At 45.2% G+C, this 121,711-nt stretch overlaps 3 protein-coding genes and 1 long non-coding RNA gene across 62 annotated transcripts; 1 reads left to right on the top strand and 3 right to left on the bottom strand.

Annotated features, from left to right (window-relative positions):
- The first annotated feature begins 943 nt into the window (after positions 1 to 943).
- LOC144580173 (lysine-specific demethylase 5A-like) lies at positions 944 to 22,971 on the top strand. 10 transcript variants are annotated; one of them, XR_013529279.1, is made up of 7 exons: positions 944 to 1,328; positions 4,443 to 4,520; positions 6,544 to 6,666; positions 12,777 to 12,825; positions 15,651 to 15,820; positions 20,193 to 20,313; positions 21,236 to 22,971. XR_013529279.1 is itself a non-coding variant. In XM_078355420.1 (5 exons), the coding sequence occupies exons 1-4, from the start codon at positions 1,164 to 1,166 to the stop codon at positions 15,810 to 15,812; spliced, it is 528 nt and encodes a 175-aa protein (XP_078211546.1). In that variant the 5' UTR covers positions 944 to 1,163; the 3' UTR covers positions 15,813 to 15,820; positions 20,193 to 22,971. The 10 variants fall into 10 exon arrangements, 3 of the variants coding, with proteins under 3 accessions (XP_078211546.1, XP_078211549.1, XP_078211547.1); XR_013529277.1 differs by lacking the exon at positions 12,777 to 12,825 and having other exon boundaries at positions 22,820 to 22,971; XR_013529276.1 differs by lacking the exon at positions 12,777 to 12,825 and having other exon boundaries at positions 22,773 to 22,971.
- Positions 21,014 to 22,079, bottom strand: LOC144580239 (filamin-A-like). Its single transcript, XM_078356019.1, has 3 exons — positions 21,927 to 22,079; positions 21,598 to 21,874; positions 21,014 to 21,506 (listed from the first exon to the last, which is right to left on the bottom strand). The coding sequence occupies exons 1-3, from the start codon at positions 22,077 to 22,079 to the stop codon at positions 21,256 to 21,258; spliced, it is 681 nt and encodes a 226-aa protein (XP_078212145.1). The 3' UTR covers positions 21,014 to 21,255.
- Positions 22,197 to 28,359, bottom strand: LOC144580175 (uncharacterized). The gene is made up of 2 exons (XR_013529288.1): positions 28,248 to 28,359; positions 22,197 to 22,244 (listed from the first exon to the last, which is right to left on the bottom strand). It is a non-coding gene; the product is annotated as an uncharacterized LOC144580175 (long non-coding RNA).
- A 6,308-nt stretch (positions 28,360 to 34,667) lies between these two features.
- LOC144576499 (uncharacterized) lies at positions 34,668 to 120,961 on the bottom strand. 50 transcript variants are annotated; one of them, XM_078355366.1, is made up of 62 exons: positions 120,857 to 120,961; positions 120,138 to 120,233; positions 119,040 to 119,157; positions 118,669 to 118,843; positions 117,454 to 117,531; positions 116,375 to 116,523; positions 115,715 to 115,854; positions 114,905 to 115,019; positions 114,657 to 114,741; positions 111,196 to 111,378; positions 109,926 to 110,035; positions 107,128 to 108,782; positions 102,509 to 102,606; positions 101,711 to 101,734; positions 101,482 to 101,602; positions 98,592 to 98,849; positions 97,546 to 97,750; positions 89,466 to 89,537; positions 87,799 to 87,860; positions 87,005 to 87,032; positions 86,420 to 86,487; positions 85,586 to 85,613; positions 85,005 to 85,072; positions 84,212 to 84,239; positions 83,628 to 83,695; positions 82,794 to 82,821; positions 82,213 to 82,280; positions 81,420 to 81,447; positions 80,837 to 80,904; positions 80,002 to 80,029; positions 79,422 to 79,489; positions 78,629 to 78,656; positions 78,052 to 78,119; positions 77,215 to 77,242; positions 76,635 to 76,702; positions 75,798 to 75,825; positions 75,217 to 75,284; positions 74,423 to 74,450; positions 73,843 to 73,910; positions 73,049 to 73,076; positions 72,468 to 72,535; positions 71,631 to 71,658; positions 71,050 to 71,117; positions 70,213 to 70,240; positions 69,632 to 69,699; positions 68,838 to 68,865; positions 68,257 to 68,324; positions 67,420 to 67,447; positions 66,839 to 66,906; positions 66,045 to 66,072; positions 65,464 to 65,531; positions 64,045 to 64,112; positions 63,562 to 63,737; positions 59,709 to 59,755; positions 59,004 to 59,025; positions 54,343 to 54,422; positions 53,857 to 53,881; positions 53,527 to 53,574; positions 52,454 to 52,723; positions 51,919 to 51,956; positions 51,034 to 51,067; positions 34,668 to 35,073 (listed from the first exon to the last, which is right to left on the bottom strand). In XM_078355366.1, exons 17-52 carry the CDS (start codon positions 97,730 to 97,732, stop codon positions 64,080 to 64,082), a joined length of 1,890 nt encoding a protein of 629 aa, XP_078211492.1. In that variant the 5' UTR covers positions 97,733 to 97,750; positions 98,592 to 98,849; positions 101,482 to 101,602; positions 101,711 to 101,734; positions 102,509 to 102,606; positions 107,128 to 108,782; positions 109,926 to 110,035; positions 111,196 to 111,378; positions 114,657 to 114,741; positions 114,905 to 115,019; positions 115,715 to 115,854; positions 116,375 to 116,523; positions 117,454 to 117,531; positions 118,669 to 118,843; positions 119,040 to 119,157; positions 120,138 to 120,233; positions 120,857 to 120,961; the 3' UTR covers positions 34,668 to 35,073; positions 51,034 to 51,067; positions 51,919 to 51,956; positions 52,454 to 52,723; positions 53,527 to 53,574; positions 53,857 to 53,881; positions 54,343 to 54,422; positions 59,004 to 59,025; positions 59,709 to 59,755; positions 63,562 to 63,737; positions 64,045 to 64,079. The 50 variants fall into 50 exon arrangements, with proteins under 50 accessions (XP_078211492.1, XP_078211497.1, XP_078211512.1 ...); XM_078355371.1 differs by having other exon boundaries at positions 34,668 to 34,894; XM_078355374.1 differs by lacking the exon at positions 34,668 to 35,073 and adding an exon at positions 40,327 to 40,424.
- Positions 120,962 to 121,711: the final 750 nt, after the last annotated feature.

The following is a 121,711-nucleotide window of genomic DNA, read 5'->3' as shown; positions in this document are numbered from 1 at the left end:
AAAAGCAATCCAACTTGTGAATGGAGAAGGATTTGAGAGGAGAAAAGAAATGAGCTGCTGTCAGTTCAGTGTATTTAAATGAGGATACTGGTAACAAGGATGGAGAGACACACGATTATACTTGGGAAGTGAGAGTAGAAAGAATTAGGATTATTTCTTGATTTTCTTTTTGCTCAAACAACTGAGTAGATGAAGTCATTAGTAGAAACCAGGAACACTGAAGAAATAGTGAACAATTTCTTTGAGTTATCAAAGTGACATGTCCTGTAAGTAGCTAGATGTACTGGCTTGTAACTCAGGAGAGCTGCCGCGTCCTGTGTAATAGGAAAAGCTACTCCTGGATGATGTCTAAAGCCAGATGGCAGAATTTAGGGGATGGGTTAGACCTGCACTTGTTTTCATGGAGAAGAGGCGGGTATAAAGTGGCAGGGTGAGATTACTGTAAAATATCTGCATTCAAAGGGCTAAGAAAAAGAGAAAATGCTGGAAAGGCTACTTGTTATAAACGCAGCCGGGCACGTTAAAACAAATCACGAAGCACAGGCTGCCAGTCTGGGTGGCTAAGTTAAGACCCGGCGTGATTCTGTGTGCACAGATAGATACACAAAAGGGAAAGAGCCCCTTCTCGCCGGAAGCACAACCTCTGCCCTCTGGGGCATTACACATTCCTCCGCGCCGGAAGAACGCGTCGCGCCTCGCGTCGCCTCACCTCGCCCAGTCGGCTTCCCTCTATACCGTAGCACTCATAAAGGAGATCGTGCCCCTCTCCAAACCCCACCATGAGCGAGCCGCGTGGAGTCGTTGGACTGGGCTGAACTTTGGCAGCAAGGGGAGAAACAGCCATACTGGGCTGCCGGGCAAAAAAGGCATAAGGAAGGGTCAGACACACAGGCTTCGCGCCGCTGCGGAAGGATTCTGTTTCCTGCAGGGAGCCGAGGGCTTTGACAGCACGGTAACTTCCGGAAAAGTCCTGAACCTCAGAGGAAAAGCCCTGAGAGAAACAATAACAAACGGGAGCAGGAAGCGATTCTGGGGTTTCTGTGTTGAACAGTTCTCGTCCGCGAAGATGCGCTTCGGCCTGTGTCAGGGGACGTGAACAAACTCGGCTTCAGTCAGCTTTTCACCACCTGTTCCCCACGGGGACCCCCGCCCCCGCCGTTGCAATGGCGGGCGTGGGGCCGGGGGGCTACGCGGCGGAGTTCGTGCCACCCCCAGAGTGCCCTGTCTTTGAGCCGAGCTGGGAGGAGCTCACAGATCCTCTCAGCTTTATCGGTCGCATCCGGCTTTTGGCGGAGAAAACCGGCATCTGCAAAATTCGGCCGCCCAAGGTACCTCAGTCTGTGAAGAGAGCGGGAGAAGGAAGAATGGGGGAGTCCATGCCCTGGGTTTAGCCTTACTTTTCTGGTCCTTCTGTTCTTTTATATGTACTTTCTCTGTTTTGCGACAACTGGAGGCTGTTTCTGGATATTTTTGCCTCGGTTTCTTTTGTGGTCTTAGGTAGACACATCTGAACGCGAGAAAGTGGTGTCTCTGGGGCCTCTTCCGCCTAGAACTCGGGAACTGATACTTTTCTCAGCTGTGGGCAAGGGTAACAAAAGGCTTTAGGCCTTTCGTTAAGCAATATGGTGCTTAAAGTACAGTATTATGACATGACATATTCTTCCCTCGCGTATCTTCATTATGGTTTGATAGTCGGCTATCTCTTTATTCAAGACCTGCTTGGATCAAATAATTTGCAGGCCTTATCTCAGGGTTAGGGTTTCTCAAAAGCTAATCTGAGCTCTAGTCCTCCAGGATGCTATCGCTAGACAAGAACTCCAGACTAATTATGGCTGCAGTGAAAAGTCTTATCGGGGGAAGAAAATTTAGAGGTTTAGGAAGAATTGGTCTATAATGGAGGTGGAAGGAAATGTTGAAATCTCTTGACATAGGGAACTAAACATCAACGATTTTAGAATCAGTTATTGCAGATAATTAGGTTTGCCTGTAAGGTTAATTATAATCTCGACTTTGAGGTAAGGAGACACTATCCCTTGTGTGGAGGGAATTAATGCCCCAAGAGGTTGAGTTAAAGTGCTCAAGGTCAAAAGGTGTTTGTCTGTACCCATTAGACCAAGCGCTTTTTAAATGATGTTACTGGACCACTTGGCACCAGGGTCAACTGGATGCTTGTTTAAATGCAGATTTCTAGGCTTCTGGTTGTGGAAGTTTCTGCTTTTCTAGCAACCAATCTTAGATAATTCTTCATGTAAGTTGAGGTTTTTGAACCATCGCTTTAGTCGTTGCTTCTTGAAGACACATTTTGCTTTATGTTTGCAACTCTGGGTAAGTTAAAACACCAGATGTGAGATCCTGGGCAAGTAGCAAAGTATATTTTGAACCTAGATTAGTTTTTCTGATTCTAAAACAGACATAATGCTCTCACTATGTTGAATGAATTTGTTTAAGATTATAGGCTATTCATTTCAAGCAGAGGATTAACAAATAATTGCTGTGATGATATGCAATGCCATTCTCCAAAAACTTCCATTTAACCCTTTTTTCTATCATAATGACCTCATGTTAACATCTCAAGCATTGAAGGTTTTCCTAAATCATGTTTTAATCTACTCTTGAATTTATTCATTAGAAATTCTATTCAAGGTTATTCGATTAAAAAAAAAAGCTTTTTTTTTAACTTAAAAAATGCTGGAAGCTGAAATAATGCTTTCTCTTTTTATGTCACATTATTGAAAATAAATCTTGTTTACACTTGGAATTTAATTTTAGTATTGGTAGATTCTTTAGTTTCCAAGGTAAGGGTTTTTTTTCCTACTTCTCACTTTTAAAAATAAGTTTACTACTATTTAGGCCAAATCAAAGTAGGTTCTTTAGATCCTATGTGAAATATGCTATCTCATTTTAGTTATATTGCAATCTGAAAATTGTTCTTGTTTTGTGTGTTTGCTTATTATTATTATTTTTTTGAATATTTGGGTTTCCAGGAGGTGGGCTTTGAACAAAACATCTGTGTAACATAAAGTGCTCTGTCACATTACACATAAATTTTAAAAAAAGTTTAAATAAATAAGTTCTTTTTCAAAGTTTCTTTTTAATTTTTAATTCTACCCTTAAAAAAATTTTTTTTTTCTTTGAGATGGAGTTTCAGTCTTGTTGCCGAGGCTGGAGTGCAATGACGTGATCTTGGCTCACTGCAACCTCCTGACTCCTGGGTTCAATCAGTTCTGCCTCAGCCTCCCAGGTAGCTGGGATTACAGGCATGCACCACCGGTTAATTTTGTATTTTTAGTGGAGACATGGCTTCTCCATGTTGGTCAGGCTGGTCTCCAACTCCCGACCTCAGGTGATCTGCCCGCCTTGGCCTCTCAAAGTTCTGGGATTACAGGTGTGAGCCACTGCCCCCTGCTCCCTTTTTGTCTTAAAAATTTTTTTTTTCATTTTGGTAAAACTGTATGTTTACTAGACACTGCTTTGTCATATATGACCTCAGTGAATTTCACTTGAGTAACTTGGGAAAGCATAATTGTGGGATATAAATAGTGGGACTGGTTTGAAGACGATTGCTTCTTCGAGCAATACAGGTTTAGTGTCCCTACTTTAAAAATTCCAAATCTACCCCCTTACGGTAGATTCATAGTGAGCTAAAAAAATAAAAATAAAAAGAATTCCAGATCCAAAATGCTCCAAAATCTGAAACCAGGTTACCCTGAAACATTATTATTCTTTTTCTTTTATAGAGACAGGTTCTCACTCTGTTGCTTGGGCTGATCTCAAGCTCCTGGGCTCAAGTGATTCTCCTGCCTCAGCCTCCCACTGTGCTGGGATTGCAGGTGTGAGCTACTGATCCTAGCTTGAACAGATTACTTTTTTCATTGTATTAATGGTATGTTATATTTTTCCTGTTAACTACTTATGTGGGAATAAGTGTAAGGAAATAATTGTTTATTGGTAGCTTGTAAATGCAGAGTCAGAAATTATGGTGATGCCAGACAACTACAGATTGTCCACACGGGTGGCTGAGATAGTGACACCTTTCCTTTCTGATGGTCCAGTGTACACATGCATTATGCACCAGATTATTAAAAATATCGGATAAAATTTCCTTTAGGCTGCATGTATAACTTTATGTGAAATAAAAGAATTTTGTATTTAGACTTGGGTCTCATCTCCAATATATCTCATTATGTATATGCAGATACTCCAGAATATGGAAAGTGAAATCCAAAACACTTCTTATCCCAAGCATTTCGTGTAAGGGATACTCAACCTGTATTAAAATGATTTTATCTAAAAAAATTTGCTCATTTTGTTTCTATAATAAAGAAGACTTATAAGTTAGTCTATTATCACCATGATTTGTGGCAAAAACCCCCTTTAAGGGAATAAATAACCCATTCCTTGCTTACATACCACTGTGTTTTGAAAAAACTCTTTCTATTTAGGACTGGCAGCCTCCATTCGCCTGTGAAGTAAAAAGCTTTCGTTTCACTCCAAGAGTCCAGCGCCTGAATGAACTTGAGGTAAGTGTTGTGTCACCATTTTTTCTTCCTGATTTATTCTTTATTGTTAGGGCTGTAGGTAGAGAACTTTGCACAGCCTAGAGTTTGTGTTAATTGGTACTGACTGGAATAGTTACTTGATGTTTGGAGGAAGAGTGTGCTTTTTAAAAAAATTGTGCAAAGCAGTTACGGTTCTTCCATTTAACTGAGATCACGAGAAACTATCTGTAGCTCTGTTTTTCTAGTGGAAATGTTCAATGCTTAGCTTCAGAGACTTAGAATTCCTGAATTCTACTTTCTCTATTGTTTCTTACTCTGCTAAAATTTTTGTTAATCTCGGAAGATTCTGTCTTCCTTGGTTCTTGGAAAATTGATTCTTAAATCCTGTTTTAAAATCCTAGTTTTCAAAGTTTTTTCTTTTGTTTTGGTTTCGGTTTTAATGGAACTTTGTCAGGACCGTTAATCTGATTTATTAAGATCTTCCTTTGGCCGGGTGCAGTGGCTAAGGCCTGTAATCCCAGCACTTTGGGACGCCAAGGTGGGTGGATCACAAGGTCAAGAGTTCGAGACCAGCCTGGCCAATATGGTGAGACCCCCCCCGTCTCTACTAAAAATACAAAAATTAGCTGGGTGTGGTGGTGGGCCCCTGTAGTCCCAGCTACTCGGGAGGCTGAGGCAGGAGAATTGCTTGAACCCAGGAGGCGGAGGTGGCGGAGGTTTGCTGAGATCGCGCCATTGCCCTCAGCTGAGCAACAGAGTGAGACTCCGTTTCACACACGCTTAAAGATCTTCCTCTAAGTATTACTGATTTATCTTACGTTTTCTAAATAGAAGACTATGTGTTGCTGTTTTTCTTGTCTGCTGATTTTTCGAAGGTTCTTCATTGTGATATTAAAACTTTTAGAGTACAGAGGAAAATAATTGATAGAAAAGGTTTATTATGTCATTCTGAGTTTTTTTTCTTTTCCCTCAAAACATTTCTGAGAGTTTACTACATACTTTTTTTTTTTTTTTTGAGACAGAGTATTGCTTTGTTACCCAGATGAGACTGTAGTGGTGTGATCTTGGCTCATGCAACCTCTACCTCCCAGGTTCAAAAACGATTCTCCTGCCTCAGCCTCCTTAGTAGCTAGTTTTACAGTAGCTGGGATTACAGCCAGCATGCCCGGCTAATTTTTGTATTTTTAGTAGAAACGGAGTTAAGCCATTTTGGCCAGGCTGGTCTAGAACTCCAGACCTCAGGTGATCCGCCTGCCTCAGCCTCCCAAAGTGCTGGGATTCTAGGTGTGAGCCACTGTGCCTGGCCGCAATACGTATTTTTTCTTTTTAGTCTCTTGTAATTAGATACTTGATGAAGCATCTCAATATAAGTGAGGTTGAGGGTTGACGCACCAAAAGTGTGCATATTTACCTGTGGATGAAATGACAGAATGTTAGACACTGAGGAGGATCCGATTTACTGAATTTTCTGGTCAGCATAAAGTTGAACAAACTTAAAAAAATTATTTTGGTTGCCAGTATAACTTTTAAAATAAATCAGAGTAACTTTTTTGCCTGAATGAATAAAGTTTGTTAGAAGTCTTTTGCATCTTTATTATTGGCTGGTTTTACAGGGTTGGACTAAGCAATAATGAAAAGTCTTTGAATTTCTTGAAAGAAGTGAGTACCTCTATTACAGTGGTCCCCAAAGGTTTTGGCACCAGGGACTGGTTTCATGGAAGACAGTTTATCCATGGATGGATGGGAGTATGGGGGATGGTTTTGGGATGAAACTGTTCCATCTCAGGTCATCAGACATTTGTTAGATTCTCATAGGCGTGCACAAACTAAACCCCTTGCATATGCAGTTCATAGTAGGGTTTGTGGGAATCCTTACCTGCTCGCCTGCCCGCTGCTGCTGCTCACCTCCTGCTGTGCGGCTGGGTTTCTAACAGGCCACTGATGGGTACCAGTCCACAGCCTGGGGTTTGGGGACCCCTGCTCTGTTATACTCATTCCTTTCAATCATAACTTAGTTCTTATTTCTGTATTTTAATAATTTTAGGCAATGACCAGAGTGAGACTGGATTTCTTGGATCAACTAGCAAAATTTTGGGAACTTCAAGGATCTACTCTGAAGATCCCTGTGGTAGAGAGAAAAATCCTGGATCTGTATGCTTTGAGCAAGGTGAGGCTTATACTGGTTTAGAAATTAGAGCAGAGGCTTGTGAATTTAGGAATTTAAAATGAATTTGGTGGGAAATATTGCTTCCAATGGAGGATTTGTTTGATAGATGCCCTAGCTGGGCATGGTGGCATGTGCCTATAATCCCAGCTACTCAGAAGGCTGAGGCAGGAGAATTGCTTGAACCTGGGAGGCGGAGGTTGAGGTGAGCTGAGATCGTGCCATTGCCCTCCAGCCTGGGCAATAAAAGTGAAACTCCATTTCCAAAAAAAAAAAATGAAATGCACATTTGAATAAATGGAAATGACAGACCTCAAAGTTATCTTTAAAAGTTACTTTATATTTGTTAATGAGACTAATATTTATCAGGCTCTGTGATATGCAATATGCAAAATAAATGACTATAGCCTGCTAATATTATATTGTACTGCATGTACAATGTTCTATGTTGATCTTGTCATCTTTTTTTGTTGTTGTTGTTACTTAATTGAAAATTTGGGCCAGGCACAATGGCTCACGCCTGTCAACTGAGCACTTTAGGAGGTTGAGGTGGGAGGATCACTTGAGCCTAGGAGTTAAGAGACTAGCCTGGCAACATGGCAAAACCCTGACTCCGATAAAATTAGAAAAAGTTAACTGGGCATCGTGGTGCACACCTGTAGTCTCAACCACTCAGGAGACTAAGGTGGGAGGATCACGTGAATCCAGAAAGTCAAGGCTGCAGTGAGCTGTGATTATGCTGCTGCGCTCCAGCCTGGCGCCTGGTGACGGAGTGTGACTCTGTCTCAAAAAATAAAATAAAATAAAATAAAAATAAAGGGACTCATGTTACTCACCATTCTTATGTATAGTATATATTAGTTTTGTTAATACCTATATGTAGCGTTAATGACTAATTGAGGCCAGCATTGTTGGGTAGGATGAACAATAGCTCAGAAACTTAAGGGTGAAGAGTTTAGATAAATTTTCGTCCAAATTGTGTTAACTTTTTAACATTATATTCCCTAATGTTATAATGTGAAGAAAACTAACTGACCTGCAAGCTGAGATTATAACAACATTGAAATATGTTTTGTTAATACAATAATACAAATTTATTATTGCTTAATTATCTGAGAAATTTTGCAAAACAGCTTCTTTTTGTGGCCTTCCATACTTACAATTTATATACTATTTTGAAATAGAAATTTATTCTCATTTAAATTGCAGAGTTAATTTTGGAAGATTTCACTTTCAAGGAAAAAAAGTAAGAGTAATCAGCCACATGTGGTGGTGCATACCTATAATCCCAGCACTTTGGGAGGCTGAGGTGGAAGGATTGCTTGAACCTAGGAGTTCAAGACCAGCCTGGGCAACATAGTGAGACTCTGTCTCTACAAAAAATTAAAAAATAAATAATCTGGGCATGGCGGTGGACTCCTATAGTCCTAGCTAATCAGGAGGCTAAGGCAGGAGGATCTCGTGAGCCAGGAGGTCAAGACTGCAGTGAACCATCATCACTCTACTGCATTTTAGCCTGGGTGACAGAGCAAGACCCTGTCTCCAAAAAAAAAAAAAAGATGTTAGAATAATCATATTTATCTTTTATGATATGTTTTAGAATTAGTGTCAGGTCAGAATTCTCTTGCTAAAAAATTTGGGAAGTATGGTCTAATGCTAAAATACAGCTTGAGACTTAGTCAGGTGATGAGGTTAGTAAGCACTGTGCCAAAAGTGTTCTACTGCAGTTATATGAAAACCTATGGTGCTCAAGAACAAATTATGCTAAATTTGAGGCCTAGGTTTACTATAGGGAACCATTAGGATAAAAATTTGTTTTAAGAACTTAATTTTGATGTTTTTATTCAGTCAGAACTTACCTATTACATTTTGCTGTATGATGCTGTTTAAGGTTCTGAATGTGTTTGACTGTTACTTGAATAAAATACAAAAAATTTTCAAAAATTGGCCGGGGTAGTGGCTTACACCTGTAATCCCAGCACTTTGGAAGGCTGAGGTGGGTGGATCACCTGAGGTCAAGAGTTCAAGACCAGCCTGGCCAACACGATGAAAACTTGTCTCTACTAAAAATACAAAAATTAGCTGGGTGTGGTGGTAGGCACCTGTAATCCCAGCTACTTGGAAGTTTCAAGCAGGAAGTTGCTTGAAACCAGGAGGCAGAGATTGTAGTGGGCTTGAGATAGCACCACTGCACTCCAGCCTGGGCAACAAAAGTAAAACTCTGTCTCAAAAAAAAAAATTGTTTTTCAAAAATTATTATTATTTTTATTTTTTATTTTTTTGAGTCGGAGTTTCACTCTTGTTGCCCAGGATAGAGTGCAATGGCACAATCGTGGCTCACTGCAACCTCCGCCTCCTGGGTTCAAGCGATTCTCCTGCCTCAGCTTCCTGAGTAGCTGGGATTACAGGCATGTCCCACCACGCCTGGCTAATTTTGCATTTTCAGTAGAGACGGAGTTTCTTTTTTTTTTTGAGACAGAGTTTCGCTCTTGTTACCCAGGCTGGAGTGCAATGGTGCGATCTCGGCTCACCGCAATCTCCGCCTCCTGGGTTCGGGCAATTCTCCTGCCTCAGCCTCCTGAGCAGCTGGGATTACAGGCACACGCCACCATGCCCAGCTAATTTTTTGTATTTTGAGTAGAGACGGGGTTTCACCATGTTGACCAGGATGGTCTCGATCTCCTGACCTCGCGATCCACCCGCCTCGGCCTCCCAAAGTGCTGGGATTACAGGCGTGAGCCACTGCGCCCGGCCGAGAGATGGAGTTTCTTGATGTTGGTCAGGCTGGTCTCGAACTCCCAACCTCAGGTGATACACCCACCTCAGCTTCCCAAAGTGCTGGGGTTACAGGAGTCAGCCACCATGCCTGGCCCTCAAAATTTATTTTGTCATTAATAACAGTATGTTGTGATACTCTTTAATGAAGCTCTTTCCACTTTTTTGTTTTAGAAAGAGTCTCACTTTGTTGCCCAGATTGGAGTGCAGTGGCACAATCTTGGCTCACTGCAACCTCCACCTCCCAGATTCAAGTGACTGTCATACCTCAGCCTCCTGAGTAAATGGGGCTGGGATTACAGGTGCATGCCACCAAACCTGGCTAATTTTTGTGTTTTTAGTAGAGATGGGGTATTATCACATTGGCCAGGCTGGTCTTAAACTCCTGACCTCAAATGATCTACCCACCTTGGCCTCCCAAAGTGTTGGGATTACAGGTATGAGCCACTGTGCCTGGCCACATTTTTATTTATTGTTTTCATAAATACCCTAAGGAATTTACTAGAGTATTTATTAATCGTGTAAGTAGTAATCTATTAAATTGAAACTTTTGGTATCAGTGATAAGGAATTTACTAGAGTATTTATTAATAGTAGGAGTAGTAACCTATTAAATTGAAACTTTTGGTATCAGTGATTTTTCAATTAATAGATAAACCTCAGGTTTAATCTGATGATAAGTTAAATTGCATTATTTGGTTTTCTTTTCTTTTCCTTTCTTTTTTTTTTTTTTTTTGAGACAGTGTCTTCTTCTGTTGCCCAGGTTAGAGTGTAGTAGCACGATCTCAGCTTACTGCAACTACCTGCCTCCTGGGTTCAAGTGATTCTCCTGACTCAGCCTCTGCAGCAGCTGGGACTGCAAGCATGAGCCACCATGCATGGCTAATTTTTGTATTTTTAGTAGAGACAGGATTTCACCATGTTGGCCAAGCTGGTCAAGAACTCCTGACCTCAAGTAATTGCCCATCTCACCCTCTCAAAGTGCTGGGATTACAGGCGTGAGCCACTGAGCCCAGCCACATTTTTCTGGCTTTCTGAAGTTATAGAATTTCAAAATCAGGAAAGGGCTTTTAGGGGTAACCTAGTCTGAATACTTGGTTGTTCACAATTCTCTTCACAACATTTGTCGTTCAGACTGTTTAACACCATCTTGAGAATCCCATTTCCTTTTAAGGTTCAAACTACTAATAAAGTACACTTTATTGAAATATTTGGAAAAAAACCTGGGTGCGGTGGCTCACGCCTGTAATTCTAGCACTTTGGGAGGCCGAGGTGGGTGGATCACCTGAGGTCAGGAGTTCAAGACCAGCCTGGCCAACCTGCTAAAGCCAATCTTAAAAAAAAAAAAAAAAAAAGAATGAAATATTCGGAAAACTTACTGAAAATGCATTGTAATTAAAGGTTAAGTGTGCTTATCTGAGGGTTTATTGGAGTCCTGTCTTTTGTGGGGTTTTTTAAGTCCTCATGGACATCTTTCCCCTAACCTGTGAGAACATTTGCAAAACAGATTTAAAGCTAAAAGACAAACTTCAATTTGTAGTTATTTTGTTTGTAATACTTTTGTTCCCTAAATGTCATTGTGAGATTTCTGCTTCTCACATTAACTTTTTTCTTTTATATTGAGGTGTAGCTTACAGTGTAAGCTACAAATTTTAAGTGTACAGTTCAATAAATCTTCATATATGTATACACCTGTTTTGTAGCCATCACCCAGATCAAGATACATCACTTTTCTTTTTGCTTTTGAGACGGAGTCTTGCTCTGTCACCCAGGCTGGAGTGCAATGGCATGGTCTCAGCTCATTGCAGCCTCCATCTCCAGGGTTCAGGCAATTCTCCTGCTTCAGCCTCCCAAGTAGCTAGGATTCTCCCCCACACCCGGCTACTTTTTCTATTTAGTTGGGACAGGGTTTCACCATGTTGACCAGGCTGGTCTTGAACTCCTGATCTTGTGATCCGCCTGCCTCGACCTCCCAAAGTCTTGGGATTACAGGCGTGAGCCACTGCGCCCGGCTGATGCATAACATTTTCATAGCACTCTAGTGGGTTCTTTCATCTCCCTCCCAGTCAGTACTTCACAAAAGTAATTTATTCTGACCCTTATCAATGGGTGACTGTTTATTTCATTAACGTGACATTTTATTCTAGCAAGAGGCTTGGGCTGAAAACCGCAGAAAATACCAAGAGTTCGTATGTTTTAAGGTTGTTAGTGGTGTCCTTTCTTTTTTTAAAAAAAGTTTATTTTTGGCTGACAGTTTATTGGCATCTATTGAGTTTTGTTTTTTATAGATATGATTTGAAAATACTGTGATTCACATTGCATTTTAATGGGAAGCAAATTTTCAGTCTTAGTCATTAAATCATCAATGTGATGGATTCCTGTTTTGATTAAATCACATCTTTCTCCCTATTATTTTTAATAATAAAAAGTATTACTAGGCCAGGCGCGGTGGCTCATGCCTGTAATCCCAGCAATTTGGGAGGCTGAGGCGGATGGATCATGAGTTCAAGATCATAATCTTGAACTGCCCAACATGATGAAAACTTGTCTCTACTAAAAATACAAAAATTAGCTAGGTGTGGTGACTTTCGCCTGTGATACCAGCTACTTAGGAGGCTGAGGCAGGAGAATCGCTTGAATCCCGGAGGTGGAGGTTTCGGTGAGCCTAGCTCGCACGCACCACTGCACTCCATTCTGGTGACTCCATCTCAAAAAAAAAAAAAAAAGAAGTATTACTTGGAATGCCTGTAATTTAACAGACTTCTATATTACTAATTACTGTTTTTATAACCACTTCAGCAAGAAGCATTCAATCTAGCCCTTCTCTTTAAAACATTTTTATTCTTGTCAAAGTAGTACACTTTAAAAAAAACAAGGCTTTGGCTGGGTATGGTGTGCTCACACTTGTAATCCCAGCACTTTGGGAGGCCAAGGCAGGAGGATCATTTGAATACAGGAGTTCTAGACCAGCCTCCTGGTCTAGACATAGGGAGACACTGTCTCTACAAAAAAATTTTTAAAAGATTACCTGATTGTGGTGGCACATGCCTATAGTTGCACCTACTCGAGAAGCTGAAGCTGGAGGATTGCTTGAGTCCAGGAGTTTGAGGCTATGATACCTCTGATTGCACCACCTGGGCGACAGAGTAAGACCCTGTTTCTTAAAAAAAAAAGAGAAAAAAAAGAAGGCAGCTTAAAATGAAAATCAGCATCTCCCTTAATCTCCACCCCCATTCCCACTCCTCAGAGCTAATCACTTTCAGTTCTTTTAGTGGTTTCTGATTTTGATCCTCATATTTCCAAACAATATGCTCATTATGCTATTTTTTCTTTTCTCAGCTTTAAATGTTGTATATTGATTTCCTCCTGTTGAAGATGGAGAATGGGTGTAAGAGATCTTAAGTCCTCCCATACTTTATGTTCCTCTTCCCCTTCTAGTGTAGTTACATTTGTATGTTCCTCTTCCCCTTCTAATGTAGTTACATTAATTTTTTATTAATCTAAAATTAATACTGTGAAAAATATATTTTCAAACTTTCCAGCAGAAATATACATCGCTCATTATGCTTCTACCCATCAGATAATCTGTCAGCTTTATTTTCTTGGAGCCATTCTTCCAGGAGTCTTTTTTACCTCAGATCTTGACTGGTTGTTTCTTAAAGTTCGACTGTCAGTCTGGAACTTCCTTTTATTGCCGTCATTCTGGGAATTCCTTGGCCTTTTTCCTTGTTGCAAGTCTTCCTTTTACTTGGTTTACTCTCATTTTGGTGAAACGTTTCTTCTGCTAGTTTCATGAGAAAGATAGTAGTGGGATGTAAATTTTTTAGGACTTCTTGCTTGTGTAAAAATGTTCTGCCCTTATACTTTCTTAGTAGTTTGGTGGGGTTTAAAAGTCTAGATTGTGAATCATTTTACTGTAGTATTTGTAAAGCTTTACTCCATTGTCTTGGTGAGAACGATGCTATATTAAGTCTTGTTTTTTTGTGTGTGTGACTTTTTTTTCCCTGAAGATTTAGGATCTTACCTTTATTCCCAGGGCTTTGAAATTTCACAGTGATAATGTATTGGTATGTGTTTATTTTCATTCACTGTTTTTATGGCTCTCAATAACCTCTCTTATCTGATAACTCATTTCTTCCAGTTCTTCTAATTTTTCCTGTATTCTTTGATAAGTTTATTATTTTTTCTCTTCTTCTGGACTATTTGCTAGTTAGATATTAGACTTGTTAGGCTGGTCCTCTAATTTACTTACCTATTGCTTTCTTAGTTCAGCATCCCTTCTGTTCAAACTTTGCTGAGAGTAAATCTCCAGTTTTCTGCTGGGGCTAGAGAGGGATAGTTGCCTGGAGGAGGTCTAACTGTTTACACAGGTCTTCACAATCTCATTCTCGCTGCATTGCCACCCTTAATTTTAGAGGTACTGCTGCTTTTGCTTCTTAAGCCTTTTTTTTTTTTTCTCTTTTTTTAGAAAAGGGAGGAAGGGCGTCCTCTTAAGCCTTTCCAGGTTCTATGTTGCAAAAGCTTCTCTGGCTTTTCTCTGTTGCAGGGCACTTAGTTTTAAACTTGTAGTTTAAAAGTACACCTGGTTTTTCTGTTTTGTTATTGCTTTGGCTTGTTAGATATCTCTAGCTTCAAAATATTGTTTACATTTCTTTGTATTTGGTTTCTTTCTTGGTCTATTTGACCCCTTGAGAGGATGCCTTTTTGTTTCTTTCTGGTCTTTCTACTGGAGTTTTTAGAGGGATCTTTTAAGTAGAAGACTGTTCTTTACGTATGTTAAAACTGTCTTTATTCCCAGCCATTTTGGTCTTGAGTGATACTACTTTTTGGTCAAGTTTTGATAAAGGGCTTGTCTTCATTGTGTTCAGTTCAAGTGCATGCTGTATGTCTTTTTATAGAGCAGGGTTCATAGTGATATTTCTGGTGACAATGCTGTGATGTAGTACATGGCAAACATTTGGAATAAATGGTTTATATTTTATATTTTATTTTTATTTATTTGTTTTTGAGACATCACTGTTGCCCAGGCTGGAGTGCAGTGGCCTGATCCCAGCTCACAGCAACCCCCGCCCCCCAGGTTCAAGGGAGTCTACTGCTTCAGCCTCCCAAGTAACTGGGATTACAGGTGCCTGCCACCATGCGTGGCTCATTTTTGTACTTTTAGTAGAGATAGGGTTTCACCATGTTGGCCAGGCTGGTTTGGAACTCCTGACCTCAGGTGATCCACCTGTGTCAGCCTCCCAGTGTACTGGGATTGTAGGCATGAGCCACCATGCCCTGGTTTATATTTTAAAATTATGCATGATAATCCTTGAATCTGTCAGCTGAAGAAATACAGGTATAAGGTTTTGCGTGTTTTTTGGTTAGATTGTTAGAGTATTGTATACATGGAGCCTAAGTAATGGTTTTGTTTTCTATGTGAGATAGTTTATTCCTTTGTCATGGCCATATCCTGGCTGCTACTAATCACCAGAACTGAGTGGGACATCATGACTGGATCCATGCAGATATATCATAACTAATGGAAATTTAGCTTGAAATGCTTTCAATACAAAGCAGATTACTATGTAAAAGTGATTATTGTATGGGATAGTAAAGATTAGCCAATTTATCTTATTTTCTACCTTAATAAATTCTGTACTCCATATCAGTAAATCTACTTCAGTCTAACCTTTCCTCAGTGTTCCTTCATAATCTTCCATATAAAACTCTTGTCCTTTTGAAAAACTATAGCCTGTTTTTCAAAACCGTTCTTTATATTCATGGTTTGATTGACATTTTTGTTAAGTTCTGTAAGTTACTTGGTATTGCTAAATTCAGGATTTATGTTTATTTGTGTTATATAACATTTTCATGTCTATTTTTGTCTGTTTTTATTCTTATTTCATACTGTGAGTTCCTTGAGTACATAAGTTTTATATGTGTATTTAGTTTTCTCACATTGCATACTATACAAAGTATTAATTCATTAAATATTTTTAAATGCTTGGTTTGAAGGTAGACATAATAATATTAATTAAATTTTAAACCTCTGTAAATCATTGTTTCTATTTCTTACTCTAAATGTTGACAGATGTCAGTTTGGTTACATACTCATTGAAAGGAAAATTTGAAATTTAAGCCCAGAATAATTTTTCTATTTAGTAGACAGACTTAGAGTCAGGATGCTTGAATCTACTTTTTTTCTCTAAGAAACTTTTACTTGCTTTTCAGATTGTTGCCAGAAAAGGAGGTTTTGAAATGGTCACCAAAGAGAAGAAATGGTCTAAAGTGGGTAGTCGCTTGGGATATCTGCCAGGAAAAGGAACTAGGTCTCTTTTGAAGTCGCATTATGAAAGAATTCTCTACCCATATGAGTTTTCCAATCTGGTGTGAGCCTTACAGTGAGATGCATCATTCTTTTTAGAAAAAGTTGATAAATCCAGTTGCTCAAGTATAAACTTTAGACTATGTTTAACCCAAGTTAGCAGGCACCAAAATTTGGGGAAGCAAAGTGTATGTCATAGTGTAAAATTATAGCTATTTTTGGTGGTTTGCAAGATAAAGCATAATGGGAATGAAGAGTATTTTTTTATTTATTTAAAATAAACCTTTATGACTGAAAGTTTTTGAAAAAGTCCTCCTGTTTGTTTCATGTATTTTTTAACAACAGCTTTATTAGGTATAATTTATATACCATAGAATTCACCCTTTGTGGGTGCACAGTCAGTAAGCTTTAAGAAGTTTCTACGTTTATGCAACAATCACTGTGATCCAGTTTTAGAGTACTTTAACTAGCCCCCAGAATTGTCTTGTTCATTTGTAGTTGGTTTCTGTTCCACTCCCACACACAGGCAATTCCTAACCTGTTTTCTGGCTCTATAGTTTTGCCTTTTCTAGAAATTTCACCTAGGTGTAATCATACAATATGATTTTGTGTCTGGCCTTTTTCACTTAGCCTAATGTTTTCAGAGTTCAGCCGTGTTGGCTGGGTGTGGTGGCTAATACCTTTAATGCCAGCACTGTCGGAGGCTGAGGTGGGTGGATTGCTTGAGGCCAGGAGTTTGAGACCAGTCTGGGCATCATGGTGAAACCGTGTTTCTACTAAAAGTTAAAAAAATTAGCCAGATGTGGCGTGCGCCTGTGGACCCAACTACTCCAGAGACTGAGGTGAGAGGCTTGCTTCAGCCTGGGAGACAGAGGTTGCAGTAAGCTGAGATTGTGCTACTGCACTCCAGCCTGGGTGACAGAGTAAGACCCTGTCTCAAAAAAAAAAAAAAAATTCATCCACATTATAGCATGTGTCAGTACTTGATTTTTATGGCTGAATAATACTCAGCTGCATGGATATACCACATTTTGTTTATCCACTTACCAGGATATTTAAATTGCTTCCAGTTTATGGCTATTATGAATACTGTGAATATTCATATACAAGTCTTTGTGTGGACATATGTTTTTATTTCTCTTGGGTAGATACTTGGGAGTGGAATCACTGGGTTATATGTTAAGTTTATGTATAAATATTTTTTTTTTTGAGACCAAGTCTTGCTCTGTTGCCCAGGCTGGAGTACAGTGGTGCAATCTCGGCTCGCTGCAACCTCTGCCTCCTGGGTTCAAGCGATTCTCCTACCTTAGCCTCCTGAGTAGAGTAGTTGGTACTACAGGTGCATGCCACCATGCCCAGCTAATTTTTGTATTTTTAGTAGAGATAGTGTTTCACCATGTTGGCAAGGCTTGTCTGGAACTCTTGACTTCAAGCAATCCGCCCACCTTTGTCTCCCAAAGTGCTCGGATTATAGGCATGAGCCACTGTGCCTGGCGTGTGTAAATTTTTAAGAACTGTCAATTTGTTTTCCAAAGTAGTTGAATCATTTACTTTCCCACCAGTAATACAGATGCTTCCAGTTTTTCTACATCCTGGCCAACACTTGGTATTGTCAGTTTTTTAAAATTATAGTCATTCTGGTCAGTTGTATAGTGATATCTTATTGTGGTTTTAATTTGCATTTCTCAAATGACTAGTGATGTGCATATTTTCTTTTTTCTTTTACTTGAAATTGAGTCTGCTCCGTTGCTCAGGCTGGAGTGCAAGTGGCGAGATCTCTGCTCACTGCAACCTCCACCTCCTCGATTCAAGCACTTCTCCGGCCTCAGCCCCCTGAGTACTGCTGGGATTACAGATGTGTGCCTCCATGCCTGACTAATTTTTGTATTTTTAGTAGAGATGGGATATCACCATCATTTTGGTCAGGCTGGTCTTGAACTCCTGACCTTGTGATCTGCCCGCCTCTGTCTCACAAAGTGCTGGGATTACAGGCATGAGCCACTGCACCTGGCTGCATATTCTCATATTCATATTATCCATTTGTATATCTTGGTGAAGTATCTGTTCAGATTTTTTTTTCTTTTTTTTCTATTATACTTTCCTCCAGAACAGATCTTTTTTTTTTAAATTATATATATATATTTTATTGCATTTTAGGTTCTGGGGTACATGTGAAGAGCATGCAGGATTGTTGCATAGGTACATACATGGCAATGTGGTTTGCCGCCTCCATCCCCATCGCGTATATCTGGCATTTCTCCCCATGTTATCCCTCCCCAACTCCTTACCCCTCACTGCCCCTCCTCTAGTGCCCCCTACAGACCTCAGTGTGTGATGCTCTTCTCCCTGTGTCCATCTGTTCTCATTGTTCAACACTCGCCTATGAGTGAGAACATGCGGTGTTTGATTTTCTGTTCTCGTTTCAGTTTGCTGCGTATGATAGTTTCCAGGTTCATCCATGTCCCTACAAAGGACACGAACTCATTGTTTTTTATGGCTGTATAGTATTCCATGGGGTATATGTGCCACATTTTCCTTGTCCAGTCTATCATTGATGGGCATTTGGGTTGGTTCCAAGTCTTTGCTATTGTAAACAGTGCTGCAATGAACATATGTTTGCATATGTCATAATATAATGATTTATAATCCTTTGGATATATACCCAGTAATGGGATTGCTGGGTCAAATGAAATTTCTATTTCTAGGTCCTTGAGGTATTGTCACATTGTCTTCCACAATGGTTGAACTAATTTACACTCCCACCAACAGTATAAAAGCCTTCCGATTTCTCCACATCCTCTCCAGCATCTGTTGTCTCCTGATTTTTTTAACAATTGCCATTCTAACTGGCGTGAGATGGTATCTCAACATAGTTTTGATTTGCATTTCCTTGATGACCAGTGATGAGCATTTTTTCATATGTTTTTTGGCCTCATATATGTCTTCTTTTGAAAAGTATCTGTTCATATCCTTTGCCCACTTTTGAATGGGTTTGCTTTTTTTCTTGTTAATCTGTTTTAGTTCTTTGTAGATTTTGGATGTAAGTCCTTTGTCAGATGGGTAGATTGCAAAAATTTTTTCCCATTCTGTTGGTTGCTGGTTCACTCTAATGATTGTTTCTTTTGCTGTGCAGAAGCTTTGGAGTTGAATTAGATCCCCTTTGTCTATTTTGGCTTTTGTTGCCAATGCTTCTTGTGTTTTAGTCATGAAGTCCTTGCCTACGCCTATGTCTGAAAAGTTTTGCCTAGGTTTTCTTATAGAGTTTTTATAGTGTTAGGTCTTATGTTTAAGTCTTTAATCCATCTAGAGTTAATTTTAGTGTAAGGTGTCACGAAGGGGTCCAGTTTCTGCTTTGTGCACATGGCTAGCCAGTTTTGCCAACACCATTTATTAAACAGGAAATCCTTTCCCCATTGCTTCTTTTTGTCAGGTTTGTCAAAGATCAGATGGTTGTAAATGTGTGGCGTTGCCTCTGAGGCCTCTGTTCTGTTCCATTGGTCTATATCTCTGTTTTGGTACCAGTACCATGCTGTTTTGATTACTGTAGCCTTGTAGTATAGTTTGAAGGCAGGCAGCATGATGCCTCCAGCTTTGTTCTTTTTGCTTAGAATTGACTTGGCTATGTGGGCTCTCTTTTGGTTCCATATGAAGTTTAAGGTGGTTTTTTCCAGGTCTGTGAAGAGGGTCATTGGTAGCTTGATGGAGATAGCATTGAATCTATAAATTACTTTGGGCAGTATGGCCATTTTCATGATATTGAGTCTTCCTAACCATAAACATGGAATGTTTTTCCATTTGTTTGTGTTCTCTCTTATTTCCTTGAGCAGTGGTTTGTAGTTCTCCTTGAAGAGGTCCTTTACATCTTTTGTTAGTTGTATTCCTAGGTATTTTGTTCTCTTTGTGGCAATTGTGAATGGGAGTTTGTTCTTGATCAGATTTTCTTTTTTAATTGTATTGTTTGTCTTCTTATACTTGTAAGTTTGTTATATAGTTTGTGTACAAGTTGTTTATCAGGTAAATGATTTGTAGATCTTTTCTCCTATTCTGTGGTTTATCTTTTCATTTTTGTAATGGTGACTTTTTGAAGAACCATTTATTTATTTCTTTTTTACTTTTATGGATTGTACTTTTGGTGTCATATTTAAGAAATCATTTCCAAAGTCACAAAGATTTTCTTCTTTGCTTTAATATAGAAATTTCATAGTTTCGGCTTTCATATTTTGATCAGTGATGCAATTTGAGGCTTTTTTTGGGTATGTGTAGTGTGAGGTAAAGATGTAAGTTTATTTTGTAGTGGGGAAGGGAATATATGAATATTGAGTTGTACCAGCACCGTTTGTTTAAAAGGCTTTTTCCCACTGATTTAACTTACCACCTTTGTTAGATATCAGTTGACCATAGAAGTGTGGGTTTATTTTTAGGCTCTGTTGCCCTTTATTTCCCTACAGGCAGAGTCCAGAAGGGAGACTAAAACATCCAACACCCCCCACTGACAACAGGCACGGCCAGGGAGCCTGGCACCCATCCTCAGCCCCAGGTCCTGTCCAGCACGAGGAGGAGCACACTCAGGTGATCTCAGGCTTCTCCCTGCCCCATGAGAATGTTACAGGTAGGGAAACTGAGGCACAAAAGGCTTTGGTAATGTGCTCAAAGTCAACAGTAAGCAAGTGCGTGTCTGGGGGAGCCCAGGCCTATCACCACCATCCTAAGTTGGTCACAACCTTAGGAAGCCAAAGGCTGTGGCCCTGTCCTTCCCTGCCTTCCTTGGTGCAGTGCCCCAGGGAGACCAGACGCCAGCCTGCACCACCAGCAGCCCACACTCCAGTCACCCAGGCCCAGACCCCTTGCCTCCCCTGCCTGTGCCTGGAGCTCACCGTGATCTGGACAGCCAGCAGGCCCTCCCCGGCATCCTTTGCATCGATGGTGAACTCCACGGGCAGGTTGGTGGGCATGCCAGTAGTGTTGAGCCCAGGGCCACTGGCCTTCACCTTGCTGCCATCATGACTAGGCAGCAACTTGACCTTGAAGGGGCTGTGGGCATGGGTGTCATGAGCAGTTAGATAGGCTCTAGGCATCTGGCCTGGACCTCCCCTCAGGCAGCGGGCCCTGCCTCTTACCTCCGGGGTACCTCTTCATCTCCATACAGTACTGAGATGCTGTAGGGCCCTTCTCAGCTGGGCAAGTAATTGATGGTCTGGGTGCCATCAGCATTGTCCACCACATCCATTGGCTCCACCAGGCGTGGCCCCAGGCCCAGGGACACAGCCTCAGCTCATATCCTGGGCCTCCACTCCTACCCCACCTCTCAATGGCCAGGACTCAGCCCCAGGCCTAGACCTTGCTTCATCCCCATCAGCCCGACCCTGGGAATGGCCCTGACCCTCTCTGGCACAAAAGACGCCCATCTGGGTGCCAGCTGGGACCCTTGCCTGCGTGCCTTCCTGCCACATCTGCTAAGTGACAAAGTCCTATCTGTTCTACCTCCTCCCAGTCCCCCTCCTGGCTGCACTGTCATGTGAGGCTCTTCCCAGAACACCTGCACACTAGCAGTCTCCTTCCTGACTCCCGGCTCCAGGCATGCAGACACTCACCTTTGGGCCCTTGCACTTTGGCCTGCAGTGGGGCCACATCAGCCTTGCTTGTGTCCACCTGGAAGGACTGAGGAAGGTTGGCACGAACCATGCCAGGACTCAGGCCAGGTCCAGAGCACTTGACCTTGGATGCCTCTGTCACATCATGCACAGGGACCTTGAAAGGACTGCCTGAGGGGTGGGTCAAAGGGATGGTGACTATGTGAGACAGGGTGGGGACAAGCAGATAGTTCCAGCCCTGCGCTGGCCGCCACCTCCTCACCTGGTACTTGATGTCCGCCATAGGTGACGTTGAGGCTGTAGGTGCCAGGCTCATAGATGTACTCGACTGAGCAGCTGCCATCCTTGTTGTCCATGAAGGACCTCTTGGCCTTGGAGGGGCCCTCTACAGCCAGGCCCAGGCCTCCCGTGCCAGCTCCCCTGGTCCAAAGAGACAGCCACTCATTCCCGGGGTTCCCAGGCCCCTCGGCCACACAGGCACTCGGGGCCCCCTCACCAGGTCTCCACGGTGAACTTGTTGGTGGTGCCGCTTTGGATGCCTTGCCCGTGGACAAACACCCAGGAGGGGTCTCAGCCCTCAGTCACGGGCACCTGGAAGGGGCTGCTGGGCACAGGGCTGCCCTCATAGGTTACGTCCATGGAGTGCAGTCCTGGAGGAGTGCAGGCCGGGTCCGGAGGAGCCCGGGCTGTGCTACCCACCCCCACCTGCCGGCCTGCAGGAGCCCCAGCACGGACCCTCCTCATAAGGGCTGCACTCCACTTTGTAGGTGCCGTCGCTGCAGTCCTGCACATAGGTCTCTGTCAGGTTGCCTGAGGGGTTGGGCACGAGGGCCTTGATGGGTGGCCCTCCAGTCTATGTGAGGGCCCGGGCGTCCACACTGAACTCAGTGGTGGCCTCTTGGAAGATACCTGCAAAGGGACACAGGGAGAAGGCTTGGGGTTCTGGTCCCTGTGCCCCCACTGCCACATACCACATAGCAGGGCCACTCACCCTGGCCCTCAATCCCAGGCCAGTAGCACTGGATGCCAGAAGTGTCCATGCAGGCTCCACCTGCAGCTTGCTGGGGAAGTTGGGCACAGGCTTGCCGCCATACTTGATGGTGGCAGTGTAGGCCCCGGGGCAGAGGGGAATGTATGTGATGGTGTGCATGCCATCACCATGGTCCTGGATGTACACCTCGGCTGGCAGCCCCGCCTCTGAGCAGATCTTGATGGTCAGCTCTGCACTGCCTGTGCTGGAGCAGTCCACTTGGAATTGGCCCACCTCCCCAGCGGTGGCCCGCTCTGGCCCAGGGCCTGAGCACTTGACCTTGGATGCATCAAAGCAGGGAACCATGTGGGCCTCGAACAAAGAGCCAGGGATGTGGGTGTCAGCAGAGAGGACTGCCCGGAAGGACCCAGACCAACATGGTGAAACCCTCTCTACTAAAAATACAGCAGTTCCTGACCAACATGGTGAAACCCTGTCTCTACTAAAAATACAGCAACTAGCCAGACACGGTGGCACGCGGGAGGCTGAGGCAGAAGAATCGCTTGAACCTGGGAGGCAGCCGAGATCGCAGCACTGCACTCCAGCCTGGGCGACAGAGCAAGACTCCTTAACAACAAACGAACAAAAAAAAGAAAGAAAAAGAAAGGTCCAAATCTCTAGATGTGGGAAAAAAGAAAAGAAAAGAAAGAAAGGGAGAGGCCAGCCTGATGGCTCATGCCTGTAATCCCAGCACTTTGGGAGGCCGAGGAGGATGGATCATGAGGTCAAGAGATCGAGACCATCCTGGGCAACATGGTGAAACCCTGTCTCTACTAAAAATACAAAAAACTAGCTGGGCACAGTGGTGCATGCCTGTAATCCCAGCTACTCAGGAGGCTGAGGCAGGAGAATTGCCTGAACCCAGGAGGCGGAGGTTGCAGTGAGCCGACATCGCGCCATTGCACTCCAGCCAGGGTAACAAGAGCGAAACTCTGTCTCAAAAAATAATAATAATAAATAAATATTAAAAATAAAAAAGGGAGAAAGGGGGAAAGAGAGAAGGAAGGAGAGAAGGGAGGGAGTGGGAGGGGGAGGGAAGGGAAGGGAGAGAAAAAGAGGGAAAGGAAGGAGGGGGAGGGGAGGAGAAAGGAGGGGGAAGGGAGGAGAGAAGAAGGAAGGAAAGAAGGAAGGCAGCAAGGGAAGGAGGAAGGAAGGGAGGGAGGGAGAAGGGAGGAAGGAAGGGAGAGAGGGAGAAGGGAGAGAGGGAGGAGGGAGGAAAGGAGGGGGAGGGGGAAAGGAGGGAGGGAGGGAGGAAAGGAGGGGTGAGGAGGAAAGGAGGGAGGGAAGAGGGGGAGGGGGGGAGGAGGGAGGGAGGGAGGAAAGGAGGGAGGGAAGAGGGGGAGGGGAGAAGGAGGGAGGAAGGGAGGAGGAGGAAGAGACGAAGGAAGGAAGGGAGAAGGGAAGGAAGACAGGAAGACATTTTCAGGGGCCCCTAAAAGCCTCCCGGGCCTCATCCCATTGTGTCCTCTGGACAGATGGAACTAACTCCTTTGACAGATGAGAGCTCACACAGCTGTACAATCATAACCACAGTGGACTCACTCAGCAGTGCTCCTTGTCCTGAGCTCATGCTCAGGATCAACCTGGTGAGGCCTCCTCAGAACACCAGGGGTTTCCCCCAGCAGACCCCGGGACAGCAAGAGGCCTCCCCACCCCCAGGAAAACGCCCAAAAAGTGCTGATACTGGAGGAGGAGGGGGTACCCCGTGGAAGTCCACCCACTCCCATCCTGCGGTTCTGCAATCTTAGTCATGCAGCGTCTTCAGCGAGGTGATGAATTAAATGTTCTTTTCATTTTAAAAAGGGGCCGGGCATGGTGGCTCATGCCTGTAATCTCAACACTTTGGGAGGCCAAGGCAGGAGGCTGGCTGGAGCCCAGGAGTTGGAGACCTCACTGGGCAACATAGCGAGATCCCATCGCTACAAAAAATAAAGTTAGTGGGGTGGGGTGTGCCTGTAGTCCCAGCTACTTGGGAGGCTGAGGAAGGAGGATGGCTTGATCCCAGGAGTTTGAGGCTGCAGTGAGCCATGATTGCACCATTGTGCTGCAGCAGCCCGGGCAACAGAGCCAGACCCTACCTCTTTTTTTTTTTTGAGACCAATTTTACTCTTTTGCCCAGGCTGGAGTTGAGTGGCGTGATCTCAGCTCACTGCAGCCTCTGCCTTCTGGTCTCAAGCGATTCTCCTGCTTCCTCAGCCTCAGCCATCGCCCAAGGTTGGAAGTTCAAGACCGGCCTGACCGGCATGGTGAAACCCATCTCTACTAAAAATACAAAAATTAGCTGGGCATGGTATTGGGCACCTGTAATCCCAGCTACTAGGGAAGCTGAGGCAGGAGAATCATTTGAACCCAGGAGGTGGAGGCTGCAGTGAGCTATCACGCCAGTGCACTCCAGCATGTGGGCAACAGAGGGAGGCTCCATCTGAAAAAACAAAAAACATAAAATACACACAGGCAGAAACCATCATCTTAGAGCGTGAAGATGAGGAGGATGCTGAGAACCCTGGGAGTCTTTCTGCTTTTTGAGATGGAGTCACTCTGTCGCCCAGGTTGGATTGCAGTGGCACAGTCTTGGCTCAGTGCAGGTTCTGCTTCCTGGGTTCAAATGATTCTCCTACCTCAGCCTTCTCAGTAGGTGAGATTACAGGTGCCAACTACCAGGTCTGGCTAATTTTTGAATATTAGTAGATAGATTGTTTCACCATGTTGGACAGGCTGATTTCAAACTCTTGGCCTCAAGTGATCCACCCACCTTGGCCTCCCAAAGTGCTGGGATAACAGGCAGGAGCCACCGCACCCGGCCCCGTCAGTCATTAATCAATGTCTCCAGGACAGCAGCTCACTTCTCAGCCTCACTTTCCAAATATTCTGTGGGCTTGTATCCAGTAGCCGTTTGTATTTCTTGTGTGAATTAATCATTCATTTCTTTGCATGGTTTTCTATTTGAGTTTTTTCCTTATTGATTTGTTGGAACTCTTTGTATATAAAGGACCCAAATCTTCTGCCTCTTATGATGTTGCAAGTGATGTTTCAGCTGAGCCTCGTGCCTGTGGCCATATATTTTGACAATATACATATTGTCGAAATAAAATTTTTCTTTAAGAGAGGAGATCTCGACCCAGCGCAGTGGCTCACACTTATAATCCCAGCACTTTGGAGTTTTTTGTTTGTTTGTTTGTTTTTCTTTTTTTCTTTCTACATAAGGAACACTTTGGAGTTTTTAACACTGGAGTTGAGGGGTGATCAAAGTGTGAGGTGGGCAGATCATGAGGTCAAGAGATCAAGACAATCCTGACCAAGGTAGTGAAACCACGTTTCTATTTAAAATACAAAAATTAGCTGGGCATGGTGGCACATGCCTGTCGTCCCAGCTATTCGGGAGGCTGGAGAAGGAGAATTGCTTGAAGCCGGGAGGAGGAGGTTGCAGTGAACCGAGATCGCACCACTGCACTCCAGCCTGGTGCTTGGCAAAAGAGCAAGACTCTGTCTCAAGAAAAAAAGAGAGAGAGACAAGATCTCACTCTATCCCACAGGCTGGAAGGCAGTGGTACGATCATAGCTCATTGCAACCTCCAACTTCTGGACTCAAGGGATCCTCCCACCTCAGCCTCCCTAGTAGCTGGGACTATAACTGCACACCACCAGGCCTGGCTAATTTTATTTATTAATTTATTGTAGAAATGGGGTCTTGCTATGTTGCCCAGGCTGGTCTTGAACTCCCGGCCTCAAGTAATCCTCCCACTTCGACCTCCCAAAGGGCTGGGATTACAGATGTGAACCACCATTCCTGGCTCCCAAAACAAACATTTTTCAACCAATTGAAAGAGAAAAAACGTCCAATATAAACTCTCAAGCTCATCCCACCTCTTCAAGATCTAAAGTAAGAACCGAAATTCTCCCCCACTCCCCAGAGTAACTGCCAAGCCCTGGGGCATTTCCTCCTTCACTTTTTCGATATGCTTTTTTTCCCCTTTACAAAAGCTTCACCTCAAAAGCAGCATCGGGGATCTTGAACTTGTATTTCATTCCCCCAGAGAGATGGCCTCAGGAGTCTCTTGGCTCCACCAAGCAGGCACGGGAACCGACTTGTGGGATGGTGGATGGCAGATTCCGTGTGCGGCCAGGATGGAGTTGTTGCACAGCTGGGTGGCTTCAAGTCAGGTGTTCTGTGCCACGAACAAAGCTCTAATGCACAGCCCTGCCCAAGCCATCATGATGTGTCTTGTTTTTGTTTTTTTTTTATTTACCTAAAAAAATTTTTTTTTAAAGAGATGGGGGTTTCACCATGTTGGCCAAGCTGGTCTCGAACTCCTGACCTCAAGTGATCCACCCACCTCGGCCTCTCAAAGTGCTGGAATTACAGGCGTGAGCCACCATGCCTGGCCAATGTGTCTTGTTTTTAAAGGACTGCCTTGGCATGGGTGAGCACTGGTCATGCCATCATATTTATTACATTTATTAGACTTTTGTATTTTTAGCAAGGACTGAATTTCAGCATGTTGGTCAGGCTGATCTCAAACTCCTGATGTGATCCACCCACTTTGGCCTCCCAAGGGGTTGGGATTACAGGCGTGAACCACCCTGCCTCGCCAGATTTATTAGCCTTATTATTTGAGATGGAGTCTCGCTGTGTTGTCCAGGCTGGAGTACAGTGGCGCGATCTCGGCTCACTGCAACCTCCATCTCCCAGGTTCAAGCAATTCTCCTGCCTTAGCTTCCCAAGTAACTGGGATTACAGGCACACGCCACTAGGCCCACCTAATTTTTGGGTTTTTAGTAGAGACGGGGTTTCACCATGTTGGCCAGGATGGTCTCAATCTCCTGACCTCGTGATCCATCCACCTCGGCCTCCCAAAGTGCTGGGATTACTGGCGTGAGCCACCGCGCCCGGCCGGATTTATTAGATTTTTAACACTGGAGTTGAGGGGTGATCAAAGGGATACAGAGGCAGGGCGTGGTGGCTCATGTCTGTAATCCCAGCACTTTGGGAAGCTGAGACAGGCAGATCACTGGAAGACAGGAGTTCGAGACCAAGCTGGCCAAGATGGTGAAACCCTGTCACCACTAAAAATACAAAAATTAGCTGGGTGTGGTGGTGCACACCTGTAGCTTCAGCTACTCGGGAGGCTGAGGCAAGAGAATCACTTGAACCAGGGAGGCAGAGGTTGCAGTGAGCTGAGATGGCACCATCGTACTCCAGCCTGGGTGACAGGGCAAGACTCTGACTCGCTCTTGGAAGGCCAAGGCAGGAGAATCCCTTGAACCAAAAAGGCAGAGGGTACAGTGAGCTATGACTGCTCCAATGCACTCCAGCCTGGGCGACAGAGCAAGACTCCACATCAAGAAAAAAAAAGCCTCGAAGCCTCTGTTGGAATTCACTTGGGGTGGCTGGCAAAATATTAGGGAAAGTTACAGATTAGTCTCAAACCTTTTGGAAGGCTGAAAGGATTTATTGGGACAGGCTGAAGGCAGCTGGTCCATTATGTTAGAGAAAAGATAGAGACGATGAGAGGTTTTCCAAGTTAAGTGTGTTTATCCCACATCCCTTTGTCTCTAGTATTTTGCTGGATGGTCCTCTCGGGGGAGGTGAAAGGGGAATTACCCATTAATGGTGTTTGCTCTGGGCCCTGGAACCCAAAGCTTTTCTCATCATAAAACCACTCTTTTCACCGTGTTAATTATCCGCAAGCATGTTGACTTAGAACCTCTGTTATGAAATTCATACTGAATAAATGTGAGGATGGACAGGGGTCTGGTCAATTGGCTGCAGTCACCCTCTGAAAGCAGCAGATGACCATCCCTAGCCCACTTGAATCACTGAAACACCAAGTGTGAGAGTGAATTTATTAACCCATCCTTGACTCAGGGACTGCAGGACCGACCTCTGTTGGTGGCGATTGATGTCTCGAGCCTCTTATGTGGCTCCCTCTCTCCAGTGTGTGCATCCACGTGGAGTGCCTTCATTGTCATGGCTGGAATGTGGCCAATTAAGCTCTGGACACACAAACAGCAGCAAGAAAGGTGTTACCCAGAGGAGATGACCCATCCTGCCTGCTGCAGGGGAGGCCACACCAGCTCCCACAGGAACTCCCTACTCTGTCCTCAGCCTTCTCAGAACTCATCTGGGTTCTCTGGCATTAGAGGATTTCATCAGGTCAATGGTCACATTTACAAACTTCCCCATCAAGAGAGGACCTCCTTGCAACCTGCCACTCCCCTATCCTCTAGATCATTACAGCTCTCAGCACCAGTTTGATCGATGCGGGGCTCCATTTGTTACAGGCAGGCTTCAAGTCCATGAGCCAACAAACAGACCCTGTGCGCAAGACTATGCTGTGCAAATGGGAATGTTCTCTCTGCATTTTGTGCAGGGCTACTGTGTGCTGGAAACGTGTTTAGTGTGATGAGGGACTAGATATTACATTTTTTAAAAATGAATTAAAATAGATACCCCTGGCTAATGGCTGACACCCTGGAGAGCATAGCACTGGGGATCCGGAGATGTGGGAGACGTCACTCCGCCTCCCCTGGTTTTTTCTTGCAGAGTAGCAATCAATGGACAAGTGCTATCTTTCCTCTAATAGGTACTTCCTGTGCACAGGTACAAGTATTGGCCACTTTGAGGCCCTGGGGGTGCTAAACAGTGGGTTGTATCCAAGTCCTAGAGGTGTTCAGAGCTGTGGAAAACTGTAAGCAGAGTAAAGAGCGTGGCCCTGCAAACCTGTGCTGGAAAATCAGGGAAGCTGCAGCAGAAGGGAGAGGACACCCCACTGTCCCCAGGAGCCCACCTTAATCTCCCCTGGCCCTGACCACAGCCTGGAGTGTGATGAACTACACACATATGAAGTGTAAAACGTGATAAATTTTAAATATATATATATATATATATGCACAATCATGGAGATGCGAGTTTTTCATTTGGAAACTGACGATAGTGGCTGTGCTGCTAGAGGGGATATGAATGCAAGAACTCCTAGACAGCCACACTCAGAAAGGAGCGGGCGCATTGACACTCAGAGTGCCAGCTCCGTACACCAGCCTCCCACCATCTGAAGGGGAGTACAGCTGCTCCCTGAAACGCGTCCATTACTCTTTATCTGGAAAATCAGCATCCATCAACACTTCCCTGATCCTCACCCCTAATAGGAACCCAGGATGAAGGAACCTCTCCAACCAAAGCCAAAAGGAAAGTTCCACTTTCCACATCACCTCCACTATTTCTCAGCAACGGAGTGATTCCAGAACATGCACCACTTTTACTCACTCTTGGGATGATCTGTAATTGAAACAGGAAAGGTTCCCTCACAGGGCATGCAATGGGGGTGTAGCTCACTTCTTCAGTTGGGCAGGTTGCGGGGCTCTGACCCCACGGCAGTGTATAGGGGTGAATGTTTACATCTGAGGCACCACAGGGAGTGTGTTATGGGGTGCTCTTTGAGTTTTCTGTCTACAGGTGGCCCATGTTAACCCACTCAATTAGACCCTATACCTTGTCACAAGGACAGAGGGCTTTCTCAATCCCAGGGTTTCTTGCCTTAGTGCAGGGGAAGAATCGGATCACATGTGGGCTTGGAGAATGAGTGCAAGGCTTTATTGAGTGGGAGTAGCTCTCAGCAGATCAGGGAGCCAGCAAGGAGATGGATTTCCCCTAGAGGTCAGACATTGGTGGCCCAGCTTTTCTCCAGTGGTTGGACTCTTCTTTGACCACTCTGGCCAAACTCCACATCATTCTGCTTCTGCCAGTGGTCTTCCCTCGTGCTGGTGCCTGACAGTTCCTCTCAATGTCCAGCCACCTTTGTGTTGCTCCACCAATATGCTTCTCTCAACATGGTGGGCCAGGATGGTCTTGGGAAATGCAACATTTGGGCATGAAGGCAGGGGTGCTTGTCCTCACCTAGGTCCATGGGGGTGGAGCCCTACAAGGGACCTCACCTTCCTCTACCCAGCCCTTCCCTTCCCCCATTTTGTTTCATTTAAAGGAAAGACACTCATCCCTTCCCAGCACTTCTGTATCATAATTACAGAACAGGTTGCTTTAGAAAAACAGATGGGAAACTGTAGCCCAGTCAAAGCCCCGCAGTGAGTGTGAGGACACCCGTAGGACATGCAGGAGGTTTCCTTGGAGTATGGGTCTCCTAAGTCTATTTTGGCTGGCAATTGGAAATTCTTACCAGAAGAAGGAAGTACAAGTGCTGAGGGAAGGCCCTCTCCCGATTTGTTAATAAGCTGAGGCTGCCATTCATGACTGACCCTGTCCTGCCAGGAAACAGTATGTATCACATGTTATGTATATTGCCAGATTTTCATTTATGAATAAATTTGAAATGAAATAAGTCAACAAAGTGTTGTGTCTATTTTGGACAAAGGTAGGCGATCCTTCTTTGCTGTGAGGTGTGACTCTTCCTCCAGCAGCCTCTCAGGGACGTTAGGACAGAGTGGCTGGCTGGCAGTGCATTGACGGTGTTGCTTGTGGATGACTTGGGGCACTGGCTTGAGATGGACACAGCCCTGTGTGGGCACGGTGGGCTTACCACATAGGCTCAGCTGCTGCTGGGTCATCCTCCTCAGTGGAAGAGGCTTGGAAAAGAGAAGCAGGACTGGGATGAGGCTCAGGGTCCTCAGCTGTGGATCTAGAGGCCACCTAATTCAACAGGAAATGCTCAGTCTCTCCATGTGCCCAACTCTACACTGTAATGCAAAAGAAAGTCTCTTGACCTCTCCTGCCATGTTTAACTGCCTCTAAATTGCCAGTATCTTTTTGACATCTCCCTAGACCTGCTCACATAGGCTGGACGGGTGGCTCCTTACAGGGGGAGGTGTGGACCTGGGGCTGGTGCTCTAACTCTGCTGTCCTGGAGTGCCTCAGCCAGGCTAATGGGGCTCATTGATCAGCAGGAGTCCTGCTGGTTCTAATTAATCAATTCTAGGATGTGTAGCTCACAGAATCTGAGTATTTCTGAGGATATTTTCCTGGCGTTACTGAGACATATTTGAACAATTTTAAAATACATATATATAAGGCATGAAATGTGTAGTTTTAATATATGCAAACAATGTGAAATGATGACCAGCATCAGGCTCATAAACATTCCCATCCCTTCACATTGTTGCCATTTGCGTGTGTGTGAGAATATTCCAGGTTTGCTTTCTCACCAGATTCCGAATGTGAAGTTCATCACTGTGAACTACGGTTGCCATGCTGTGTGCCAGGTCTCTAGAGTGTACTCATCGCATAACTGAAAGTTTGTGTCCTTTCATCAGCTCTCCATTTTCTACACTCTCCGACACCACCCTTCTACTCTGTTTCCATGACTTGAACTTTTTAGGCTAATAGCTGGGTGAAAATCTATGATATCTGCAAAGATGTCCTGGGCTATGTCAGCACAGGGGCTGCCTTTTAACCATGGGTGGTATCTTGGAACTCCACACACCCAGGTACTTCCAGGCATATGCACGGGGCTGGGTCTCCCCTGCCCTGTGACCCATGAGTCCGCTACTGAGTGAGGAATGCCACCCAGTGGTCCTGAGCTTCCACATGGGGCCCCAACCCTCACTCACCCTGCATCTCTTTCACAGAGAAGCTCAGGAGTGTGGATCATTCTCTATGCCTCATTTTCCAGGGCATGAGACTGGAAAGTGAGCCCCTGGACAAGGCTGTGGTGAGCCATGAACATGTCAACATGTGGGAAGCACACAGTGGCAGTGGGGATTCCCTAGAGAACGTTGATATAGCACCTGTGCTGTGTAGGTGGGACACCTCTCCTGAGGAGGCACACTTCCACCCACACCCACACATTCAGTCACACCGCATGACACCCACGAAGACCCCTCCGGAGTCTTATGCACACAAACCTAGAAAGATATGGTTTCCCCAGGGAATGTACAATGAGGCCAGGGTCCTTTGCCTCCAAAAATCACTCCTTACACCACCCCTGTCTTGTGCCCAGTGGGAAGCTGGAATCAGATTGAAGCCAGCAGAAAATCCTGTCTTGCTTTTCATCTGGATTTTTTTTTATCAGTGAGTCAGTGATTCCAGAATACAGGCTGTTTTCCTGAGGCCACCTACAATTAAAGGAGAGAAGGGGCCATGAGGACCAAGTCACACTGCATGGTGTTTCTCAGGTCTTTTTCTTCCGCTGTGAACACAGAATCCCAGATGGAAAGCAGTGGTCAAAGGCCCCGGAAGCCAGCACAGACACCTTGGGGATGTTGCAGGCTTTCCCTGGAGGATGTGTCTCTCTAGTTCACCGTGGCCGCCAATCACAAAACTCTTAATCTGGAGAGAATTTGCTGCTGAGCAAAACTTTCTCTTTCACACAGCTTAAAGCCTGATGCTGCCCCTCCTGACTGCCATCTCCAACCAGTGTCTTCCGGAAGAGTCAGCTAGGGTCAGTTCAGGCTGTTAAAACAAGGCTGGCTGGGTGCTGAGGCTCCTGCCTCTTACCCCAGCATCTTGGGAGGCCGAGGCAGGTGGGTTGCTTTGAGAGGTTGATCACCACCTGCGGGGCCTGTCCTGCAAACCCTGATTCTGTGACAGATGAATAAGTACCCTCCACACACGAAGTACAGTGAATAAGTCAGCTGCTCTCAGAGGGCCATTGCAGATATCCAACACTTCAATAGCTGTCCCTCCTCACATTTATTCAGTTTAGATTTAATGACAGAAGCTCTAATTCAACATGCTTGTGAATAATTAACACGGCTAAAGATTTGGTTCCAGGACCCAGAGAAAACACCATTAAGGGGTAATCTCCCTTTGACCTCCCCCAATAAAGCCATTGGCTAAAAGGTTAGTTTTAAGACCACATGAGTAAACAAGGGAGTTAGAGTAGAGACAAAGGAATGTGAGGTAAACAGACTGAACTGGGGAAGCTTCTATTATCCCTAATTTTTACCCATGACCTAATACTCTAAGGTAAGAAGCAGCTGCCTTCAGTCTGTTCCATTATTACAAGTTGTAAAAACCTTTTGTTCTTCCAAAACATTTGAAAGTATATCTTATAACTTTCCCTGATATTTCCCTTAATATTTTTCCAGCCACCCTGAGTGAATCCCAACATTGCTTGAGGCTAGATCAAAACCTGCCTAGGAAACATAGTGAGACCCCCATCTCTACAAAAATACAAAGAAAATTAGCCTCGCATGGTGGTGTGTGCCTGCGGTCCCAGCTGAGATGGGAGGATCACTTGAGCCCAGAAGGTCAAGGCTGCAATAAACTCAGATCGCGCTACTGCGCTCCAGCCTAGGCAACACAGAAGACCCTGTCCCCAGAAAAGAAAAGGTAACCCAAATACCATGAGCTGGGTGGTATAAACACAGTTTTTTCTTTCTCACCATTCTGGAGGCTGGGATTGTCTGTTGAAGATACATAATCTGTGATTCAAACTAGGTGTCATTTTGTAAAAAGGCAAACTCTAGACACAATTTTAAAAAACCAGCTGTTTCCAGCTGGGTGTGGTGGCTCATGCCTGTAATCCCAGCACTTTGGGAGGCTGAGGTAGGCACATCACTCAAGGTCAGGAGTTAGAGACCAGCCTGGCTAACATGGGAAAGCCCTGTCTCTATGAAAAATGTTGGCCAGGGAGAAACCGTCTCTACTAAAAATGCAAAACTTAGCCAGGTGTGGTCATGGGCACCTGTAATCCCAGCTACTAGAGATGCTGAGGATCAGCATCTCAAGAATCACTGGAACCTGGGAGGTGGAGGTTACAGTGAGCCGAGAGCATGCCACTGCACTCCAGTCCTGGTAACAGAGTGAGATTAATCTAAAACAAAAAATTAGCTGTTTCCAAGAAAAAGACAGAAGGACTAACAGTTGAAGCACAGGGGATTGTCAGCAACAGAACGATGAGTGCATGCAAGGTGGAGCAAGACATTGCAAATAAAAAAAAAAACCTTGAAAATTCACAATAGAAAGAGGAATCCATAATGCTAAGATATTTAGTTAATAATGTGTAAATATTGGTTTTTTAACCATAACAAATGCACCATATTGACATGTCAGTTACAGGGGAAATGGAGAAAAGGGGCTGGTGCTAATTTCAGTATCTGCTCTATTTTTTTGCTAATGCAAAACTTATCCAAATAATAGTGTCTATTAATTAAAGAGTCATTTGGCAACATTATTCTAGGGGCAGATCTATTGCAGCAAATGTTTAACAATCAGTTAATGTCTAAACAGGAGCTTCAGATGTGTTTCACTACTAAATGTGAACCAAAGCTGAGCTGTGAATGTATCTTTATGTGGTTGAAACATTACTGATTGAATACTAAATTAAAATTTTCTCACATGAATAACAATATGGTTTAGCATTTTTATTAATTTATTTTAAATATGCAACTTTGGAACAAATACAATCATTATTCGTGAATCAACGTAAGGGCTGGGTATCCATAGTGCCACCAGCTCACTGTCTTCAGGTGCACCTGTGCTTGGCCGGGGGCCCTTTCTTGACTTGCTGTTGGTCTAGGCTGTATAGATTCTTGAAGGTGGAAATTGCTTTTCTCCTCAAATTCGTCAGCTAAGGACCTGAGAAATGCACTCACAGTAAGAGCCAATGACAATTTGTTGGCAGAAGACCAGAGGAAACGGACATAATTGATGCAGAGCTCAAATGGTGGATCCCACTGCACTGACTCCCCAACACAGCCTCTGAGCCAACGCTGGGCTTTGGGAAGATCTTGGGTCCTCACGTGCACTTGAAACACCTAAGGGAAAGGTTTTGTGGAAAATGCCTTTATGATGAGACGGTCCAGAAAGGCATCTCAGCAGAGTGACTGAGCATGGGGGCTGGGGCCTGAGGGCCTGGGCTCAATTTCACTTAGAGCCATGAGAACTGGGGAACATCCTGCAACCCCTCAGCCTCCAGTTCTCTGCACTGCCATCTAAACACTTTAATAGGGCTGACTGGTTAGCATGATGAGGCCGAAGATCACTGAAGAGTTAAAGCTTTAGAAAACGTGGCTGATTCTTCAATGCTCCATGATTCCTCCATCATTAAATGCCTTGGAGAAGAAGCTACACACTTGACAGTGGGTGACCAGAGAGGGGACATGGATGCTCCAGGGCAGGGGAGGGTGGAGATTGGCTTTACTTCATTTGCCTGTGTGGGAGGCTTTACAGTGCACAAATAGTACATGTGATCATCTCCTGTGATGCCCACGTCAGCCCTGAAGGTGGGCACAACAGGAGCTCTGGCCTGCACTTCATAGTTGGAAGAATTTCTCTTAAAGACATGTGTCTTTCCAGTCACCACACTGCTGTGTGATGCACCTGGGGCAGAAGTGTACCTGAGGCCTCGGGGCCAGAGATGTCTGCACACTCCAGACCTCCAGATCATGCTCTAAGACCCCCCAAAAACATGAACTCCCCTGACTCTTATGATGTCCTGACCCAAGGTTTCTGTGGGAGGGCTGATGTCCTGGAATAGATGCCTGAGCCCAGATAACAGCTTGGTCACAAGACCCGGCCTCTGTCTCTCCCTTTCCATCCCAGACTCCAAACAGGATGCGGTTTATCTCAAATGAAGCCTTTTGGAAAGACGAGGGTGATTCAAAACAGGGCAATCCTTTCATACCAGCATCACAGCTGCCACAGGCTTCACGTTTTCAACGATCAGTTGGCTACAAGGGACCCCTGCAGCCAACTGACCCCTAACTGTATTAGGCTTTGTAACACCCAACTGTTTTAGAAAGCAACACTCTACACTGTCACATGACCACTTCACTTCCCTCCACTTGGCCAACCCTGGGTGAGCAGCTAATGAGCTTATCTGATAAGAGGCGCCTAGGCTGGAGTGTCAGTGGCTTGATGAACTCAGTTTATAAAGCTTCCCGCCTGACTTACTATTGATCCGAGCCACTGTCTGTGCAGCTGGACTAAGGCCTGGCTGGGGATAGGCAGTGACTGCACCAGCACAGAGTGGACCTTTCTTCCTGTCAATTTCTTCCAAACCAAAGGTCAGTATTTTCAGGCTCCTATTTCATCCCGAGCCCTGCAGGGACAATGCACAGAGTTCCTTCTCCTCTTAGAGGGAACCCTCCACAGCTACAGCCAGGAGACCCCACCCCAGGACTGTCCCTGAGGACCACCCACATCCTATTTCTAACCAAATGTCCATTTCTCTAACCCGACGGCTCTGTCTCTTCTTGCTTCTCTCCCCAGAAGGACCCTAAACAGTAGGGATCCTGTTCTCATCCCACCACATTTATATCCATATCAAAACCCCTGTCTTTCCTTTACAAAACCAAAATGTGGCACACATACACCATGGAATACTGTGCATCCATAAAAAAGGGTGAGTTGTTGTCCTTTGCAGGGACATAGATAAAGCTGGAAGCCATCATCCTCAGCAAACTAACACAGGAACAGAAAACCGAACACCGCATGTTCTCACTCATAAGTGGGAGTTGAACAGTAAAAACACATGGGCAAAGGGAGGGGAACACCACACACTGGGGCTTGTCGGGGTAGGGGGCAAGGGGAGGGAGAGCATTAGGACAAATACTTAATGCATGTTGGGCTTAAAATCTAGATGACAGGTTGATAGGTGCAGCAAACCACCATGGCCCATGTATACCTGTGTAACTAACCTGCACATTCTGCACATGTATCCCAAACTCAAAAAAAATTTTTAAAAACAAACCTCGGAATCAAGATTGCTAACATATTGTGTTGGATTTTAGCAACAGCATTCGAAAGCATTTGACTTTTAATTCACCTTTCTTGTCAAGTCTTTTACAGAATTTGCTATCATGATTTTCCCAGTTAAAAGAGAGCAGTGTGAGCGTGTTCTTGTACATACAAAATTGAAGTCACTTCTACTTAATATATAGATAGACTCCCAGGGAGACAATAAGGATGGACGTTTGCATGATGGAAAGATGATTTGCATTCGTTTTGCAAGGTGATGGCTGTTTTATCTGTGGCACAGTGCACATATATGACATGCACAGACTGCTGCCTTCTTAAAAACACTGTTACCAGCACCCAGATGTAAATCTCCTGGCAGTCCCTCTTCAGCTAATTTCCAGGCAGTAACCCCAGGAGATACCTACTCTGATCATGATCAATGTATTTTAAATTTATTTTTAAACATCATACAAATGCAAACCTACAGCATGTACTCTTTTGTTTCTGATTGAAAATTATATGTGAATATGTGAATTTCACCCATGTTCCACGTGATGAAACATCTGTCATTTTGTACTGCTGAGTCAGTATATAACATTGTAGAAAGTTGGCACAATTAGTTCACACCTCTGTGTTTTTTACATTCACTCTGCTGTTTCTCATGATGGTTGCTTGAAACAAGGCTGTAAAGTTCCCCAGGTGGACAACATCATCCTTGGCTCATGTCTCTTGAACATAGGTGGCGGGAGTGGGACTGTGGGGTCACAGGTGCTGATGACTGTGGTACACACTAGAAAGCCATTTATCAAAGTGGTTGAAACTTAAGTATGTTCCCAGAGTAACATGACAGTTCAAGTTCCTCCACATCCTCACCACCCTTTGCATTTTTGTCTCTGATAGCGTGCCTATTCTGGTGGGTGTAAGAGTGAGAAACTAGTTTCAATGTGTACTCTGCTAATGACTTGTGATTGAGTGCATTTTCATGTGCTGAACTCGCTGAGGTTTCTAGGATTCTGATAAGGCACATAACCTTATGAGCTCCTGAATGGCTATTTAAGGTGCTTTGTTAGAAGAAGGATCCAATAGGCCAAATTGCAGAGGGATATGGAACAATGGAAAGATATTAGCAAGGACAATATAGATTTCAGAAAAAAAATAGAAAAGACAGATAAAATGGAAATGTCACTAAAAATGGACAAATATCACAACAAAGCAATTTAGAGAAGGCAAAATGTGGATGAATAAAAGTCAAATGAACACGTTCTGATCCACCTGAGGTGAAAGAAACCCCTGTGGAACCCAGCACGTCTGTGTGGGAGGAGCTGCCTGGAACAGCAGAGAGCAAGGCAAAAGGGCTTGCGGGGAGCAAAATGGGAGTGGCAGGAGCTGCCAGAGCCCCCTCAGCAGGAAGCCAGGGAGAGGAGGGCTTGGAGATCAGCCAGCCAGGGGCAGGGGCAGGCAAAACCTATAGGTTCCTGTGGATGCCCTAGAATTGTGCAGTTACTTTTGAGTGAGGCATGAAACCAGTCAGTGTTGAGCAGACAACTAACGTTGCAATTTAAAAAATAAAAATAAAACAAATTTCCAGTCAGGCTGTGGAGCTTCAGAAGCTCTTAAAACTGGGATATTTATAAGGTCAGCCATCCGGCAGGACGTCCCTCAGCACATAGTAACATTAAGTGTGCACCCTCCATGCGGCTAGTCCACTGTGGTTCAGAGATGGAGGGAAATGAGCAGAAGAAAGTCCTCACTGGTCACGTGTTATTGGCAGCAAACCTGGCTGCTCAGCACAAGGGTTTATAAGTAAAGTGTAGCTTACGCAATGCTGACCTGTTGGAAGGGATGGAAATGGTTCATATGCACATATGGATGAAATTAAATGTTTAAGTCTGAGTTTAAATCTCAGAAAAAATAAAAAATTAACCAGATGAGGTCTAAAAAGGAAAACTTATTTGCTTAAGAAATAGAATCTTTAAGTATGTGTAGAGATGATTTGGAAGTCGAAATGGAACCACATGATTTACACTTGAGTTGGTGATTCAGAGATGGAGGAAAACATGATTTGAAATGGTTATAAAATATATGAAAGAGAGGCCTTTAGGTGGCTGATGGTGAGAGTGTTAATAATGTGAGTAAACTCTGTACTTCTGGGTCCCAGGAAAAACCGACAGATAGTGCCTGCCACACATGCTCTGCTGGCACAGCTGGCAGGAACAAGTGACCTCCCTTCAACCCACATCCCCTTTGTTTAGGATTCCCGGCTGCCCCAGCCCCTCTCTGACATCGTGAGCAGCTTCAGAAAGGAGGATCAGGACAGCCAAGGCTCTCCACCTGAGATTCCCTGGTGTGCCAGAGGCGGGAAGGCTTTGGGGTCGGAGGGCAGTATGGGACAGTGAGGGACACTCCTGAGATGGCCTCTTTCAGCTGGAAAATGACTCAGAGCTTCCATGGGAGTTTGGTCATCAGGGAGCCCACTGGGTAGATTTGGGTGGCAACACTAACTGCTAGGACACACCTTCAGCCCACCAGGTCAGCTGTGAGAACTCAGAACAGAGGGGCCCAGGAAGACGCAGCTCTTAAATGCAGTGGCTCTGCTCCCATGAAGGTTTTGGGAGATGTAAGGTGGCTTCGGAAAGCTGAGGCTCCACAGCAAGGGTGTCAGGAAGTGGAGCGGCATCTGAACCATCCCCAGGGCTTGTCTTTACCCTCCTCCCTCACTGCACAGAGGAGGGGGCACCCCACCTAGGGACAGGGATCCACAGTCAGCTCTGCTCCATGCACCCTCCCTCCTCACTATGCTGCTTCTGACCCACAGTCCCTCCCCTCTGTCCAATTTAGGGTCTGTGGCCCAGGTAGGGCCAACTCAGCCACCCTCAGCATCCGAAGGTTCAATGTCACAGCTGTCTGCACCGAGGACAGCAGCAACACTGGCAACGTTGACAGCTGGGGCCAACATGACACATTCCTCACATGTACACGCTGTGAGCATTTTCTGTCACTCTGTGCTTTGTAAGTCATATTCTTAAAGGGGACTTCTGCTATGCCAGATAGTTTCAATATTTATGTAGACCAATGCTTTCTTCTCAAGATCAGTATTTTTGTGTCCTAAAACTATACATATATGCATATGTGTATATATATATATACACACACACAAACTATATACTTAACTGTATACACGTGTATGTGCATGTATATACAACTGTGCATGTATATACATACACACATATGTATATAGTTGTATATATACATATACACACATATATGTTCATATAAAAAACATTTGAATAATATCTCAAAGTTCTGTTAAAAACATGAATGGCTTAATATTCTAGTGCTAAATAAGGGATGGCTTTATTTAAAACAGTTTCCATTAGATTCCAGTAGAGAGGGGAGAGTCGCTCCTTTAAATGGAAGCCTCTGGAACCTGGAGAAAGCAATGGTGAAGTGGGCAACCTTCCTGCAGAGCTACCAGAGGCATGCATGAAGCCCCAGCAGTGGATGATGCCCCAGATGTGGATAATGCCCCAGATGTAAATGATCCCCACCTGTGGATGATGCCTCAGGTGTGGATGATGTTCCAGGCGTGGATGATGTTCCAGGCATGGATGATGCCACAGCAGTGGATGACACCCTAGGGGTGGATGATATCCCAGCAGTGGATGATGCACCAGCAGTGGATGACGTCCCAGGTGTCGATGATTCCCCAGCAGTGGATGATGCTCCAGGTGTGGATGATGCCACAGGCGTGGATGTCCCAGCAGTGGATGATGTCCCAGGCATGGATGATGCCCCAGGTGTGGATGATGCCCCCCACGTGGATGATGTCCCAGGCGTGGATGATGTCCCAGCAGTGGATGATGCCCCAGGTGTGGATGATGCCACAGAAGTGGATGCTGTCCCAGCAGTGGATGATGCCCAAGGTGTGAATGATGTCCCAGGCGTGGATGATACCTGAAACGTGGATGATGTCCCAGGCATGGATGATGCCCCAGGAGTGGATGATGCCCCAGCAATGGATGCCTAAGGTGTAGATGATGTCCCAGCAGTGGATGATGCCCCAGGCATGGATGATGCCCCAGGTGTAAATGTCCCAGCAGTGAATGATATCCCAGCAGTGGATGATGCCCCAGGTGTGGATGATGCCCCAGGCGTGGATGTCCCAGCAGTGGATGATGCCCCAGGCGTGGATGATGCCACAGCCGTGGATGATGTCCCAGCAGTGGATGATTCCCCAGGTATGGAAGATGCTCCAAGGCATAAATGATGCACATCTATGGATGATGCCCCAGGCATGGATGATGCCACAGCAGTGGATGATGTGCCAGGTGTAAATGTCCCAGCAGTGGATGATGTCCCAGCAGTGGATGATGTTCCAGGCATGGATGATCTCCCAGCAGTGGATGATGCCCCAGGCGTGGATGATGCCCCAGGTTTGGATGATGTTCCAGGCATGGATGATGCCCAGGTGTGAATGCTGCAGCAGTGGATGATGCCCCAGGTTTGGATGATGTTCCAGGCATGGATGATGCCCAGGTGTGAATGCCGCAGCAGTGGATGATGCCCCAGGTGTGGAAGATGCTCCAGGCATAAATGATGCCTATCTATGGATGATGCCCCAGGCGTGGATGATGCCACAGCAGCGGATGATGTCCCAGCAGTGGATGATGTCCCAGCAGTTGATGATGTTCCAGCAATGGATGATGCCCCAGGTGTGGATGATGCTCCAGGCGTGGATGATGCCCCAGGGATGGATAATGCCCAAGCAGTAAATGATACCCCAGGCGTAGATGATGACCCAGCAGTGGATGATGCCCCAGCAGTGGATGATGCCCCAGACGTAAATGTCCCAGCACTGGATGATGTCCCAGCAGTGGATGATGCCCCAGGCATGGATGATGCTCCAGGTGTGGATGTCCCAGCAGTGGATGATGTCCCAGCAGTGGATGATGTTCCAGGCATGGATGGTGTCCCAGCAGTGGATGATGTCCCAGCAGTGGATGATGCCCCAGGCATGGATGATGCCACAGCAGTGGATGATGCCCCAGGCGTGGATGATGCCACAGCAGTGGATGATGCCACAGAAGTGGATGATGTCCCAGCAGTGGATGATACCCCAGACATAAATGTCCCAGCAGTGGATGATGCCCCAGGCATGGATGATGTCCCAGGTGTGGAAGATGCCCCAGGCATAAATGATGCCCAGCTATGGATGATGCCCCAGGCGTGGATGATGCTCCAGGTGTGGATGATGCCACAGCAGTGGATGATGTCCCAGCAGTGGATGATTCCCCAGGTATGGAAGATGCTCCAAGGCATAAATGATGCACATCTATGGATGATGCCCCAGGCATGGATGATGCCACAGCAGTGGATGATGTGCCAGGCGTAAATGTCCCAGCAGTGGATGATGTCCCAGCAGTGGATGATGTCCCAGCAGTGGATGATGTTCCAGGCATGGATGATCTCCCAGCAGTGGATGATGCCCCAGGCGTGGATGATGCCCCAGGTTTGGATGATGTTCCAGGCATGGATGATGCCCAGGTATGAATGCCGCAGCAGTGGATGATGCCCCAGGTGTGGAAGATGCTCCAGGCATAAATGATGCCTATCTATGGATGATGCCCCAGGCGTGGATGATGCCACAGCAGTGGATGATGCCCCAGCAGTGGATGATGCCCCAGACGTAAATGTCCCAGCACTGGATGATGTCCCAGCAGTGGATGATGCCCCAGGCATGGATGATGCTCCAGGTGTGGATGTCCCAGCAGTGGATGATGTCCCAGCAGTGGATGATGTTCCAGGCATGGATGTGTCCCAGCAGTGGATGATGTCCCAGCAGTGGATGATGCCCCAGGCGTGAATGATGCCACAGCAGTGGATGATGCCCCAGGCGTGGATGATGCCACAGAAGTGGATGATGTCCCAGCAGTGGATGATGCCCCAGGCATAAATGTCCCAGCAGTGGATGCCCCAGGCATAAATGTCCCAGCAGTGGATGATGCCCCAGGCATGGATGATGTCCCAGGTGTGGAAGATGCCCCAGGCATAAATGATGCCCAGCTATGGATGATGCCCCAGGCATGGATGATGCTCCAGGTGTGGATGATGCCACAGCAGTGGATGATGTCCCAGCAGTGGATTATGCCCCAGGCATGGATGATGTCCCACCAGTGGATGATGCCCCAGGCGTGGATGTCCCAGCAGTGGATGATGCCCCAGGTGTGGAAGATGCCCCAGGCATAAATGATGCCCATCTATGGATGATGCCCCAGGCGTGGATGATGCCACAGCAGTGGATGATGTCCCAGCGGTGGATGATATCCCAGCAGTGGATGATGCCCCAGGCGTGGATGATGCCACAGCAGTGGATGATGTCCCAGGCGTGGATGATGTCCCAGCAGTGGATGATGCCCCAGACGTAAATGTCCCAGCAGTGGATGATGCCCCAGGCATTAATGTCCCAGCAGTGGATGATGCCCCAGGCATGGATGATGTCCCAGGTGTGGAAGATGCCCCAGGCATAAATGATGCCCAGCTATGGATGATGCCCCAGGCATGGATGATGCTCCAGGTGTGGATGATGCCACAGCAGTGGATGATATCCCAGCAGTGGATGATGCCCCAGGCGTGGATGATGTCCCACTAGTGGATAATGCCCCAGGCATGGATGTCCCAGCAGTGGATGATGCCCCAGGTATGGAAGACACTCCAGGCATAAATGATGCCCATCTGTGGATGATGCCCCAGGTGTGGATGATGCCACAGCAGTGGATGATGTTCCAGCAGTGGATGATGTCCCAGAAGTGGATGATGCCCCAGGCAGGGATGATGTCCCAGCAGTGGATGATGCCCCAGGTGTGGAAGATGCCCCAGGCATAAATGATGCCCATATATGGATGATGCCCCAGGCGTGGATGATGCCACGGCAGTGGATGATGTCCCAGCAGTGGATGATGCCCCAGGCATGGATGGTGTCCCAGCAGTGGATGATGTCCCAGCAGTGGATGATGTCCCAGGCGTAAATGTCCCAGCAGTGGATGATGTCCCAGCAGTGGATGATGTTCCAGGCATGGATGATGTCCCAGCAGTGGATGATGTCACAGGTGTGAATGATGCCACAGCACTGGATGATGTCCCACCAGTGGATGATGCCCCAGGTGTGGATGATGCCCCAGGCGTGGATGTCCCAGCAGTGGATGATGTCCCAGCAGTGCATGACGTTCCAGGCATGGATGATGCCACAGCAGTGGATGATGCCCCAGGTGTGGATGATGCCCCAGGTGTGGATGATGTCCCAGGTGTGGATGGTGTCCCAGCAGTGGATGATGCCCCAGGTGTGGATGATGTCCCACCAGTGGATGATGCCCCAGGCGTGGATGTCCCAGCAGTGGATGATGCCCCAGGTATGGAAGATGCTCCAGGCATAAATGATGCCCATCTGTGGATGATGCCCCAGGTGTGGATGATGCCACAGCAGTGGATGATGTCCCAGCAGTGGATGATGTCCCAGCAGTCGATGATGTTCCAGCAGTGGATGATGCCCCAGGTGTTGATGATGCTCCAGGCGTGGATGATGCCACAGCGGTGGATGATGCCCCAGGGATGGATAATGCCCAAGCAGTAAATGATACCCCAGGCGTGGATGATGTCCCAGCAGTGGATGATGCCCCAGGCGTGGATGATGCCCCAGCAGTGGATGATGTCCCAGCAGTGGATGATGCCCCAGGCATAAATGTCCCAGCAGTGGATGATGTCCCAGAAGTGGATGATGTCCCAGCAGTAGATGATGCCCCAGGCGTGGATGATGCTCTAGGAGTGGATGATGCCACAGCAGTGGATGATGCCCCAGGCGTGGATGATATCCCAGGCATAAATGATGTCCCAGCAGTGGATAATGCCCCAGGCGTGGATGATGTCCCAGCAGTGGATGATGCCCCAGGAGTGGATGATGCCCCAGGTGTGGATGATGCCACAGCAGTGGATGATGCCCCAGGTGTGGATGATGCCCCAGGCGTGGATATGCCAGCAGTGGATGTCGTCCCAGCAGTGGATGTCGTCCCAGCAGTGGATGACGTCCCAGCAGTGGATGACGTTCCAGGCATGAATGATGCCACAGCAGTGGATGATGCCCCAGGTGTGGATGATGTCCCAGGTGTGGATGATGTCCCAGGTGGGGATGATGTCCCAGGTGGGGATGATGTCCCAGCAGTGGATGATGTCACAGGCGTGAATGATGCCACAGCAGTGGATGATGCCCCAGGTGTGGATGATGCCCCAGGAGTGGATGTCCCAGCAGTGGATGATGTCCCAGCAGTGGATGACGTTCCAGGCATGGATTATGCCACAGCAGTTGATGATGTCCCAGCAGTGGATAATGTCCCAGCAGTCGATGATGTTCCAGCAGTGGATGATGTCCCAGCAGTGGATGATGCCCCATGCATGGATGATGTCCCAGCAGTGGATGATGTCCCAGCAGTGGATGATGCCCCATGCATGGATGATGTCCCAGCAGTGGATGACGTCCCAGCAGTGGATGATGCCCCAGGCATAAATGTCCCAGCACTGGATGATGTCCCAGCAGTGGATGATGCCCCAGGCGTGGATGATGCTCCAGGTGTGAATGTCCCAGCAGTGGATGATGTCCAGCAGTGGATGATGTTCCAGGCATGGATGGTGTCCCAGCAGTGGATGATGTCCCAGTGGTGGATGATGCCCCAGGCGTGGATGATGCCACAGCAGTGGATGATGTCCCAGCGGTGGATGATATCCCAGCAGTGGATGATGCCCCAGGCGTGGATGATGCCACAGCAGTGGATGATGCCCCAGGCATGGATGATGCCACAGCAGTGGATGATGCCCCAGGCGTGGATGATGCCACAGAAGTGGATGATGTCCCAGCAGTGGATGATGCCCCAGGCATAAATGTCCCAGCAGTGGATGATGCCCCAGGCATGGATGATGTCCCAGGTGTGGAAGATGCCCCAGGCATAAATGATGCCCAGCTATGGATGATGCCCCAGGCGTGGATGATGCTCCAGGTGTGGATGATGCCACAGCAGTGGATGATGTCCCAGCAGTGGATGATGCCCCAGGCGTGGATGTCCTAGGAGTGGATTATGCCCCAGGTATGGAAGATGCTCCAGGCATAAATGATGCCCATCTATGGATGATGCCCCAGGCGTGGATGATGCCACAGCAGTCGAGGATGTCCCAGCAGTGGATGATGTCCCAGCAGTGGATGATGCCCCAGCAGTGGATGATGCCCCAGGTGTGGAAGATGCCCCAGGCATAAATGATGCCCATCTATGGATGATGCCCCAGGCGTGAATGATGCCACAGCAGTGGATGATGTTCCAGGCGTGGATGATGCCACAGCAGTGGATGATGTCCCAGCAGTGGATGATGCCCCAGGCATGGATAATGTCCCAGCAGTAAATGATGTCACAGGAGTGAATGATGCCACAGCACTGGATGATGTCCCACCAGTGGATGATGCCCCAGGTGTGGATGATGCCCCAGCCGTTGATGTCCCAGCAGTGGATGACGTTCCAGGCATGGATGATGCCACAGCAGTGGATGGTGTCCCAGGTGTGGATGGTGTCCCAGCAGTGGATGATGCCCCAGGCGTGGATGATGTCTTACCAGTGGATGATGCCCCAGGCGTGGATGTCTCAGCAGTGGATGATGCCCCAGGTATGGAAGATGCTCCAGGCATAAATGATGCCCATCTATGGGTGATGTCCCAGGTGTGGATAATGCCACAGCAGTGGATGATATCCCAGCAGTGGATGATGCCCCAGGTGTGGATGATGCTCTGGGCGTGGATGACGCCACAGCAGATGATGCCCCAGGGATGGATAATGCCCCAGCAGTGGGTGATACCCCAAACGTGGATGATGTCCCAGCAGTGGATGATGGCCCAGGCATGGATGATGCCCCAGGAGTGGATGATGCCCCAGCAATGGATGCCTAAGGCATACATGATGTCCCAGCAGTGGATGATGCCCCAGGCATGGATGATGCTCCAGGCGTAAACGTCCCAGCAGTGGATGATGTCCCAGCAGTGGATGATGCCCCAGGTGTGGATGATGCCACAGGTGTGGATGTCCCAGCAGTGGATGATGTTCCAGGCATGGATGGTGTCCCAGCAGTGGATGATGTCCCAGCGGTTGATGATGTCCCAGCAGTGGATGATGCCCCAGGCGTGGATGATGCCACAGCAGTGGACGATGACCGAGGCGTGGATGTTTCAGGAGTGGATGATGTCCCAGGTATGGAAGATGCTCCAGGCATAAATGATGCCCATCTATGGATGATGCCCCAGGCGTGGATGATGCCACAGCAGTGGGTGATGTGCCAGGCATAAATGTCCCAGCAGTGGATGATGTCCCAGCGGTGGATGATGTTCCAGCAGTGGATGATGCCCCAGGCATAAATGTCCCAGCAGTGGATGATGCCCTAGGCATGGATGATGTCCCAGGTGTGGAAGATGCCCCAGGCATAAATGATGCCCAGCTATGGATGATGCCCCAGGCATGGATGATGCTCCAGCTGTGGATGATGCCCATCTATGGATGATGCCCCAGGCATGAATGATGTCACAACAGTGGATGATGTCCCAGCAGTGGATGATGCCCCAGGCACGGATGATGTCCCAGCAGTGGATGATGCCCCATGCGTGGATGATGCCCCAGGCATGGATGATGTCCCAATAGTGGATGATTTCCTAGGCGTAAATGTCTCAGCAGTGGATGATGTCCCAGCAGTGGATGATGTTCCAGGCATGGATGATGTCCCAGCAGTGGATGATGCCACAGCAGTGGATGATGTCCCACCAGTGGATGATGCCCCAGGTGTGGATGATGCCCCAGGCATGGATGTCCCAGCAGTGGATGATGTCCCAGCAGTGGATGATGTCCCAGCAGTGATGATGTTCCAGCAGTGGATGATGCCCCAGGTGTGGATGATGCTCCAGGAGTGGATGATGCCACAGCAGTGGATGATGCCCCAGGGATGGATAATGCCCAAGCAGTAAATAATACCCCAGGCGTGGATGATGTCCCAGCAGTGGATGATGCCCCAGGCGTGGATGATGTCCCAGGAGTGGATGATGTCCCAGCAGTGGATGGTGCCCCAGGCGTAAATGTCCCAGCAGTGGATGATGTCCCAGCAGTGGATGATGCCCCAGGCCTGGATGATGCTCTAGGTGTGGATGATGCCACAGCAGTGGATGATGCCCCAGGCGTGGATGATGTCCCAGGCATAAATGATGTCCCAGCAGTGGATGATGCCCCAGGCATGGATGATGTCCCAGCAGTGGATGATGTCCCAGCAGTGGATGATGCCCCAGGCGTGGATGATGCCCCAGGCGTGGATGTCCCAGCAGTGGATGTCGTCCCAGCAGTGGATGACGTCCCAGCAGTGGATGACGTTCCAGGCATGGATGATGCCACAGCAGTGGATGATGCCCCAGGTGTGGATGATGTCCCAGGTGTGGATGATGTCCCAGCAGTGGATGATGCCCCAGGCATGGATGGTGTCCCAGCAGTGGATGATGTCCCAGGTGTGGATGATGTCCCAGCAGTGGATGATGCCCCAGGTATGGAAGATGCTCCAGGCATAAATGATGCCCATCTATGGATGATGCCCCAGGCGTGGATGATGCTACAACAGTGGATGATGTACCAGCAGTCGATGATGTCCCAGCAGTGGATGATACCCCAGGTGTGGATGATGCTCTGGTCGTGGATGATGCCACAGAAGATGATGCCACAGGGATGGATAATGCCCCAGCAGTGGATGATACCCCAAACGTGGATGATGTCCCAGCAGTGGATGATGGCCGAGGCATCGATGATGCCCCAGGAGTGGATGAAGCCCCAGCAATGGATGATGCCTGAGGCGTAGTTGATGTCCCAGCAGTGGATGATGCCCCAGCAGTGGATAATGTTTCAGGCATGGATGATGCCACAGCAGTGGATGATGTCCCAGCAGTCAATGATGTTCCAGCAGTGGATGATGCCCCAGGTGTGGATGATGCTTCAGGTGTGGATGTCCCAGCAGTAGATGATGTCCCAGCAGTTGATGATGTTCCAGCAGTGGATGATGCCCCAGGTGTGGATGATGCTCCAGGCGTGGATGATGCCACAGCAGTGGATGATGCCCCAGGGTTGGATAATGCCCCAGCAGTGGATGATACCCCAGGCGTGGATGATGTCCCAGCAGTGGATGATGCCCCAGGCATGGATGATGTCCCAGCAGTGGATGATGTCCCAGCAGTGGATGATGTTCCAGCAGTGGATGATGCCCCAGGCATGGATGATGCCACAGCAGTGGATGATGTCCCAGCAGTTGATGATGCCCCAGGTGTGGATGATGCCCCAGGCATGGATGATGTTCCAGCAGTGGATGATGCCCCAGGCGTGGATGATGCCCCAGGTGTGGATGATGTCCCAGCAGTGGATGATGCCCCAGGCGTGGATGATGCCCATCTGTGAATGTCCCTGATGTCTCAGCCATGGATGATTATTCAGCTGTGGATGATGCCCCAGCCATGGATGAAAGCCAACAGTTGTTTTCAAGAAAAGTCTAGTACACAAGTCATTAGTGAGATTTATCAAGGAAAAACGGAAATCACAAAATTAATATCAGAAATTAATAGGAAGACTTAACCACAGAGAGAGCAGAGATTACAAAACAATGAGTGGACATTATGAATACATAACTTGTTTTAAAGCAACGTTTTGTTTCACTTTGGCTGGTGTTCATGTGCTGCAGTAGCCAGCCAATAGTGGGAGTCTCCTCATGGAGGAGGCTTGGGTTGAGGATGAGGGCCTTTAACCCGCATGCACAAGAGAGTTGCCATGAGGGGATGGAAACCAGGCTACAAACCAAGTGTTGCACAGAGTTCCTACCTGTCCCTCTCCCTCACCATTTTCAGCTGGCCGGGTTTGAGCATTTTAGGGCTTGGGAAGATATTACTACATCTACTAAAAATCATCACGGATCCTTATGTGCTTTGGCCAGCTGCTGAGCAAATTAACTTCACACCTGAAGTGGGCCGCACTGGCCTGTGCGGTCCCCCACTCCTCTTAGAATTTGTGAGCTTGGGGCCTGCTGGAGGGTGGACGGTGGGAGGAGGGGGAAGATCAGGAAAATAACTGATATTAAGCTGAATACGTGGATGATGAAATCACCTGCACAACAAATGCTTCATGACACACGTTTACGCATGTACCAAACCTGCTCATCCCGCACAGGTTCCCCTGAACTTAAAAATTAAACAAAAAAGGACCTGTGAGCCGACCCAAACAAACATCTTTGTGCTTTTCAAACTGATGACTACGCCGGTCTGTGAGGAGATGTACCTGTAACTGCCCTGGGTTGTGTGACCATGGAGGCCACTTTATAACGATGGGCAGTCTCTGGGAATTCCTTAGGGCTTAAACACGAATGCTGGACTCCCTGCATGGTGGTCAACACCCCATGACTGAGAGCATACCAGTAGTTGCCAGTGTCAGCACTGGCCTAGACTCCTGGGTTTGTGTTTTCACTTTTTCATTCAGGAACTCAGGAGCTGGGGCCACCCCCTGGCCCTTCAGGTTCTCCACCTGAGCTGTGAGGATAATAAACCAGACCCAGGGATGGCTCTGGTGAGGGTGGAGGAGTCACTGTACAGACAGAGTAGAGTGGGGCTGGATTTTATTCTTTAAAAGTAGACACTGGAGAACGGGCTGTGTAAATGGGAAATCTCTCCTGAGAAAACACACAGCCTCACCTGCACAGAAGCACACACGTTCACATCACATGATGCAGCCTCACACAAGACACCACCAATCCTAGAGCACCCAACTCAGTACCAGCCAAAAGGGAGCACAGATGCTGCCTCAAAATTTGGCCATGATTTTTCCCCGGGGAACTCAGGTTTCTAAAAAACACTTTCACTATGCTTATTCCTATCACAATCCCAGAATCAGCGTGGCACTGCACATTGAAACCAGCTTTTTTCTTGACAATAATTCCAGAATACTTACCAGAGTCACACTTCAGATAAAACACCAGCACTACCTGCAACACAGAAACAAAGCTTTATGAGGGGCATGTCATGCTGTGGACTGTTTGCAAAAGGTTCTGTTTCTCTCAATGAATACTGAAATCCTGATCACAAACTTAGTCAGCTGCTACAGTAATCAAAACAGCACGGTACTGGTACCAAAACAGAGATGTAGACCAATGGAACAGAAAAGAGGTTCATTGGACGGGACAGAATGGGAGGCCACAGAAGCCTGGGATAGATTTTATGTCCCCACAACACAGCAGTGAGCACACTTCATGGCGTGCTGATGCTTACTGAATGGTACAACTGAGGACTGGGTGATTGTTTGATTGTATGTTTTTATTCCAAGAGGCTCAACAACATGCTCTATGGAAGCATGATCCTTCAAAAGCACTCATCTATCCTTTCAGTAATTTTTCACTCCCTCAGCCAAGAGCTTCTCCATCTGGGTTTCTGCAACACCAATCTCAAACCCATAAAGCATGGGTCACAGCAACCCCGCTAAGCTCACACGCCCAGCTGTGGAAGCAAACTTCACTTAATGGCAAGTCTACTTTGCCACTACAGGCAGTGCAGCATGTTAGTTTATAGATTAGCCTTTGGTGTTAGAGAGGTCCAGCTGTGGGTGTGTCCCGTGAATAATTTACTTAACTGAGATTCACATTCCTCATCTGTATAATGAATAGAACCAAACTATGCCTCAAAGTGATTGTGATGCTTCAAAGAGGCAACATAGAAAAGTGACCACATAGTATCCAAGACTCAAATGTGTATCACTTATCCTTTACATTTTAATAACTTAAGCAGCTGTTATCAAGTACAGTCATGTGGCATAGTGACATTTTGATCAATGATTACTTACATGGCTGGGGTCAGATGGGCGTACACAAACCTACTGGCCTGCATCATTAGATTAAAAGAAAATTTTTTCTTAAAAATTTTAAGTAAGATGCTATACAATTGAAAGACTAACCACAGTGATAGAAGTTTCAGGGAGAGATAAAACTAAAAGTGCACAAGGATTTGGAGAAATGTCTCCTCACATATGCTGCCACAGGAGCATGAATTAGGGACACCATTTTGAATAATATTTGTCACTATTCATGGCAATAAAAGATATGTTCCCTTCTAACAATCTACTTCACAGAAATGAGTGCCAGTATTATTCCAAAGCCGGTTACACTTACGAACGTGAATGAATTTCAAATCATAATGTGAGCGAAAAAGCCAGACTCCGAGAGTCACATATTGACTTATTCTATGTATGACAGTCCAAACCTGGAGAGGTCTAAACAAGTCATTAGCAGTCAGAGCAGGTCCCTTAAGGAAGAAGATGAATAAAGGAGGAGGGAAATTTCAGGGAGGAACCAGGGATGTCTGCACTTGTGCCATCTCACCCTCTCAGATGTCAGGGTCCCAAAAGAGGGTGCTGGCAATATTTAGGTGGTTCAAAGGTCTCATGAAGAAAAGCAAATGACAGACAGCAGCAAACTCAGTTCTTTAATGAAGTGCTCCAGACTGGATCGAGGGTGCACACTTAGTTTTGCATCTTATGTAAAATGAGGATCCTCCAGAGATAAAAATGTCATCCATAGCACAGCATGGACAGAATTATATGCTATCAGCACGTTTTATCCTATGGAGTTTCCTGCACACCTTTTAGCAATCTGTGAATAAAAGGTCCAGAACTTAACTTATAAATATCAGAGATATTAGAGAACAACGAAAGCCTAATTTTTGAAGACAGGAAATAGTGTAATGCCATCTTCTGTGGGAAGAAACTCTTGGTTTCCCCAAAAATTACAGAACTGGAGAAAAGAAGCCTCATTTCAGAATCTGCGGTAGGGGTGGGAAGTGGAGGCTACAAATGTGCTCAAGGTCAGACTCCTTCTCTGCCTTCCCAGGAGACTGGAGACCTACCAGCGAGCCCAGAGTGAACATTCACTCTGCCATCACCCCTGGGAGATCCCTTTAAACCCACAGAGAGGACAGAAACATAAACGTGCTATAACAAGTCTTAAAAGTTCAGAGGGTGATTATCAATTTCCCCTTAGCACACAGCAGAGTTTTTTCTAAGTTCAAGTAAATGCCTGTGAGAAAAATGCTCCCACAGATTCCTTCCTTTCCTTACAGATGACACTCAATGCCCAGCCCTACATCCCTTGTGCATAATCCCAAGGAGTGCTGATTAATCCAAACCAAAGGTTTGGATGTTTCACTGGGCAGAAAAGAGCAGGCGTACTGCAGAGATCAACTCTAATGAACACAGCACCCTCACAGCCCAGAGACACAGTTCCTACCTTTATGACAACAAACTTTGAAAAGAGCAAACCAAACCTCACACACATTTTCATTTTCTTTCTGATTTCATACCCCCTGCTTCAGCCCCTCAAGCAGCGGGGATAACATGAAGGCAAAGATTCTTAGGAACCCTTTCACATTAGGTCCTACCTGGAAAGTAGTTCCCTACCTTGGGGTATGCCTTTGATGACTTTGAAGATGCTCCACAGAAGCCAGTCTTTAGAAAAAATAACATCAGGACAAGTCATTAGAAAGAGTGACTCACCCACTCCTCTTCCAGCAGCTAAAGCCACGTGGCCTCACACATCATACCCTGGTCTTTGTTCTGAGTTGATAAACCTTCCTACAGCCTCTCTGGCTGGAGTTCTGTATTGGCCAAATCACTTCCTCTCAGGAGACCCCCCCAATCCTCCTTCCCAGCAGGATCCCAGAATCAGGTTTCTATACACTCAAGCGGCAAGTTGGTCCCTCATGATGTGAGCTACTTCATGATACTTACTTTTTATCCTTTGCTGGATTGTTCTCTGCAATTATACAAAAGAAAACATTATGAGGCTGAGACTCTGTGGTGCACCTCACATAGATCTGTTATTCCCTTGGCAAGGGTAGAAAACAAGAAGTGGCACAGCGGCTGAGCCATAGGTCAACATCCTCAAAATCATGAGGATGCTTATGGAAAAATAAGGTCTTCATTCACAGAATTCATCTTTAAAGTTGATTTAATGGGCAAATACACAATGCTTAATCCAAGGAGGAAAACATGTTGAGGAAAGTACCTCTGCATTACAGCCAATAATGGATGCTGTCATTTGAAAACCTCCCAGTGTATTGCGTGTTAGTTGGGAAGACATTCCCACTGAATTTCACCCCCACAAAGAGAATTGCATATGCTGTACATAATGTACATTTTCAGATTTTCATATCCAGATTGAGAAGAAATCACAAAAGCAAAATTTCTTTAGAAGACAAAGAAAAGGAGTCTTACATAGAGGTTTTCCTCCTCCAGATCTTCTTCCTCTGTCCAGGGTCTGAGTCCAACCATGCTGGCCTGGTCATCTGAAGACACTGGAAGTACACAGAGGAAAGCTCAGTACCCTGGTGGTTGGTGGCTGTGAGTTACTCAGGGAGCTTTGCTGAATGTGGGGTATGGAGGTGGGTGATTATCAAGCATGGACTGAGTTGCTGCTGGGCTGTCCCCCTGGGTGGAAGAGGGCTGGCGAGGGAGGGCAGCGGGAAAGAGATGAGACATGGAAGTCTCCGCCTCGTACTAGAGGCATGATGCAGCAACACAGAAGAGTCAACAGAAAAGGGAAACTCAAATGCACACTAAGGTTCAATGGAAGAGTGCCTTTCTGTCTCTCACACATTTTGAAGCTCTTTTAAACAAACAGCATATTCAAGACTACATCAGTACTCTAGGACCCAATCATGCTGGTGCTACATTTAGCATCAGTTTTAAAGATGCATAATAAAAACCTGGGTCTACCCAGCCCCTTATCTGAACCCACTTTCTTCTATTGATTCCAGGTTTTTAAACTCAACCAATTGACAATCAAAAAATCTTGAAATCTTCCTTATGACCTGGAGCCCCAACCTTCTCCCACTTTCTGTTGTCCCGTCTTTCTCAACGGAAGAAATTGACATCTTGCATGCATTAATTGATGTCTTATGTCTCCCTAAAACATGTAAAAACCAAACTCTAGCCCGATCACCTTGGATATGTGTACTCAAGACCTCCTGGGGCTGTGTCACTAGCATGTCCTTAACCTTGGCAAATTAAACTTCTAAGTTGATTGAGACTGGTTTTAGATAATCTTTTGGTTTGCAATGTATAATCATAGTGAGGTTTATTTTTTAGAAGAGGACACTAGGGATTTATTATGTCAAACAGAAGTAACAATAAATGTTTATGTGATTTATGTCCCAGGAACATTTTTCCATTTATGGATTCACATGAAGGGAAATAGCTGTCGCTGCAGTTCTGTTTTTTAGAATTTTCAATCCTTGAATAAAAGCTAAGTTGATCAGACAGATGGATTCAATTCTAGGCAAAACAGTCTATTTTAGTTACGTACTGAACTTTTGTTATAGTCAATGATGGAAGAATTGGAAACATTGAAATTATATTCTATAAAACAACTGGTGTTAATCACACGAATAGTTCCTTCTTCAGTCCACCTTTCCTTTGTCATGGAGGTGCAGTAATTGCCTATGGAGGATACCTATGCTTCTTTTCTGTCTTGTCATTGTGTCTAATGAATGTAGTTTGCAGAATTTGATCATTTCTAGGTCTTGTGGTGATAAAAGTTTTCAGCTATCTCAAAAATATCCCATTCATCTTATTTGTTTGGGGCCAACTGCTGAGGAATGTCCCCAGCACTGAAAGGAGTTTCTCAATATTTCTAAGTACCACTTTCTAATATTCAGAACTTGCACTTGACCCTGTTGTCAGGGGTATCTAAGGCAGCTCTGTAGTATTCACACCAATGGCCATGCCATATCCTGCAGTTACAATCACTGTTGTCTGCCCTAAGCCACGTGACTGCTGCAGCCATCTTGGAATCATAGGCAGTGTTTGGGATCTCTGTAGACTCATGTGTGAGGGAACCAACTTACAGCTACCCATGATGGTAGGGTTGAGAGCCATCCTCCTCAGGGTAATAACTGTAGTTTGACAATTCATTATCAATTCAGCTTTAGAGCTATAACCCTAGGTTCATATCTTGCCTCCTTCCTTTAGGGGCTTAAAAGCATGGGCACATTCATTAGCCCTTCGGTTTCTCCATCCAAGGAGTGTGTGGATAGTAAACAATCACTGTTTAGGTGAGCTCTGTAGTGAGGAGTGAATGGGTTTATTAAAATAAACTGTGTATTGTAGATCTTCAGAATGGTCAATTAAAAAAGAACTGACTTGCTTGATATCTCAAAGCTTAACACATTCCAGACCTGCATGCATACCCAAGAGATAAGGTCCCAAGTCAGGGGTGATGCCATAATGCACAACTGCTCTGTCCAAAAATAGTCATTTTAACTTAACTCTAACCTTGAGACAAAAGAATGAGATATGAGTATCAAAAATGCTTTTGGTGACATCCGATTCCACACAGTAGCTACATCTGAATAAAAGAAAATTTAAGTGCATGCTGTCTACAGAATGAGTCAGTGACCTGATGAAAAATCAACAGAGACCTCGTCAAATGGAATGAACACCAGTTTACTTGGGGAGGAGAATTATCTACCATATTGGAAGGTTCCAAGTATGTGATATCATATCCTGTATGATTTCTTTCTCTTAAATGTAAAGTGGCTCAAACTGAGGCTGTTGCCAAGTTACAGAGATGACTGTGGCTTGGCCTTGGCAAAGTGCTCTGGATAGTGTCACAAGGGACCTGATTTGTGCCTTCCTTCCTTCTGAGGAGGGTAACAGGTTGGGTGAAAGCATATTATTCATATCTCTGTACATAGGGAATTTTGAATAATCCACAAAAGTAAGTTTAAAACTGTGTTTTGGTAGGTAAACTGGCCTAGACACAGATATTATCAGTATGTATTTGGGAAAACGTGTGATATGAGTAGAAGTAACACACTCTCAAATACTGTGAACTAAATATACATTTAGGCTGATGAAAGGAGGTAAGCCATGAAAATAGCAATATTAGGTTTCTTTCTTGTGCGTTTTCCTTCACATTTCCACATTCTGGATTCACTTCAGATTCTGAAGTCTAGAGTTTAAAAGATAATTGATGGTGGAAAGACAGAAGCACAAGAGACGCCCCTATATGCTTTCAGTCAACACGAAGAGGGAAGTCAGGTATGCAGAATCTCATCAGAAATACTGCATTTTACTCTTTGGAAAAATAATAAACATACAATAGCATGAACAAAAAATTAAAACTATAAATGATGGAATAAGTAGGTGAAGTATTTCCTGAACAACCTTACTACACCAATTGGAAGGACACCATTCAGTAGGTGAATATGAATAGACCTTCACAGTAACAATATACATGAGAATAGAGGTATGAAGCTGAGAACTTCTTTCACATTCTGCATATGGAAAATCGGAGATAGTCTACAAGAATGCTATTCATGCTAATAAATTCATCAAAATTGCAGAGTACAAGGTTAACACTCAAATGGCAGTTGTGTTAATATGCACTCAATATCAATGATCCAATAGCAAGATTACAAATGTAATTCCATGGATAATAACCTCTGAAATCATTAGATACTTAGAATCTAACCAATAAGATTAAATACTCATAGCCTGGTAAGAACAGAATGTGACTGAAAGGAAGTAGAGAAGGTACAAATAAATGAAAAGGCATTCGTATTCACAGACAGGAAGGCAAAAGCTGACTAATACACAATACTACAAAATGATCCAAAGACGCACAAGAACTACTATCAAACATGCACTTTTCTATGTGCAGACATAGAAAAGATAACCCAACATTTTTTTTGAATTCTTATATGTCTCAAACAATCATAATAATGTTGAAAAAGAATAACGTTGGAAGATACGCATTCATGAGATTGAAATCTATGAGGAAAAGATACAGAAATTCAGACAGCAGGGTCCTAGCATGGGGGCACCCATAAGTATTGGAGATATGGAATACAGATCCCAAAATTCAATGCATGCATACACAGCCAACTGATCTTCAACAAAGGTGCCGAGAATGCACAATGGGAAAAGGAAGACCTCTTTAACAAATGATGGTAAAACTCCATATTCTCATTTAAATAATAAAATTGAGCAGCGTGCTCAAGGGTGTACTTCTTCCTCCATTTACAAGACACTGGACCTTTGCAGTGACCCCAGAGAAAATCTTCATCGTGTCCCCCATGCCCAGAGAGAGCCCTGGATATCAGGAGTAAACAGCAAGGACAGACAAATGAATGTGCTGCCATGAAACCTAACAGTTCAGAAGGTGAGGATCAGTTCGTCCCAAGCATCTGGGCACACTGTGGAAGACTTGTTGTCTCCAGGATTAAGTAACTGCCATGACAGAACTGTGTCCCAAACCAAAGGCTTTAACATTTTGCAGTGGCAGAGGCAGAAAAGAGGTATCCTCAGAAAGACCTTCTTCAAATAATAAAGCAAGAACAGGGGACACACAAAAAAAGAAGAAAAAAAAGAGGTGATCACTGACAGGGTACTCACACTTCTCACCACTATGACATTAAACTCTGACAAGAACAAACTTCATCCACGTTTTCTTTTTCTTCTCTTTCTACATGCTCGCTCACCCTCCCAAACAGTAGGCAGAAGCTGAAGGCTCCTGGGAACCTGCTGTATTAGATTCCACCTGTAATCTTGTTGCCTACCTGGAAAGGTGTCTTCTTCGCTGTTGAGATTTTCCAGAATCCACTCTTTAGAACCACCAACAGCAGAGTAAGTCAGAGAGAGGTGCACTCACTTCTACTCCAGCTGAAGCCACATCGGCTCACATAACGTTCCCTGGCTGGTCCTCTGGGTTCATATGCATTCATACAGTCCCTCTGATCATAGTTATACATTTGCAAAATTATTTGCTCTCACTAGACCCCCAATATTCTTTAACCAGAACCCAGCATCAGGTTTCTATATATTAAAACCAGCAAGTTTGTTCCACAGCAAGTGAGCTACTTCAGGGTACATACCGCAAACAGTGAGTGATGAACTCTGTAATTAGACAAAACAAGATGCTATGAGAATCAGATGAATTCTTCTGCACCCCCGCCCCCACCCCCACAGATCTTTCAGTCTCTTGATGACTTCAGGAAACTAGTTGTAAGACAATGGTTGAGTCTTACAAAGGCCAACAATCCAACATGCTAGAATAGAGGACACCTGTGGAAAAGACAAGACCTTTTCCCACAGAATTTATCTAGAAGTTGATTTACATTGGCAAATACACAATGCCTAAATGAAAGAGGAAAACTGGTGTTGAGGAAAATTCCTCTGCGTTACAGTTGATAATGAATGCTGTCATCTAAAAACATTCTAAAATATCATGTATCCGATGGGAAGACACTCCCATTGAATTCCAACCCCAAAAAGAGAGTTGGACATGTCAGACATAATGTGCCTTCTCAGATTATCACAATTAACAGAAGGAAAGAAATCAGAAAAGAAACAATTCTTTTTTCATTTTGTTTTCTTTTGAAGTTTAGGTTCCAGGATGCATGTGCAGGACTGTGCAGGTTTATTACACAGGTAAACATGTGCTATGGTGCTTTGCTGCATCTATCAACCCATCACCCAGGTTTAAGCTCCGCATCCATTAGCTATTTATCCTGATGCTCTCCCTCCCCAATCCCCACCTGACAGGGCGTTCTTTAGAGGACAGAAAAAGGGGTTCTTACCTCACCATCATCCTGAGAAGTGATGCTCCTGCAATCCTCAGAAGGAACTGGAGAGAGACAGAGTAAAAGTCAGTACCCTGGTGGCTGGAGACTGTGAGTAACTCAAGGAGCTTTGCTGGGTGTGGCATATGGAGTGTGGGACTGAAGATTTTGAGACCATCTCAGAGAAACAATTATGTTCAGATAGTACTGTGAGGGAGTCTCACCAGATATCTTTCATCTTAGACAATGCCAAGACCTAATAATACTCTTGCATTCCCAATTCCCAAAAGATATTAACCAATCAAAAAGCAAGGCTTAGATGTTTGCTGTGACATAGGCAGGAAAAACTGGTCTCCTGGGAAAAGTAATCATTAAATACCAGAGCAAAAAACGATGGTTACAAAAGCAGCCCACAAAGCCCATGGACACACATCCTCTCATCTCTATCTTATTGAAATACAACAGAAATAAGTCAGACCTCTACAGCTATTTTTTTGGGGGGGTTCTGGCTTCATAGCCCCTTCCCTAGGTTCCAAAGCAATGGGTGTAACCCAACTGCTCCCAGAAATACTCCTAGGGTATCATTTTTGTTTTTGTTTGTTTGAGACAGAGTCTTGCTCACCAGGTACCAGGCTGGAGTGCAGTTGTGGGATCTTGGCTGACTGCAACATCTGCCTCCTGGTTTCAAGCAATTCTCCTGCCTCAGCCTCCTGAGTAGGTGGGACTACAGGCACACACCATCATGCCCAGCTAATTTTTGTAGTTTTAGTAGAGACGGAGTTTCACCATGTTGCCCAGGATGGTCTTGATCTCTTGACCTCGTGATCCGCCCACCTCAGCCTCCCAGAGTGCTGGGATTAATGGCCTGAGCCACTGCACCCGGCCTAGGGTATCATTTTCTACCTGCAGAAATTGTCCTATTGCAGCTTCCCTCATGGATGGTGCCAACTGGCCAATATTTAGAGACACAAATCTCAGCAAGAAGTTATTTGAGAGAGTGACTCACCCACTCTCCTATTCCAGGTGAGGCCACACTGGATTACATGAGATCACCCTGAGCTTTCCTCCGTGTTCTCAGACTCTCTATAGGCTCTGTGGAGCCAGAGGTCTTCAACAAAACATTGCTTACACTTTCCAGCCTTCAAGTAAGAAAGAGAAGCTGAAGGAAACACCTTCCCATTTTTCCTTCCACTGGCCCATTATCGGTCTCACCTCCAATCCCATAACACTGAGATCCCAACTTACAATTAGACCCTGGGCCAGGCTCACAGCAGACATGCAAAACAGCATTCTGAGGGGAAGGAAATGCTCTCTGATGTACAGCTGCTGGGCCATCGCATGGTGGCTGATGTGATGAGATTTTGAATATTTCATTGTATATATTTGTTTATTTAAGTATAAAGAGGTATATATATGACTGAGAAGCACACTAAATGGGACAGCTCCAGAGATCCAGACATGAGGAAGACCCGACTCCCCTCTCCTGGTGTTTTTTGCAGAATCGTTTGCTGCTCAGATCCTACCACACATTTACAGTTACTTCCTGGGCATATGCACAAGGGCCCATCACTGTATGGGGCTGAGGATATGACAGTGAGGACAACATCCAGGTCCAGAGGGATTCCAACAGGGATATGCTTGCACCCAGTGGAAGAGCATGGCCCTGCACACCCTGTCCAGACTAGATCAGAGCAGCAGGAGCAGGGGGGTGGGGGCATCTCACTGTCCTCAGGAGCTCACCCTCATCTCCAGAGACCCTGACTCAGAAGCTGGGCAGGCTCCAGGATGAGTGTGTGGCTCAACAGGCTGGACAGTCTGAGAAGAAAACCTTTCCACACCTGCACTGGATCCCAGCCCAGGGGTGACCTAGAGCTCATCCCAGGGGTGTGTTCATTGAAACATCCATGGAGCCTAAAGTGTCCATCCCAGGACTGAGCTCTGGGGTAAGGACAAATGAAGACACAGTCACTGCCCTGTGAGTAAATACCCATAGCCAGGGTTCCTCTATTCACCTGTGGGAAGACTCAGACTTTGAGGCAGAAGATTTTAAACCATCTCCAAAATAAGTGGAAACTGAGATGTTATGGATTGCACAGAAGAGTTGCAAGGATGACCTGGAGGCCGGGGTCAGTCCCCAGCCCTTTGCTGAGATCACCCTGCACTGGAACTCATGTCCCTCCCCACCTACCCTGCTACTTTGGAGTGCTGCAGCTGCCCAGGCCAAAAGCTGGAAGACTCGGTCCAGTTGAAAAGCATTTCTTGGCCAGAAGACCCTTGGCCAACAGGGTCTACTGAAGAATCATTCCTCAGGAGATTTCCAGAAGAGGTGAAAAATAAAAACTTCTCAGGCCTGGGACCTCTCTGTGTCTGGTCTGACCCTGAGGTCCATTCCTACTGACTCGTGTCCTGTCTGCTCTGTGTAAGAAAAATGGGGACCTGATTCCTGTTCTGCCCCTCTCCGCAATGACACTCTGCTGGTATCATTGCCATCATTGCACAAAAAGATGGAGAAGACGTGGGTCAGGAAGGAAGCTCCTTTCTCAAGGTATTTAGGGTGATGTTCACACAAAGCTTTCGACAGAGAGGAAGGCCAAGTCCTACTCACTCCTCCCCAGAAGGGGTCTCATATCCTGCCTGGGCCCTGGTGATGACACTGAACTAATTCCCCTAACATTGCAACCTTGACATTCTCTTTTAACAATGTCCCTAATGTCCTGTTTCCCCTATGATCCTCTAAATCATGTTCCCCTTCAGGTCTAGCATGAGGCTCTCCCTTGCTCTCTCCCATGAAGCCCACTAAGCGGGTGTCAATGAATTCAGAGAACCTCAATGTTGGTAATACTAATATTTTCCTTGACTTACACAACAGCGCCCCCGAAGCACCAATGGGAAGCTTCGTCTAGAGATTAAAGATGTCAAGAACAATCTGGTCACGAGAACATCACTTCTGGGGTGAATAAGTGACATTGCAAAACAAAACAGTTTCATTCCTTTGTTCCATTGGAAAAATACTGACACATACAAGACAATCAAATTTTACTGAAAAGCAAGGCATCTCCTCAGAATAAAGGCTCCAAAAAAACCCTCAAACCATCATGTGGTCTACTTGACATTGATCATGACTTAAAGCAGCTACCTTGGCTCTCGGTGTGAAGGTTTTCAGAAGAAAACAAAAATCTATTTTAACAGTAGCATCAATAGGGCATGATGGAGATTCTACTGTCTAGAGCTGAGTTCTTCATGGAGACATCTGTTTCTCACAGCATGCCCCAGATCCTCACACCTATCAGAAACCTGAAGCTAGAAAGGTTCTCCAGACAAAAGCAAGCAAGAAAATCCCCCCTGACTTATCACCTAGATTTGTCATTACGAAGAAAGTGATATTAGAATATGCACAATGTTAGAGAAGGGAACAACACACATTGTGGGGGAAGTAAACGGGAGAGCCTCAAAATATAGAGCTAATGTATGCAGGGCTTAATAACTACATGATGGGTTGACAGCTTCAGCAAACCATGCCACACTTCTATCTATGTTACAAAGCTGCATGTCCTGCACATGTATCCCAAAAATTAAAATCAAATTTAAATTATAAAAGAAATTGCCAGAAAAGGTAAATCTAGTGAAACATAATGTAGCTTAGCAGCTGCTTTGGACCAGGGGTGTGGGCCTTGAAGAAAAAAAAAGTGACTACTAATGACTATAGGGTTTCTCTGAGGGAAAATGAAAAGGTTCGAAACTTGGATGTGACAATGGCTGCACAAGCCGGTAAATATACTAAAAACCCTAAATAACACAATTTAAATAAGTGAATAGTTTTGCATGTCGACTGAGTGACAATAAAGCCATTTAAAAAATAAATAATACTTACTGAGGTAATTTGGGGCTGTCTAAATGTCCTGGTACAAGGGAAAACCACACAAACAATCGTAGGCATCATGTCATGCTGGGTGCTGTTGCTGCAGGACTTTTCACATGGTGACATTAGAAACCTGGTCCCCAAATGAAGCATATCACTGGTCCCCAAATGAAGCATAGAAGATACTTCTGAAAGAAACAGTGGGGTGATTTGGAAATTTAGCAAGTGGCCATCTCAGCTGGAAAATACCAAATAATTTTTCAAGAAGAATAAGTTCCCCCTAAGAAAGATGCCCACGACAAGATTGTAAGTTATGCCATTTTTGACAGACATCGTCAATCAGGCCGGAGTTGGTCAGAACATCCACTGACTGGTCACTAGACTCCACGATAACTGAGGTCTGATTCACAATGGCAGTCAAAAAGGATATTCACTTGATATTCCAGAGGACCCAGAAAGAAAAATTTCTCTTTGAGACAAAGAAATACACCTTACCTCATCACGGGGTAGCTCATCATCCTCAATAACTTCTAATATGAGGTCCTGTGGGACCTCAACGGGACCTAAGAGAACACAGAGTGACAGTCAGTGCATTGGTGCTGCTCAGGAATCTCACAAGGAGCTTTGGGAAATGTGGACTGGGCTGGAGGGTATGGAGCTGGGTGTTTGACAAGCATGGACCCAGCTGCTGTTGGGCCATTCTCCTTGGTGCTGTAGGAAGGAGAAGAAGAGGGGCAGAAAGAAATGAAAGAACCTGGCTTCCTAGTCAGGGCAACCTTATCAACCTGAAATCGTCATACTTGAGGAACCGGTTAATAAAGAAATAGAGTGTACTAGAGAAACAGGAAGTAGATTAGGGCTGCCTAGGACCAGGGGCGTGGGGAATTTAAGAGAACAGAGGAGTCACTACTAAGCGGGTTTTCTGATATTAAAAAAAGCTTCTAAAATTAGACTCTAACAATGGTTGCACAACCCTAAAAATAGAGTATAAACACGAAATCACCTACTTTAAATAAGTGAATTTGTTTGTATATGCACTATGTCTGAGTAACTGTTTAAAATAAAAAAAATACGTATGGCGGTGATACAAGGATGCAGGCTTCTCCTGCAATAAGAGAAAAAGAAACACCATGAGGATTACATCATGCTGGATCTTGCTGGCAAAGGTCTGGTATTCACTTGGTGACGTTAGAAAACCAGATTGCAGGCTGGGTGCAGTGGTTCATGCATGTAATCCAGCATGTGGGGAGGCTGAGGCAGGCAGATCATGAGGGCAAGAAATTGAGGCCATCCTGACCAACATGGTGAAACCCTGTCTATACTAAAAACTTCAAAAAACCCGGCATGGTGAAACGCCATCTCTACTAAAAACTACAAGAAACCTGGCATGGTGGTTGCAAGAAACTTCAGTCCCAGCTACTCGGGAGGCTGAGGCAGGAGAATGGCTTGAATGCAGTAGGAGGACGCTGCAGTGATCTGAGATCACAACACTGCACTGTAGCCTGGTGACAGAGAGACTCTGTCTCAAAAACAAAACTAAACTAAGCAAAGAACCAGATGTCAAACAGTGATGAAGTCACAGGCCCCAAATAGAGCACAGGGGATGCTTGCAGAAAATGCAGTGGGTTTGGAATAGGCAGCAAGTATCTATGCTGGCTGAAAAATACAAAATTACTTTCCAAGGAGAAAATGTGACTACTGAGAAAGATGCACAAAACCAGATTCTAAGTTATGCCATCTTTTGATTGACATCGTCAATCAGGCCTCCGTTGGTGAGAAACTCCACTCACTGGTCGCTGGACTCCACAATAACTGAGGTCCGATTCACAATGGCAGTCAAAAAGGATATTCACTTGATATTCCAGAGACCCCAGAAAGAAAAATTTCTCTTCGAGACAAAGAAATGCATCTTACATCGTCATGGGGTAGCTCATCATCCTCAATGTCTTCTAGTATGAGGTCCTGCCGGACCTCAATGGGACCTAAGAGAACACAGAGTGACAGTCAGTGCATTGGTGCTGCTCAGGAATCTCACCAGGAGCTTTGGGAAATGTGGACCGGGCTGGAGGGTATGGAGCGGGGCGTTTGACAAGAACGGACCCAGCTGCTGCTAGACCATTCTCCTTGTTGCTGAAGGAAGGAAAAGGAGAGGGGCAGAAAGAAATGAAAGAGCCTGGCTTCCTAGCCAGGGCAACCTCATCAACGTGAAATCGTCATTTGAAGAACCGGTTGATACAGCAAGAAAGTGTACTACAGAAACAGGAAGTAAATTAGGGCTGCCTAGAACCTGGGGTGTGGGGGGTTGGGGAGAACAGAGGAGTCACTACTAAGCGGGTTTTCTGAAAGGGAAAAACAGCTCCTAAAATTAGATTCTAACAATGGTTGCACAACCCTATAAATAGAGAAAAAACACGAAATCCCCTATTTTAAATGAGTGAATTTGTTTGCATATGCACTAGGTCTGGGTAACTATTTAAAAGAAAAAGAATACGTACGGCGGTGATAGTGGGAGGCAGGCTTCTCCTGCAATAACAAAAAAAGAAACACCATGAGAATTACATCATGCTAAGTACCGTTGACACAAGTCTCGTATTCATTTGGTGAGGTTGGAAAACCAGATGGCAGGCTGGGGGCAGTGGTTCACGCATGTAATCCAGCATGTGGGGATGCTGAGGCAGGCAGATCATGAGGGCAAGAGGTAGAGGCCATCCTGGCCAACATGGAGAAACGCCTTCTGTACTAAAAACTACAAAAAACCCGGCTTGTTGGTGGCAAGAAACTTCAGTCCCAGCTATTCGGGAGGCTGAGGCAGGAGAATTGCTTGAATGCAGTAGGAGGACGCTGCAGTGATCTGAGATCACAACACTGCACTGTAGCCTGGAGACAGAGAGACTCTGTCTCAAAAACAAAACTAAACAAAGCAAAAAGCCACATGTCCAACAGTGTTGAAGTCACATGTCCCAGATGGAGCACAGGGGGCGCTTGCAGAAAATGCAGTGGCTTTGGAATACTTGGCAGGTATCTATGCTGGCTGAAAAATACGAAATTGTATCTCAAGGAGAAAACGTTGCAACTGAGAAATATGCACCAAACCAAATTGTTAGCTATGCCATCTTTTCATTGACATCGTCAATCAGGCCTCAGTTGGTGAGAAACCCCACTCACTGGTCGCTGGACTCCACGACACCTGAGGTCCGATTCACAATGGCAGTCAAAAAGGATATTCCCTTGATATTCCAGAGGCCCCAGAAAGAAAAATTTCTCTTCGAGACAAAGAAATGCATCTTACCTCGTCACGGGGTAGCTCATCATCCTCAATGTCTTCTAGTATGAGGTCCTGCGGGACCTCAACGGGACCTAAGAGAACACAGAGTGACAGTCAGTGCATTGGTGCTGCTCAGGAATCTCACCAGGAGCTTTGGGAAATGTGGACCGGGCTGGAGGGTATGGAGCGGGGTGTTTGACAAGCACGGACCCAGCTGCTGCTGGACCATTCTCCTTCTTGCTGAAGGAAGGAAAAGGAGAGGAGCAGAAAGAAATGAAAGAGCCTGGCTTCCTAGCCAGGGCAACCTCATCAACGTGAAATCGTCATTTGAAGAACCGGTTAATACAGAAAGGCAGTGTACTACAGAAACAGGAAGTAGATTAGGGCTGCCTAGAACCTGGGGTGTGGGGGGTGGGGGAGAAAGGAGGAGTCACTACTAAGCGGGTTTTCTGAAAGGGAAAAACAGCTTCTACAATTAGACTCTAACAATGGTTGCACAACCCTATAAATAGAGTAAAAACACGAAATCACCTATTTTAAATGAGTGAATTTGTTTGCATATGCACTATGTCTGGGTAACTATTCAAAAGAAAAAGAATACGTACGGCGGTGATAGTGGGACGCAGGCTTCTCCTGCAATAAGAAAAAAAGAAACACCATGAGGATTACATCATGCTAAGTACCGTTGGCACAGGTCTCGTATTCACTTGGTGAGGTTAGAAAACCAGATGGCAGGCTGGGCGTGGTGGTTCACGCATGTAATCCAGCATGTGGGGACGCTGAGGCAGGCAGATCATGAGGGCAAGACGTTGAGGCCATCCTGACCAACATGGAGAAACCCTGTCTATACTAAAAACTTCAAAAAACCCGGCATGGTGAAACGCCATCTCTACTAAAAACTACAAGAAACCTGGCATGGTGGTTGCAAGAAACTTCAGTCCCAGCTACTCGGGAGGCTGAGGCAGGAGAATGGCTTGAATGCAGTAGGAGGACGCTGCAGTGATCTGAGATCACAACACTGCACTGTAGCCTGGTGACAGAGAGACTCTGTCTCAAAAACAAAACTAAACTAAGCAAAGAACCAGATGTCAAACAGTGATGAAGTCACAGGCCCCAAATAGAGCACAGGGGATGCTTGCAGAAAATGCAGTGGGTTTGGAATAGGCAGCAAGTATCTATGCTGGCTGAAAAATACAAAATTACTTTCCAAGGAGAAAATGTGACTACTGAGAAAGATGCACAAAACCAGATTCTAAGTTATGCCATCTTTTGATTGACATCGTCAATCAGGCCTCCGTTGGTGAGAAACTCCACTCACTGGTCGCTGGACTCCACAATAACTGAGGTCCGATTCACAATGGCAGTCAAAAAGGATATTCACTTGATATTCCAGAGACCCCAGAAAGAAAAATTTCTCTTCGAGACAAAGAAATGCATCTTACATCGTCATGGGGTAGCTCATCATCCTCAATGTCTTCTAGTATGAGGTCCTGCCGGACCTCAATGGGACCTAAGAGAACACAGAGTGACAGTCAGTGCATTGGTGCTGCTCAGGAATCTCACCAGGAGCTTTGGGAAATGTGGACCGGGCTGGAGGGTATGGAGCGGGGCGTTTGACAAGAACGGACCCAGCTGCTGCTAGACCATTCTCCTTGTTGCTGAAGGAAGGAAAAGGAGAGGGGCAGAAAGAAATGAAAGAGCCTGGCTTCCTAGCCAGGGCAACCTCATCAACGTGAAATCGTCATTTGAAGAACCGGTTGATACAGCAAGAAAGTGTACTACAGAAACAGGAAGTAAATTAGGGCTGCCTAGAACCTGGGGTGTGGGGGGTTGGGGAGAACAGAGGAGTCACTACTAAGCGGGTTTTCTGAAAGGGAAAAACAGCTCCTAAAATTAGATTCTAACAATGGTTGCACAACCCTATAAATAGAGAAAAAACACGAAATCCCCTATTTTAAATGAGTGAATTTGTTTGCATATGCACTAGGTCTGGGTAACTATTTAAAAGAAAAAGAATACGTACGGCGGTGATAGTGGGAGGCAGGCTTCTCCTGCAATAACAAAAAAAGAAACACCATGAGAATTACATCATGCTAAGTACCGTTGACACAAGTCTCGTATTCATTTGGTGAGGTTGGAAAACCAGATGGCAGGCTGGGGGCAGTGGTTCACGCATGTAATCCAGCATGTGGGGACGCTGAGGCAGGCAGATCATGAGGGCAAGAGGTAGAGGCCATCCTGGCCAACATGGAGAAACGCCTTCTGTACTAAAAACTACAAAAAACCCGGCTTGTTGGTGGCAAGAAACTTCAGTCCCAGCTATTCGGGAGGCTGAGGCAGGAGAATTGCTTGAATGCAGTAGGAGGACGCTGCAGTGATCTGAGATCACAACACTGCACTGTAGCCTGGAGACAGAGAGACTCTGTCTCAAAAACAAAACTAAACAAAGCAAAAAGCCACATGTCCAACAGTGTTGAAGTCACATGTCCCAGATGGAGCACAGGGGGCGCTTGCAGAAAATGCAGTGGCTTTGGAATACTTGGCAGGTATCTATGCTGGCTGAAAAATACGAAATTGTATCTCAAGGAGAAAACGTTGCAACTGAGAAATATGCACCAAACCAAATTGTTAGCTATGCCATCTTTTCATTGACATCGTCAATCAGGCCTCAGTTGGTGAGAAACTCCACTCACTGGTCGCTGGACTCCACGACACCTGAGGTCCGATTCACAATGGCAGTCAAAAAGGATATTCCCTTGATATTCCAGAGGCCCCAGAAAGAAAAATTTCTCTTCGAGACAAAGAAATGCATCTTACCTCGTCACGGGGTAGCTCATCATCCTCAATGTCTTCTAGTATGAGGTCCTGCGGGACCTCAACGGGACCTAAGGGAACACAGAGTGACAGTCAGTGCATTGGTGCTGCTCAGGAATCTCACCAGGAGCTTTGGGAAATGTGGACCGGGCTGGAGGGTATGGAGCGGGGTGTTTGACAAGCACGGACCCAGCTGCTGCTGGACCATTCTCCTTCTTGCTGAAGGAAGGAAAAGGAGAGGAGCAGAAAGAAATGAAAGAGCCTGGCTTCCTAGCCAGGGCAACCTCATCAACGTGAAATCATCATTTGAAGAACCGGTTAATACAGAAAGGCAGTGTACTACAGAAACAGGAAGTAGATTAGGGCTGCCTAGAACCTGGGGCGTGGGGGGTGGGGGAGAAAGGAGGAGTCACTACTAAGCGGGTTTTCTGAAAGGGAAAAACAGCTTCTACAATTAGACTCTAACAATGGTTGCACAACCCTATAAATAGAGTAAAAACACGAAATCACCTATTTTAAATGAGTGAATTTGTTTGCATATGCACTATGTCTGGGTAACTATTCAAAAGAAAAAGAATACGTACGGCGGTGATAGTGGGACGCAGGCTTCTCCTGCAATAAGAAAAAAAGAAACACCATGAGGATTACATCATGCTAAGTACCGTTGGCACAGGTCTCGTATTCACTTGGTGAGGTTAGAAAACCAGATGGCAGGCTGGGCGTGGTGGTTCACGCATGTAATCCAGCATGTGGGGACGCTGAGGCAGGCAGATCATGAGGGCAAGACGTTGAGGCCATCCTGACCAACATGGTGAAACCCTGTCTATACTAAAAACTTCAAAAAACCCGGCATGGTGAAACGCCATCTCTACTAAAAACTACAAGAAACCTGGCATGGTGGTTGCAAGAAACTTCAGTCCCAGCTACTCGGGAGGCTGAGGCAGGAGAATGGCTTGAATGCAGTAGGAGGACGCTGCAGTGATCTGAGATCACAACACTGCACTGTAGCCTGGTGACAGAGAGACTCTGTCTCAAAAACAAAACTAAACTAAGCAAAGAACCAGATGTCAAACAGTGATGAAGTCACAGGCCCCAAATAGAGCACAGGGGATGCTTGCAGAAAATGCAGTGGGTTTGGAATAGGCAGCAAGTATTTATGCTGGCTGAAAAATACAAAATTACTTTCCAAGAAGAAAATGTGACTACTGAGAAAGATGCACAAAACCAGATTCTAAGTTATGCCATCTTTTGATTGACATCGTCAATCAGGCCTCCGTTGGTGAGAAACTCCACTCACTGGTCGCTGGACTCCACAATAACTGAGGTCCGATTCACAATGGCAGTCAAAAAGGATATTCACTTGATATTCCAGAGGCCCCAGAAAGAAAAATTTCTCTTCGAGACAAAGAAATGCATCTTACCTCATCACGGGGTAGCTCATCATCCTCAATGTCTTCTAGTATGAGGTCCTGCCGGACCTCAACGGGACCTAAGAGAACACAGAGTGACAGTCAGTGCATTGGTGCTGCTCAGGAATCTCACCAGGAGCTTTGGGAAATGTGGACCGGGCTGGAGGGTATGGAGCGGGGCGTTTGACAAGAATGGACCCAGCTGCTGCTAGACCATTCTCCTTGTTGCTGAAGGAAGGAAAAGGAGAGGGGCAGAAAGAAATGAAAGAGCCTGGCTTCCTAGCCAGGGCAACCTCATCAACGTGAAATCGTCATTTGAAGAACCGGTTAATACAGCAAGGAAGTGTACTACAGAAACAGGAAGTAAATTAGGGCTGCCTAGAACCTGGGGTGTGGGGGGTTGGGGAGAACAGAGGAGTCACTACTAAGCAGGTTTTCTGAAAGGGAAAAACTGCTTCTAAAATTAGATTCTAACAATGGTTGCACAACCCTATAATTAGAGAAAAAACACGAAATCCCCTATTTTAAATGAGTGAATTTGTTTGCATATGCACTATGTCTGGGTAACTATTCAAAAGAAAAAGAATACGTACGGCGGTGATAGTGGGACGCAGGCTTCTCCTGCAATAAGAAAAAAAGAAACACCATGAGGATTACATCATGCTAAGTACCATTGGCACAGGTCTCGTATTCACTTGGTGAGGTTAGAAAACCAGATGGCAGGCTGGGCGTGGTGGTTCACGCATGTAATCCAGCATGTGGGGATGCTGAGGCAGGCAGATCATGAGGGCAAGAGGTTGAGGCCATCCTGACCAACATGGTGAAACCCTGTCTATACTAAAAACTTCAAAAAACCCGGCATGGTGAAACGCCATCTCTACTATAAACTACAAGAAACCTGGCAAGGTGGTTGCAAGAACCTTCAGTCCCAGCTACTCGGGAGGCTGAGGCAGGAGAATGGCTTGAATGCAGTAGCAGGACGCTGCAGTGATCTGAGATCACAACACTGCACTGTAGCCTGGTGACAGAGAGACTCTGTCTCAAAAACAAAACTAAACTAAGCAAAGAACCAGATGTCAAACAGTGATGAAGTCACAGGCCCCAAATAGAGCACAGGGGATGCTTGCAGAAAATGCAGTGGGTTTGGAATAGGCAGCAAGTATCTATGCTGGCTGAAAAATACAAAATTACTTTCCAAGGAGAAAATGTGACTACTGAGAAAGATGCACAAAACCAGATTCTAAGTTATGCCATCTTTTGATTGACATCGTCAATCAGGCCTCCGTTGGTGAGAAACTCCACTCACTGGTCGCTGGACTCCACGACACCTGAGGTCTGATTCACAATGGCAGTCAAAAAGGATATTCCCTTGATATTCCAGAGGCCCCAGAAAGAAAAATTTCTCTTCGAGACAAAGAAATGCATCTTACCTCGTCACGGGGTAGCTCATCATCCTCAATGTCTTCTATTATGAGGTCCTGCGGGACCTCAACGGGACCTAAGAGAACACAGAGTGACAGTCAGTGCATTGGTGCTGCTCAGGAATCTCACCAGGAGCTTTGGGAAATGTGGACCGGGCTGGAGGGTATGGAGCGGGGTGTTTGACAAGCACGGACCCAGCTGCTGCTGGACCATTCTCCTTGTTGCTGAAGGAAGGAAAAGGAGAGGGGCAGAAAGAAATGAAAGAGCCTGGCGTCCTAGCCAGAGCAACCTCATCAACGTGAAATCGTCATTTGAAGAACCGGTTAATACAGCAAGAAAGTGTACTACAGAAACAGGAAGTAAATTAGGGCTGCCTAGAACCTGGGGTGTGGGGGGTGGGGAAGAAAGGAGGAGTCACTACTAAGCGGGTTTTCTGAAAGGGAAAAACAGCTTCTACAATTAGACTCTAACAATGGTTGCACAACCCTATAAATAGAGTAAAAACACGAAATCACCTATTTTAAATAAGTGAATTTGTTTGCATATGCACTAGGTCTGGGTAACTATTTAAAAGAAAAAGAATACGTACGGCGGTGATAGTGGGACGCAGGCTTCTCCTGCAATAAGAAAAAAAGAAACACCATGAGGATTACATCATGCTAAGTACTGTTGGCACAGGTCTCGTATTCACTTGGTGAGGTTAGAATACCAGATGGCAGGCTGGGCGCGGTGGTTCACGCATGTAATCCAGCATGTGGGGACGCTGAGGCAGGCAGATCATGAGGGCAAGAGGTAGAGGCCATCCTGGCCAACATGGAGAAACGCCTTCTGTACTAAAAACTACAAAAAACCCGGCGTGGTGGTGGCGAGAAACTTCAGTCCGAGCTACTCGGGAGGTTGAGGCAGGAGAATGGCTTGAATGCAGTAGGAGGACGCTGCAGTGATCTGAGATCACAACACTGCACTGTAGCCTGGAGACAGAGAGACTCTGTCTCAAAAACAAAACTAAACTAAGCAAAAAGCCAGATGTCCAACAGTGTTGAAGTCACAGGCACCAGATGGAGCACAGGGGGCACTTGCAGAAAATGCAGTGGCTTTGGAATACTTGGCAGGTATCTATGCTGGCTGAAAAATACGAAATTGTATCTCAAGGAGAAAACGTTGCAACTGAGAAATATGCCCCAAACCAAATTGTTAGCTATGCCATCTTTTCACTGACATCGTCAATCAGGCCTCAGTTGGTGAGAAACTCCACTCACTGGTCGCTGGACTCCACGACACCTGAGGTCCGATTGACAATGGCAGTCAAAAAGGATATTCACTTGAATTTCCAGAGGCCTCAGAAAGAAAAATTTCTCTTCGAGACAGAAGAATGCATCTTACCTCGTCACGGGGTAGCTCATCATCCTCAATGTCTTCTAGTATGAGGTCCTGCAGGACCTCAACGGGACCTAAGAGAACACAGAGTGACAGTCAGTGCATTGGTGCTGCTCAGGAATCTCACCAGGAGCTTTGGGAAATGTGGACCGGGCTGGAGGGTATGGAGCGGGGTGTTTGACAAGCACGGACCCAGTGCTGCTGGACCATTCTCCTTGTTGCTGAAGGAAGGAAAAGGAGAGGGGCAGAAAGAAATGAAAGAACCTGGCGTCCTAGCCAGGGCAACCTCATCAACGTGAAATCGTCATTTGAAGAACCGGTTAATACAGCAAGAAAGTGTACTACGGAAACAGGAAGTAAATTAGGGCTGCCTAGAACCTTGGGCGTGGGGGGTGGAGAAGAAAGGAGGAGTCACTACTAAGCGGGTTTTCTGAAAGGGAAAAACAGCTTCTACAATTAGACTCTAACAATGGTTGCACAACCCTATAAATAGAGTAAGAACACGGAATCACCTACTTTAAATAAGTAAATTTGTTTGCATATGCACTACGTCTGGGTAACTATTTAAAAGAAAAAGAATACGTACGGCGGTGATAGTGGGACGCAGGCTTCTCCTGCAATAAGAAAAAAAGAAACACCATGAGGATTACATCATGCTAAGTACTGTTGGCACAGGTCTCGTATTCACTTGGTGAGGTTAGAAAACCAGATGGCAGGCTGGGCGCGGTGGTTCACGCATGTAATCCAGCATGTGGGGACACTGAGGCAGGCAGATCATAAGGGCAAGAGGTAGAGGCCATCCTGGCCAACATGGTGAAACGCCATCTGTACTAAAAACTATAAAAAACCCGGCGTGGTGGTGGCAAGAAACTTCAGTCCGAGCTACTTGGGAGGTTGAGGCAGGAGAATTGCTTGAATGCAGTAGGAGGACGCTGCAGTGATCTGAGATCACAACACTGCACTGTAGCCTGGAGACAGAGAGACTCTGTCTCAAAAACAAAACTAAACTAAGCAAAAAGCCAGATGTCCAACAGTGTTGAAGTCACAGGCCCCAGATGGAGCACAGGGGGCACTTGCAGAAAATGCAGTGGCTTTGGAATACGTGGCAGGTATCTATGCTGGCTGAAAATTACGAAATTGTATCTGAAGGAGAAAATGTTGCAACTGAGAAATATGCCCCAAACCAAATTGTTAGCTATGCCATCTTTTGATTGACATCGTCAATCAGGCCTCCGTTGGTGAGAAACTCCACTCACTGGTCGCTGGACTCCACGACACCTGAGGTCTGATTCACAATGGCAGTCAAAAAGGATATTCACTTGAAATTCCAGAGGCCCCAGAAAGAAAAATTTCTCTTCGAGACAAAGAAATGCATTTTACCTCGTCACAGGGTAGCTCATCATCCTCAATGTCTTCTAGTATGAGGTCCTGCGGGATCTCAACGGGACCTAAGGGAACACAGAGTGACAGTCAGTGCATTAGTGCTTCTCAGGAATCTCACCAGGAGCTTTGGGAAATGTGGACCGGGCTGGATGGTATGGAGTGGGGCGTTTGACAAGCACGGACCCAGCTGCTACTGGACCATTCCCCTGGGTGCTGAAGGAAGGAAAAGGAGAGGGGCAGAAAGAAATGAAAGAGCCTGGCTTCCTAGCCAGGGCAACCTCATCAACGTGAAATCGTCATTTGAAGAACCGGTTAATACAGAAAGGCAGTGTACTACAGAAACAGGAAGTAGATTAGGGCTGCCTAGAACCTGGGGCGTGGGGGGTTGGGGAGAACAGAGGAGTCACTACTAAGCGGGTTTTCTGAGGGGGAAAAACAGCTTCTAAAATTAGACTCTAACAATGGTTGCACAACCCTATAAATAGAGTAAAAATACGGAATCACCTACTTTAAATAAGTGAATTTGTTTGCATATGCACTATGTCTCAGTAACTGTTTAAAAGAAAAAGAATACGTACGGCGGTGACACCAAGCGGCGGGCTTCTCCTGCAATAAGAGAAAAAGAAACACCATGAGGATGAAATCATGCTGTGTCCCGCTGGCACAGGTCTAATATTCACTTGGTGACGTTAGATAACCAGATGGGAGGCTGGGCGTGGGGGTTCACGCATGTAATCCAGCATGTGGCGAGGCTGAGGCGAGCAGATCATGTGGGCAAGAGGTTGAGGCCATCCTGGCCAACATGGTGAAACCCTGTCTGTACTAAAAACTTCAAAAAACCAGGCATGCCCAAACGCCATCTCTACTACAAACTACAAGAAACCCGGCATGGTGGTGGCGAGAACCTTCAGTCCCAGCTACTCGGGAGGCTGAGGCAGGAGAATTGCTTGAATGCAGTAGGAGGATGCTGCAGTCATCTGAGATCACAACACTGCACTGTAGCCTGGTGACAGAGAGACTCTGTCTCTAAAAGAAAACTAAACTAAGCAAAAAGCCAGATGTCCAACAGTGTTGAAGTCACAGGCCCCAAATGGAGCATAGTGGGCGCTTGCAGAAAATGAAGTGGCTTTGGAATACTTAGCCGGTATCTATGCTGGCTGAAAAATACGAAATTCTATTTCAAGGAGAAAACGTTGCAACTGAGAAATATGCCCCAAACCAAATTGTTAGCTATGCCATCTTTTGATTGACATCGTCAATCAGGCCTCAGTTGGTGAGAAACTCCACTGACTGGTCGCTGGACTCCACGACACCTGAGGTCCGATTCACAATGGCAGTCTAAAAGGATATTCACTTGATATTCCAGAGGCCCCAGAAAGAAAAATTTCTCTTCGAGACAAAGAAATGCATCTTACCTCGTCACGGGGTAGCTCATCATCCTCAATGTCTTCTAGTATGAGGTCCTGCCGGACCTCAACGGGACCTAAGAGAACACAGAGTGACAGTCAGTGCATTGGTGCTGCTCAGGAATCTCACCAGGAGCTTTGGGAAATGTGGACCGGGCTGGAGGGTATGGAGCGGGGCGTTTGAAAGCACGGACCCAGCTGCTGCTGGACCATTCTCCTGGATGCTGAAGGAAGGAAAAGGAGAGGGGCAGAAAGAAATGAAAGAGCCTGGCTTCCTAGCCAGGGCAACCTCATCAACGTGAAATCGTCATTTGAAGAACCGGTTAATACAGAAAGGCAGTGTACTACAGAAACAGGAAGTAGATTAGGGCTGCCTAGGGCCAGGGGTGTGAAGGGTGGGGGAGAACAGAGGAGTCACTACTAAGCTGGTTTTCTTAGGGGGAAAAACAGCTTCTAAAATTTGACTCTAACAATGGTTGCACAACCCTATAAATAGAGTAAAAACACGGAATCACCTACTTTAAATAAGTGAATTTGTTTGCATAAGCACTACGTCTCGGTAACTGTTTAAAAGAAAAAGAATACGTACGGCGGTGACACCAAGTGGCGGGCTTCTCCTGCAATAAGAGAAAAAGAAACACCATGAGGATGACATCATGCTGGGTCCCGCTGGCACAGGTCTGATATTCACTTGGTGACATTACATAACCTGATGGCAGGCTGGGCGCGGGGGTTCACGCATGTAATCCAGCAAGTGGCGAGGCTGAGGTGGGCAGATCATGAGGGCAAGAGGTTGAGGCCATCCTGGCCAACATGGTGAAACCCTGTCTGTACTAAAAAGTTCAAAAAACCCAGCATGGCCAAATGCCATCTCTACTAAAAACTACAAGAAACCCAGCATGGTGGTGGTGAGAACATTCAGTCCCAGCTACTCTGGAGGCTGAGGCAGGAGAATTGCTTAAATGCAGTAGGAGGACGCTGCAGTGATCTGAGATCACAACACTGCACCCTAGCCTGGTGACAGAGAGACTCTGTCTCAAAAACAAAACTAAACTAAGCAAAAAGCCAGATGTCCAACAGTGTTGAAGTCACAGGCCCCAGATGGAGCACAGGGGGCGCTTGCAGGAAATGCAGTGGCTTTGGAATACTTAGCCGGTATCTGAGCTGGCTGAAAAATACGAAATTCTATTTCAAGGAGAAAACGTTGCAACTGAGAAATATGCCCCAAACCAAATTGTTAGCTATGCCATCTTTTGATTGACATCGTCAATCAGGCCTCAGTTGGTGAGAAACTCCACTGACTGGTCGCTGGACTCCACGACACCTGAGGTCCGATTCACAATGGCAGTCAAAAAGGATATTCACTTGATATTCCAGAGGCCCCAGAAAGAAAAATTTCTCTTCAAGACAAAGAAATGCATCTTACCTCGTCACGAGGTAGCTCATCATCCTCAATGTCTTCTAGTATGAGGTCCTGCGGGACCTCAACGGGACCTAAGAGAACACAGAGTGACAGTCAGTGCATTGGTGCTGCTCAGGAATCTCACCAGGAGCTTTGGGAAATGTGGACCGGGCTGGAGGGTATGGAGCGGGGCGTTTGACAAGCACGGAGCCAGCTGCTGCTGGACCATTCTCCTGGGTGCTGAAGGAAGGAAAAGGAGAGGGGCAGAAAGAAATGAAAGAGCTTGGCTTCCTAGCCAGGGCAACCTCATCAACGTGAAATCGTCATTTGAAGAACCGGTTAATACAGAAAGGCAGTGTACTACAGAAACAGGAAGTAGATTAGGGCTGCCTAGGACCAGGGGCATGGGGGGTTGGGGAGAACAGAGGAGTCACTACTAAGCGGGTTTTCTGAGGGGGAAAAAGAACTTCTAAAATTAGACTCTAACAATGGTTGCACAACCCTATAAATAGAGTAAAAACACGGAATCACCTACTTTAAATAAGTGAATTTGCATACGCACTACGTCTCGGTAACTGTTTAAAAGAAAAAGAATACGTACGGCGGTAACACCAAACGGCGGGCTTCTTCTGCAATAAGAGAAAAAGAAACACCATGAGGATGACATCATGCTGTGTCCCGCTGGCACAGGTCTAATATTCACTTGGTGACGTTAGATAACCAGATGGCAGGCTGGGCGCAGTGGTTTACGCATGTAATCCAGCATGTGGCGAGGCTGAGGCGGGCAGATCATGAGGGCAAGAGGTTGAGGCCATCCTGGCCAACATGGTGAAACCCTGTCTGTACTAAACACTTCAAAAAATCCCTCGTGGTGGTGGCAAGAAACTTCAGTCCCAGCTATTCGAGAGGCTGAAGGAGGAGAATTGCTTGAATGCAGTAGGAGGATGCTGCAGTGATCTGAGATCAAACCACTGCACTGTAGCCTGGAGACAGAGAGACTCTGTCTCAAAAACAAAACTAAACTAAACAAAAAACCAGATGTCAAACAGTGTTGAAGTTACAGGCCCCAAATGGAGCACAGTGGGTGCTTGCAGAAAATGCAGTGGGTTTGGAATACTTAGCAGGTATCTATGCTGGCTGAAAAATACAAAATTATTTTTCAAGGAGAAAATGTGGCTACTGAGAAATATGCACAAGACCAGATTCTAAGTTATGCCATCTTTTGACTGACATCATCAATCAGGCCTCATTGGTGAGAAACTCCCCTGACTGGTTGCTAGATTCCATGACACCTGAGGTCCGATTCACAATGGCAGTCAAAAAGGATATTCACTTGTTATTCCAGAGGCCCCAGAAATAAAAATTTCTCTTCGAGACAAAGAAATGCATCTTACCACATCACGGGGTAGCTCATCATCCTCAATGTCTTCAAATATGAGGTCCTGTGAGACCTCAACGGGACCTAAGAGAACACAGAGTGACAGTCAGTGCATTGGTGCTGCTCAGGAATCTCACCAGGAGCTTTGGGAAATGTGGACCGGGCTGGAGGGTATGGAGCTTGGCATTGACAAGCACAAACACAGCTGCTGCTGAACCATTCTCCTGGGTGCTGAAGGAAGGAAAAGGAGAGGGGCAGAAAGAAATGAAAGAGCCTGGCTTCCTAGCCAGGGCAACCTCATAAATGTGAGATCGTCATTTGAAGAACCGGTTAATACAGAAAGGCAGTGTCCTACAGAAACAGGAAGTAGATTAGGGCTGCCTAACACCAGGGGCGTGGGGAGTTGGGGGGAACTGAGGAGTCACTACTAAGCGGGTTTTCTGAGGGGGAAAAGCAGCTTCTAAAATTTGACTCTAACAATGGTTGCACAACCCTATAAATAGAGTAAAAGCACAAAATCACCTAGTTTAAATAAGTGAATTTGTTTGCATACGCACTACATCTCGGTAACTGTTTAAAAGAAAGAGAATACGTACGACGGTGACACCAAGCTGCTGGCTTCTCCTGCAATAAGAGAAAAAGGAACACCATGAGGATGACATCATGCTGGGTCCCGCTGGCACAGGTCTAATATTCACTTGGTGATGTTAGATAACCAGATGACAGGCTGGGCCCGGTGGTTCACACATGTAATCCAGCATGTGGCGAGGCTGAGGCGGGCAGATCATGAGGGCAAGAGGTTGAGGCCATCCTGACCAACATGGTGAAACCCTGTCTGTACTAAAACCTTCAAAAAACCCGGCATGGTGAAACACCATCTCTACTACACACTACAAAAAACCGGGCATGGTGGTGGCGAAAACCTTCAGTCCCAGCTACTCGGGAGGCTGAGGCAGGAAAATTGCTTGAATGCAGTAGGAGGACGCTGCAGTGATATGAGATCACACCACTGCACTGTAGCCTGGTGACAGAGAGACTCTTTCTCAAAAACGAAACTAAACTAAGCAAAAAACCAAATGTCAAACAGTGATGAAGTCACAGGCCCCAAATAGGGCACGGGATGCTTGCAGAAAATGCAGTGGGTTTGGAATACTTAGCAGGTATCTATGCTGGCTGAAAAATACAAAATTATTTTTCAAGGAGAAAATGTGGCTACTGAGAAATATGCACAAGACCAGATTCTAAGTTATGCCATCTTTTGACTGACATCGTCATTCAGGCCTCAGTTGGTCAGAATCCTTACTGACTGGTCACTAGAGTTCATGACGACTGAGGTCTGATTGACAATGGCAGTCAAAAAGGATATTCACTTGATATTCCAGAGGCCCCAGAAATAAATATTTCTCTTCGAGACAAAGAAATGCATCTTACCACATCACGGGGTAGCTCATGGTCTTCCATGTCTTGCAAAATGAGGTCCTCTGGGACCTGAACAGCACCTAAGACAACACAGGGTGACAGTCAGTGCATTGGTGCTTCTCAGGAATCTCACAAGGAGCTTTGGGAAATGTGGACCGGGCTAGAATGTATGGAGCTGGGCGATGAGAAGCAGGGACCCAGCTGCTGCTGGACCATTCTCCTTGGTGCTGAGGGAAGGAAAATGAGAGGGGCAGAAAGAAATGAAAGAGCCTTGGCTTCCTAGCTAGGGCAACCTCATCAACGTGAAATCCTCATTTGAAGAATCGGTTAATACAGAAAGGCAGTGTACTATAGAAACAGAAAGTAGATTAGGGCTGCCTAGAACCAGGGGTGTTGGGGGATTGGGGGAAACAGAGGAGTCACTACTAAGGGGGTTTTCTGATTGGAAATCAAGAGCTTCTAAAATTAGACTCTAACAATGGTTGCACAACCCGGTAAATAGAGTGAAAACACTGAATCACCTAATTTAAATGGGTGAATTAGTTTGCATGTCAACTACATCTCGGTAACTGTTTAAAAGGAAAAGAGTACGTACAGTGGCAATACTGGGCTGCAGGCTTCTCCTGCAATAAGAGAAAAAGAAACACCATGAGGATTACATCATGCTGGGTCCCATTGGCACAGGTCTTGTATTCACTTGGTGACATTAGTAAACCAGATGGCAGACTGGGCGTGGTGGCTCATGCATGTAATACCAGCACCTTGGGAGGCTGAGGCGGGCAGATCATGAGGGCAAGAGATTGAGACCATCCTGGCCAACAGGGTGAAACCCCGTCTCTACTAAAAACTACAAGAAACCCGGCATGGTGGTGGCGAGAACCTTCAGTCCCAGCTACTCGGGAGGCTGAGGCAGGAGAATTGCTTGAATGCAGTAGGAGGACGCTGCAGTGATCTGAGATCACACCACTGCACTGTAGCCTGGTGGCAGAGAGACTCTGTCTCAAAAACAAAACTAAACTAAACAAAAAACCAGATGTCTAACAGTGTTGAAGTCACAGGGCCCAGATGGAGCACAGGGGGCGCTTGCAGAAAATGCAGTGGCTTTCGAATACTTAGCAGGTATCTATGCTGGCTGAAAATTACAAAATTGTATTTCAAGGAGAAAACATTGCAACTGAGAAATATGCCCCAAACCAAATTGTTAGCTATGCCATCTTTTGATTGACATCGTCAATCAGGCCTCAGTTGGTGAAACTCCACTGACTGGTCGCTGGACTCCACGACACCTGAGGTCTGATTCACAATGGCAGTCAAAAAGGATATTCACTTGATATTCCAGAGGACCCAGAAAGAAAAATTTCTCTTCGAGACAAAGAAATGCATCTTACCTCATCACGGGGTAGCTCATCATCCTCAATGTCTTCTAGTATGAGGTCCTGCGGGACCTCAACGGGACCTAAGAGAACACAGAGTGACAGTCAGTGCATTGGTGCAGCTCAGCAATCTCATCAGGAGCTTTGGGAAATGTGGACCGGGCTGGAGGGTATGGAGAGGGGCGTTTGACAAGCACGGACCCAGCTGCTGCTGGACCATTCTCCTGGGTGCTGAAGGAAGGAAAAGGAGAGGGGCAGAAAGAAATGAAAGAGCCTGGCTTCCTAGCCAGGGCAACCTCATCAACGTGAAATCATCATTTGAAGAACCGGTTAATACAGAAAGGCAGTGTAGTACAGAAAGAGGAAGTAGATTAGGGCTGCCTAGGACCAGGGGCGTGGGGGGTTGGGGAGAACAGAGGAGTCACTACTAAGTGGGTTTTCTGAGGGGGAAAAACAGCTTCTAAAATTAGACTCTAACAATGGTTGCACAACCCTATAAATAGAGTAAAAACACGGAATCACCTACTTTAAATAAGTGAATTTGTTTGCATACGCACTACGTCTCGGTAACTGTTTAAAAGAAAAAGAATACGTACGACAGTGACACCAAGCGGCGGGCTTCTCCTGCAATAAGAGAAATAGAAACACCATGAGGATGACATCATGCTGGGTCCCGCTGGCACAGGTCTAATATTCACTTGGTGACGTTAGATAACCAGATGGCAGGCTGGGCGCAGTGTTTCACGCATGTAATCCAGCATGTGGCGAGGCTGAGCCGGGCAGATCATGAGGGCAAGGGGTTGAGGCCATCCTGGCCAACATGGTGAAACCTTGTCTGTACTAAAATCTTCAAAAAACCCGGCATGGCCAAACGCCATCTCTACTACAAACTACAAGAAACCCGGCATGGTGGTGTCCAGAACCTTCAGTCTCAGCTACTCGGGGGGCTGAGGCAGGAGAATTTCTTGAATGCAGTAGGACGCTTCAGTGATCTGAGATCACAACACTGCACTGTAGCCTGGAGACAGAGAGACTCTGTCTCAAAAACAAAACTAAACTAAGCAAAAAGCCAGATGTCCAACAGTGTTGAAGTCACAGGTCCCAGATGGAGCACAGGGGGCGCTTGCAGAAAATGAAGTGGCTTTGGAATACTTAGCAGGTATCTATGCCTGCTGAAAAATACGAAATTGTATTTCAAGGAGAAAACGTTGCAACTGAGAAATATGCCCCAAACCAAATTGTTAGCTATGCCATCTTTTGATTGACATCGTCAATCAGGCCTCAGTTGGTGAGAAACTCCACTGACTGGTGGCTGGACTCCACAACACCTGAGGTCCGATTCACAATGGCAGTCAAAAAGGATATTCACTTGATATTCCAGAGGCCCCAGAAAGAATAATTTCTCTTCGAGACAAAGAAATGCGTTTTACCTCGTCACGGGTTAGCTCATCATCCTCAATGTCTTCTAGTATGAGGTCCTGCGGGACCTCAACGGGACCTAAGAGAACACAGAGTGACAGTGCATTGGTGCTGCTCAGGAATCTCACCAGGATCTTTGGGAAATGTGGACCGGGCTGGAGGGTATGGAGCAGGGCGTTTGACAAGCACGGACCCAGCTGCTGCTGGACCATTCTCCTGGGTGCTGAAGGAAGAAAAAGGAGAGGGGCAGAAAGAAATAAAAGAGCCTGGCTTCCTAGCCAGGACAACCTCATCAACGTGAAATTGTCATTTGAAGAACCGGTTAATACAGCAAGAAAGTGTACTACAGAAACAGGAAGTAGATTAGGGCTGCCTAGGACCAGGGGGGTGGGGGTTGGGGGGTGGGGGAGAACAGAGGAGTCACTACTAAGCGGGTTTTCTGAGGGGGAAAGACAGCTTCTAAAATTAGACTCTAACAATGGTCGCACAACCCTATAAATAGAGTAAAAGCACGGAATCACCTACTTTATATAAGTGAATTTGTTTGCATATGCACTACGTCTCGGTAACTCTTTAAAAGAAAAAGAATACGTACGGCGGTGACACCAAGTGGCGGGCTTCTCCTGCAATAAGAGAAAAAGAAACACCATGAGGATGACATCATGCTGGGTCCCGCTGGCACAGGTCTAATATTCACTTGGTGACGTTAGATAACCAGATGGCAGGCTGGGCGTGATGGTTCACGCATGTAATCCAGCATGTGGTGAGGCTTAGGCGGGCAGATCATGAGGGCAAGAGGTTGAGGCCATCCTGGCCAACATGCTGAAACCCTGTCTGTACTAAAAACTTCAAAAAATCCGGCGTGGTGGTGGCGAGAAACTTCAGTCCCAGCTATTCGAGAGGCTGAAGCTGGAGAATTGCATGAATGCAGGAAGAGGAGGCTGCAGTGCTCTGAGATCACACCACTGCACTGTAGCCTGGAGACAGAGAGACTCTGTCTCAAAAGCAAAACTAAACTAAACAAAAAACCAGATGTCAAACAGTGTTGAAGTCACAGGCCCCAAATGGTGCACAGGGGGTGCTTGCAGAAAATGCAGTGGCTTTGGAATACTTAGCAGGTATCTATGCTGGCTGAAAAATACAAAATTATTTTTCAAGGAGAAAATGTGGCTACTGAGAAATATGCACAAGACCAGATTCTAAGTTATGCCATCTTTTGACTGACTTCGTCAATCAGGCCTCATTGGTGAGAAACTCCACTGACTCGTTGCTAGACTCCATGACACCTGAGGTCCGATTCACAATGGCAGTCAAAAAGGATGTTCACCTGATATTCCAGAGGCCCCAGTAAGAAAAATTTCTCTTCGAGACAAAGAAATGCATCTTACCACATCACGGGGTAGCTCATCATCCTCAATGTCTTCTAATATGAGGTCCTGTGGGACCTCAACGGGACCTAAGAGAACACAGAGTGACAGTCAGTGCATTGGTGCTGCTCAGGAATCTCAGCAGGAGCTTTGGGAAATGTGGACCGGGCTGGAGAGTATGGAGCTGGGCGTTTGACAAGCACGGACCCAGCTGCTGCTGGACCATTCTCCTGGGTGCTGAAGGAAGGAAAAGGAGAGGGGCAGAAAGAAATGAAAGAGCCTGGCTTCCTAGCCAGGGCAACCTCATCAACGTGAGATCGTCATTTGAAGAACCGGTTAATACAGAAAGGCAGTGTACTACAGAAACAGGAAGTAGATTAGGGCTGCCTAGGACCAGGGGCATGTGCGGTTGCGGAAAACAGAGGAGTCACTACTAAGCGGGTTTTCTGAGGGGGAAAGAAAGCTTCTAAAATTAGACTCTAACAATGGTTGCACAACCCTATAAATAGAGTAAAAACACGGAATCACCTACTTTAAATAAGTGAATTTGTTTGCATACGCACTACGTCTCGGTAACTGTTTAAAAGAAAAAGAATACGTACGGCGGTGACACCAAGCGGCGGGCTTCTCCTGCAATAAGAGAAAAAGAAACACCATGAGGATGACATCATGCTGGGTCCCGCTGGCACAGGTCTAATGTTCACTTGGTGACGTTAGATAACCAGATGGCAGGCTGGGCACGGTGGTTCACGCATGTAATCCAGCATGTGGCAAGGCTGAGGCGGGCAGATCATGAGGGCAAGAGGTTGAGGCCATCCTGGCCAACATGGTGAAACCCTGTCTGTACTAAAAACTTCAAAAAATCCGGCATGGTGAAACGCCACCTCTACTACAAACTACAAAAAACCTGGCATGGTGGTTGCGAGAACCTTCAGTCCCAGCTACTCGGGAGGCTGAGGCAGGAGAATTGCTTAATGCAGTAGGAGGACACTGCAGTGCTCTGAGATCACACCGCTGCACTGTAGCCTGGTGACAGAGAGACTCTGTCTCTAAAACAAAACTAAACTAAGCAAAAAACCAAATGTCAAACAGTGATGAAGTCACAGGCCCCAAATAGAGCAAGGGATGCTTGCACAAAATGCAGTGGGTTTGGAATACTTAGCAGGTATCTATGCTGGCTGAAAAGTACAAAATTATTTTTCAAGGAGAAAATGTGGCTACTGAGAAATATGCACAAGACCAGATTCTAAGTTATGCCATCTTTTGACTGACATCGTCAATCAGGCCTCAGTTGGTCAGAATCTCCACTGACTGGTCACTAGAGTTCATGATGACTGAGGTCTGATTCACAATGGCAGTCAAAAAGGATATTCACTTGATATTCCAGAGGCCCCAGAAATAAATATTTCTCTTCGAGACAAAGAAATGCATCTTACCACATCACGGGGTAGCTCATGGTCTTCCATGTCTTGCAAAATGAGGTCCTCTGAGACCTGAACACCACCTAAGACAACACAGAGTGACAGTCAGTGCATTGGTGCTTCTCAGGAATCTCACAAGGAGCTTTGGGAAATGTGGACCGGGCTAGAATGTATGGAGTTGGGCGATGAGAAGCAGGGACCCAGCTGCTGCTGGACCATTCTCCTTGGTGCTGAGGGAAGGAAAATGAGAGGGGCAGAAAGAAATGAAAGAGCCTTGGCTTCCTAGCTAGGGCAATCTCATCAACGTGAAATCCTCATTTGAAGAATCGGTTAATACAGAAAGGCAGTGTACTATAGAAACAGAAAGTAGATTAGGGCTGCCTAGAACCAGGGGTGTGGGGGGGGGTTGGGGGAAACAGAGGAGTCACTACTAAGGGGGTTTTCTGATTGGAAACCAAGAGCTTCTAATATTAGATTCTAACAATGGTTGCACAACCCGGTAAATAGAGTGAAAACACTGAATCACCTAATTTAAATGGGTGAATTAGTTTGCATGTCAACTACGTCTCGGTAACTGTTTAAAAGGAAAAGAGTACGTACAGTGGCGATACTGGGCTGCAGGCTTCTCCTGCAATAAGAGAAAAAGAAACACCATGAGGATTACATCATGCTGGGTCCCACTGGCACAGGTCTTGTATTCACTTGGTGACATTAGTAAACCAGACGGCAGACTGGGTGTGGTGGCTCACGCATGTAATCCCAGCACCTTGGGAGGCTGAGGTGGGCAGATCATGAGGGCAAGAGATTGAGACCATCCTGGCCAACAGGGTGAAACCCCGTCTCTACTAAAAACTACAAGAAACCCGGCATGGTGGTGGCGAGAACCTTCAGTCCCAGCTACTCGGGAGGCTGAGGCAGGAGAATTGCTTGAATGCAGTAGGAGGACGCTGCAGTGATCTGAGATCACACCACTGCACTGTAGCCTGGTGGCAGAGAGACTCTGTCTCAAAAACAAAACTAAACTAAACAAAAAACCAGATGTCTAACAGTGATGAAGTCACAGGCTCCAATGGAGAACAGGGGATGCTTGCAGAAAATGCAGTGGGTTTGGAATACTTAGCAAGCATCTATGCTGGCTGAAAAATACAAAATTATTTTTCAGGAAGAATATGTTGCTACTGAGAAATATGCTCACTACTAGGTTTTCAGTGATGTCATCTTCTGACTGACATCATCAATCAGGCTTCAGTTTGTCATACATTCCAGTGACTGGTAGCTAGAGTTTATGACAGCTGAGGCCTGATTCACAATGGCAGTCAGAAATGATACTCACTTGATATTCTAGAAGCCCCCAAAAAAGACATTTGTCTTCAAGACAAAGAAATGCATCTTACTATGTCAGGTGATGTCTCCTTAAGGTTTTCACGTGTAAACTCCTTTGGGTCTTGAAGAGGAGCTAGGAGAACACAGAGAGACAGTAAGTACACTGGTGATGCTGAGGAATCCCACAAGAAGTCTTGGGGGATGTGGACAGAAGCTGCAGTGTATGGAAGGGGGCTGTTGACAAGCATGAACTGAGCTCCTGCTTGGCCACTCTCCTTGGTGCTGAAGGAAGGCATAGGAGAGGGGAAGAAAGAAATGAAAGAGCCTTGGCTTTCTAGCTCGGGCAACCTCATCAGTGTGAAATAGTCTGAGAACCGGTTAATACAGAACGGCACTGTATGGCTCAGTGAGAGCATCTCATCACACCTGCTGCCCAAGTGAAGGTGTAGGCAAATCCCAACATTTTATGAAGTGTTACAGGATTATTTAACTTCTGTGGATCTACATATCCTGCTGCTACATTTATCATCTGTCCTGTTGTATTTTTTAAATTTAAAAGCTTACATATTTATTATTTTAATTGTTGTGCATTTCAATGATATATTTAGTGAGTAACATTCATGATGCTGTGTCAAAAATGAGAAAAATCAAATCTAAATTCATAATCTAGCTTCTGCCTTGGGCATTGAAAGACAAACAGCAGTATAATCTCGAATAGAGGAAAAATAAATAACGACTGCAGAAATTAATGGAATAAAAAACAGGAAATCATCAGAGAAAATCAACAACAACAAAAACAGTTCTTTGGAAAGATCAATAACACTGATAAACCTCTACCTTTTCTAACCTCAAAGGAAAAGAAGGAAGTCACGATGTACTAATAATATCAGTTCAAGACGAGTTGAATCAAAAAATAATAAAGGAATGTTGTGAACACATCTGTGCTCACACTTGGAAACATTATATGAAATGAGCTAACTTTTTGGATCTGTTTCAGAAGGTTAAACATCTTCTCATGATAAATGAATCATCTGAATAGGCCTATATTTATATTAGAAATTGAATCAATAATTAGTATCTTCTCAAAAGAACAAAAACACTACCTTCAGATGATTTCACCGGTAAATTCTACCAAAATTCTTACAAAGAAACGTGGTCTTACCATACGAGCAAGTAACCATAATTTTAGTATTTCCTTACATTTTAAAATTATGTTTCCAAACAAGACACAAGAAGGTTTGTAATTGCTGTATTCATAATTGCCCAAACTGAAAGCAAATGTCTAAACATTTGAGATGTCCTTTACTATCAAAAGTGAACCAAGCCTGGGCAACACTGTGAAACCCCGTCTCTACAAAAAAAAAAAAATAAAATTTAAAAAAAGAGCTTGGTATAAAGCATGTGCATTATAGCCATCTGCTTGGGAGGCTGAGGTAGAAGGATCATCTGAACACGTGGAGGTCAAGATTGCAATGAGCTGTGATTGCACCAGTGCACTCCTGGGTGACAAAATGAGACCTTTTCACAAAAACAAAGAAACAAAAAGAACCAACCTCTAAGCCGCCAATGTAACTTTACTTGTGTAGTTGCATCACCCATTAATTTAATGCATTTAAATGGGCACAAATGAAATAAATGAAGAACATCACATAGCATTTACTGAGTTTCTCTGGGACACTGGATGAGTAAACTGGAATTGTTTGCTTCAATCAACTTAATGATATAATTTCCACCCTACCTTCATTTGCAGTGGGGCAATTTTTTTTACGCCTCCGTTTTTGTACCCAGCTCCTCACACGGCCAGCCAAACCTGCAAGGTAGAAATGTATTATAATAAAGACAATTCTTGACATCTTGCTGGCAGAAGACCACAGAGAAATTAGTAAAAACTTATTCAGTTTAAACTTTTGATCCTAGTTTTCATCGACTGCTTTTCAATGCTACCTGAATTAGATCTGGGTTCTAGGAAGATTTGTTTGTCCAGGCAGATACCTTTATTCAGATGAGACAATAGAAAAGCAGAAGACCCAAGTTACCAAGAATAGGCTGGGTTCAAATCCTACTTAGAATCTGCGCATACCTGGGAGAGGGATATGAACCCATCTGTGCCTCTCTTCCCTATTCTGAGATGTAGAAACATTAGTAGATCTATGCTATAGACCTACTAAGGTCTATAGCACCTAAAAGAATGAAATGCAGATAAAGACTTAAAAAGACTCTTTTCTTTTGTAAATGCCCTAAAATGTTCAATCATTCAATGTCGAGAAGGATAATCCAGATACTTGGTAGTGGTTGAATACAGAGAGGAAGCCTGCATGTCTCCTGTGCAGGGTAGGATGGAAAGTGACTTCACAGTTTCCATGGACACATGATTTCCAGCTCATGACAGAGATCTGTGATTGCCCTGATCCCCACATCAGCCCCAAGGGACAGGCAGGGAAGGGGCTACAACCCACATTTTCCAATTCAGTGTATTAAAACTCAGACATTTTGAGTGACTTGCCCAGAGTCACCACAGTGAGGAGTGATAGATCTGAGGTAATAATGTAGTTGGTTCCCCGGGGATAGAGATCCTGGAACACCTGAGTCCTCTAGATCATGCCCTGAACCCTGGACTGAGAGCTCTTCTCACAAGCTTTGTCAAATCCTGCTGCCCCAACATTTCTGTGGGATGGTTGAAGCTCTGGAGAGGTGGCAGGTGGCTTACCGCATTTACTGACCTACTCTATTATCCCCATGTTGTCACTTTTATTAGTTTTATGACCCATAAGGCAAACATTTTAAGTCTCTCAGTTATGCATGGTCAGAGATTTTACCTAAGTCCACTCTTTCTACCCATCAGGTGATTCTCATCTGCTGGGCTAGAGCTGGCCTGATGTAAAAAATAACACACGGCATACCATGGAGCTGCTGCTGCATGCCACGCCCCTGTGAACATGGCATACTATGGAGCTGCTGCGTGCCACGCTCCTGTGCACGTGGCATACCACGGGGCTGCTCCATACCCCAATCCTGGGCACATTCTTGCCTTGCTTCTGCTTTCCCAGCTCTGACAATCCTAATTCTGGCTTCCAAACCAATCCTGTATGTCCCTCTCAGTTCTCAGACTTGCCTCAACTGTTGGATATTTTAATCACTGTTGTAGTGACCATGACTGAACTGTGACATTTCATATACCATACTATATGTTTATCTTTTTATATATTTCTTAATAATATTTAACTTATTTTTTTCAGACTTTTTAGAAACATTACTGGGCTAGGTTTGCTGGCCCATGGCTATAATCCTGACAGTTTTAGAGGCTGAGGCAGGAGGATTAGCTTAAGGTCAGAAGTTTAAGACCAACCTGGGCAACACAGTGAGACCTCAATTCTACAAAAAGCTTCTAAATGTCATCAGATGTGGTGGTGAGCCCTTGTATCCCTAGCTACATGGAAACCTGTTGTGGGAAGATCATCTGAGCCTAGAAGATTGAGGCTGCAGTGAGCTATGATCACACCACTGCACTCCAGCCGGGGTAACAAAGCAAGACCCTGTCTCTTCAAAATAAAAAGCATTACTGTGTTACAAGTATCCCCATTTTGTTTCTCATTAACTAATATTGCTGTTTTCATCCTGAGGCTTAATTGCTTTAGTAAGCTAAAAGAAAGTTTTTTAGACAAGGTAGTATTTAAAGCAGGCCATATGCATGCCTTTTTATAGACTCTAGTTTTATATGCCATAAAATCAAAGAGCAGTCTGTATACTACACAAGGCACAACAGATTACAAACCAAAGCTTTCTCTAACTCAAAGGCGAAAAGTGCACACTTAACATCCTTTGCAGAACCCATAGCAAAATAATGTTTTGAGAAACTATGCACTTTGGCTACCCAGTGAAGTTAGGAGAAAACTGTCACAGGTCATCAAGACTTCCCCAACGTTGTCTTTTACTTTTAAATAATGAAATACACATTATTTCTCCTGCTTTCTTTCATGTATATTACCGCATGTTCTCCTTTTGGCTTTTCTGCGTACCCTATCTTGGGAATCACTCCACAGCAATAAAAAGACATCTTACTCTTTTTCACAGCTCCATACTTCTCCTTTATGTACAAGTACCAGCTTATTTTACTAGTCCCTTACTAGGCATGTCAGTTATTTCCAATATTTAACTATTGAAAATAATGCAACAAGAACTTTGCAAATAGTTTGTTTTATATTTATGGAGCATAACTTCAGAATAAAATTCCTCAAAGTAGAATGTCTGATTCAAATGCATTTTCACGGTTGTGAGATTGTGCCAAATTCCCCTTCATGGAGTTGAGTCTTTTTGCATTTCTACCAGCAATACATGAATGCAACTTTCCTCACAGCCACACCAAGGAACGTTCTGCCATGGTTTTGGGATTTTCCTCAATAGGAGAGACCCTGCAATAGAGCTGTCATTTGCCTTTCTTTTATGAGTGAAGATGTGTTTAAAAATCACCTGCATTTCTTTTTCTGTGACTTGTCTATTTACCACTTTATTATCCACTTTTAGTGTCACTTGATTTTTCTCAAGTCCGCCTCTTTCAGGTCATTGTTGTTTTTCTCTTCACTGTCGGCTCTTACCTGAACCACTCCACCAGTCTCCTAGCTGCTCTTCCTGCTTCCACCCTTGCCTGTATTACAGCATATTCACAGAGCTGCTGCTCAGTCTTTTTCTTAGAGAATTAACAGTAATCCTGGGCTATAATCCTCCAGTGGTTTTCCATCTCAACTGAAGTCCATCTTTTCTGTGAGTGTTCACTACATGTACAAGGCCTTCACCCACCTTATTCATCCCAGCATCCTTTTACTCTGCTGCAGCCACCATTGTGTCTTTCCCTCCTTTGCCTAAAACTTTGTTTCAAAGTTTCAAATCAAAACCTTGTTTCAATTTCAGGAATTCCAAAGCAGATATCCCTCTCTGGAAGCCCTCTCCCATTATGCTCACAGGGTTCCCCTCACTTTTTTATTTTTAAAACTAAATAAGATGGGGTGTATCTGTGTTGGCCAGGCTGGTCTTAAACTTCCAGCCTCAAGGAATCCCCTCATCCTGGCTTTCCAAAGTACTGGGATTAAAGGTGGGGGCAACTATACCCAGCCCATTTCACTTTTAAGACTGTTCACATGTCACTTAAAGAGAACATCCTGCTCTTAGCGCCAACCCTCCATCAAACTGCCCTCCTCTTTAATCCATTACCCTGCTTTACTTTCTTCCCAGCACGTCACCACCTGCCATTCTTGAGTATTCATGTGCTGGCTGCCCTTACTTCCCTATCGAATGTAAGGGTCAGACTTAGAATGGGGCTCTCTGTTGTGTTCCACTGTTGGCCATTTAAAACTGCTCAATACATATATTTCATTTTACCCCAAACTAGTTAAGTTTCTCCCAATTCTCCCAGATCTGCTAAAGTTGTCTTTTGTTTTATCATCTAAGACAGCATCAGATTTTTAAAACTGGTAGCTATTTAGAATTAAAGACACACGCTATCAAGATCCACAAAAATATAAATGAAGAATGTTAATGTCTAAAAGTCAATGGTAACTGCAGTTTGACACAAGTATATTTAAAACTAAAATACCTTAAATACAAAGTGACTCATTTCATCAGTTTAATTATGTCACTAGACAAAACATATTATCTGAATTTTATAACAAGATATCACGCACCTGTCATCAAAATGTGCTTTATGTGTGTTCTGAATCAAACATGACAGGACTGTTTCTGACTTTACGAAAAAAGACGGCCAATCGCAAAGGGCAGGTAAATAAATAGTGCTTTAACCAGTCCGTAGTACACTAAGCAGTTATTCAAAGTCATCAGGTAGAGCAGGGTGCCCTGGCAGGCAAAGACATCCTGGAGTGCTCTCTGGGTGTCAAGTACTGTTTGAGAAACTTACGCCATTATCTCACTGCTTTAAGTAAAAGTTACAAGGCAGCACATACAAAATAATCAGAAAGTTTTATTTTACAAAAAAGTTTGTGAAATAAAATATTATATTCAAATGCATAGCAATAATTTCCAGAAAAACAGTGCTCAAACTGTAACACAAGTGATCTATGGGTGTTCTGAGTGTAATAAATAACTTTTCTTTATTTTCTACATCTTTTACATGAAACATACTGATAGTTATTTTAAAAGGAGGGTTCAAAATAGGTACTAGAAAGCTGAAAGACCTGCTGCTCAGAGGTCTCTACATCATATGCCCATGATTTCCCTTCCCTGACCCCTCACTTGAGAGAGCCAACAAACCAGCAGCGTTCCTATGGTAAGAACACAAAAGGCTGCATGAAAAGTCGATGGGTAGTGATAAAATTGGATAATGAGCTCCTACTATCTTAATCTGTTACTTATATTACCCCTAGTCTTATTAGATATACTGCTAAATAAAGGCATGATAGGACAAAATATGTTTGAGTCTGAGATCTAAACTGGGTTCTTAGAGCTTCTCGTTGATATGGCTTCAAGACACAATGTTCTTTTGAAATATTTCAGAAGAGAACAATGAAGCAGAGCATTATTTATGGCATAAGTTCCTGAAACAGGACTTGCCACCTAGAGAGCACTCCAGGATGTCTTTCTACAGCAGTGCACCCTGCTCTGCCTGATGCCTTTAAATGACTGCTTAGTGTGCCACAGAATGGTTGGAGTACTGGTTGCTGTGATATTTGTCTAAGTTACCAAAAGAATTCAACTCGTCATTATAGAAAGGCTAAAATGTTTCACATCTAACTAGGAATTTATCATTTTCCAAGAAAAGTGATACACAATTTTCTGAAATAAAGATATTAACAACAAACTCTGAATGTGTCTATACTTTATATTGTGTTCTGAACATGTTTCTTTCATTTTATTTGCCCAGCCAGGCTGGAGTGTACTGGCACGATCTCGGCTCACTGCAACCTGCAACTCCCAGATTCAAGTGATTCTCCTGCCTCAGCCTCCCAGGTAGCTGGGATTACAGGTATGTGCCACCATGCCTGGCTAATTTTTTGTATACTTAGTAGAGAAGGGGTTGCATCATATTGGCCAGGCTGGTCCCAAACTCCTGACCTCAGGTAATCCGCCCACCTCGGCCTCCCAAAATGCTGGGATGACAGGCATGAGCCACCGTGCCTGGCCAAAGAATGAACACTGAAATTGAGGTTTCTGTTATCCCTTTACTGAATACAACAAAAACACGTTTGAAGAGACATATAGAAACTTACTGTCATGCACATACACATAAAATGGTAAATTCTGTGCTCACAAACTATTTTTTCTTCAACTGCTCTGACTTAACACTTCTTACTCGGGGCCTTGCTTGCCCTCCTGCCAGCTTCTCCTTTCTCCTGACCAGGGCATTCTCAGCTTCAAATCAGTTAGCGGATGAAATTCTTCCACATTTATTAAACTGTTGATTTGACTGGTAAATGTAGGCCATTTTGTCACCCCTACTTTTGTCCTTATCCATTTTAATAAATGTACAGACAGAAGGTACAGCCAGGAGAGATGGCACATGCCTGTATTGTCAGCTTTCCTACAGGCTGAGGCAGCAGGAGTGCTTGAGCCCAGGCCAGGAGTCAGAAGCCTGGGCTCTGTGCCCACAGTGAGGACCCATCTCTTTAGGAGGAAAAACGGAGAGGTAAATGTGTAAAATAAGATGCAAAAGGAACTAATCAAGATGAAAGTAAGTTCTAAGAGAGGTCTATGTTATGGGTAGACCTTAAAATATAAGACATTCTGGAGTCTGTCAAGTTCTTTAAGAACTGAGTTTGGCATCACTACGACCTCCAATGTCTACTTTGATGACTTAGAACCTCAGTCCTGTTCAGCAGCCGTCTCACACAGTCCCTTCAGATCTCTAAGCCTTCCCTTCTGCATCAGCAACATAGCTAGAATATACACAGGCCTTATTTGTATTTGGAAGATTCCAGTAAGATGTACAGGAAAACATGTTTTACATCCTAAAGAATAAGGAAAAGGCTCACTTTGTTCTCTCACTACCTCATCTGCCAAATCAGACAGAATATCACACAGAGGCTTGCCATACACCACCAAGCAAGGAGTTTCCACAGGTACTTGCATGCTTTGTGTATAAGGTACAATCTGTTAAGTCTCATAATTATTTATTCTTTCACAATTTTTCAATACTCTGAAAAGAGAGTACAGCACTTCCTTGTTACAAAGGCACACCCATCATGAGGCTTAATTATTCTGTGAAATAAGGTAAGAGCCAAACTGAAGTTTAAACACAAGACCTGTAAGACATTTTCTCCATACTAATAAAATCTCTGCCATTAAAATGAAAGAAATGAGCTGATCATATTTTTATGTCTTTATGATATAATGTTTTCTATTTCAGTGGACTTAGTCTTTGTTCAAGGAACTGGTTACCCAGAATTATCTGTTGCTAGATTCATCTATTTCTAAAATCCTAAAGGATTTTAGACTGAAGGCTGCTGGCCCTAGCTGATGCCTGTCACCCCAAAAGCCTATGTCACCTGGTTAGCAGGAAACAACCAAGTCAGGCTACTGGCTCTCAATGCCCTGCCCCAGAGCCCCACCCAATGGCTCACAATGCCCTGCCCCACAGCCCCACCCAATGGCTCACAATGCCCATCCCTGCTGCTGCCCACCTATGGTCACCATTCCCCCATGTGACTGCATTATTCATCCTGGGCTGCCTGAGCTTTCCAATCATGAGAAAACTGTGTGGAGGGAAGGGTGGTTGTTATTGGAAGTCGCCCTGGGTGCTGAACTCAGTAGAAAACCCTGGTTACTAATGTCAGTTCCATTAGCATCTCTGGTTTTCTGAGTCTGGTAGCTTTCATTTGCTCAACAAATGTAGTGATACACAAATGTTTGACTGATTTTGTAACTAAATGCTCCTCTCCTGTCTTACAAGTGTTAGTTTTTGTCTTCAATTTGACCACAGCAAAAAAATAAAATGCTTCCTCTCTCCTCCCCTTTCCCTTCCTGTAGGAAGGGGAGCCATGAAAACAAACTCTTTTCCACAGGCAGAGTCTGGCCTTCTAACTCTCAAGTCTTTACCTTACAAATTCAAGTCGAAAGTCATTTCATCTCTTTTGGAAGCTGTAACCATGAGCTAGCTCTACCTGTCTTTCAGAAGGTAAGGAGGTAAAGCCCATGAAGTTACTGGAGTAGTGCCAAAGAGACATTCACATCAAAGTGGGAATTTTTAAGTAATCAGAGCTCCAGGGCTAAACTTTGGGTAAAACCACAGCAAAAACAACTTTTCTACAGCTCTGGCAGTAATATTTCATACCTTTTGCAGTCATTTTAAGCATGTCCCTCAATTTTTCCTTTGGTTTTCAAATTACAATTGGAAGAAATAAAGCTGCTTCTGTCAAGGTGACTTCAAACCATCTCTTAAGAATACCATATAATCTCTTCCATAGCTCTATTTTAAATTTAAGAACTTTCCAAATATTTGAGTCTGAATTTTCCCAATTATTAGCTTCCTTATCGAATAGGAGAAAAGAAATGATTGGGCCTTTAACCGGCTCCTTCACTGAGGTACCATAGTAGCTGGATAGGTAAGGCTAGAGAATGGGATGGAGACTCCAAAACTGGAGTATCTGAATTTTCACTGGGGAAAGGGAAAGACTAGACCCCAAATGCCTCAAGCAAGAAGGCTCAACAACAAAGACAAGAGGCAGGACTAGCCTTTGTCCCCCATGCCCAGCCCTGGGAAAGCTGGCTATAGGCAGGAGGGAGCTGAGAGCTGAGGATGTCTCTGGAGTGAGGGGATGGGAAGGAGGTGGGGGAGGTGGCGGCCAGAAAGAAAATGGCACCTGTGGCTTCTTTACCTTTGCGCCGCTTTGACTTGGGCTGCACGTGCTGGACCTCCACCACTCCGGGATGTAAAATGGCAGGCTCTGCAGTCGTGGATTCTGGTGGTGTAGCTGCCACAGACTGAGTCCCACAACATGATGCCACTGCCTCCCGGCACCAGGCACAAATGAGGCCAGCCCTGGGGCCTAGGCAATTCCCCATAGGTGACCTATAAGGGGACTTTCAAAACAAAGCAATGCACAAAATCAGAAAAAAAAAACACAAAAAAGAACAATGAGAACACGTGGACACAGGGAGGGGAGCACTACACACTGGGGTCTGTTGTGGGGAAATAGGGGAGGGACAGCAGGGGGTGGGGAGTTGGGGAAAGATAGCATGGGGAGAAATGCCAGATATAGGTGATGGGGAGGAAGACAGCACATCACACTGCCACGTGTGTACCTATTCAACAACCTTGCATGTTCTTCACATGTAACCACAATACGAAAATGAAAAAGAAAAAGAAAAAAAAACAAAGCAACAAACAAAATAAACAACAACAAAAAAACCAAGCAACACACAAAATAAAAATAAAATTAAAAAAGGTAAAGAAAGAAAAAGCAAAGCAACAGAGCAAGCCACAAGGGCACAAACACTTCCGTTAGAGTAGTCAGAGCTCCTCCTCCTCCCACTACCAGCTTCCGACTGAAGGCTGCTGGCCCTGGCTGATGCCTGTTACCCACAAAGCCTCCTATGTCACCTGGTTACCAGGAAACAACAAAGTCAGGCCAGTGGCTCACAATGCCACTTCCCACAACCCCACCCAAAGGCTCACAATGCCCATCCCTGCTGCTGGCCACCTGTGGCCACCCTGCCCCACTTGGTGACTGCATTATTCATCCTGAGTGGCCTGAGATACTCCATTTTTCACCATAGGCCTCAGAAAACCCAGAAGTGTCCCTTCATAGATTCTATATAGAGAGTGTATCTAACCTGTGAATAAAAACAAAGGTTTCGTTCGGCATGATAAATCCACAAACACACAGGATTTTCACAGAATCCTTTGGGGCCCACCTCTCACCTTCAGCTTCCTGTTCTTGGTTATTTGGGCTTCAGTCTTGTATGCTCTGTCAGGTTCTAGGCCTTGTAAGGGTGAGTTCCATGTCTCCACTCATTTATATGTGCCCAGGATGGTTGGCTCTTGGGAGGGTCTTCACGACTGAGGCCATGGATCCTTCGCACTGTCCCTTGAATCCACTTGACACAAAATACTCATCCTGCAGTGATGCTTTGAAAGTGATGCTTCCATTCAATTAGGGGCCAACTGTATTACGGATCCCTAGTACCGAATACATGGCATATGAGAAATGAATGAAAAATGAGTGAATGAACTCAAGTGTGCCTACAAGGTGAGAGAAAAATGGTCCTACTTACTAGGTGTGCTACGAAGGCATCTGGGACCATTGGCTTTGCTATTTCATAGTAGGCCTGGGGCTTTGAAGGCTGGTATTTCCTCATTCTAAACCTCAAATTCCAATAAATTACCACCAAGTGGACAAAGGTCCATGGGCCAGAGCTCTTGGTGTGAACAACATACCTTTTGTGGGTGTGATTAATGGACAGGGACTATACAAAACTAAAAACAATGTTTGTGTGCTGACTACCTGCAAGCCATGGTGATAAAACACTCTGTATACAGGATCTTATTCAATGCTTGTTACAAATCCATGAAGTGGATTTTTACGCAAACTTTCTATTCGAGCTTTTTGGAACAAGAGGCTAGTGTGGTGACTTTCACCTACTCGGCAGCAGATTCAGATACTTGTTATCTGATGGCCAATCTCGTTACATGTATACTCCTACATGCTTCTCCTCTCCCTCTCATGATTTTATAGCAAATCCCACACATCATATAATTTCCTCCCTGACTCTCTTGGTATATGTCTGTAAAAGATATGATTCTTGTTCTTTCAAGACAAGGTCTCTCTCAACCAGGGTGGAGTTCAGTGGCATGATCTTGGTTCACTGTGGCCTCTCCTGCCTCAGCTTCCTGAGTAGCTGCAACTACAGACTCACACCACCATGCCAAGCTAATTTTTTTATTTGTATTTTAGTAGAGACAGGGTCTTGCTATGTTGCCCAGGCTGGTCTAGAATTCCTGGATTCAAAGGCTCTTCCTATCTTGACCTCCCACACTACTAAGATTATAGGTGTGAAGCGCCATGCCCGGAGACAAGAACTCTTTAAAAAATATAATAATCCCAATACCATCATCAACCAACCATCTCACACCATTGCTCTTTATCACAGTCAACTCTCCTCCTAGCTCCAAATTTCTAGTCATTTCATGTATTTATTGTATGAATAAGGATCCAAATAAAGTCTCTCCTTGGGATTGTTTGAGTCACCTCTTAGGGTTTTCTTGATCCTGACAACTTCCCACTTTGATCTCTGTGCTGTCCCTTGCAGTCCATTTATTGAATAAATCAGGTCATTTCCCCATAGTTTGGATTACGCTAAGTGTGTTCTTATTATGCTGTTTCTCATACTGTGAATTTTGCTAATTGTATCTTGTGATGTTGGTTAACTTGCTCTTCACTTTGTTCTAGCTTTGATAAATTAGTAGTTTGATCTAAAGACGTGGTGAGATTCAGGTTGGACTTGAGGGTCAGGGCAAAGACTGTGCTAGTTTCTTCTGGGAGGAGTTGTGTAGTTTCTGGACATCTTTTTTTTTAATTGGTGATGTTAATGGCCATTGATTAATTATGGATTGAACAATGAAGGTATTGTTGTATCAGTCCTTCTTCATTTATGAGCTGCCATACTTCCAGAAAGAGATACTGCTACCTGAAGGGCCTTGCATGAAGAAAAAAATGAAGCAGATGTAAAAAAGAGATGCTGCTTCTAATAAACTGTGTTACTCACTTGTACAACTTATATAGAAAATGCCAGTTCATGGCTTGATTTCTTCTGCTTAACCATTTTTCAAAATGATGGGCTGTTTCATTTATATCCTTCAATGGTGACCACTTGTATTTATTTATAGACAGGGAGGGTCTAGCTCTGTTGCCCAGGCTGGTATGCAGAGAAGCAGTCATGCCACTATAGCCTCAAACTTCTAGGCTCAGGTGACCCTCCCATCTCAGCTTTCTGAGTAGCTGGGACCAAAGACACATGCCCTCATACTTGAGTAATTTAAAAAATGTTTTGTAGAGACAGAGTCCCCCTATGTTGCACAGGCTGGTCTTGAACTGCTGGATGAAGTGATCCTCCTAACTCAGCCTCCTGGAGTGTTGAAATTACAGGCATGAGGAACTGTGCCAGTCCACTTTTATTTTTTCAAAAGGATCATTATGAATGCAGATATTCAAACATATCTGATATATCTCAATTCACTGCAACTATTATCCTTATTAATGTATAAAATGTCCTATCTTTGGCTAGGAGTCCCTTCAGATTGGCCCTTCAGACATGTTGAAATCATCCTAATAATCTTTGATGGATTCTTTGCTATCCGGAGTGACAATATGTTCCAGGCTCCTTACACATTTCTGGCCTAGACCTAAAATCAGCACTTTCTCCAAGAAGGCTTCTTTTCTTTCATTGGGCAATGGTATTTTGAGACTATATTGAGACTACAATCTTGGTGCTAGGGGTAAATAGTATAATTTTACAACTTAGAAAACTGCCTGGCTCATGCCTGTAATCCTAGCATGTTCAAAGGCCGAGATGGGTGGATCACCTAAGGTCACAACTTTCAGACCAGCCCGGACAACATGGTGAAACCCCATCTGTACTAAAAATACAATAAATTAGCCAGGCATCATGGCAGGAGCCTGTAATCCCAGCACCTTGGGAGGCAGAGACGGGCAGATCACAAGGTCAAGAGATCAAGACCATCCTGGCCAACATGGTGAAACCTCGCCTCTACTAAAAATAGAAAAATATTAGGCAGGCACAATGGCACTTACCTGTGGTCCCAGATACTCCGGAGGCTGAGGAGGAAGAATCGCTTGAACCCAGGAGGTGGAGGCTGCAGTAAGCCAAGATTGGGCCAGCGCACTCCAGCCTGGTGACAAAGCCGGAATCCATCTAAAATAAATAAACAAATCAGCCAGTCATAGTGGCTCATGCCTGTTATCCAAGCACTTTGGAGGCAAAGGAGGGCAGATCACCTGAGGGTGAGAGTTCATGACCCACCTGACAAATATGGTGAAACCCCATCTTTAAATGAAAAAAAGAAAGAAAAGTAAATAATAAATAAATAAGTAAATACATGCAAGACTGCCTCTAAATCATTATACAGATAGTTAAGAAAATGAATAAATGCAAGCCTGCACACAAATACATAAGTATAAAAATAATGTTGTGAGCCTGGGTCTAAATAAAATAAATGAGTAAATGTGAGCCTGCCTCTAAATAATCAGCTAGCAAGCTAGATAAATACATAAATCCAAGTCTGCCTCCAAATACTTAAATAAATATATAAATAAATAAATTCGGCCTGCTTCTCCATTACTACGCCAGCAAATAAATAAATAAATAACTGCAAGTCTGCCTCCAAATAAATCAATAGATAAATAAATCAATAAATAAGCAGCCCCACTTGGTGGCTCATGTTTTTAATACCCCACCCATTGGGAGCCTGAGCTGGCTGTATCACCTGAGGTCAGGACATTGAGACCAGCCTGGCCAAGATGGTGAAACAATCCTTGTGTCTATTTTTTAAAAAAAAGGTAAAAATAATTAAATAAATTAATTAAAACATAAATAAATAAATGCAAGCTGGCCTTCCTGTCTCTAAGTAAATAAATCAGAAACTTTGTAAATAAGTAAATAAAGGCTGGGTGAGCTGGCTCAGTCCTGTAATCCCAGCACTTTGGGAGGCCAAGACCGATGGATCACGAGGTCAAGAGATCAAGACCACCCTGGCCAACATGGTGAAACCTCGTCTCTACTAAAAATATAAAAATATTAGCCAAGCTCGGTGGCACTTGCCTGGGGTCCCAGATACTCCAGAGGCTGAGGAGGAAGAATCACTTGAACTCAGGAGGTGGAGGTTGCAGGAAGCCAAGATTGGGCCAGTGCACTCCAGCCTGGTGACAGAACAAGACCCCCTCTAAGATAAATAAACAAACAAACAAACAAATGCCCTATGTCTTAATAGTAAATTGTACTGTTAGGTCTTACAAAAATGAATGTGAAAGGGAATGTTCTGCAAGATGGAACAAAATCGCAAATTTAGATCTTTGTAATTTTTATTGTTAATTTTCTATTATAGAATAACAATAACACTGAAGCACCCTAAAACATATATAAGAGGGAAAAATCATTCACAATGATTATAGCCTGACATTAACAGTATTTGCATTTTTGTGTTTCCCAAGCCTCTATTTTTCTGTGGATGTTAAACTATGGCTCTAGCTATAATCCTTATGTATATGAGTATTTCTATGCATATTTCATAAGGGTCTAATCTTAGTGTGCAAACAATTTTCTATCTTTTCTACCATACTATCTAATATATATATAACACACACATGCATACATATATAGATAAAATTGTATAGGCTCACTAATATTTAGTGACTAAATAATTTTCTATCTTGTGATGTCATACACATATACACACATATGATGCCATGTGATTGCTCAAAACATTTAGCGAATGAAATTTAATGAAATATATAGTTATTGCAAATATCCCTTGACTGTTACTATTAGGTTGCCTTCCATTGTTTATCATGATGAATTATGCTGAAATCATTATCTTTATGTACCTAAAACTTTTTTCATAATTTGAATTGATTTCCTAGAAAAACTCTAACAAATAGATTTACTCTATCATAGGTTGTAAACATTTTATGATCCTTGATAAATTATGCTTTTCCAGATGATAATTTACATAAATACAAATGACGTCTACAAGATTGCATCTTGACACAATTGGCACCATCACTAATTTTCCCAGTGCTAATGGTGTGTACAAAAAAATGCCAACTAGTTTTAATTTGCATTAATTTATAAAAAGGATAATTATTTTATACATTTACTTAATTTGTTCCTCAATGTTATATAAAATTTCAAATGGCTTCATTTTGGAGCTCAGATATATATGTATTTTTATATAGTTATATACAAATGATACACATATAATTTGCCTATAGGGTTTTAAAAATCAAATCGTAAGAATTGTTGATATTAGAGAGATATTTAATTTTGCTAAGTTTGCCATAAGTATTGTACCAAATTATTTATTACCTTTTTAAATACAAGTTTAATATTTTTACATTCTTAAATCTAACTCGGGGTATTGTATATGTGTTATTTATTTTATGAATCCTAAGCCTGAAAAACTCATTTCTCTATATATTTTGGATGTTTAATTTTTTAAAAAAATTTTTTATATTTTTAAAATGTGACACAGGTAACCATAAAGTATATATAAGTATGCACAATTTAATAAGTATAAAGTGAACACCTCTGTAACCACCAACTAATTCAATATATCTAACATTTCCAGCATTCTAGATGCTTTTTGCATGTGGCTGTCTGATCACAATCCTTCTTTCCCCTCCTGGAGGTTCCCATAAACAAACCTGACTGGTGAAAATCATTTTCCTGCTTAAAAAAAAACTGATTTCACTACTTAGGACTTAAATATTCAACTGTAAGCGATTTAATTTTGTCCATGTTTACCCAAAATATTGTACCATACTATATGCATTATTTTGTGTTATGTTTCCTTTGCTCACCATTATGTGGTTAAGATTACCCATGAATTGCATTTAGCTGTAAGTTCATTTCCTTTGCTACGGACTACTCATTTGGCATTTCCATGAACAAGTGCTATTATGAACAACTTTATACGTGTATTTTAGTGCAAATGTGCAAGATTTGCTCCAGAAAAGTACTTGGGAGTAGAACTGCTGGGTGCAGTCTACTCATGTCTTAAACTTTTATATAACCAAACTTTTTTCCAATATGTGTATACTAGTTCACACTCCCACCAGCAATACATGAGAATTACCTTGCTCTACACTTCTCACCACTTAATATTGTGAGCACTTTACTTTTCTTGGTATGGTAGTTTTGAAACAGTAAGTGTGATTTCCATTTGGAGTTTTCTGATAATTAATGAAGTTGACCATATATTCACGCCTTTTAGCCATTTATATTTCCTCAATTGTGAAGTGTATGTGCAATTCTTCTGCAACTATTTTCAATGGAGACATATGGTTTTCTCATTGATTTAGAGAAATTTTATATCCATCTAGACACTAGTAGCTTTTCTGTATAATTTAAAATAATAAATCAAGTCATGATTTACGTTAATTTAAATCTTTTGTGTTCTTTTAAAAACTTATTTCCTACACTAATATCATGAAAGAAGTTTCCATTATTGTGACCCTAAATGCTTTCAGGTATTATTTTCTCATATTTAGGCTTATAATTTACCTGAAATTGCTTTTAAGTACAGTATGACATAGTAGCCCAATTTCATTTTCTTATTTATGAATAACTTCTATTTTTAGTTTTCTATTTTTTCCTTCTGTTTGAAATTGGAACCTACATGCTTTGTTTCTATTCCTTTAGTAGTTGCACAAAACATTCCAACATGCATATCTAATTTATCACAAGCTGAAGTTCACTATACAGGCTGAGAAGCCCTCATCCGAAAATCGAAATCCAAAATACTCCCCTTGCACGTCACATTGGTGCTCAAAATGTTCTAGATTTTGAAGCATTTTTGGATTAGGGACATTCAATCTATATCTTTATTCTTCTCTTGGACATTACTAAGACCTCTGACAACTTGAAGTTCATTTCTCTTCTCGTCCAAACTTGTATGTTATTATAGTCATGTATTTTAATTTTACTTTATTTACATACTTTGAGATAGAGTCTTACTCTGTCACCAGGCTGGAGTGCAGTGGTACAATCTCAGCTCACTGCAACCTCCGCCACCTGGGTTCAAAGGATTCTTCTGCCTCAGCTTCACAAGTAGCTGAAACCACAGGCGGGTGCCACCATGCCCAGCTACCCTACTTTATATTTTAAAGCCAATTATACAGATTTATCATGGTATTATGCAGCTAATATTTATTCAGATTTGCCAATGTACCTGCCACTTTTTTTGTTCACTTGCAAATCAGACCTTCCAGCCAAGATCACTTTTCCTTTTTGTCTTTTCTCCTGAAACTTTTACCACAAGATCACTTTCTACTACTGAAAATATCTTCAGATTACATGTAATGAGGATTTTTGAGCTTTTCTTTTTCTAAACTTTATTTTGCCTTTATCCTTAAAGGATACTTTCAGCAGGAGTAAAGTTCTAGCTTGGTAGTTACTTTCTTTACACATCATTAAGTACATCAAACAACTATCTTCTGGCTTCCATGATGGCTCTCAATAAGGGAGCTTGCAGTCATTCATTTGAATGTAATCTGTTCATTCTGTTTACTTGCTTTAAGTTGGTATATGTGCTTGGCATGCTGCAGTTTCTATGGCTTGGCTGGTGTGGATTCTTTCTTCAATTTACCCTACTTGTGATTCACTGAAATTCCTGAATCTCAAGATAAGTATCTTTTATCAATTCTGGTAAACTTTGAGATATTATCTCACCAAGTATTAATTATGCTTCAGCCTTTCTAGGAATTCTGATTAGATATATTTTAAATCTTCTCAATCTATCCTTCATTTCTTTCTTATTTCTTGATTTTTTTTGTCAATTGGTGTTATGTTCTGAATATTTTCTTCTCTATTTTTCAGTTTACTAATTCTCTCTTCTGATGTATCTAATCTCCCATGTGTGGGGTGGTGTGGTGGTGTATAATTCAATTGATTCACTTGTTTATTGTTTCAAAAATTCTATTTGGCTTTCAAACCTGCTGGATTGTTTTAAATATTTTCTATGGCCTATAAATTTTAAAATTTGCCTTTTACTTCAAGAATAAGAATAGTTGTTTTAAAATCTGTGTCTGATACCTCCAACAACTGAAGTAGTTAGACTTGTTTCTGCTGGTTCCTTACTTCCATGTGTAGGTTAAAAAATTTTTAAAAGCTACAATAAATCAGAAAGTAGAGATGCATCTTCATTAGTCATGAAATCAAGGAAGACAGAAGGGCATAGTTTTTCAGATATTCATGGGGAGACTTTTGGGTAGACTCTGGGCTACCCTACAGCTTTTACAAAAAGTATTGTGGGAATGTTAGTTTGACCTTCTCCCTGTAAGTCTCCAGGTATAAATATTAGCAGTCAGGTTGAGGATGCGAGGCTTATGTCAAATATTTCTTTTTTGGGGGCTGCCATCTCATCAGGGCCAACTGCTTTGACTTTTTTTTTTTAACTTTGCCACCAATTTTTTTTTTTTTTAATTTTTTATTGGATTATAGGTTTTGGGGTACATGAGCAGAGCATGCAAGACAGTTGCGTAGGTACACACATGGCAGTGTGCTTTGCTTTTCTTCTCCCCTTCACCCACATTTGGCATTTCTCCCCAGGCTATCCCTCCCCACCTCCCCCTCCCACTGGCCCTCCCCTTTTCCCCCCAATAGACCCCAGTGTTTAGTACTCCCCTTTCTGTGTCCATGTGTTCTCATTTTTCATCACCCACCTATGAGTGAGAATATGCGGTGTTTCATTTTCTGTTCTTGTGTCAGTTTGCTGAGGATGATGTTCTCCAGATTCATCCATGTCCCTACAAATGACAGGAACTCATCATTTCTGATTGCTGCATAATATTCCATGGTGTATATGTGCCACATTTTTCCAATCCAGTCTATTATCAATGCTTTTAAATGTATCTCTGCTCTTAAAATTCATGAACTATGCCCTTACTGATATTAAGTGATTTGTCCTGCTGAGTATGAATTTCTTTTAAAGGCTTTCATGTTGGCTGTGAGTCCATACATTGCCTTGAAATGGCAGACTGCAATTAAACTCGTCTAAATTCCATGAACTGTACTGAGCACCCACTAGAACACCATGCACTGGCTCTGTGGATATCAGGACAAATGAGACACAGTCCTGGTTGGATCAATAGATTATTCCCTTTTCCTTTTATCTCTTATTCCTAAGAAAACCAGGAAAAGTGTGAGTCAAGGACATTAGACAGCTCCAAGTTCAATACTCAGATGTATGTGAGCTTACACAATTAAGGAGCATTGGCTTTTAACATATGAATGTTTGTAAGTTGATACCAAAGAAACTACATTTGCTAAGAGAGTGCTTGAGCCAGGTGCGGTGGCTCAAGCCTCTAAACCCAGCACTTTGGGAGGCCAAGGTGGGCTGATCACAAGGTCAAGAGATTGAGACCATCTTGGCCAACATGATGAAACCCCATCTCTACTAAAAATACAAAAATATTAGCTGGGCATGGTGGCACACGCCTGTGGTCCCACCTACCCCGGAGGCTGAGGCAGAATTGCTTGAACCCAGGAGGCAGAGGTTGCAGTGAGCTGAGATCGCACCACTGCACTCCAGCCTGGCACCTGGCAACAGAGCAAGACTATCTCAAAAAAAAAAAAAAAAAAAGTTTGAAGCTATCCAGAGCCATATTCCTGATGAACAAGGAAATGGCATCATTATTTTATAGCTGTAGGATTCTTCCTGTCTCCCTCCTTCTTCCTTTTCTTCTGCTGTGCTCCCCAGTGTGGTTACCCACTTCTCTGTGACCCAGCCCTAAGTCTAAAGCCCAAGTGCCCCAAGTAATGGCTGTGCAGATATCAACTTTGAAAGAGTGCTCTGAACTCAGTGTGGAGCTGCAGGAAGAAGATATGGAGAAGAGTTGTATGTGGACCACATCAGGAAGGCAGGTTGGCTAAACGTTTATCTGAAAAGCTTTCATTTGTGCAGAGCCCACCTGCTATTTGGTGCCAGCAATAGGCAAAACTGACTCACTGTGATTCATGTGACTATCCTGGCAAACTGCAACCAACTGAAGGCCACCTAAGCACCCATGCCATGTGTGCATAACGGCCGCCATCAAGATGCTCTGAAGGGCTGCACCCTTGCAGGCAGTTCAATAGTTCAGTGTGCCAGAGACATGCTGAGGTGTCTCTTTCTGTCCTAGCCCTTCTCATGTCCACCTGCCTAGAGGCCCATTGAGAGCCCGAGCTCTGCTGAAAAGGTGAGGCCCTCCTATACTACGTTACACAACACAAATGTCTCAGCACAGAATCTTTCATCTTCTTGGGGAGAGGATCAGCAGCTGACTCTTCCAGATTTTGATGTAAAAACTTAGGAAACAGTCTGCATTGAATGAAGGACCTGAAAGTGGAAAAACACATAGGTTTTACTTTATCAATGACGTCCCTGGGGCAGTGTTTTTGGTAAATAACTTCACCTTAGATCTCACACCCACACATGACAAAAGCAGCGCCCTCTTCATTTAAAATCTAAAAAGAGGTACTTGTTCAAGTGATCATAATTCTAAATTTCACCCTAATGAGAGCAGTCAAGTACCTCAGCAGCAGCATCACCCTCTACTGTCAGCAGTGGGACAAAGGAACGGTCCTCCATCTCTGACAGCCCACTAGAGCTTCATCTTCACAAACAATTAGCAGCAGAAAGTGAACACTGAAGTAATACAACTGACACTAAAAAGTGTGAGAACCATTTAACTTTTCTTTTTTCCATTTTTCATGCCTTTGATACTGCCACATCTAATAGCCTAAAATTATGCTGTCTCTGGTCCTCCAAGAGTATGGTTATCTTAAATCAAAATTTTTCATAAATTTAAACACATTACATAAGATGCTACTGTCAGTATCGGAAACTCACTCTGGCATCACTTGAAAGACTTCCAGTGCCAGAGTACATGTGACCAAAGGTTTAAAAGATACGATGAAAGGGAAAATTGCAATGTATACGTTCACATTACTAAGGATCACATTAAATACATTTTAACACTTTGGTGCAAATCTCACTTTAAATCCAGAGGGCATTGGCCAGATTGAGAACCAACACCACCACAACAAAATAGAACAAAAACGTTTCCTTTCAGAGGTGCTGGTTTAGTCTCCACAGGTAACTGCCTCAATGCAGGGATGCAGTTTAATGGATCTAGAGAAAGTATTGTTGAGGTGGTAGCTTCTCACCCAACTCACCCAAGGGAAAGTCACAACAGGGCTTGGGTGCTATTGGCCATCTGTTCCTGCCACTGTGCATTTTACTCCAAAATCAAAGGAGCAAAGCCAAAATGTTTGCTGGATGTTCACTTTTAACTGTTACTAATTTCTGGCTGGTCCTGTATTTCTCCTGCCCTCCTCTGGTGAATGACCAGCTAGTTTAATAATGAGAGTCAAATTACAATAGGCAGTGATTTGCCATCTCCCCACCTCAGTCAGGGCAAAACGCTGTGGGAACCGCGCCCCCTGCTCAGTGATGACAGCACAGGCATAGATCACTCACATGAACACAGATGGGTCACTGCTCTGCCAGCTCAGATGGTAGGAGACGGTGACCAAGAGGCCATAGAAGGCTGAGAACAGCATCAGGATGTGTTATGTGCTCCATGGATCCTAAAGAAAATATGTCAGTTAGCCAAGTCACTCCACAGTTATGTGAATAACAGGATCTCTATCAAACATTAGAAACATCTCCACAGTCCAGCTGGATGGATGCGTTAATTCCTGTGATCATTCCTGCCCACGGACATATAAGTATCTAGTGGGCACACAAAAACCTCACCTGTTGGTTTATGAACATTGATTTTGATAAGGGATTGGGTAGGGGGAGTTTTGACTAATTGTAAATACTTATAAGAATAAAACTGAATCTTTCCTGAAATTAAGCTTAGGATTTTTTATAGAATGTAATATTAAACATGTGTCACTCTTCTGAATTCAATGTAACAATTATAATAATTATTTTTCTCAATGTTTATTAATTGATAGTCTAAATGGCATAAGTATAAAAGTGGCATAAGAGATTAAACAGACTAATAAACTGAAAACTTGATAAAGATTAAAGATAGTCAGCTGAAAGATTTCCAGTGCAAGAGTACACTGTTACTAAAGACTTAAGATATGATTAAATCAAAGATTGTAATGTATATATTCATGTTATTAAGGAATACACTAAATACATTTTAACACTTTGGTACAAATCTCACTTTAAATGGCGTAAGCAAAGAAAGAGCAAAGTTATTTGAAATGAAAAGAGAAAGGCACTTCAGGTTTAATTTGATAGAAGCACAGATGTCAGTTATCAACACATGGTACTCAGACTGGTAGAGCAGAACTTGAAAAATACATGTTACCAGCCCAAGTAGTGTGGTGGCCTGGGACTCCAGGTCTCCTTCTATACACACCTGCTGCTCCCACTAAAACAAACATGTCTCTCACATGCCAAGAAGAAAACATCTACATATTAACCGTCTCAATCACCATCAACAGAATCACTGATCCCTTCTAAAAGCTAAATTTAGTCAAGAAATTAAATACTTTTTTCTCAAGATTTTTTTTTAAGATGGGTTGTCAATTGTGCTCACATGATGTTCAAATGAACGAGTCAAGTGTACTTAGCAGTTATCCTCTGTAACTGCTAAGATAGGCTGGAAAGAAAATATACCCTGAATAGAGCAGGTAATTTTATTTTTGAATGCTTCATTTTCTTACAAATTAAAATGTATTTCTTTTACCCTCCCCATTGTAGAAGTCTTAACGAACGAGAGCAGTACCTGGAACACAAATTGCAGGGAGCCGACTCTCGCAGAGACTGCTGAGCTGCATGGTTATAAGGTCAGGAAGTATGACTCACTGTCTCCAGACGTATCTCCACACAGATTCCCCACACCAAGACGTCCCGCGTGCCTCTCAGATCAGCTTCCCCAGAGGTCAGGTGCATTGCCTTTTCCAGTGCCCTAAGGTACCATGGCTGCATTCATTATTTTTTAGATTCTGTGCAGATGTCTTCCTCACCAATTTTGTTAAAAAACTTAAACCCAGTGATGAAGCATCCTCCATGGACCTTTTCTTCCTTTGGAGTTTTCATCAGCAACACCTTCCCTTCCAGTATCCAAGGAAGAGGTGTACTTCCTCCTTCCTGAGCCAAACCCTCCCCTCAGATCACGATGTCCTACTCTTTTTCATTGGTCCCCTCTGCCCAGCCATTAAAAATACTTAAGTTGCTGACATCTTTTTTATTTTGAGATGGAGTCACTATCACCCAGGTTGGAGTGCAGTGAACACGATCTCGCCTCACTGCAACAACCTCCACTCACTTCAACCTCCACCTCCCAGGTTCAAGTGATTCTCCTACCACAGCCTCCCGAGTGCCCAGGATTACAGGTGTGCACAACCACAACCAGCTAATTTTTTTGTTGTCACCATGTTGGTCAGGGTGGTCTCAACTCCTGACCTCAGGTGATCTGCTCCCCTTGGCTTTTCAAAGTGCTGGGATTATAGGCATGAGTCACCATACCCGGCCAGTTGCTGACATCTTTAACAAATAAAGTCAGTCCTCCTTCCCCTTGTTCCAGTTGCCCTCGAAAGCTACTGTACTATCCTAGTCTGTTTGGGCTGATATAACAGAATACCATAGACTGGGTGGCTTATAAACCACAGAAATTTATTTCTCACATTTGTGAAGGCTGAAAGCCCAAGGTCAGGGTGGAGGAAGGAGAAGGTTTGTTGATGGTGCCTGTTTGCTGTGTTCTCAGGTGGTAGAAGATGTAACAGAGCACTCCAGGGCCTCTTTGACCAGGCACTAATTCGATTAATGAGGACTCCTCCCTCAATAGCTGCAATCACCTCACAAAGTCCTCACCTCTGATATCATTACATTGGGGATTAGGATTCAACATGAACTTTGAGGCAGACATTCAGTCTATAGCATATGCTATCCCTCTTTTTTTTTTTTTTTTTTTTTTGAGACGGAGTTTCCCTGTTGTTACCCAGGCTGAAGTGCAATGGCATGATCTCCGCTCACTGCAACCTCCGCCTTCTGGGTTCAAGCAATTTTGCTGCCTCAGCCTCCTGAGTTGCTGAGACTGCAGGCGTGTGCCACCATGGCCAGCTAATTTTTTGTATTTTTAGTAGAGACAGGGTTTCACCATGTTGACCAGGATGGTCTCAATCTCTTGACCTCATGATCCACCCGCCTCGGCCTCCCAAAGTGCTGGGATTATAGGCACGAACCACCGTGCCCCGCCCCCTCTTTTTTCTTTAAGTGCCATCCCAGCCTTTTGCAGGTCTGGGCTCCACATTTCACTTCTGGTCATCGGTGAGTAACTCAGTAGTCTCTGTTATACTGGGTACCTTTAATGACTGGAGGTCCTACCGCAAGCTGTGTGACTTTGCCCTCCCAAAGTGCTAGGATTACAGGCATGAGACACTGTGCCCAGCCTTAGTATTATTATTAAGACAGAGTTTAGCTCTTATTGCCCAGGCTGGAGTGCAATAGTGCAATCTTGGCCCACGGCAACTTCCACCTCCTGGGTTCAAGTGATTCTCAAATGATTCAATCCTCCCAAGTAGCTGGGACTACAGGCATGCACCACCACGCCCAGATAATTTTTTTGCATTTTAGTAGAGATGGGGCTTTACCATGTTGGTCAGGCTGGCCTCAAACTCCTGACCTTAGGTGATCTACCTGCCTTGGCCTCTGAAAGTGCTGGGATTACCCAATACCCACAGTGTGGGGCAGTGTGTAAAGACAGCTGGAGCCAGAATGTTCGTGAGCTGATTATTGTTGAAGCTGGGTGTCAGTACATAGGGTTCATTATGCATTCTCTAGCTGTTATAGACAGAAATTCCCATAATAATTGATTTTAAAAGAAATCAGCCAGGCAAAGTGGCTCATGCCTATAATTCCTGCACTTTGGGAGATGAAAGTGGAAGGATGGCCTGGGGCCAGGAGTTTGAGACCAGCCTGGGCCATACAGGAAGACCCTGTCTCTACAAAAAATTCAAAAAATTAGCCAGGCGTGGTGGTGCACACCTGTAGTCCCAGCTACTTTGGAGGCTAAAGTGGGAGGACCATTTGAGCTCATGAGTTTGAGGCTGCAGTGAGCTTTGACTGCACCATTGCACTCTGGCCTGAGTGACAAAAAGAGACCCTGTCTCTAAAAAATAATTTTTTTAAGATATTTAATTAATTTACATATCTGAATATGGAGTTTCACTCTGTCATCCAGGCTGTAATGCAGTGGCATCATCTCGGCTCACTACATCTCCCAGGTTCAAGCAATTCTCCTACCTGAGCCTCCTAAATAGCTGGGATTGCAGGTGTGGACCACCACACCCAACTAATTTTTGCATTTTTATTAAGGCCAGGCTGGTCTCAAAATCCTAAACTCAAGTGCTCCACCTGCCTCAGCCTCCCAAAGTGTGAGATTCCAGGCGTGAGCCACCATGACAATCTTTTATATAAATTTTCTTTTTTAAAAGGGTTCTGGTTGGGTCAGTTGACAGGCCCCAGGTCCCTTGAGTCTCATTTACTTCCATTGCATGGCAGCAGCTTCTGTCCCTTCCCTGTTCCCCAGGAACAGGAGCCAGCACACCACTCCTTCCCTGCCCAGGTCCTCCGGCCCCACCTTGCCTCCCCCCAAGGCCACTCTCCTGGCAAACCCACCCCAGTGCCTGGGATCTAGGGGAGGAGAGGCAGGTGGGTGTGGTCTTGCCTGCAGTGTAGAGATGATGCCAGTGGCCACCTGAAGCACAGCACTCATGGTGTCTGACACTTCAAACAAAGCTTTCCTGTTCTCCTGGGAGGAACATGGCAGAAGATGTTCCTCTTGGCACCCAGGGTCCCCACAGCCACACCCCACACTGAGGCATCCCTGCTGCCTTCCATGGGAAGAATACTCAGTACCCAAAGGAAGGGCCGAGAGCTCCAAAAGCAGCCACAGATGGGGCTGACTACACAGGATTGGAGTAGGTACGGCAATCTTGAGGGTCCCTGTCTGGGTATGCCAGAACCCCGAGAACTGGCACATGGTGTGTAGGCAGGCAGACCTCCCCCAGCCACCATCCCAAGCCTCCCAACTGTAGGTCTTTGTTGCAGGTGCTGGCAAGTTCCTTGACGGTCATCAGGAGCACGGCATGTTGCAAGAAGAGGGAGGCACGGGGTTTGACCAGGAATTCTGCCCCCTCCCTGGGGACCTCACATCCACCCTTCCTTTCTCCCTGCCATGCTCACCTGCCCAATCACACACCCTGCTTTGCTCCAGATCAGCTCCAAGCTGTCAGGGTTTTTCTTCTGGGGCATCAGGCTGCTTCTGGTGCTGTGGACAGAGATGCAGGCACTGAAGGGGCTGAACCATTGGCTGGTCCAGCAGCTCACTGGCCAGGTCTGGTGGAGGGCAGGGAGGAAGAAAGCCATGCCTAAGGGGCATGGGGAATGCAGAGGCTGAGAGGGGCAGGTGGAAGTGGCAGTTCAGCGCTTACCTGTAGGCATCTGAGAGCTACATGAAGCTGAATTCCTTGGTGCCATAGAGGATAAGGTCCCTGGCCATCCTGCTGAGATGGGTCATGCAGAATGAAGCCTAGAACAGGAACTCAGCTGGGAGAAAGAAAAGATTCCCAGTCACCAAGCCTCTCTGGTACTCACCCAGCCTGACCATACAGAGAGAAAGAGGAAGTTAGACAGTGGAAGGGACCTGGCTACATTTTCATTTTTTTTTCCAGACAGAGCCTGTTCTGTTGCCAGGCTGGAGTGCAGTGGTGAGATCTTGGCTCACTGCAGTCTCCACCTCCTAGGTTCTAGCAATGCTCCTGCTTCATCGTCCTGAGTAGCTGGCACCATGGCCAGCTAATTTTTCTATTTTTATTAGAGACGGGATTTCACCATGGTGGCCAGGGTAGTCTCGATCTCTTGACCTCGTGATCCACCTGGCTTGGTCTCCCAAAGTTCTTGATTAGAGGTGTGAGCCACTGTGCCTGACCTAAATTTTCATTTTGAGTAAAGATAAAGTCTTGCTATGTTGCCCATGCTGGTCTAAAACACCTGGGCTCAAGTAATCTTCCTGCCTTGGCCTCCCAAAGTGCTGGAATTACAAATGTGAGCCACTGCACCTAGCCTGTTTTTTGTTATTGTTGTTGTTCTAAATAAACCAGCTTTGGCTGGGTGTGGTGGCTCACTCCTGTAATCCCAGCACTTTGGGAGGCCAAGGTGGGCAGATCATGAGGTCAGGAGATCCAGAACATCTTGGCCAACACGGTGAAACCCCGTCTTTACTAAAAATACAAAAATATTACCCGGGTGTGGTGGCATGCAACTGTAATCCCAGCTACTTGGGAGGCTGAGCCAGGAGAATCACTTGAACCCAGGAGGTGAAGGTTGCAGTGAGTCGAGATCGTGCCACTGCACTCAAGTCTGGCAACAGAACAGACTCTGTCTGGAAAAAAAATGAAAATTTAGCCAGCTCCCCGCCACCGCCTCTGGCAACAGAGCAAAACAAAACAAAAAAATAAGATAAACCAGCTTTACCGATGTGATGTTCACATAAATCTACCCATTTATTTATTTTCATTTTATTTTATTTTTTGAGATAAAGTTTCACTCTTATTGCCCAGGCTGGAGTGTACTGGTGTGATCTCAGCTCACTGCAGCCTTGGCCTCCTGGGTTCAAGCGATTCTCCTGCCTCAGCTTCCCAAGTAGCTACAGGTGCCCACCATCACACCTGGCTAAATTTTGTATTCTTAGTAGAAATGGGGTTTCACCATGTTGGCCAGTGCTGGGAATACAGGCATGAGCCACTGTGCCCTGCCCAATTTACTCATTTAAAGTTTACACTTTAGTGTATAATCACCACCACAAACAGTCTGAACATACAGGAGTAGGAGAAGACTGGAGAGAAGCTGGCTGAGGGACAGAAGTGAGGCACAGGGCAGGGGACTGGCTCCCCAACACTCACCCATGAAGTCACGCTCACTGGTGGCATCCATGCTGTTAAGAGTGATGGCACCAAAGTTGAGTTCTGGGGGTTGGGAGGAAGCAGGGCTGGGCTGGAGAACAGGGAGTGTGGCCTCCTCTCCCCTAAGCTGGTTGCCTGGCCCCCTCCCCCTGGAAAGAGGATCAGGAAAGAGGATTAGGGTGGGTGGGGTGGGAGCTGGGGGGAGGCATCTTTTCCACAGTCTCAGGAGGGAGGTAGGAGCCCTGAGTCTCTCAGTACCAGGCACCCGTGCCATGGGTGCCCATAGGCAATGAATGATGGTTTCACCAGGGGCCACCGGCTCCTGCCCTCTGGTGTGTCTGCATCTCCTGGCCAGTGCTGAGGGTGACTCTCCCTAGGGAGGAGGGGCAGGGTATCTCACCTGCTCAGAGCAGCTCTCTGTCTATACCCACGGGATTGCCCAAAATGGTCCCGCTGCAGGGACAGGGATTCATGGTGACCAGGGCTCCTGGCAGGCAGCCCTGACAGACAGACAGAAAGACACACACACACACAAACAGAATGAAGTCCTAGTTGCCAGGGCAACTGTCTGGAGCTCAACCTTTTCCCTTGTCCCCTAATGTCTCCTGAATGCTTATCCCCAGGCACCGAGAAACCATGGGTGCAGAACCCTTGTCTCCTGACACATGTCCCCATATGTCAGGCTGAGGGCAGTCGGCTGGACTCACTAGAGCCTCACTGAAGAGCTCCAGCCCTGCTCAGACACATTCACTGGCTTGGACATCCCCACCTTAGCAATAGCTGGGGCTCCATGCAGGGACCCCTCTGAGCAGACAACCTGATTTTCTAGCCCTCTCTGCCCTTCCCAGCTCATGTGTGAATCCCTAGGCTATGCAGCAGCCACCCCCACCAGGCCCTTAGGGCACTGGAGCCTCACCCACCTCCCCAGGGGCAGGACACCAATCAGCTTTTGCACCTCCAGCAGCCGCTCAGAGTCTAGGGTCAGCACCATGGCACCGTTGTGAGAAGCCAAGGGCAGGAGAGTCAGGGCAGCCAGGGTCCTCCCATCCAGTACAGCCCCAGCACCTCACCCAGCTCACCTCAGGATCCAGTGGCTCCAGTGAAGGGGCTGGGCCCTCTGCAGGTGGGTGTACCCTGGGAAGAGGATGTCATGTCCCCTGTGGGAGAGGAGGAGCAGGGACTCAGGTGGAGGCCAGGTCAAGGCCTGCCAGTGACACTGGGACCCTGCAGGCCTGGGTCACCCCAGGAAGAAGTGTTGCCCTACAGCACTGTACCTGAACGAGGGATCCAGGATCTCCCAGGGACTAATTGCTCTCAAGGAAAAAAGAGGATGAAATGGGGCCATGTGAACCATGGACTGGGCCTGAGCTGTGGGGCTCCTGGGGTGAGGCTTTGCCAGGAACACCCAAAGCCTGAGCCTCTATCACTCAGCATCTCCCAGCAGGGGGCTAGAAAAGGGGAGGAGGCCCATGTTGGGTATGACTTGGGTATGACTTGGGAGGTTTCATTTGAGGACCCCAGAAATAACTGGGGCTCATAAAGAGCTGCTCGGAGCAGGTGGGATACCCTGCCCCTCATTCAAGTTACTAATTTTTTGTACTTTTAATAGAAACAGGGTTTCACCATGTTGGCCAGGCTGGTCTCAAACTCTTGACCTCAGATTATCCACCCACCTTGGCCTCCTAAAGTGCTGGGATTACAGGCATGAGCCACTTCGTCCAGCCTGTTGCTGTTTTAAATAAACCAACTTTGCTGAGATATCACTCACACTTTAGTGCACACCCATCACCGATTTTAGAGCATTTTCGTCACCCCCTAAGGAAATTCTGTACTCAAGGCCAGGTACGGTGGCTCAAGCCTGTAATTCCAGCACTTTGGGAGGCCAAGATGGTAGGATCACTTGAGGCTGGGAGTTCAACCAGACCGGGCCACATAGTGAAAACCCGTTACTACAAAAAAATGTAAAATCTTTGCAGGGTGTGGTGCACACCTGCGGTCTTACCTACTCAGAAAGCTGAGGTGGGAAGATCATTTGAGTCCAGGAGTTTGAGGCTGCAGTGAGCTATCACTGAGCCACTGCACTCCAGCCTAGGTGACAGAGCAAGGGCTTGTCTCTAAAGACAATTAAACAGAAAAAGTTTGGCCGGGTGTGGTTGCTCACACCTGTAATGCCAGCACTTTGGGAGGCCAACATGGGTGGACCACAAGATCAGGAGATTGAGAACATCCTGGCCAACATGGTAATACTTTGTCTCTACTAAAAAATACAAAAATTAGCTGGGTGTGGCACATACCTGTAGTTCCAGCTACTGCGGAGACTGAGGCAGGAGAATTGCTTGAATCTGGGAGGCGGTAGTTCCAGCTACTGTGGAGACTGAGGCAGGAGAATTGGTTGAATCTGGGAGGCAGAGGTTGCACTGAGCCGAGTGCCACTGCACTTCAGCCTGGGTGACGAGAGCAAAACTCTGTCTAAAAAAAAAAAAAGTTAAGAATTTTAAAATTAGGCTGGGCGCAGTGGCTTATGCCTATAATCCCAGCACTCTGGCAGGCTGAGGTGGGCAGATCACCTGAGCTCAGGAGTTCAAGAGATCAGCCTGGCCAACATGGTAAAATCCATCTCTACTGAAAAAAAAATACAAAAATTAGCTGCATGTGGTGCACATACCTGTAATCCCAGCTACTTGGGAGGCTGAGGTAGGAGAATCACTTGAACCAGGGAGGCAAAGTTTGTAGGTAGGAGAGATTGCACCACTGCACTCCAGACTAGGTGACAGAGCAAGTCCCTGTCTCAAAAAAAAAAAAAAAGTAAATTAAAGAAACCCTGAACTCTGTAGCAGACACTCCCTGTTCCTCCTAGCAGCCTTGCACCACCTCCATGGTCACAATTTGTGTGCCCTTATTTCCCTCCAAGTCTGAGAAACAGGGGTCACAGGGAGTTGACCAAGAGGAGGGGTCTCTGACAACACGTGGAGACTCCCCAGCAGCTCCTCCTCCAGGTCTGCAAGGAACAAATCCAGACCCAAAGACACCAGGTCCCAGAAGCCAAAGCCTGGGAATGAGGCCAGCAGGAGGCAGCCTTTGCCTCTGCCTTTCACCAGATGGGCTGGGTGGGGACACATAATGCGGGAGACGTGGGACACAGGCAGAGTGGGGAGAGACTCTTGCTGCTCCAGGCACAGCCAAGCTAGTGCCTTAGTTTCCTTCCCTCAAATCTGCAAAGGGTGAGTTCTTTTCCCTTTTATTTTTTAGTTTTTGAGGTGGAGTCTCACTCTGTCTCCTAGGCTGAAGTGCAGTGATGCGATCGAAGCTCACCGCCATCTCTGCCTTTTGGGTTCAAGGGATTCTCCTGCCTCAGCCTCCCAAGTAGCTCTGATTACAGGTGCACACCACCACGTCTGGCTAATTTTTGTATTTTTATTAGAGACAGGGTTTCACCATGTTAGCCAGGCTGGTCGTGAACTCCTGACCTCAGGTGATCCACCGGCCTCTGCCTCCCAAAGTGCTGGAATTACAGTCAGGAGCCACCACACCAGGCCCCACGAAGGGTGACTCTTCCCTGCCTGATAAGCTAGACTGCCATGGGAGTATTGGGGACTGCAGGAAATGCCCCACTCCTGGCTGTTCTGCCTCAATCTCAGCGTTCTGTAATACCCGTCCCCCAGGGCCTGGCATCTCCACCCTGTTTGTCCCTGCCACCTAGTCTGCCGTTCAGGATGCCATCACACCTCTCTCTAACCCCTGGGTGTCTCTTGGGAACTCACACCTCTGTGGGATCCACCATGGTCCTGATGGGCTCCCACAGGAGGCCGGAGAGCATCGAGCAGGTCTGCCGAATCCATAGTCTAAGCTCCATGACCACCTGTGCAAGCAGGAGGTGATGCTCAGGGAGGCTGATGAGCTGCTTCCCTGGGGAGCCAGGACCCTGCTGAGCTCTAACTGCCCCCTGGGCTCCCCAAGGTTGGGACAGCAAAAAGCAGGGGGGGAGGGGCTAGAGGCACCTGGTTATTCTGGTTGCATCCCGTGAGCAGCTTCCCAGCAGTTTTGCCAATGAGCTCTTGGAAGTGAAGGGAGGCCCAGGGTCACAGTCTAGATGCCCAGAGGAGTCAATCCAGGCAAGGCAGCTTTTATCAGCCCTGCCAACCTCCCTCTCTACCCAAGGGCCCCAGGTCTTGCCCAAATCTCTCACCAATTCTGCTTAGCCCTGCTGTTCTTTATTTTTTTTCCTTTCAATTTTCTGTAGTTATGAAACCTTGTTACGTTGCCCACGCTCATCTCAGTCTTGGCCTCAAGTGATCCTTCCATCTCAGCCTCCCAAAGTGCTAGGATTATAGGCATGAGCCACTGCAACTGGCCATGTCCTGAGGTCTCCACTGCTGTCTGCCAATGGTGAAGTAAATGGAAAAATGGTGCTAATGCTCCAAGTGGCCCAGGGTCAGGTGGAGACGGGAGGCCAGGAAAGCGGTGGGGCTGCAGGGGTCTTACCTTCAGGTGGCGCTCGCTGGCTGTGTGGATGTCCTCATCATTGGGGTTGAGTCTGAAGGTGCCCCAGGCTCACTTCTCAGTCACCTATAGCAGGTGGCAGCAACGCTGGGGGGCAAGTGAACAGATATCAGGAGTCAGGAGAGCCCCTGCCCTGGTCCCACCCTATCCCTAATGGCTGACTGTCCCTTTCTAGGAGCTGACTCCTGAAAGCACACCCTGGGACGGGGCATCTCGGGTGGGGACACCTTCACTCATGAGCCATGTGGGCATCGGGGTCGTTAAAGGATGGAGAGAGGCACTCATCAAGGCATGCAGTTAAGCAGCACTTGAGTATTTAATTAGTTCAACATGAAACCACAGACTGGCAACACTGCACTATTTGCTCAGGGATTTGGTGGGAGCCTGGGGCCACAGGGAGGGGCCTCGGGCCACAGGGAGTACCTGGTAAGCTGCCTGTTCCTTGAGCACAATGTGTACCAAGGGGAGCTGGAGTGAGGGTAGCTCCATGGGAAAGGGACAGGATTGCCACCCTGAGCTGTGTGACCATAGGCAAGAAGACCCCTCTTCTCCAAATGAGGTCAACCACACAGGTGATTTTGGGAGCCGGTGCCCGCTCAGACAGTCTGGATTTGAGCTTTGTAGGTGGATGGGAACCTGGGAGGGTTTAGAGATGCTGGGAGAACCTTTTTCCTGGGAGAGCTTTCCAAACAGGGAACAAACAGAGCCACCCTGGGCCCCACTGAGAAAGGATCCTACTGGAAGCTCTCGCCACTGTCTTGCTCCACGCTGGTGGTGACGGTGATGGTGATGTCATCAATGCAGGTGGTGAGTGTCGTGAACAGAAGCACAGACCGC

The sequence above is a fragment of the Callithrix jacchus genome, chromosome 18, assembly GCF_049354715.1.
Source record: "Callithrix jacchus isolate 240 chromosome 18, calJac240_pri, whole genome shotgun sequence".
NCBI classification, from domain to species: domain Eukaryota; kingdom Metazoa; phylum Chordata; class Mammalia; order Primates; family Cebidae; genus Callithrix; species Callithrix jacchus.
Note: the sequence above shows the minus strand (reverse complement) of the source record. Positions and strands in the feature narration are given on the sequence as shown.

What these genes read in the sequence shown, in the direction of transcription:
- LOC144580173 (XM_078355420.1), top strand. Translation starts at nt 1,164, where the DNA reads ATGGCGGGCGTGGGGCCGGGGGGCTACGCGGCGGAGTTCGTGCCACCC. An exon ending in GCAAAATTCGGCCGCCCAAG is followed by an intron (nt 1,329 to 4,442) that starts GTACCTCAGTCT and finishes CTTTCTATTTAG; the next exon opens with GACTGGCAGCCTCCATTCGC. An exon ending in ATCTGTATGCTTTGAGCAAG is followed by an intron (nt 6,667 to 15,650) that starts GTGAGGCTTATA and finishes CTTGCTTTTCAG; the next exon opens with ATTGTTGCCAGAAAAGGAGG.
- LOC144580239 (XM_078356019.1), bottom strand. Translation starts at nt 22,079, where the DNA reads ATGAGGAGGGTCCGTGCTGGGGCTCCTGCAGGCCGGCAGGTGGGGGTG. An exon ending in TGCCCAGCAGCCCCTTCCAG is followed by an intron (nt 21,875 to 21,926) that starts GTGCCCGTGACT and finishes TCCACGGGCAAG; the next exon opens with GCATCCAAAGCGGCACCACC. An exon ending in TGGCGGACATCAAGTACCAG is followed by an intron (nt 21,507 to 21,597) that starts GTGAGGAGGTGG and finishes CCCACCCCTCAG; the next exon opens with GCAGTCCTTTCAAGGTCCCT.
- LOC144576499 (XM_078355386.1), bottom strand. Translation starts at nt 97,732, where the DNA reads ATGGGGAATTGCCTAGGCCCCAGGGCTGGCCTCATTTGTGCCTGGTGC. An exon ending in ATGAGCTACCCCGTGATGAG is followed by an intron (nt 70,241 to 71,049) that starts GTAAGATGCATT and finishes TTCTTATTGCAG; the next exon opens with GAGAAGCCTGCGTCCCACTA. An exon ending in ATGAGCTACCCCGTGACGAG is followed by an intron (nt 68,866 to 69,631) that starts GTAAGATGCATT and finishes TTGTTATTGCAG; the next exon opens with GAGAAGCCTGCCTCCCACTA.